The sequence below is a fragment of the Gouania willdenowi genome, chromosome 7, assembly GCF_900634775.1.
Source record: "Gouania willdenowi chromosome 7, fGouWil2.1, whole genome shotgun sequence".
Classification (NCBI taxonomy): domain Eukaryota; kingdom Metazoa; phylum Chordata; class Actinopteri; order Blenniiformes; family Gobiesocidae; genus Gouania; species Gouania willdenowi.
In genome coordinates this window covers 14,844,361-14,967,504 of record NC_041050.1, presented here as the reverse complement: position 1 = coordinate 14,967,504, position 123,144 = coordinate 14,844,361, and the positions used below count along the sequence as shown (strand labels likewise).

At 38.5% G+C, this 123,144-nt stretch overlaps 5 protein-coding genes across 8 annotated transcripts in view; 2 read left to right on the top strand and 3 right to left on the bottom strand.

Moving 5' to 3' along the window:
- Window positions 1–2,699: 2,699 nt before the first annotated feature.
- LOC114466502 (toll-like receptor 7) lies at window positions 2,700–6,353 on the bottom strand. 2 transcript variants are annotated; one of them, XM_028451968.1, is made up of 3 exons: window positions 6,179–6,353; window positions 3,023–5,941; window positions 2,700–2,952 (listed from the first exon to the last, which is right to left on the bottom strand). In XM_028451968.1, the coding sequence occupies exons 1-3, from the start codon at window positions 6,179–6,181 to the stop codon at window positions 2,746–2,748; spliced, it is 3,129 nt and encodes a 1,042-aa protein (XP_028307769.1). In that variant the 5' UTR covers window positions 6,182–6,353; the 3' UTR covers window positions 2,700–2,745. The 2 variants fall into 2 exon arrangements, with proteins under 2 accessions (XP_028307769.1, XP_028307770.1); XM_028451969.1 differs by lacking the exon at window positions 6,179–6,353 and having other exon boundaries at window positions 3,023–5,954.
- A 196-nt stretch (window positions 6,354–6,549) lies between these two features.
- LOC114466503 (acylamino-acid-releasing enzyme) lies at window positions 6,550–32,314 on the bottom strand. The gene is made up of 23 exons (XM_028451970.1): window positions 32,227–32,314; window positions 31,698–31,827; window positions 30,313–30,439; window positions 30,135–30,222; window positions 29,001–29,076; window positions 28,819–28,910; window positions 23,979–24,053; window positions 23,775–23,912; window positions 23,602–23,693; window positions 23,467–23,507; window positions 20,548–20,669; window positions 20,337–20,397; window positions 11,608–11,705; window positions 11,443–11,494; window positions 11,218–11,306; window positions 10,935–11,073; window positions 10,727–10,810; window positions 9,710–9,790; window positions 9,365–9,453; window positions 8,926–9,116; window positions 7,229–7,331; window positions 7,042–7,148; window positions 6,550–6,936 (listed from the first exon to the last, which is right to left on the bottom strand). The coding sequence occupies exons 1-23, from the start codon at window positions 32,236–32,238 to the stop codon at window positions 6,831–6,833; spliced, it is 2,193 nt and encodes a 730-aa protein (XP_028307771.1). The 5' UTR covers window positions 32,239–32,314; the 3' UTR covers window positions 6,550–6,830.
- A 1,366-nt stretch (window positions 32,315–33,680) lies between these two features.
- On the top strand, window positions 33,681–38,626 carry capza1b (capping actin protein of muscle Z-line subunit alpha 1b). The gene is made up of 10 exons (XM_028452919.1): window positions 33,681–33,789; window positions 34,907–34,970; window positions 35,054–35,105; window positions 35,198–35,261; window positions 35,347–35,553; window positions 35,635–35,714; window positions 36,612–36,690; window positions 36,768–36,839; window positions 36,929–36,991; window positions 37,439–38,626. The coding sequence occupies exons 1-10, from the start codon at window positions 33,751–33,753 to the stop codon at window positions 37,577–37,579; spliced, it is 861 nt and encodes a 286-aa protein (XP_028308720.1). The 5' UTR covers window positions 33,681–33,750; the 3' UTR covers window positions 37,580–38,626.
- A 38-nt stretch (window positions 38,627–38,664) lies between these two features.
- cttnbp2nlb (CTTNBP2 N-terminal like b) lies at window positions 38,665–58,837 on the bottom strand. 3 transcript variants are annotated; one of them, XM_028452916.1, is made up of 6 exons: window positions 58,728–58,837; window positions 54,736–54,846; window positions 44,682–44,933; window positions 42,978–43,085; window positions 40,024–41,330; window positions 38,665–39,547 (listed from the first exon to the last, which is right to left on the bottom strand). In XM_028452916.1, exons 2-5 carry the CDS (start codon window positions 54,832–54,834, stop codon window positions 40,056–40,058), a joined length of 1,734 nt encoding a protein of 577 aa, XP_028308717.1. In that variant the 5' UTR covers window positions 54,835–54,846; window positions 58,728–58,837; the 3' UTR covers window positions 38,665–39,547; window positions 40,024–40,055. The 3 variants fall into 3 exon arrangements, with proteins under 3 accessions (XP_028308717.1, XP_028308716.1, XP_028308719.1); XM_028452915.1 differs by having other exon boundaries at window positions 38,665–41,330; XM_028452918.1 differs by having other exon boundaries at window positions 38,665–41,330; window positions 54,736–54,843; window positions 58,728–58,828.
- Window positions 58,838–93,208: 34,371 nt separating this feature from the next.
- LOC114467603 (DNA topoisomerase 1) overlaps window positions 93,209–123,144 on the top strand; it is a 703,770-nt gene continuing 673,834 nt past the window's right edge. The window contains exon 1 of the mRNA XM_028454026.1: window positions 93,209–93,242. The gene's annotated coding sequence lies outside the window, so the exon portion shown is untranslated. The remainder of the gene's footprint in view (window positions 93,243–123,144) is intronic.

Genomic DNA, 123,144 nt, shown 5'->3' with positions numbered 1-123,144 from the left:
GGCCGAAATGAGTTTCCTTCGCAGGGTGGCTGGGCGCACCCTTCGAGATAGGGTGAGAAGCCCAGTCACCCGGGAGAAGCTCGGAGTAGAGTCGCTGCTCCTTCACGTCAAAAGGAGCCAGCTGAGGTGGCTCGGGCATCTGTTTCGGATGCCTCCTGGTCGCCTCCCTCGGGAGGTGTTTCAGGCATGTCCAATTGGGAGAAGAGGCCTTGTGGAAGGTCCAGGACACGCTGGAGGGACTATGTCTCTGAGCTGGCCTCGTGTCGCCTCGGGGTTCCCCCAGAATGGCTGGAGGAGGTGTGAGTGGATCGGGAGGTCTGGGCATCTCTGCTGAGTCTGCTGCCTCCGCGACCCGGCCCCGGATAAAGTGGAAGATAATGGATGATGGATGGAGAAACGTAGATGGTGATATTAATAACATTGCAGTTAAACAATGTGTGAAATATTTGGGAATTTTTATTACAAAGGACATAAAGGCAAAAACTAAATTTCCCCAATAAACTTCAAAAGACTAAAACATTACTAAATATGTGGCTGCAAAGAGACATTTCTGGATGCTTCATTTGACTTCAGTATAGTATTCTAAAATGTGTAGAAAAAATACATACATATATCAATGTATTTCTTATACTATTAGAAATGTTGCACTTTTGAGTAATTTTGGTCTACAATAGGATGATGTGTCTGCTGAGGAGATGGTGGTGCATTGTCCTTGTTGAAAATCTAGAACTAAAAAGGTTACGCTGCGGAGTTTCCTGAAATATTCCATTTTGTTTAATTCCATTCCAATAAATAACCTTTGTAGGGTAACACTTATATTTTCTGGGTCATGAATTGTGATGTATTTTAATTCTAGGTATGGAATTAAGTTTGCCCATTTCACTGCAGAAGCAAATGCAACCCTTCATGACATGGTACCACCGATATTCAGGTTCTCACGCAAAATAAATCGTGTCAGCAGCACCGTGGTTAGTAATGGCCTTACACAGGATCATCCGTCCCTTGTACTGGGTGTGAAAATAGGTCGTGGCTGAAACAGCTAATAAATGAACATTATAGCACATTCATCAATAATTTTTGGATTATACTGTATCATTATACTGTGTGCGTGTGATAACGTTCCACAGTTGATGATAAAAAAATTTAATAAAAACAAAACAAATTGAAGAGTATACAGACACAAAAAAGACACCATACACAAAAAAATATTAAACCTACATTTTCATTGATTAACAAGAATAACTAGCTAAACAATAGGTAGGAAATGAATTAGATGATACATTTATGATATTTGGGGCTCCCAGAAAGTCACCAGATTTAAAAAAAAAACTTAATTGATGCAAACCAAACTTAATGTATATGGAGTAAGCCTCAAAGCTTTCTCAACACAGTCTCCCTATAATTTCTCAAATTTACCATTCCACAGACAAACAAAACTCACGCATGTGAAAACATTTCTTATTTATTTTGGGGGAATAAGATATCCATTTTAATCAGCTCTGCAACAACCAGTTAAAATATCGTCCAAAAGCAAAAAATATGAAACAAAAAAAATTATATGTATCGAAAATGTAATGTTATAAAACAACAAAAAAAAAAAAAAATGAAAAATAGCATTGTTATCAATTCATAAAATTATCATTTATTTGGATCAATAGGAAAGACACATTTTCAAATGCAAAACAAACTTATCACTATACCTGTTTGAGGTAACATCAATAGAAAACTTTCAAAATTCACACGTGAGGTAAATTACTATTCACATTGTTCTTTTCTTTTGTTTTTCTATTTTTTCTAGTATTCTCTAGCTTTCTTTTTTTTTTCATATTAACCCAGAAATTCTCATCCTTTTTTGGGTCGTGCTCCATTTTAATATCACAAATGTCCAGCGACCCTAGAGACATTTTGTTTTTCTACAATTAGTTTTTGATCATGTTTATTAAAGTGTGTTACAAATACAGTTCGTGTAGTTAGTTTTTTACATTTACTAGGCATTATAGGCGACCCCATTTTAATTCGAGGCGACCCCACATGGGATCCTGACCCTAACGTTGAGAAAAAAAAACCAAACTTAATGACTCCATATCCATCGCTTGTATTTTATAAATATTTTCTACAATATTTTTGTTATTTATTGAATATTGTATTTGTGACATATTTTTTGCTACAATTTAGGGGGGACTGGTAATTTTTCATTATTATTATTTTTTTTTAGGAGGGGGGTATAACTAACACACACAAAGACAAATGAAACTCATATAAAAACAGATTTTATTTATTTAGGCTCTACAACAAACAGTTTCAACATTATGAAACCAATGAAGTTGCAGGTTCTTAAAAAAAAAAGAAAGAAAAAAAAAGAAGATGCTAGAATAGCATTGTTATCAATTCATGAAAGTATTATTTAGTTGGATCTATTGGAAAGACATTTTCAAATGAAAAACAAACTTGTCATACCCGTTTTAGGTAATATAAAACCAGAGATTTTAAAAGTCACACGTGAGGTAAAATAGATGTTAATATTCACAGGTAATAAAACATTTTTTAAAGTAAATATTTTCCCTCACATTTTTTTTTTTTTTTGCAAAACATTTCTGCAGGCTAAATTATCTTAACTCTGACATTGTGCTTTACAAAGTGTATATTTAGGTCACCAGCTAGAGTGACAGGAAAAATGAAAACTTAAAAGACCAGATGAATACAATCTTGGAAATATTTTTATTTTTTGCTACCTTTTGTACAAATTTAAATAAAACTTTCACTCATCTTCTTGTCATAAAGATTGAGGTTATTTGATGATAATGCTTCTCTCATGTTGTTCCAGAAGAGAGGTTGGGCTCTTGGGTTTCTTGGCCAGGACAATACTGACTTTCTGCACAGCCGCCTCCTCAGGTTAAGGTACTTCAGTTTAGGAAATGCCTCATCCAACAGAACCAGTACAGCTGTGTCCACCTAAGTACAATAACACATTTACAGATAGATACCCAAAAAACAGGTAGAAATACAGCATTTATCCACCAACCTTTTCATCCAAAAGCCGCTGCTGAACCATGAAGAAGGCCTGGCGAATGACACCATTATCTGTAGCACCCTTGGACAGAACAAACACTGTCTTCCGGCTGTGGTGGACCGCATTGTGTAGATTGTCAATGCATGAAAGCCCAGGAAGCCAGTCTCTTTCTTCCAAGCAGAGACAAAATCTTCTTTGGTTAATGTTCTCCAGATTAACTGTTAACTCACTGTAAACCCAGTCTCTTACAGCCTGGTTTCCTGTGTCAAACACCACAAAAGCGTCATAGTGATACAATGAGTGGCTCCCACCCAGCTTAGAATAGCCTTTGTGTCCAGCCCAGAGCAACTGCAAACTATACCATATATCCCAACTGTACAGGTGGAGCAACAGAGGAATTACAGTAAAAATGGTTGCCAAGAAGCAAGAGATTATAAAAGCAAAACCTCCATAAATGTCCAAGCAGGAGCGTCGGTCCATCAAGAGAATACTCTGACCCTGTACTGGAGTGTCACAGAGTACCCTGGTGTTTAAATGAGGAATTTCAACTGAAGTCGTACGCAAAAATTCTGCTAAGTCGGATGAATCACAGTAACATTCAAAAGGGTTATCGTGTAGAGTGAGTTTCAAAAGGGCACTGCCATTTTTAAAAGGTGCAGGAAGATGTCGATGGTCCATCTGTTTGAGTTTATTGTTATCAAGGTACAGATATTGAAGAGAGTCCGATTCACTGAAGAAAAGTTCAGGTATATAACAAAGGGAATTATGACTAATATCAAGAATGGAAAAATGTGCTCCAAAATGTACAGAAGATTTAGGCAAAACATTGAGACAGTTATGACTGAGGTTGAGTTGGCATAAATGGCTCAGAGCTGAGATGTTTTTCCATGGAAAAGAGTTCAGGGAATTATGATTAATGTTGAGGAATGTGATGCTTCTTGGTAGATTCAATAGTACAACATTGGATAGTGAATTTAGATTATTGTCCGAAATATCCAGGTAAGTGAGGTTTGTTAGATTTTGAAAGAAGCTAATGTATTTGGTGTTCCAGGACTTCCACATTACATTCAGATCATTACCATTAAAGTACAGGTACTTCAAAGAATTACTGATTAATTTGGGATCTATTCGCATCGCAATACCATTTTTTGCAAGACTTAGCACTTCCAGGTGATTTAAATGTTGAAGGAAATTCAATGTTTGTCCCATGCCTCTCATTTGGAAATAAAGATCATTGTAACTCAAATCCAAAACTTTAAGAGAATCTTTAAGATCACTGAAAACCATATCATTATAAAAGTCCAGTCGGTTTCTTGACATGTTTAGATACACCAATTTTTTCATGTTGTCGAACGGACCAGATTCCAGAGCCTGGTCTATATAATTCTTAGAAAGGTCCAAACAAACTGCATTTTCCATGCCTAAAAGGACACTTTTGGTTAAAACCACAATGTTGTTTTGCGACAGGTTAAATGTTACTTTATCTTTACAAAACTTCTTTCGAAATACTGATGGTGTTTGCAGAGTGTATCCATCACATTGTAATGGATTATTCTCAACAATTAATGGCACATTAGATGGGTTGGTTCCTGAAAAAGGACAGGATATGGTGTATTCCCTTTCTCTGACAAAATGTGGGAGCTCAAGATCATTCTTCTTCAGTTGATTTTGGCTTTGACAGCTTCCCAACCTTAGCTTGTTGTCAGAGAGATCAATAAGACTTAGGGACGACAGTTGTTTCAGAAATGTCAAGTTGAAATCATTCATTAAAGTCATCCTTAGTTCCAGGGTTTTTAGCTTTTGAAGAGAAGCTAGAACATCAAGGCCTTGGTTCGACAGAGAGTAGAAGTAATTACCAGCGAGAATGAGTGTTTGCAGCTCAGACATATTGCGAAAATAAGGGGAGAGGTCGAACACTGGAAAAGTTATTAGTGGCTCATAATTATAGTTCAGGCTTATCCAATCTAAACCTGTCAACTCTTCAAAGAAGGTTCCATTTTGTATTGCATTTGCCAAAAAGTTGTCTGAGAGGTCCAGCGTCTTTAATTTATTCAATGGCAGAAAAATCCCCTTGGGAAATGTTCTCAGAGAATTACCTCTTAGGCTTAGATAGTCGATGGAGCTGTTCTGGGAATAAAATGAGTTATTGTGCAAGGCTAAAGAAGCATTTCCTGGGCAAGGATAGCAAGGCCTTGCTGCATGGTCACAACGCTGGCAGTTCCACCCTAAGTTCAATTGCTTAAGGACAGTCAGGTTGGAAAATGCTCCTTCCAAGATCTCTGTGATTGTATTTTCTCTTAAGTCCAGACATTCCAGTGAAGGTGGTAACATTTTAGGGACTGCCGTCAGGTTATTGTACGCTAAATCGAGTCTTTTAAGCTTGGGGAGCTTGCTGAAAAATATTTCACTGATGTGAAGGGACTGATTGCAGGGATTTGCATAGTAACAGTTGTAGTTAAGAAGGAGTACTTCAAGATTTGGAGTTGGTAAAGGGTCGACAATGTTGAAAAGGCAATTACTCTGCAGATCGAGAAAAGTTAGGCTTTCAGGTAACCATGGTATGGTGGTAAGGCTATTTCTTGACAAATACAGATATTGAAGCCTCTTTAGTGTCTTGAAAGCGTTAGTTTCGATTTCCAATCTGCACTGTCTGTCATCGGTGGGTTTCACTGGTTGACAGTTTCCCATTATTTTCAAAGTGAGAAGGTTTCCCACATTAGCAAATGCATCAGACTTCACTTGTTGTATTTTAGTCCAACTCAGATCCAGTAGCTCCACAGATGTTGACTTGATATGAGGAACATAAGTCATTTGTCTGTTAGAGCAGTCGACTTTCGTGATATTCTTATCAGTGTCACAGGGGAAATACTCCATATATATTGCCTCCACCAAGAAAAGGAGCTGACAAAAGATGAGTTTTTTCACCAAATCCTGTAAAGAAGAACCAAATTTAGATCTGCTGCTTTGTAAAAAAAAAAACAGGAAATCCAATTTAACCAAGCTAATGAATTTAGACATTCATTATATCAAAAACTGAACAAAAATGACAAAAGCTGCATAGTCATTCTTGGATAACTTTAAATGGAATCGGTTACCCCTTCAGTCAGAAAGGAACCAGTACAATGTTTTCAAATAAAATTACTACATTACTACTCATGTCTTGCTTACCATTGCAGGCAGATATTGTATCCGTGACGATGAAGACGAGTGAAGGGAAGTCAGCACAATGACATTATATACAACTCACTATGGGAAGTAAAACTTTGTGGTTTTATTAGGGGTTTTTTGTAAAGCATGGGACAGTTATTTATTTTTTTAATCATCAAACACATCTGAAGGAAATCAAGTAATGGTAACTTTAGAGTACGTATATATATATATAAATAAAAACATGTCACACAAAGTTTTTTTTAAGATACATTTATTATGTGATTAAATCTGCATTTGTCCCAAAACAAAAACAAACATTCAGACAATCAGCTAACCAAACAAAATAATTGATTGTTAGTGAAACAAATGTTCTTTGTTAGAATTAATTAAGATGCCAGAATGCCCCCAAATATTAATTTTATAATTTACTGAAACAGTTGTATCAAAAGTATGTGTTTGCCTAAACTTGCTTTAATGTAAAACCAATTAGTGTAAACCAACCAAAGCGATTAGGTTCACAGACAGGTCAAAGGGAGTTTCAGATACAGAAAATGTAATACGCACTTTTGGCTTGTACTTTACATGGTCTGCAGAACAGTCATTTAGATCAGTGCTTCCTTATCTGTTTGACGCATTCAGAGCTCTAACCTTTTACATCTGCAATTTGCTTTTAATCACTGAAGTGCTGAATCATCCATAGAACCATGTTCATAAAGCCGTCTGATTCAGCATCCACTTTGGAGAGGGAGTGGTTGTTCCCTGGGTACCACAGCAATCTACATAATAAACACAAATGTGAGATTTTATGAAAAATAAGTACTGTATTTGCAATAAATCTGTACAGCATCAATAACAAACCATGCTAATCAGAGTTATCTTACCGTACAGGGATCTGTCTTGCTTTTAAAGCTTTGTAATATTCAATCCCTTGCTTGTTGGGGACCCGCTTGTCATCTTCCCCTATGGTAAGCAGTACTGGAGTCTTTACCTACATAATGGGGGATTAAGATAGGTTAGTAAACTGGTTAATAAAGGGGCATGAGCATGCTGCTGTGAATTGATTCATACCTGTGAGACATATTTAATTGGAGATATGTTTAACATCTTTTCCCACTCAGCAGCATCAGGAAGACAGTCGGTGTTGAAGACAAAGCCGGCCTCAACCATGCACCTGCACCAGTACAGTTTCCCATCAATATGACAAAAGAAGACTTTTCTTCTCTTTAAATTAATGACTGGGACCACCCATCTATCTTAACATTTATTGCCAAAAGCATTCTCACCGTTTAAAAACTTGGAGCAATGTATGCATTAATTTCTAAATTTTAGCACATGATGACATTTGCAAATATTCTTCATTCTGCTGGTCATAAATCATTCCAAGCACTGAGCTCCCACCCATAACCACACGAAGCAGAGTAACAAGGACTACTGCTTGGTGTTAGAACAGTATTGCTAATTGTAATTGTCTTTTTATACATGGCTGTAAAATAATGGTACAAAACTGCCCATTGATCTGCCAATAAATATATATATATATTTGAAAAAGTTAATAGAGCCAAACTTGTTAGCATTATCCAAATTTTGAGTCCCGTTTTAATTTTTTTTTAATTTAATACAAAATCTTGAGCGAATAGTGAAATGTCAATAGATATGGTGATTCCTAGGGGAATTACCTTTACAGTTATATCACAGGCTGTGCACTGACTGAATCATTGTATTCTTAACCTCAAAGTTTTTATGTACTTTAGTGCATTGGTCTCTTTTGTTGTTTACAGTCTCATTTCTGCGTGATGCCGTTTCACTGATAAATCTACTCTTTCAGAGTTCAATGTTTTATTCTACATTGCCCCTACTTTAAAGCATTACATGATTTGGCCAACAAGTTGGAGTATGTACATTTTTTTGGCATCATTTGGTCAAAAATCCATAACCGTCTTTCAGCATATTGTAATCTGAAGTGTTCTAGGTGGACAATAAATCTTTGCTCCTTCTCCTGGCCTGGTAAATTAAGTTTAGAAATCTAGGAGCGTGACGCTCATGGAGCCCATGGAGCCCAAAACAGCTCCATGGGCTGTTTTGGGTATTTCCATTGGCTGCACGTTCATGTGCATAAGTGGATCGGCGGACTTTCCAGCAGAAGTCTCCATCGCGGCGTTAGACAACAGTTACATGGCAAATCCAGCAGAAAAAGGCGAGGTGGAGAAGCAACAGTTTAAAGGCAAAAACGTACTCATGAGGATTCAGAACGGACTGCTTTTCATCGTCACGGATCCCTGTGACTGCGCAGGGTCCATCGCACGTACTGGTGTTGTTGGGAGGGTGACAACAAAGGGGATACATTGTGTGTAAACCAAAGAGAAGCTTATTCAAGGTGGATTCATTTTACAGTCTGAATGCAGAGTGATGGTTGTCAGTCCAGCTGAGATCATAGCCACCTGTGTGAGCTTTCTCGCGGGGCCATCTGACAACAGCAGCCACTGCTCGGGACAGTAACTACATTGATACATTCACTCATGTTAGGGTCTCTAAAACATCAGAAAATTCTCCAATAACATAAAATAAAATCCATACATTTGTCACTAGTCTTGATTGACAAAAAAGTCGCTAAGAGCATTCACAAAAGATCGCGGTACGGGAGGCTAAGTTTCGGTTTTGAAACGGAGCGGAGAGAGGATTCTACATACTGCAGCTTTAAATTGAGTCTTGACATCAAGGAAACAAGAACCAGGCTTGAAAATACTTGTTTCTATTCAATTACCTACCAATCTGGAATGTCTGTGCTGCCTATCATTGAGGCCATGTTGATGACAGGGTTGCGAGCCACGCAGGCCTTATAGAATCCCGGGTACTGGCCAATCAGATGGCAGGCCAGAAAACCACCGTGTGAGCCCCCAGAGACTGCTACTTTCTGCTCATCAATGGATCCACTTTTCAAGACACTTTCAACGGCAAACTACCGGAAATAGAGAAAAACACAAAAGCCAGTGTCGATGAGACAAAATAATTCACACAGCCAAGACAACCAAAACTTAAAACAGCCAACGCCTTTTGTATAAAAAAAACATTACTTAATCAGATCCAATATACCTTAATTAGCATGTTTTATTTTTGCTAATCTAAAGAAAGAAAGAAAATACAGCGTTTAATGATAATGACTAAGCTGTATTTTTTAAATGTTTATTTTTAGGAGAATTGTCTTACTTGAACGTCTTTTACATCTTGAGTGCCAACATTGCCCAGTAAGGAGTAGATACTGTCCTCGCCATATCCAATAGAACCCCGGTAGTTTACTGAATACATGAAGAAAACATCAGTAATAGGTAAATAGTGTGAAAAAATGTTCCGTTTCATGGAGTTGCTAGACTGAGAAAATTACTGGAATAACCCTTTCAGAAATCAAATAATTCCATTTAAAAAAATACTGAAATAAGAATCAGACAGCTGTAGCATAAATATATTTGCAGTTAGAACCACAGACTTCCAATACATTATAGTTACTGTTTCCTCAAACGAAAAAAAAAAAGAAAAACTGAAGTTCAAACATACCCAGTAACACGGCAAAGCCCATCCTGCACAGCACAGCAGATGACAAAAGCCACTCGGCTACAATCACAGAGTGAGGACCTCCTAAAAATAGAAAGAGGTGAAATTCAGACAATTAATCATAAAAGTTAATAATGCAAGCCTTTCAAAAAAATACGTACCACAGACTGTGAGCATTACACTGAGGCTTTTATCCACAAGTAGGTTAATAAATCAAGTAAGCACATTATTATAAAACATTAGTGGTTGTACTGATTTAGTACTTTTCTTGTAAATATGCTTATAGCGTCCTATAATTTCACGTACGATGGGTCGAAAGACAAACAACAAAATTCTTTCGGGGTTTTATGCAATAGAAAGCAGATAAGATAATACAAATGTTGTACACCTTACAGAGCTCTATGCTAACTAAAACAAGACAAAAAATAAATAAAATTATTAAATCATAAAATATAATCAAAACAAAATAAGCTAAATAAAAAAAATAACTAAAAAAGCACTCTAAGAGTGCAGACCTCCGACAAGCAGCTAATTTCCACCCATAATGTGAATTCCACCCTATGTTGTAGTCCTACATTGATTTTATATACACTGTTAGATTCATTGATAATCAAAACATACCTTTTAGCATTTGAAATAACTGATATTTATTTGTCAAATAGTTATTAAAATATTGCAACCTTGTTACAAATCATGGTCTGTGAGGTCCAGTTATATTTTTGTTCTTCTTTTTTGAATTATGTATATTTTGGTACATAACCATACCACTCTGTGCTTCGTGCCATTTCTGTGCTTCGCTGTTGGCGGAGGTAATTAAAGAAAAGCTTCAAAACAGGAATGTATGCCGATTGGCTAGAAAGGACTTCCAGGTAAACTACACACATCAGGCTTTGTTTACAAGAGAAGAATTATTACTACTGTCAAATCCAACATAAATAGCAGCACCTGAACTAACATAAGTTGTATGTCTTTGTTTGATGCACAATAGAAGTAATGGGGGAAAAAAACAGCAAAACTAACCATGTGGAGTGACAATTAGAGGCAGTTTCACTTCATCTTTTACTTCCTTTGGTTTGATCAGCAGTGCATCAAATTCGAGGTTCGCTAGAAAACAGACACATCTGTGAGCCTTATTTGAAAATCGAAGGCCACAAAGTTTCATTTCCCCAAAGACAAACAAATCAAAAGAGGGTCATTACTTCCTTTTTTTTTTTTTTCTCTCTCTTACAGTATTGGCTGTTGTCGTCTTCTGAGGGTGGGGTGAAAGTTAGAATCTGCCAATCAACATCTTGCAACTTCTCAGAGTCTTCCAAAGTGACCCAGTCGACGTTTTCCTGCGAATCGATGCCAGGAAGGAATCCCACCCACTGGAAATGAATAGTGACACCACCATATGAAAATAAAATCAAACTCTATTCAAGTTTATACTGCCAAAAACACCAGCATTTGTTGACAACAGTTAACCTATTTCCTTTCCAACAAAATTATGAGAACAAAGACATTGATCGAACCAGACTTGGAGGGCAGTTTGGTGATGAGCAGCTGACGACCATCAGATCTCTCTCTATATTGAGCAGACACCAGCTCCCAATATCCGACTCTGAAATCAAAAACCTTTGTTGGATACACCCTCACATATTGCAAACTCCACATGTACAAAGGTAGTGGGAAAAATAAATGAATCTAAAAAATCTAAAACTTATCAACCCTAAAAAAGCTGTTAGATGATGACTGACTTGCAGTGAGTGAGTTGATGCTGCCAGTGTTGATATCCACCATCAACAGATCCTTTGAAGGCAAAAAACAAGTTTGTCATAGATACAAATGTGAGCTTACAATTCTTGAGGTTTTATTTTACTGCTGTAAAAATGTTCTCATGATTCGTCAGTTGCTGGCTGTACCTTGCGACTCCGCTGAGGACAAGCGAAGATGATCCGCTGACTATCAGCTGACCAGCACTGAGGAGACAACTGAGAACTGTAGATGCCAGTGAAGCCATCTGTGAAATCACAACGGTGAACATGCATAGAACTGGTTATAGTGCTGTGCGATATGGAGAACATTTTATATCACGATATAGTGTAGGTACAATTATGTCCTGACAGGAATACATAGCCCGATATAGTATTTCTTCCTTAAAATTACATGAAATGAATAGAAAATTGCAATTCATTATATATTTTATGATATATAAAAATAAACTAAAAAAAAAAAAAAGTACCTAAAAATAAAAGGTACTTCTCCTTTAGGAATTTTCTCCATATACTGTTGTCACATGTTCCGATTTGTAAATTTGTATGTGGAAAAGCCACCAGGGGGCAAAAAACCAACAATAATGGCGACTACTATCTACAGCAGGGGTGCCCAATCCTGGTCCTCAAGAGCCCCTATCCAGCATGTTTTAGATGTTTCCCTCTTCCACACCTGATTCAAATGATTAACTCACTATCAAGGTCTGCAGAAGCTTGATAACGATCTTGGTCATTTCAATCAGGTGATCAAACTACCTCACAGATAAAACAAACATAGCGAAGGCAGGTGGATATTACAGTTATTATTAAGCATGCACCGATTAATTGGTCGGCCGATCGGTCTGTGCCGATTTCTCTTACTTTGGGGAATCGGCGATCAGCCGATCCTAGCTGTTAGGGTCCAAGCAGTGAGGCAAGGAGACAACAGCGTTACATTTCCAAAAAAGGTGCTTTATTGGCCACAGACTAACACAGGCCAAGAACAGAGGTAGCATGTGCAACAAGAACTCACACAAAACCAACTGCCTCAAATGAGACAGGAGTCAACTTAAATACAGTTTGGACCATACCAAATATAAATAAGGAGAAACACAGGGGATAAACAACCAAAACTAAGGGACAAACACAGCCCCCTTAACCTCAGTCCCCCTCTGCAATGGTCTGGTCCACTTAAGGCCGCCTCCAGCTCTCTCCAGGCCAGCCCCTCACCACCTCTGTTCTTAAAGGGACAGAGAATAATGTCAGTGGCAATCATCAAATGATTTAGGAGCTGTTACCTCTGTGTGGCCCGGCCATCACACACCCCCCCTCTTCAGGACTCTCGCTACCCCAGCGAGAGAGATAATCTGCTGTTACATTATCCTTTCCTGGGATGTGTTGAATGGAGAAACAAAAAGGCTGAAGGGCAAGATACCACCGTGTTATTCTCCCATTAGTATCTTTCATCCTTTTGAGCCATTGTAAGGCTTTGTGGTCCGTCTCCAGGGTAAACTCACGGCCGAGAAGGTAATATCGGAAAGAATCCAGGGCCCACTTGATGGCGAGAGCTTCTTTTTCCACTGTTGAATATCGAACCTCACGGGGGAACAACTTCCTGCTAATGTAGGCCAGTGGGTGGCGATCATGCTGGGGTCCCTGCAAGAGGACAGCTCCGAGTCCTCTTTCCGAAGCATCAGTTTGCACAATAAAGAGATCATTAAAATTTGGAGAATATAAAACTGGATTCTTACTCAGTGACTGACGTATGTCCTGAAAGGCTGCCACTGCTTCCTTTGTCCACTGTATGTGGTTCAGATTCCGAGATCCTGTCAGGTCAGTCAGAGTTGCCGCCCGAGCAGAAAACTGGGGAATGAAGCGATGGTAGAAGCCAGCCATCCCCAGAAAGGAGCGCAGCTGCTTCTTTGACTGGGGCAGGGAACAAGATTCCAAAGCCTTTATTTTGTTTACCTGCGGCCGCAGCACTCCACCCCCAATGACATGTCCGAGGTACTCAGTTTGGGAAGCTGCAAAGACACACTTGGCTGGATTTACAGTAAGGCCAGATGCTTGCAAACACTGCAGAACAGCTTGCAAGTGGTCCATATGCTCCTCCCAATTTGAACTGTAAATGACAATGTCATCCAAATATGCTGCTGCAAAACTTGAAAATTCCCTGAGTACCTGATCCATAAGTCTCTGAAAGGTTGCTGGTGCACCATGTAATCCAAAGGGCATCACCGTGAACTGGAAGAGTCCCCATGGCGTTCGGAAGGCGGTCAATTTCCTGGACCGCTCAGTGAGGGGAACCTGCCAATATCCTTTAGAGAGATCTAGAGTTGTCAGATATTTGGCCTTCCCAAGCCGTTCAAGCAGGTCATCAATCCTCGGTGTAGGATAGGAATCAAAGAGTGATATAGAATTAAGGTACCTAAAGTCTATGCAAAACCTTATGGTTCCGTCCTTCTTTGGAACCAGAACCACAGGGTTACACCACTCGCTTTTCGAAACTTCAATGATCCCCAGGGACAGCATTAGGTCAACCTCCTTCTTTAACGAGATCCGCAGGCGCTCAGGAATCCTGTAACTGAGTCTTTTAACAGTAGCACAATCTTGGAGTACAATATCATGCTCAACAATATCAGTTCTTCCTGGGTTTTGCTGAAAAACATCCATTTTACAAAGTGTGCTCACCTGGCCTCTTTGTTCTTGTGGGAGGTATGTTAAATCAAAGTCCTGACCAGAAGCTGCAGATGGAAGGTATTGCTCTTCAACCTCCTCCTCTTCTTCCACTCCTCTAATTAGCATCACACTCCTTCCAGGCCTCTCCACCCACTTTTTCAGTAAATTTATATGCAGCACTTTATTTGAGTGGCGCTGTCCTGGACCTTCAACCTGATATGTTGTCGGACCGAGCTTCTTGATCACCTTAACTGGCCCCTGCCATTTAGCCAGCAGCTTATCGTTTTCACTCGGCAGAAGCACAAGAACTTGTTGTCCAGGGCTGAACGATCTCTCACGAGCTGACTGGTCATACCCGGACTTCTGCTGCTGCTGGGCCTTCTTCATGTGTGCTTGAGCCAGTTCGCTCATCCTTTCCAGGCGCTCCCTCATCTGCACAACATATGAGACCACATTAACAGGTTCCCCCCTCCCCTCCTGTTCCTCCCAGATCTCTCTGAGCAATGAGAGTGGTCCACGTACCTCATGCCCATACAAAAGTTCAAACGGAGAGAAACCTGTGGAGGCCTGGGGTACTTCCCTGTAGGCAAACAGGAGGTATGGCAGCCATTGGTCCCAGTCTGTGCCCGTGTTGTTGACAAATTTCCGGAGCATCTGCTTTAAGGTCTGATTAAAGCGCTCTGTCAGCCCATCAGTCTGAGGATGATATGGTGTAGTCCTCAGACGTCTGATGCCAAGGAGCTGATACACCTGTCTTAGCAGAGTGGACATAAAGTTAGTGCCTTGATCTGTCAATATTTCTCGAGGAAACCCAACTCGTGAAAAAAACTGTACCAGGCAGAAAGCAACAGTTTTCGCCTTGATATTTTTCAATGGAAAGACCTCTGGGTACTTGGTAGCATAGTCACTTATAACTAGCATGTAGCGATAGCCAGATTTACTCCTTTCAACAGGCCCAACAATGTCCATTCCTATACGTTCAAATGGAGTTCCAATAATTGGCATGTTTTGGAGTGGAGCTCTGGAGGGCATTCTTGGTGATGTAATTTGGCACTGAGGGCAACTGTGGCAGAACTGTGCTACATCCTTGTGGAGTCCAGGCCAATAGAAATAGTGAAGAATGCGTGCTGCTGTTTTGTGCTTACCAAGATGACCAGCCCAGGGCACTGAATGGCCCAATTTGAGTATTGTACTCCTCACCACTTGGGGGACAACCAGTTGCTGTACTGTCCCCTGCTGGCGATACAGTATGTCATTATCCAGTATATACTCGAACATCTCTCCGGCTGCTGCTCCAACTTCTTGGAAAAGAGGCACTAAAGATGGATCAGACTTTTGCATTTCAACAATATCTGTAGGCATTTCAAAATCAATAGACAACTCTGGTTCCGTATTTTTGATAGGCGTCACAATTGTATATTGAAACTTTTCTTGTCTTCTCTTCCTCCGTGATTTCCGTGCCTTTCCAGGTTTTGTCTCAAACTCCTCATTATAAAAGGGCAAAGCACTAAGCAGATCAAAAGTCTCTTCACGTTTTTGAGCTTGAGCACGAGTAAAAGCAGCACAACAAGTTTGGCTTTGATCCTTCTCCAGTAAATCAAATAACACTGGTAAGTCCCGGCCTAAAACTACCGGGTATGGCAAACTGTCCACAATGCCAACCTTCAGCAAGTAAGTTTGGTCGTCTATCTTTAGATACAAATCAGCTGTAGGATAATTTTTCTTATCTCCGTGTATACAACAAATGGGTATAGTATTTGCCACATTTATCTGGTTCAAAGGGACATGTTCTTTATGAATCAAAGTCTGGTCACTCCCGGAATCCAATAGAGCTTTTAGAGCAGTCCCATTCACTTCAATGTTGGCCATTTTCACAGTTTGGAGATTATTTACTGAAAGTTCAGTTTGCGACCAGGGAGCATAACACATTTGGGTCATTTTAGCTGTATTTTTGGGACACATCGGTTTTATATGACCCTCAATCCCACAAAGGAAGCAGATAGGTTTTCTCCCAGAATATTTCTGTGGCCGCCTTGATTGATTTTCAACATTTTGAGGTTTACTCACACCTTCTGCCCCTAGGTGGCGCTGTGGAGCCGAATCATAGTCCCAGGTCATCTTCCTTTCTTCACGGCTCCATGTTTGTCCTTGCTCTCGCGCAGCCACAAAAACAACAGCCAGTTCCGCTGCCTTCAGGGCAGTTTTGGGGTCACGTTCTTTAATCCAGACCTGAAGCTCAGGGGACAACATTCTCAAGTATTGCTCCAAAATAATCACTTCACCAATATCATGGATGGTTTTACTTTTTGGTTCAATCCACTTCACATACAATTCTTTCAGCCGTGCATACAGTTCCTTTGGGCTCTCACCTGCATGAATCTCAAGAGAGCGAAATCTCTGCCTGTAGGTCTCTGAACTAATATTATATTTTGACAAAATTGCAGATTTTACTTGTACATAGTCAAGTGAATTTTCAAAATCCATATGCACATATGCCCCTCTTGCTTTCCCTGTTAATAATGGAATTAGATGGAATACCCAATCAGATTTAGGCCATCGGCATGCAAGGGCGATACGTTCAAATGTGATCAAAAAATGTTCCATATCATCATTATCTGTTAGTTTTTCCATTCTAGGTTCATGACAAGTGTGGGACTGACCAGTCAGAGTTTGTGAGGAAGACATGTGCTCTGCTTTAGCCTGTGCATCAGAAAAGTCAGCTTGACAAGATTCAGATCCTGGCTCTCTACTTGATAGTGGATCGGTGTTTTTACTACTCACTTCTAACTGCAAGAGTTGAAACTTGTGTTCCAGAGCTGCAAATTGTTGCTGTTGTTTGACCTCTCGAACATTCTGCTGCCCCATGTGTGTCTGAAGAATGGCCATTAGGTCTTGAGAGTGTTGGCTCCTCCCCTTCTTCCTCAGTGCCCTTTACCTCTCCAGAATCTCTATTTTCCTCCATTTCTCCTTCAGAGTCTTTTCTTTCTACTACTCCATGTGGTTCTTTCCGGGGTTGTCCTCTTCCTCTCACGGGCATTCCCAAAAAAAAATTGAAGGTATGATCCAAAAAATGATCAATGAAGACAGAAAAAAAACCTTGTCCTTACTGGCTGATTCCACCACTGCCACCAATTGTTAGGGTCCAAGCAGTGAGGCAAGGAGACAACAGCGTTACATTTCCAAAAAAGGTGCTTTATTGGCCACAGACTAACACAGGCCAAGAACAGAGGTAGCATGTGCAACAAGAACTCACACAAAACCAACTGCCTCAAATGAGACAGGAGTCAACTTAAATACAGTTTGGACCATACCAAATATAAATAAGGAGAAACACAGGGGATAAACAACCAAAACTAAGGGACAAACACAGCCCCCTTAACCTCAGTCCCCCTCTGCAATGGTCTGGTCCACTTAAGGCCGCCTCCAGCTCTCTCCAGGCCAGCCCCTCACCACCTCTGTTCTTAAAGGGACAGAGAATAATGTCAGTGGCAATCATCAAATGATTTAGGAGCTGTTACCTCTGTGTGGCCCGGCCATCACACTAGCATATAAAAAACAATCTTTTCCACCTTTCTTTTCTACCTCCGCAAAGGTCTTAAATTCAGTCATAAAGTCAGCCACTGTCCTCTTCTGATGTGAAATGACTGACAGACCCACCCACCAGCTCATGTATGTATGTGCTTGCTGTGCATGCCTCTGTTAAACGGGATGATAACAACACTCGGAGCACGGTTAGCTTAGCATCTCGGCAGTTAAGCAGTATTACACAAAAAAAGACCAAAGGATGGCAATTTATAATTCCTGTAACACGGAAATAAGTCTTGATGCAGCTGTTAAAAAAACGCTACCTCATTCACCTTATAAGAAACCACCACACTACTCAGTATGCAGCATTTGATGCTAGTAATCAAGCGAGTGTTTAAAGCTAAAGCTAGGGGGGCACAGAGCTGGTAGTATGTTGAGAGTGCTTGTCTGTGAAAAGAGCAAAGTTACTACGAGGGAAATGATGGAGTTCAAGGCTTTGGATTTTTTTTTAAAAAACCTTCCACTAATGAACAAGTGACTGAAAAAAAACTAACCTGTGCCATGTTCATTCTGTCATTACCCGTTGACTTATGAAAATATTACATGATACACTTTAATATTTCTGTAGAATGTTTAACTTTTATGAGCTTTTATCCTGTACGCTGTGACAAGTTATTTTTTAGAATAATATTTAAATATCCACAAAGCTGCTGCATTTGGACATTTTTTTAAATTTTTGTTCTACAAGGAAACTTAAAACTCAGGACCCTTTATTGGTCGTTTAAGATGTTTTGTTAAATTGTCCTAAAGATTGTTATTTTATCACCTACCCCAAACCCTGTGATCTTCTTTATTTGTAAAACCAAAATGATGCTGTGCACTTTATATTTGGCAAAGAGCTCCAAACAGGTCTGCAGTGTTGGACACGTTTAGGTTGTTTTTAAAAAGTGAAAAATGAAAGACTAAAGAAAGTGATATAATTTAGTATTTTGGACAGCAATGTTTTAAACTTTTAATTTATATTTGAGATAACTACCTCATGTGCAGTTAAAACAACAAGTTTGTAATGTTTCACAGGTATTGTTTAATGTTTTACAATAAAATAAGATTGGAACATTCAAGGTGCATGTTGTCAGTTATATAAAAAAACGGGATCGGCCAAAATCGGTATCGGCAGGTCAGGCTATTAAAAAAAAAAAAAAAAAAAAATCGGTGAACGGCAAGAAAATTGCAATCGGTGCACCTCTCGTTAATATCTTTACGTTCAGTATATAGATAATCTAGTAAATAGATAAACCGAAGAGCGCTCACAACAGTTTCACTTTTAGTAACCGTTATACCGCCTCGTATTGCCTTAATGCAGTGGTCGCCAACCCGTCAATCACAATCGACTGGTCGATCTTTGAAACATTCCCTGTAGATCGCTTCTCCCGTGTATGAAAGTGTGATTGCTGGGACATCTTATCCACACAGTTGCTCCGGTCAGAGAGCACACAGCCATAGCATAACAACAGTGATGAACTGTTCATTAGTTCACTGATGTAAAGGATAAACGACGTGATGAGATGGTATTTTGAATCAGGCCAACCATGATATCAACGGAAAGGTATGGTCCCCCAAGTCCAAATATGTGCTTGGTTTTCAGGTGGTGTCCAAATTGCGTCCGCTAGAGCCGAAACGCTTAATTTTATTGCTGAAAAAAAAAAGTGTTAATTTTTTCAAAAATGTGGTATCAGCGGACAGGTTTTATTCCCCTAAGTCCAATTATGTGCTCGGTTTTCAGATAGAGTCTGAAATGGGCTCGTTGGAGGTCCGGAAAAGTCGGTGTTTTCCCCCTAGGACACGCAGTATTTTATTTTGAAAACTTTTGCGAGCGCACTTTTTCCCTCTGTTTATGTCGATCCAAAATACAACGGTGTAAAAAACAATAGCTGCCCGTTTAGATGCCTGAACAAAACCACCAGAACATAAATGAAACATAGGACATGACAAAATAAAAAAATAACACATATACATTATGGCTTATTAATGTTTTTGTCGAGTTACAAATAGCATTTTGGGTTCATTATTTTTTAATGTCTTGCCGTCACCAAGGTGGAGGTCAGGGATCTTCGGCTTGAAAAGGTTGGAGACCACTGCCTTAATGGGATGATCTGACATGTTTGTGACCCAATGCGATGCAATGGACTATTTCTGTGACCAGGAAAAATGAAGAGGAGAAGAAAGCAGACTAGCAGCTCATGTGAGTGTTTTGAAACAGCTGACTCAGCTGATAGTTGAGAGTTTACTTCCCTGTGGCGCAGAGCGACCGTTTACAATGAGTTTTATTTTAGTAGCCGTTACACCGCCTCATATTGCCTTTATGGGATGATCTGATGTGTTTATGACCCAATGCGACACAGCAGTCGGACAAAACAATTAACTATTGTGTTAAATGGACTATTCCTGTGGTCAGTAGATGTAGGGAGGAGAAGGAAGCCTGTTAATGATTTACTACTACTGCTGCTGACTTTTGAAAGGGCTAAAACTACAGAAAAGAGGCAAGTTTGGGAAAATAAAACTCAAATACTATGTTGTTGGGGTTCTTAGAATAAATGGAGATGAATGAAAAATAGCATAATACTGGACCTTTAACTGGTTATATAGAATACAAATGAAATGAAAAAAAAAAAAAAAAAAGAGGAAAAACGTTTTACCTTTTCCAGGCCGCTTTATCACATCCACCACAACTGAGGTCTTCTTAGTATACCAGTCATACTAAAAAGAAAGCAAAGAGGAAAACATAGCCAAACTAATAAAAACAACTAAATGTATTAAGTAAAACAGGTCTGCAGCAAACAAAACACAATTTTAAAAGTGTGAGAAAATAAGTTTCACATGTGATCTTTTGTTTTTATTATGACCTACCATGCAGAGCTTGCTGCACTGCATGTGTGGTCCATAGACGGAACATTCAAGGTAGGCAATGCGGCACTGATCCGGGCTCAGTCGTGGGGAGCATACTGAGGTTTTCCCTGATGAGAGCTGCTCTGATTGACACGAGAGAGAAAAAAGAAGTTAATTGTAAATCAGCAATTTCATCTCCACCTTTGTGCAATCTTTTTTTTTCTTATTAAATTTTAATATTTAGGTCAGAGTCTCCTCACACGTTGATGATTCAATAACTCTTGGTTATATAATGTTTCTTAAAAAAAGACCATAAGTGTGAATTAGTATGTGCATTGTAACGTATGAATATGTTAATGTGCTTTGCTGTGCCATAAGTTTAATCAAGGCTTTAAGATTCATAAAGTGAAATCAAATGAAATTTTTTTTTTGTTACTTTTTTTTGTTACCCAGTTTTAACACTATACAGACACTTTGGCCCTCATGAGCATACGACCATATATTCGTGGCCATACCAGCCTGTCATTGCCCGATCTCATTAAATCTCCGAAACTAAGCAGGTCTGGGCCTGGTTAGTAGTTGGATGGGAGACCACTGAGAATTCCAGGTGCCAGTGGGGGACAGTCGCTTCATTGTACCTGTCATTGTGTCCTTGGGCAAGACACTTCACCCACATTGCCTAGTATGAATGTAGTGTGTGAGTAAGTGTTGGTCGGAGGAACCGATGGCACACTATGGCAGCCTCGCTTCCATCAGTCTACCCCAGGGCAGCTACAATAGACTTTTACCACCACTAAGTGTGGAGTAAAAGAATAATGCATTAATTCTGTAAAGCGCTTAGAGTGTCCATGATAAAGCGCTAAATAAAATCCAATGAATTATTATTATTATTATTATTATTATTATATTCACGCAAGCTTCGGTATTTATCAATTCTGACATTAACGTATGCTACAATCAGACCTCGCGTATGTAAATCTGAGTGTGTGGATTTGTGGTACAGAACAGATTAAAACAGATTATTAAAACAAATTAAACAAAATAAAATGAATTTAAAAAATCCCCAAGTTATAACTGATACCACTTTTTTGGTTTTCCTTTCACGGAATATCGTATAACCCTGATAATAAACTCTTGGAGAGGTGCTGTATGGAGGAAATAGGACCTCATTCATGCTTTTAAATGTAAATAGTTCCTTAAACTTTTACAGATGTGCTGCAGTAATCAGTAAAGTGATGAATTATGGGTGAAATTGGCTGAAGGCATAATTAAGAGTAATTTTAAGGCTTTTAAAGCATTTTGATACTTAATTTCTTTTAATGTGATATTTATTGTCTGAAGCGTGAGAATAAGGCTGATATAAATGTTATATGCGTGTGTCTCCAGGATCCCTGTTGTGAAATTGTTCTCAGTGCACACAGGGGGGCAGACGTCATCTGCTCAGTAGCTGATCCTCTTCCACAGTGTGTTTAAATGCGTTTCTTAAATTCCAGTTTTCATGCATTCAAAAAGCACATTTTTGTTTTGCTCCATCCCAAATGTGAGGATGCCGATTTTTATCTTGGAAAAGCTTCTTTTCGTGTTTGATCTCAGTGGGCGGGGCCTCCGAAACATGACGAAGTAACAAATTAATGACGATGGAACTCAGATTAATTTATCAACATCTGATCATTTGTACACTGGGATTGGTCAGATACAAATGTTTCATGAATCACACATTGGTCCCGTCGACAAGCAAATGTGCAATCAAATTTGCACCCGTTTTCACGCAAGGTTGATAAATGAAGGCCTTTAAACCCGCACTTAACTGGATTCTAGAATCAGGAATCATTTTTTTTTTTTTTAAACATACATTATTTTATTTACTAAGGGCTCTATTCTCCCATGTGTGTAAGTTCAAAAAGCCACGCAGCGGCGCTGTTTTTGCCTGCGTGCTAATCTCCCCCTGTACTTAAGTCAGTCACTACTCGCCTTCATCCCAGTTACGCACTGGGTGGAGCAGCCCTGAAATGTGGGTGTTCCCATTCAAATCTGGCTTTAAGGGCATTCTCCGGTGTGCGTAAGTCCTTTTCCTCTTACGCGCTTCTAACCCTGGAATAAGTGCAGCGCTCCGAAAAGGTGAAACATTATATTGCACTAGAAAAATGGACTGTTACATTCGAAGCCACATGGACTCGTGCATCATGCAGCAGCAGCTGTGATCACTCAGCTGTTGCTGCGCAATTAATTAAAACTCTGACAGACGCAGACTTCTGTCCATGTTGGTCACAGTGATTCAACTATTTTCATACTATGTCTAAGTCACAGTTTGTGTCATATGCGATAAGGATGGACCACAAACTGTTCCCACACATATTTGAATGAAGCTCAGCTCAGGTCACTTTAAACTATTAATAATTAAAACTGCGTAAAGCCAATAGTTCTGTTTCACTGCAAACATCCCTCTGTACTAAAGCAGGCCACTCTGCGGCAGGGTTATTTCCTCATATATCCAGCGCATCTAACTTGGTCACGCTTTACAGCGATGATGATGATGATGGTGATGATGATTAAGGAAAGAGATTTTAACTGTGACTCAGTCACACTGCAATAATCTGATCAAATCAACCTGTTACATTGTTTATCAATGAAGTCATTTCAAATTAAAAGTGAACTTTATAATTTTCACGCATTTCAATGACATTTACAAGCGTTGAAAAAACTCCAGGTTCTGTGATTTCTAGACAGCCCAAAAAAATTACATCACTGCCTCCTTTCCCTCAACCCGCCTTCATTCACACATACGCGCTTTTGGTCTACATTAGGCGCTGTGGGCGTGTCAACAGCCTGGACTGGAGAATACGCATAGGAGAGAAGCACGTAACCGCAGACGCACAAAAAAGCGCTTAAGTCCAGACGGGAGAATAGACCCCTAAGAGAAGCAAGCCAGACTTCACTTACCACACTTCCCCCCAGTGAGGTCCATGTAAAATAAAGCTGATCTAAGAGGGAGAAAAGCATGTAAGTCTGTGGCTCATTAAAGTAAAATAAACGTGTGCATTTGACGTGTCTTTATTCAGCATCACGCATACTCACCTCCTGTTGGGGCAGTACTTAAGGCCAAGTCTAAACGGCTCATGCCACCACCCTATAAACACCACCCCGGTGTCACCAGGAGCCCAAAATGCCTTAGGAGTTAAAAACAAAGTCAAACAATACCAACATATCTGTGAAAGGCAGATCATCATTGCATTATTTTTTGCACCAACCTGTCCCGGTGAAATGTCATCAGGCAAGCCATCCAAAACAGAGACAAAATCCCCCTCAATGTCCAAAATACAGAGCACTGGACAGCTCTTATCACCCAAAGCCTCTCCCCAGTCCTCATGGAAGACAAACTGCTCCCCCTGCAGTAAAGAAAAGGGAACATGTTATTTCATAAATCATCAGTACTCCTTAGAAAATGTGATTACCTTTACTGTGTCTTTCTTCCCTGTCCTAATGGTGTCTTCTTCATCTCCAACCCCAGACAGTTCTGGTGACTCAGTCTACAAAAAGAGACAGATGTGGGTCAAACTACTAAAGACTCTCTGACATCTTAAACTCCTGCTCCAGCTGGTCTGTAGATTCTAGATTTCTCTCCATTTCATCCCATTCATTAGTGAGGATGTTATCCATTTTTTATTCCGTCTGCGTTAACTAAAAATTCAGAAAGTTTCCGAGATTTATGCTATCGCTTTTATAATTTGTAACTTTTAAACTTTTTGACTTTGACTTCATTTTTTCTTTCCCATTCATTTCTATTGTAAATTTTAAGCCCTTCATCCCAAGCCATTCTTCAACCGATTTTGACTATTCAACTTTTTCAAAATTTTCAAACCATTTCAATTTTTTTTCAACCTTTTTAACCCATTTACACTTTTTTTTTCAACCTTTCTAACCCATTTACACTTTTTTTCAACCTTTTTAACCCATTTACACTTTTTTTTTCAACCTTTCTAACCCATTTACACTTTTTTTTTCAACCTTTTTAACCCATTTACACTTTTTTCAAACTATTTCAAACTTTTTTAACCTTATTGCTCATTTAGTTAATGCTAGATTATTGCCAATGCTAGGCTAATGCTAATGTCACGCTAATGTCAACGTTAGGCTAATGCTAGGTTAATGCTAACATTAGGCTATGTTAATGCTATGCTAATACCAATGTTAATGCTAGCTGATGCTAATACAAATTTATACTAATGCTAACTAATGCAGTGTGACACGGGCCAGCATCCTCACTTGTATTTTCTTCAGGAAATGCAAATATTCTAGTATTTATTGAGTTTGTCGTCATCCATAACTGCAAGAGGCTTGGTAAACACCACTTATAGTAACTTGGTGTTAATTTAAATTATAAATTAATAAGTAATTTACCTTCGGGACAAAAAGCAGCTTTTTCTTTCAGGCAGGGTTGGGGTAAATCACATTTTTCAATTACAATTACGTCTTCTCTTCAATTATCCATGTTTAATTACAACTCAGTTACGAATATGGTGACCGGCATTTTTTCCAAATTACAACTAAAAATACAATTATTACTTAATTTGATGCAATTACGTTCTCAAATACAATGAATCACAATTGCTTAGCCTGAAATAAATAACTAACAATATCTTTCCTCTTGTGTTAGCATCTCTTATGATAACGCGCCGGTTTGTCTTAAATCAGCTGTAAAATCAATATTTTTGGTGTGGGGGTCTGAACCTTTTGTCAGTTTACTCCTAGATTTCTTTTTTTTTTTTAAATGGTAAAATGATGACAGGTTGTGGGAAAACTTGATCTGAAACATGTTTTTATAATTGTTAACTACGTATGTGTAAACAATAGAACTGTAACATGGTTCCAGAGTTCTGCAATTAATGAAATTGTAGTTGACATTTTTTATATAATTTCCATGCAAATTACAATTACAAAGGCAAATATCTTAACTCAAACACAACTCAAATATGATTACAACAGCAACATATTTTTTCCAATCATAATTTATTTATTTTATACTCTTTATTTATGCAATTTACAAAAAACATCAAAAAAACAGAACAAAACATCAGGGTATTATTATAACTAAGATTCATATTTACACTTGGGTCTTATAGATTGTCCATTTCTGGTCAAAATTAGCAGATTTCAGTCTTATGTAGTGAGTCATTTTTTCCATCACATAGATTTCTTCCATTATGACAAAGTTAAAGTGAGACTTTTCAGCCAGTTTCTTGTTATGTTTTTTTTGCTAGCCATCAACATAACTTTGTAGAGGTACAAATCCTCAGATCGTATAGCTGAGTACGATAGTAGTCCAAAGTACATACAGTAGATTGGGAATCACATAGCCAAGGATTTCATCTATTACTTTTGCAATGTTTACCCAGAAGGATCTGACATTGAGGCAAGTCCAAAACACATGGGAATGGTTGGCATTCATACTGCCACAAAGCCTCCAGCAGTGTTGAGGACTTTTGAGCTGCTTACTTTTGATATGTGGTGTGATAAAGAACCTTATAATGTTCTTCCAGCCAAAATCTCTCCATTGTCTTGAGCTGGTGGAAGTGTGTTATAAAAGAGAGATAGAGTGCCATTCATCCACTGACAATTTGAGTTGTAATTCAGATTCCCACTTTTCTTTGATATACAATGAGTCAGTGCCATTACAGCTTTGTAGACATTTATATAGTATTGATAGAATTTTTGAAGGTAATTTTTGGTATGATCCCGTCATCATTTCCACCAGCTCACAGCCCTCTTGTGAGAGGTGGGTCCTAATCTCCAAATTATAAAAATGCCGTAATTGGAAATACCTAAACAAATCAGAGTTGTCCAAGCCAAATTCCCTCTTTACTTCCACCAAAGTTTTAAACACTGTCCCTTTGATTAGCGTGCACACTGCAGTTATTCCCTTTTCAATCCACTTTTTAAATGTACTGTCCAGTTGACCACTTCCGAAATCAGAACACCTTCAAATTTGAATTTTTTTCGCAGTGTCCCTCCAAAGCTTAATAGCTGTTTCAACAATGGGATTCCCCTCTTTTAGCTGTGTATTAGTTTTGTCAAAAAGCCGTGATTGAGGTTGGGACATAGGGATATAGTTCATTTCAATTTGTTTCCATTTAGAATAATACTTTGGTGAGTACCAATATACAATATACCTCATTTGGGCAGCTAAAAACTATTCTTTGAAATTCGGAAGGGCGAGTCCTCCTTTCATTTTCTCCAGCTGAAGCGTTTTAAACCTAACTCTTGGTTTTGCCCCTTTCGATACAAATCTAGTCACTTGCTAATCCCATTTAGCAAACTGGGGGTCGGGTATTTGAACTGGTAGGGAGATAAATAAATACAACAATCGGGGTAGCAGATTCATCTTTATCACCTCTATCCTCTAACTAAAATCTAAAATTTTTGTCCATTTTGTCAGATCACTCTGTATTACATCATTAATTTTACTGTAGTTAGCTTCATATAATGTATTGAGTTCGCGCATCATATAAATCCCTAAATATTTAATTTGTTCAGAATCCCATTTAAGTTTGTATTTTTCCCTGATTGGTTCAGCTGGGCAATAATTAATACAGAGGACTTAAGTGTTGGTAATATTTAATTTATAGCCTGATTTTTCTCCAAAATATTTTAAGATGTTTAAAAGTTTAATGAGAATGAGAATGTTTAGTTCACCCAAGCCACTCATGTTTAATGAGCATAATGAAAGTAGACCCCGCTAACACACATGAACTAAAAACAAAAACTTCAAAAAGAATACAAACTCAACAATCTCTGTGACTTCCATTGAGTGGGTAAATTGTCCCACCATGACCCCATTGGGAGGTCTAGGGCTAGTTCTCCAGAAAAAGGGGGGCCCTATGAAAGGCTTGAGAGGCGATAGAATCACCTCCATTCTTAATAGCCAATGTTGTATCGCCATCTTGTCAGTGAATAGGGGAGAGCTTCGTTTATACCTCTTTGAAACTTCTTCAGTCTCTCTTTTGCCCTTTGCACTGTTGCTGGTATGTGCTCCCTGGAAGTCTGACCCTCCCGCTGCCATCCATGTAACTTCTGGAGCCAGGTTTCTGTGCCTTCTTCCGTTTCAGCCGGCAACTCCACCTCGAGTCCTCGCTTCCGTAATTCCAGCGCAGCTTCGCGTGCGGTGCTGTATACACGTTTGTGTACAGCGTTTGAAAGCGTATGCCTTTCTCCTTCAACGTCTTTTTAATCTTTCGGTATTCCTTGCGCTTTTGGGCAATTTCTGATGCATAGTTGTGGTCAAAGTAGATGTTCCTGCCGCTTATTTGGATTACTCCCTTTTTCCATGATTCTTTTAATATCATCTCTTTAGTAGTAAATTCCTGGAAATTGACTATGATAGGTCTTGGTGAGGCACCGGGCTGCCTGGTGGGGGCTCTATGGGCTCACTGTATTTTAAGGTCCAAATCTGCTGGTAGATGTAGCTGGCGCTGAAGTAAATCTAGGACAAATTGCGTCATCGATATTGGCTTTCCTCGTTCGTCTACTCCAAAGATCCTGATATTATTTCTGCGAGATCTTGACTCCAGTTCAGTCAATTTGTCTTGAAGGACCTTCTATCACTTTATACTCTCAGTCAGCGCCAGGGCCAAATCCATTGTCAGGTCCTCAACATGCCCCACCCGGGACTCCGTTTCCTCCACTCGGTTTGTCAGGACTCTCATGTATGCCATCGTATCCAGTTTGCCGCTTAGCTCCTGATGTAAAGAGGTGATATCCTGTCTCACTCTGTTGTTGTCTTGTTTCAGCTCAGTTTTGAGAGCTACAATAGCCTGGAGCAAGTCGTCCACTGTTACACCTTCTGTAGCTGGGTTGTTAGGATTAGCTTGCTGCTCTGCATTGCTAGCCTTTGGCGACGAGGCGTTTTTATCGACCACAACCCTGCTTTCAGGCCTTAATATTCCATTAATACTAACAAGGCTGTAGCTAATGAAAAATATAATATTGATTGACAGAAAGACGACACCAAATAAAAGCTTTAAGAAATGTCTCTTTTATAAACTTACGAAGCAATTTGAGTGTACAGCATTGGTAAAATTTAAACTTTATTTAAGTTAAAAATAAATAAAAGAAAAATCTTACACTCTACAAAGATGAGAGCAAAATTATCCCATAGTTCAAAAAAAAAAAAAAAAAAAAAAAAAAAAAAAAAAAAAAAAAAAAAAACTTATCCCATAGTTCAATACCACTACTTAAATATTTTTTCTAAGTTCAATCATTTAAGAACACACTTTCTTTACGCGTTTATTAACAAACCTGAAAGAATGATTCTGCCTTTGGCCTCTTCTTCTCTGCCACATAGAGGAGGTGAGTCTCCGAGTGAGACCAAACCAAGCACCCGAACTGGGCTGAGAACAAACCCCGTTATTTTATTACCAATGTCAAATAGTAACATGAAGCTTAACAAGGATTAATTGTTCAAATAAAAGCCACCTCACCATCATCGTAGACTTTGCCATGCTTCTTTAAGGCACTTAGATTGATGCTCTTCATCTTGATGTTTTTACTCCAGACCTGAAACATTAAGAAATTAGAGTAAGGAGTAGGGATGGGCGATATTGACTGAAAAAGATTATCTCGATCATTTTTAGTATTTATCACAGTAACAATAAATAAAAACAGTAAACAAACTAGGCGAGACCTGTATTCGCAAGGCAAATACGTATTTGGCAATTGAAAATTTTAAAAATTGTCAAAAATGACAACCTGTATTTGGATGTGTTGACAAGTTTGTTCTTTTTACTAATTAAATTGAAACTAATAATGCAGGAAAAACAGAAGACAGACCTTTACCTTAAATATGACCTTGAGTGAAGGTCAAGGTCTCACATTGAAAGGAAATGTTGCTCAATGGTACCAGTCTGAGCACTGTACCTCAATTTGTGACAAGGTATACGGAAAAAAGTATTTTTTGTAACATCATGAACTTTGACCCCTTCCAATCTATTTACTGGTAGGTCGTACAGCTTCGGTCCAATTAAATTAAATGCTCCATTTGAGAAGAGCTTTTCATAAATGTAATTATCAAACTTGTACGATAAATATTCGTAGAAATATGGAAAATTTTGGTTTTTGACACTTGGTGCGACCTTGACCTCAACATTTTGGCTCCAAAAAAAGTAGACTGCAAATCCTTGACATTGCCCCTATGAAAAAACATACTTGTCATTAGTGCTGCATTAATGGCCTAGGGCAAGTTCTAGGACAAAGGAGTTGCTACTCCTACGATAACAATGTACTCGGCAATTTTCAATTAATTTTCAAAACTTGGGGGAAATTTGACTCGTGGAACAAGGTTTTTAGGGACACTCTTGACTAAATTTTGGGACAAATGGCCAGTGGCCCCTGCTAATTTCCAACATGGGAATTTATAGTTTCTATCGTGGGATAACATTCTTTTTGGTGAGAATGTTTTTGATGATATATCGTAAACAATAACATATCACACTTTTTTAGTAAGGAGTATACACAGTATTCAAAGACCCAACAAAGTCTTTATGTCATAAACTAATCAATAAAAGGATATTCTATATTCTATGAAACAATAAACAGAACCACTGACAGCCACACACCTCCAGGAATTGTTTGTCCTCTCCTTTAACAGAACTCTCTCTGACCACTGCCTTCATGTCACCAGACGGAGAGTCTTTACTCAGCACTCTGATTAATCAATAAGACATGAAGCAACTGTTTGATCAATTAGGCTTTGACAATGATTGTGGCCAAAATTTTGAAAATTTATTCACGTACTCTCCCTTGATCTCAGTGCAGTTTCCTGAAGCGCCCGAGTAGACCACAGACTTGTCATCATGGAACACGATGTACTGCCTACAAAACTTTACATTCTCGTTCCTCTCCAAATCACGCTGGCTCCATTCTAGAAAAAAAAAGAGGAAAAGTATGGAATGAATTTAATTCAATAAATCTAAAGCAAATCTTAAGCAAAAAAGCTTTTCTACATCAAAAGACAAAAGTAAGAATCTTGCAGAAAAGAAGGCAAGATGATAAAGCATAATAGCCAAACAAATACTTGTTTTTACACCTTATTACTTAATGACACTTCATCTTTTAATTATAAATACATTAAAACACGGGATATATACGGAAAAATACTAATATGGGACGATGGCGGGAAAGAAGGGTAAAAAAAAAAAAGGAGTTTCCCCAGCCAAAACGGGATACAGCAAAATTATAAAGCATCATAGTAAGGTGAAAACCCAGCATGAAAGCCCTCTAATTAGGCCTAGCCCTAGCTAGCCATAGACATTTCAGTCATGACTGAATAAATTACAATTTCAATGTAGGCTATTCCATAGCCAAACTACAGCATTAAAATACATTTTAATAACTGTGTTGCACTGTTGTGTTGGGAGTGTACTGTGAAGTGCAGCTTGTACACCTGCCATGACCGCGCGCTTGATCTCCGCCGCCGGGAGATTTAATATTTAAATTTAACATTTAGATTTAACATTTCGATATAAGATTAAGCATTTAGATATGGTATAAAACATTTAGATTTAAACATATATTTACATTTAGATTTAGATTTAACATTGAGATATAAGATTTAGCATTTAGATATGATATATAACATTTAGATTAAATATTTAGACTTAGATTTAACATTTCGATATAACATAAAACATTTAAATTTAGATTTATAATTTAGATTTAGTGCTTTTTTTTTTTTTACTTCTATATATGTGGTTAAATGTAGGAAAATATGCTAAATATGAGAAAAGTGAGATAAATAATGAAAATATGTTGGCTACAACTTTTATACTAAATTTTTACACTTGGCACCCCATATCTGCTAGCCTCAAACATGCAGTGTCAACAGCCGCTTACCTCCAGCATGGCCGCGCTTCCGGGTTACTGCCCAGAAAGTGATGTCGGTGAAAACCCTCTATTGTTACATTTTCTTTCCATTAATTTGTACTCGTTTGTTACTGAAATTGGCAGGACTGAAGTGACATTCGAGTGAAGCAGGTTATTTTGAATTAAATGTATCAAGGCTTCAGGAACAGCTTTACAGATTTTATAGTAATCCCTTGGAGTACAGTTCAAATTAAACCGGTCAACAAAGCTTTTATGATCCAACTAAACACCATTACTATAGGCAGGTGGAGTCCTACCTGTGTAGATGTTGCTGTATTTGCCTCCATACTGGGAGGTGATGACTGGTCCCACATCTGCTCTGCTCAGAGAGGGGTACAGGCTGAGCTCCTTGTAGACTCTGGCGATTTCTCCTGGGCTGCTCATCACCTGACACGGTTTAGCAGAACAACACACGCCCCGTTTGAGCCACACCAGCCGTCTGACAGTGACAATGCTCTTCATTTTCTAGCCAGGACAGCTCACTAACTACCGACACAAAGTTGGTCACTGTTACCGCCACCGACAGCAGGAGCTGGTAAACACGACCCATGTGGATTGAGCAGTGACTTTCAAACAAGTTCAACGGAAGTTAGTGGCTTATTTCTTGTTGTTTTAAAGCTCAAACCAGGAACTTCCTACGGCAGCGAACAACAACAGAAGCAGCCAGTTTCTGCTAGCTTGACATGGAAGCTGTTAATTCAACTTTCTTGGTAGATATTGACCGTGTTATTAGGGATTAGACATTGGCAAGTCATTATATATTATCTTTATTACGATTTGAATTACCTTTGAATCCATGGCGAAGACGATGTGTGTCGCCGGTCTGGGACTGTATTACGATGAGTCGTCAATGATGGGGAGTGACTTGTTACGGTTTCCGCATAGGATTACCAAAATAAGAGTAAACATTTTATGCCAGTGCACCGCCTGATTGAGGTGGCAACTTCCTACCTGCTACGAGGGAGGAACGATATACAAAATTTACGCTATGAGACGATATACGATACTGGACTCACGACAACGATACAATGGAATTTTTTATTTTTTTTTTATTTTTTTTATTTAATTATTTTTTTTGAATAAAGAAATGTTGAAAAATAACCATGCTTTTACTTGGCTACCTCTGGGCGTACCTACATGTATTCTGGGTATCTGTTCTGTATTAAATTTTTTGAGTAAAAAATGAATCATAGTTTTTGTCGACTACATTTTTGTATATAGCGAGAACATGAGAAATATATGTGAACAAAAACAATATCAAAATATGTTGACATTTTTGTCAAACGATAAAAAACAAAACTAATATTTGATCGCATGGGACAAAAACACAACTCATGTGCTCATGTGGTTTAACGTGTTCAACTCTGCCTGTGTGTATTTACAAACATTAATACCATCATTAGCAGGTTAATAATGATCATGCTGTATATTTTTATTGACTGTATCTGTAACTGAATTAGCTGACTAAAAGCTTAATGTTTTTTAGTTGCTAAAACACTGTTGTAGAACAATACAATACCGTACAATCCATCCACCCCATGTAATAAATTATTAATACGCCAAATGTAAATAAATTTTACCTTCTTTCACCTCAAATTCAAAACGCAAAATTTCAAGGATGAACTATTAGGGGTGGTTATCAGCGCAATTTCATGATTTGATTGCAATCTGCAAAGTCTCCATTAGATTACAGACTTTTCAAATGTTAATGATTATCAATTAAATGTTTGGTTGTTGCTGGTTATGAATCTTCAATTTAACTTTGGTCGGATGAAGAATTATTGAGTAACACTCACAGCACCTTCAATATTTTATAGGGTAATTCAAATATCTCAAGTCGAAAGGCCTGCCTGCTTTGCATTAAGATTTTAAAGAGGTTAATCGTCAATTTTTGGAAATATAAGAAGAACTGATTAATAATAACAATGATAAAATCGCAACAAAAAAAAAAAACGATTGTTTTTTCAATCGAAGATATTTACATATATACTTTTATTTTGAAGGCAAATTATGTGTCAAAACTCTCAACCGGAAACAGAATGCAGCTAATAAAAAAATATGTCAAGGGTTGCTGAGTAAACTCTGCCTTTTGTTGTCTGCGTTCAAATAATTAATGGATAAATTCGTTTTTGTCATGCAAATGCACACGTGTAGGATAACAAACAAATAAATATATAATAATAATAATAAAAAATCGAAAATAAGCGTGTTTCCTTCCTGTTTGTGTCTTTGTTTCCCCGTCCGTGTGCGTGTGCGCGCGTGTATTTGAGTCAGTCAGCTGGTGTGTAGGTGGGGTTACAAAGAGCCAAGATGGCTGACTTTGAGGAGCCGCTGTCAGAAGAAGAGAAGGTTTGGACTTTTCTTTGTGCGGTGACATAATTGTGTTTTTCAGAAATAAATGGTAAAAATAAATAAATAAAAAGAATAAAAAAATACTGGGACTCGTTTGGACAGCGAGTACCGGTATTAATGTTTATCCACACACTGAAATAGTAAAACTTATGTGTCGGAGCTAAGGTTAGCTCGCTAGCTAATGATAATGCTGGTAGCTGCATTAAATCCCAGTAGAGATGTTTTAGTTTACATCTACAAGTTTCAGCTGTAGTTAAGTTAAACAGACAGGCTTGTGCAGTTGTTGCTTTATTCTTCTAAAAAGAAATTGCACTGCTTAGTTTTAAAGCTAAATCTCTATCCTATGTAATGTCAGGTAACATTAGCTGCTAACGTTGCTCAGCTTTGGATTTCTGGGTCAAACAGATTCAGTTGCAGCTCTTAACACTTATGTCCAGCCTTACATGGCTGCAGATCTGGATATGAGTGGCACCAGTGGCTGTACGGGGTTATATTATTGGTTGTCTTTTTGCTATCAATGCAGACTGTAAATAGTTTTACCATGAAGAAAGTAGATGTGCAATTTTATTGATATTCAAAAGTTGCAAAAATCTAATCATACTTTTAAATTTAAGTAGTGTTACAGTATACAATTTAAGTTTTAACCATTTCTAACAGTGGTCGATTAACTTATTTATTATTTTTTCTATGTGTGAAATTCACCAAAATTTTAAAAAGCAGTGGCTATCCGTATGGTTGCCGTATCAATATACCAACATTCTATTCGTACGTAACGCCCCTATTTGGCCAGTTTAGGTCGCGTGGCAAATACTAAACCTTACCCTAACCTGAAAAATTGTTGCAATATTGTGTTATAACCTAACCCTAAGATGTCACGTACTTGTACTTCGGTAATCGTACCAGTAGCACCGGGGGTTGTCTCTACGGCAGCCGTACAAATAGACACTTTCTTATTTAAAAGCTTTCCATACATACTTGTGCAGTAAATACAATCATTATTCTAAATAGTATTGCTCTCATTGCAGATTATGGCTGCTGAAAATAATCAAACCAATAATATAGCTATATTCTGGTTTATTAAATAAGTTAATGGTGTTCCGCTTTGTTCTCACAGGTCCGTATTGCAGCAAACTTTGTCACTCATGCCCCTCCTGGAGAGTTCAATGAGGTCTTTAATGGTAGGAAACTGATCTGTGAACTGGGATGATTCATTTCATGTTATTGCACACTGAGTACACTGAGCATTTTTCTTTTTCGCTAGATGTGCGGCTCCTTCTCAACAATGATAACCTCCTCAGGGAGGGGGCATCGCAGTAAGTAACAAAGTGTCTGAAATACTTATAAAGTTCATAACATAAAGCTTCACACGTTAGACAAATATTTCTGTGCTGCATTTTCATTCCAGCTCTTTTGCCCAATACAACATGGATCAGTTCACACCTGCCAAACTAGAAGGCTATGAAGAGCCGGTATGTTTCCCAATGGCAAACACTGTATTATGTTCTAAAATGTCTGTCAGACGTGTCAAATGTTACACGCACACCACCTTTACAGGTTCTGATCACAGAGCATGGAGACTTGGGTCAGGGATGCTTCCTGGACCCCCGCAACCATCTATCGTTCCGCTTTGATCATCTAAGGAAAGAAGTTAGCGATATTCAGCCGTATGAAGGAGAGACAGCGTTGAGAAGCTGGAGAGATGCGTGTGATAGTGCCCTCAGTGCCTACGTCAAAGAGCACTATCCTACTGGAGTCTGCACAGTAAGGCTCATCATCAGTATGAAGAACAATATAGCACGTTGTGGGCTGTTTGCCTTTACCTTTGCCACTAATGTATTACAGGTGTATGGGAAAATAGTTGACGGTCAACAAACTATCATAGCCTGCATTGAGGGACATCAATTTCAACCCAAAAACTTCTGGTATGTTCTTTCTGCAAACAGCCAGGGTTGGGGGTCAATTCTATATTTCCATTACAATTATGTCTTTGATTATCCACGCTTAATTATGACTCCATTATGATTACAATGATCAGCCTTTTTTCCAATTACAATAAAAAAATATTATTTTCTGCCTGAAAGCTAATTAAAATTATGTCCTAATTACTTAAGTTCAATTCAATTAATCACAATTACTGAGCCTTTAATAAATAAGTTTATACATTTAATCTTCCTCCTGTGTTAGCTTTCCATTAGCATCTCTTATGATAATGGGTCAGTTGTGACCCATGTCTTAATCAGCTGTAAAATACACTAAAAATATATATTATTTATTTATCTAATTTGTTTTTCATCTCTTGGTTTCTTTTAGTCTTTTTTATCCACAAAAATATTGGTATTAATATATTTGGTGTGGGCGTCAGAGCCTTTTTTCTGTCAGTATACCCCTTGATTTAAATTTTTTATTTATTTTTTTTTAATGGTAAAATGGCCCTCACGAGAACCGACAGGTAGTTGGAGAAGCTTATATGAAACATTTTAATAATTGATAATGACATATTTGTAAGCCATAGAACTGTAACATGGTTCGACAGGTGTGCAATTGATTAGATTATTTGTAATTGACAGTTTTTATCGAATTTGAATGCCAATTACAATTATCTGAACTGTTACAATTCAATTATGATTACAAACAGACATTTTCAATTACAATTATAATTATGTCAGAATTGTCGTTAATTATGCAATTACAATTATAATTGACCTCAACCCTGCAAACAGCTGGTCATTATTAAATCTTAACATTATATAGTAGCATTGTGCACTTTTGTTTCCTAATGCTAATTTTAACAAAAAAATGTATTGGTTCCTTCATCAAAGGAATGGTCGCTGCAGGTCAGAGTGGAAGCTTACCATGGGCCAGTCCACTGCACACGTGGTGGGAGTTTTGAAAATTCAGGTGAGTTTGGCATGAAGCATAAAATAAGAAGTAGATCTAAAAGTCAGCTCATCCATCAAACGTTTGTATTCTCGCAGGTGCACTATTATGAGGATGGAAATGTGCAGCTGGTTAGCCATAAAGAGGTGGAAGAATCAATACCTGTGACTGTAAGTCCAAGTGTTTTCTGACCATTTAAGTATGGTAATGTAGCTCAGTGTGAGATTTTCTTCTGTTGGATTCTTTTGTGTTTTTACAGAATGAAAACCAGATGGCAAAGGAATTTATTGACATTATTGAGAATTCAGAAAACGACTACCAGGTCAGTGTATCAATTTTATTAAAAGAACCATAACTGTGAATGGTGGAGGCAGATATTTTGAAACCTAGGCTGTGTTTGAAATGGCATACTCAGTATTATACACTACAAACTCAATGAGTATATACTGTCTACTAGGAGTGTGACGATATCTCGTGAGGTACCCAGAGGTTCTCAACCCTACTGTCTACTATATACTATAAGTATGGTTAGGTTGGTTTACACTTCTTCAAAAAAAGTTAACAAATGTGTGCCACTTTTGAAAGAATTTCCCTCATACCTTTCTTGGAATATCTAATCTTTTCAACTTTCAGAAAAAAATCTTTGCATATTATCTAATGTGAACCCACTACATACTCATTTTGACGTTAGACTTAGTACAAGTAGTACGTTGGTATGCCATTTCGAAAACAGCCTAAATATGACTTTTGCACCACTATTTTTCCACAGACTGCAATCAGTGAGAACTACCAAACCATGTCCGACACAACTTTCAAAGCCCTGCGTCGCCAGCTGCCCGTTACACGCACCAAGATCGACTGGAACAAGATCCTAAGTTACAAAATCGGGAAGGAGATGCAGAATGCCTAGTGCCCACCGACCACTGATCAGAGAAGTTCACACAACTCGTCTACACACGTGCAAGGACTAACCAAAGCAAAGCTGAAAAAAAAATATGTAAAATCAGTATGGGGTTAAATAATTATTTGCAAACTCTAATTTAAAATGGAATATTTGCTGACTGTTTGACACAATTTTTTTTCCAGCTGTAGAAATGTTGCAAGGAGTAAATGAGCTGCAGGGCTGTGCTTAGGACTGCTGATTAGACAAATATATTTTACTGTCTACAACAGCTCAGTTTCAGGCTGGAGAATTTCTGCTATATTTGTTTTCTAAAACTCTAACAGAAATATCACACCTTATATTTCACTTGACAATGAAGAACTGCTAACAAATGTTGAAGTGAGCAGATGAGAGATTAAGGCAAGAGTTTTAGAGATATATATATGTTCAAAGCGGTTTTACTTCAGTTGCAACGAATAGCAACCAATGGCTTATGAAGGAAATGAAACCTTTCAACGAGAAGAACCATATATAAAATCTTTAAGAATAGTAGCACAGTCTTTAGCATAGCTCTGTTCCAGAACCTGAAGTTATTTGTTTTCAGTATGTTTGAACGAATGTTTACCGGTTTTCTGTTGTACTCCTCTGACTGAAATGGGGCCTCACCCATGCAGCTACAGCTGAAAGAAAAAGAGGAAACTCCACACCACCTCTTCCGTTTTTCAGTCTCCAATGCTTTCCAACATTTCCTTTGTGTAAAGGAAAGCCTTGAAGCTTGATTTATTTGCCAAAATCTCTTTCCTATGGTAAAGACCTCCATCCTCCCACCCATGTATACACATTTCTATTTTAATACTGTGGTGTTCTGTTGGAGTCTTAAATATTGCACTCTGTCTTGACTGTAATAAACTTTGTGTGGTCAATGCCAAGTGAGGCACAGAACTCACAAAGCGAAGCTGTTCTGTATGTGGCACTGTATTCAACCCTCACTAAATATTACAGCTGTGTGCCGATCAGTTTGGAGTTTCAATCTGTATTGCCCCGTTTCTGTTCGAATAAAGGAAGTGTGTGGAGTACTGTTTCTCTCATTACATAAAATGACTAGCAACACCTTTAAATGGTATGAACAGTTTAATCAAGAAGAATCATCTATTCATTTACAGTTTAGCCTCATGTATGTGAAGGGATAAAATGAGCAAATTTTGCCTTTTAAAGCACAACAAAAATAAGCAATTCCACGTGGAGCACAGAAAAATCATAACATGTGTAACTAAACATAATTACAGTAGGTTTTCATTGTGTTCACTGATAGTCTCAGGTTTATACAAAGATCTGAAAAGAAGATCCCAATCTGTAGACAGTGACAGTGCAAAATTGGTCTTCATTGGAAGTGTGACAATCATCTTCACAGCTGTTGGCTGTTTCATTTAAAAATGTTTGGTACATATTTACACTTAACAGTACTTTATGTCAACAGAAACTGCATAAGAACTCATTTGGAAACGTTTTTTTTCTAAGTACTTCCTCTACAGCTTGGCTGTAGCACAGAGGGTTGTTGGGAGAAATGTCACTTTGGATAATTATGATTTAACTTGGGCATGACTGGAAAGTTGTTACTTAAGCACTAGCCTTTGTAGTCGTTGATATTAACTTAAGGCTGCAGTATGTAGAATCCTCTCCACTCAGTTTTGAAACCGAAACTTAACCTCCCTTACCAGTGTCTTTGTGAACGCTCTTAGCGACTTTTTTTCTCAATAGAATTAGAGGCAAATGTAGGGATTTTATCTTGTGTTAGTTAGTTGGTCTGTATTTTTTCACTTGATTTGCCGTGTAACTGTTTCGTTAAATGCCATGATGGGGACTTCTGCTGGGACATCCGTCATTGCACTTTTACTCTCAATGGTACGTGAATGCGCCTGACTTCACCCTGTGGAGCAAGGGCGTTTGTAGAAAGATCTCTGATTGGCTGAAATCCAGCATCACACTCCTGGATTTCTAAATGTAAAAAAGACCAGGAGAAGGAGAATTTCACTGTCCACTCAGAACACTTTGGTTTACAATTTCCTCAAAGATCATTATGGAATTTTGAACAAATGATGCCAAAAAAGCAAAACTTACATATTGCAGCTTTAAGGTAGTTTTTTTTTTTTTTTTACTTCAAAAAGATTGGTAGCTTAATCATTTTGATGGAGAAGAAGTGCTTAAGAAAGACAAACAAACCATCTGATGCTAATATAAGGTTTGGAGAATCACATGAGAAGTGAAAATAACAAGAAAGCTTTTCATAAAGTCAACATGATGAAATCACAGGTAGAAGAAACACAAATTGAAAGAGTTTTCATTTCAAATTATTTTCCAAAAGTTTGTCAGGAGGTCGATTAGAGGTAGGGCTGCATATTTTAAATCAATAACTCAGAAGCATCCACATTTTTCTTCTAAAGGTAAATAAAGATAGTATAGAAACTGCTCACATTGTTTGCAGTTGTTTTGTGTAGTCTACTTGTTAACTAATAGAAGACAAAACCAAGTCTGTTTCTTTAGCTCCCTCTTGGCTGCTGTTGCCATGTCCACAGTTCCCAGTTAGCTCTGGGAAGAGGCTGCTCTGAGCTGAGTGACTGGGTGAGCCTGGTGTTGGACTCATGCCTTGCTTCTTGGGAAATATTGCAGGAGGATGGGTTTTTTCTGAACGAAGAGTAAGTGGGGAGCGGAAGACTGGGGACAGAGGCCCTGAGGAAGGGGACCTCCCGCCTGGGGGAGATGCTGCTAGGCTGCGGTAGTCGGTACCAAATGGGGAGCTGCTAATTGGAGACGGCTTGGCTCCGGCCTGCTGACCTGTGAAGCGGGACAGCACCTGAGTGACAGTATTGCGGGCCAGCTGCTTGGCTGTGTTGTGCTCTGGGGGAAGGGGGATGGAGGAGGTGGTGGGGGAGAGGTCTCTGGGGGAAAGAGGTCCACCTTGCTGCTGCTGCTCCAGCTCGGCCTGGGTCTGGAACTTGTGCCGGGCGGCCTGGAAACGCTGGTTTACTCCAGCCTGGTAGGACTGATGGAACCCTGGACTGCCCAGACGCTTTGCTAGGACAGGAGAGGAAATGGGGGAGGAGGAGAGGGAGGAGGATGCTGTGCTGGAGGGGGAGTGAGGATGAGGATGAAGAGGGGAATGTAAAGTAGCTCCTCCACCGTTTTCCACCATGCCCCCATTCTCAGGTCCTCTCCCATCCTGCATTGCATCAGTCTCTTTATGAGCAGAAAGGCCGTTGACCTTTGGCCTGGGGGCAGCTTTAGCAATAACACTCATCTTTCCATCTGGCTCAGTCTGAACAGAAGCAGATGCAACGTTCATTTTCACCGCCACCTCATGCTCTTTCAACTCTCCTTTACTCCCCTCAAGTTTAGCCAAGCTCTTCTTCAGTTCCTCCACCTGTTTCTCCAGGTCTCTACTTCTCTCCTCTCCTTTGGCCAGCCGCGCTTTCATCTGCTCTCGCTCCGTGTCCATCTCAGCCTGCTGCTTCTCAAACTGAGCCTCCAGCTGAGCCGCCCTGCTTGTCTCCTTTTGAAGAACCACCTGCAGCTTCTCTAGCGCACTGCTCTCCTGTTGCAGCAGCGTGTGAAGCTGGGAGACCTTTTGTGCCTCCTCCTGAGCTTGGCTGGCGGCTCTCTGAAGCTCCAGGGTCAGAGTGGAGGACAGCAGCTGCTGCTTGGATAAAGTCTCCTCCACCTCGCTCACTGCGTGTGCTTGTTCCTTCTCCAACCTTTCCACTGTTGAACGCTCAATTTCCAACTAAGAAATAAAGAGAAAAACCCATCAGGATGGAAGCGTCTCCTTACTTGACCACAAGGTGGCAAAATTGCACTGCAAATCTTGTTTAAATTTTAGGTTGTAAAGACAACTTCCTTACTCTGTACAAGTTTCAGTTGTTAGCAAACATCATTTATTTATATAGTTGAAAATGTAACACTGAACTTGAAGTTCTGTACATAAGGTTGACACTACACTATCATTATTTTGACACAATACCGGTCATTAGCGTGAATAAGGTGTCATGAAGGCTGTCATTACCCTAACCCTAATCTTAACCCTAACCCTATTTTACCGCCACTAGATCCCTCCACCTAACCCCAAAAATGCCAACATAGCTCTCAAGGTGTCATAATTTAGCGAACGACACTTAATGAGAGCCTTCATGACACCTTGTCTATATGTAAAGCAAGGAATCTCTTTCTGTCTGTGTGTTCCTAAAATATCTCTGTGATCAGATCAGATTGACTTAAGACTTTCAACATGGCTGCTGCTTGGTTCAAAGTTGTGCAAGGTCAAATTTGTTTGGACTGCAATAATACCGCCACTAGAGTCACGTGCGTGCCAGAAGACCGCCCTGGGGCGTCCTGGCCAGAAGAGCGCCAACACTCCGCTGTTGCTTCACTTCTTGCTCGCTTTGGGTGAACTTTTATTCTGAATTAAAGAGGAATTAAAGCTCCCATGTAAACATGTCTCAAAGTGTTTCTCTAGACATAACTTAGCAATACATACTTCCTACGGGCACTGCACGAGTTCATGCTAATGATAGTGTAATGTCAGCTTTATGTATAAAACTTTAAGTAAAGTGTTACCAAAAATTTACAAAGCTTCAAACAGTTTCATTTCTTCTCTGTGTTCTGACTGCATTGGCATAAAGTAATACACATTTTTTAATGAGAAATAGAATAAGTCTTTGTGAGTAAAATAAAGTCAGATAAAAAAAAGAAAAGTATGAAAGTCAGAGCAACAAAAAGGCAACGTGTCAAGTATTCTCTCTTATGAGAAATGTATGTAACACATGCTTATGGAAGACTCAGTTTGCAGTGAGGTCAGCAGAGGGTTACTGTCATGTTTAAATGCTTTGATGAATATCTGACGTTAACTAATGGCGTTCGAATGCAAAGGAGTGCATGCGGTTAATGTAAAATGAATGCACACTCCAGGCAAGAAAGCCTGAGGGAGAATAAAACACATTCAGGATCAGGAACTCTTTCTTACATAAGTTTTTAGTCCAAAGATTTGTGTGTAGTGAAATGTCTGACCTTGCTTTCGATGCTGACACCCATTATTTCACATTTCCTGAGGCTGTAAAACCCCATGGCTGCTGGACAAGCAAACAATGGTCTTTTCCTCTTCTGTTTCCCTTGGAACTGCTCTCTCTCTCTGTGTGTGTGTGTGTGTGTGTGTGTGTGTGTACTTTTAAAAGGCCTAGCCCTTTCCACCTGCTGAGTTCCACAGAGCTGAGCTCATGACCCCTCCACAGTCCGTGTTAAATCACAGCAAAATAAAGGACCATGTGCAGACAGGTCGAGAGGAGGAAAAGGAAGCCCATCCCCCAGATGTGCTTAGTGATCACCATTTTTACTCAATACAAATGTACAATCAGAGTTTCTGACATGAACGTCCCACCTGCTGCAAAAGTTTGTCTCTTTCTGCTTGTAGCATCAAGCTGAACTTGATGTTTTGCGCTGATTCCTGAGCCCTGTGATGCTTCTCTGTCTCCATGTCGGAGATCATCTAATAAATAAACACAGAATAAGGAATAGTTAGAGCACATGACGCATGACACGCGTGTATACATTGGCAGTGAATCTTATAATCATGAGCCTACTGCCTGTTCGCTGACTCAGTGGTTCTCAAACTGGGGTCTGAGGATGATTACAAAAGTGTATAACTACATACTGGACATGACGCACTGCTGTATCACTGAAGTGCAATGGTCGTCTTGATGGTTATAAAATCTTGCAAAAGTACAGATTTTTTTCCCAAAATAAATGTGCACATATTTTGGATATTGGTAATGCATGCAAAACTGGTGCAAATTTGAGATTATTATTTACAAAACATTTGTATCTGACCAATCCCAGCGTACAAATGATTGGGTGTTGATAAATCCGGTGGCTGAATTTGACCGACATTAACATGTTACACCCTTAAATTTTCCTGATTTAAAGGCCCTGCCCACTGATGTGAAACAAACAAGAAAAGAGGTGTGACAAAACAAAGATGTGCTTTTTGACAGTGTGAAAACTGCACTTAAAGATACAATCTTGCAGCATTTTGCTGCCCCTGTTGGCCAATATATATAAAGGCACTCATAAAACGCTCTGTATAGGATCAGCTACCAAGCAGGCGATGTCTGCCCCCCTGTGCGCACTGCGAACAAACCTCACAGCAGAGATCCTGGACAGACACACGAAAATATGCCGTTTATATCGACCTGAGTTGTCCGCACGCTTTAGGCAATAAATAACATGTTAAAATAAATTAACAAAACCCTTAAAAAAAGCCTTAAAAATGACTAAATGTTGTCCTTTGACTGTGTTTATTATGCTTTTAGCCAATTTCACTTATGCTTTATCATTACTGATAAATACTGCAGTGCATTTGCAGAAGTTTACGGTGTACTTTACATTTTAAAAGCATGGATGATACACAGCAGCATTCCCCCGTTCCAATATAGAGCAGAAGCAGTGCTGCACTCCGCATATGTGTGTGGGTGTGTGCGCACGCGTGCACTGTCAAACCACACACTCCTGCTCAGACAGTTTACCAGTGGGGTACTACGGTATTCCTTGAAAGAAAGACCCAAAAAGTGGTATCAGTAAAAAAGTGGGCTTTTTGGAAATTCAATTTATTCTGTTTAATTCATTTTAATATTATTTTCCTGTTCTGAATGTGTCTCTGCTTATAATTAAATGACAGCTGAGGTTAGCTTAATAATTATTTTCAGACTCACTCACGTTTTGCTGTGCTAGCCTGCACCGCAAATCCACACACTCAGATTTGCGTACACGAGGTCAGACCTGATGGTGAGACCTGATTGTGGCAAACACTCATGTCAAAATTGATAAATACCGACGCTTGAGTGAATATGGTAGTAGGTTCGTTGTACGCTCAGATCTGAATGTACGAACAGTTGATAAATGAGGGCCATGAAGTCTAGTGTAAATACCACAGGCAGTTGGAATGGTTTCTAATAACTGTACCCATCCATCCATGTATTTATCCATTTTCTGACCCGTTCGCTTGTACCCCTTTTCAGGGTCGTGGAGAATAACTGTACCAAATTAGATAAAAGCATATATTATTACATGAACCAAAGCCTCTTACCCTCCTGTGTCTGTTCTCAGCAGCAGCCAACTGTCCCATCATCCTCTCCTGCATGCTCTTGCAGTGAGCCATTACCAGTTTAAGCACAGCCAGAGGGTTAGGGCCCACAGGACGGCCCTGCAGATGTGAGTGTTGCTGAGAGAGTGTGTTCTGGCGGTCAACAGGTTCGTTGTCCCGCTGCAGGGCCAAGAAGGGATCGCTGAGGTCGTACTGTCCATAGCGCTCCTGGACAAAAGTATCTCTTTGCTGAGCCTGAAAGGTAAAAAACAGACACATTGAACAGACACATACTGCTGGAGGAATCCACAATGGTGTTTCAGACTTTTTGGAAAACAGTGTTTACTAAGGATCCTTGGAAATACCTTATTTTATGTCTACAACAGCTGCCATTACAGTAGAACACCTTGCAAAAGGCTCAGCACCAGTTTATTAGTCTGAAAACATTATAAGTACATTGTGTGTGTGTGTAGGCATGTTTCACACACAGATTCACAAAGGACACACATGACGCAAGCAAAGTACTGCTTGTTCTATATTGATGAGTTTCTGCCCTCTCATTTCAAGATTTTTCTCCTTAATGATGAGGATCCTCCCTGCTCCTCACGGAACAATGCACGCTTGTAAATGTTTGCAGAAAGCAGTGCACTTTGAGGGCTTTTATTTGCACAGTAGGGGTTGTCTGTTGAATGAAATACTGTGCTGACTGTTTGACTGGTGGCAAATCGCAAGCTCAGCAGTTTTCTGTGCTTTAAAGTGTGATTCATTCCTTTTTCTTCCCCAATTAAAAATGTGATTTTGTTTTGCCAGAACTACAGTAGTTTTCTGACTGACAATGAACACATTCAATCACATTCATCAAAGTCAACAATAATCCCTATTTAGCCTGCATGTAGAGCCTGTGATGAAGCACACACTCCTGCACATGTTCAGTCTTGAAGGTGCAGACAGTGCATTCTTCCCACTCAGCATCTCTGCACAAAAATGAACTGAGCAGATAACATAGGGATTCACAGCTTTGGGGCACACAACAAAAGTGTGACAGGAAATGTGTTCTGACTGAGTGATGTTATCATTGGACTGAGCACGAGCAGATGGCCTTTCCCGTCGAAACCAAGCACAAAGAGGTGAGGCACTGCGTTCCAACCCCCACCAGAGGCAGACGTTAACGTCTCCTAAGGGATGCAAGGGTGGAGGGCTGGCCATAAAAAACAGACCCAAACACCAGTTTTTAAACCAATTAAACTGGTAGATTGAACATTAACTAAAATAATAAAATAATAATAAAAAAAAAAACTGTAATAGCATACAGCTTTATAGACCAAAATTACACAATTTACAGAAACTTTTACACAAAAGTTACACAATTTGTTGGAAAATATTTTTTAATGATCCTTACACATTTAGACATTTTAAAATGAGGTGGATAAAGTTTACTTTACATGTCAAAGAGCCTCAGGACAACCACCTCTGTCTCCCCGTGTCTTCCTAATAGGACACCCCCAGAGCACCGTCCTCGCCCTCTCCTGCCTCGCTGCCCTAACACGCATGGCACTGCATTCCTGCACTAGTTCAATATCTTTTCTTAAGGAAAAAAACCCTTTTTCTCTAATTTCATTTACATGCCATCCTATTTGTCACACTGGCTCTAAGACCAGGGCGGAACAATACTGGACACACCTTTGCACAGGTAGGATATACCTGCAGTTAGATGGATGGCTTTGGGTTAGTATGTAGAGTTAATATGCTGCAAACCTGAGACAAGACCCCCAAGCTTCTTAAGTTAAAGAGCCATTAAAACAGATCATTATAGGTAGTGGTGTGTATTGCCTGGCATCTGCCGATACGATTCATATCCCGATACGATACGATATATCCAGATATTAAAGTATAAGGCGATTATTGCGATTTTTTTTTTTTTTAATATACGACTTAAGAAACAACTAATCTGTAAATGTGTACACCTTCATGAGAACATTATGTATGAAATATAGTTTATTGGCATATTTTACACTCAAAACATCAGCTTTAACATGCCATGTGCCAACCACTTAAAATAAAATAATAAAAAAAACATACAATCTGCCTGTGGCTTTTAAACCAACTTTGACTTTAGTGCAACTTAACTGAGGTATATGACCAGAACAACAAATAAATACAGAAAGTTAGTACTTTCTTTTTAGATTTTATTGAAAAAACACAAGCTGGTCAACATGCCCAGTTTTCAGCACACTTCTTTGTGCAGTTACAATGTCTCCTGCAGTGGAAAAGACTTTCCTGGTCAAATAAAGGTTAAAAAAAAATAAATAAATAAAAAATTAAATAAAAAAAAATTAAATAAAAAAAAAAAAATCGATATGGATGCATTTAGAATCGATCCGAGAATCGCACGACGTAATGTCGCGATATATTGCCAAATGGACCCTACAAAACACCCCTAATTACTGTATAGGCATGGTCCGGTCTTTTCCTCACGCTCTCTTTTCTGTCACTCTCTCTCACAGTTTGTGTGAGCCGTGGCTTTGGGTAGGGTCAGTTTGTGGGTTTTTATGTCAGGATCATAATGACAGAGTGGGTTTCTTTTTATCAGAGGTCACACAAAAAAATCTTCATTCAAAACCCTCATTTTTGTGCAATTACTAATGGTTTTAAGAATATTATCTAAGAATACTTGACTTGTCTGTAGACATATTCAGACTTAACCAAACTACAGTTTTGTGCGATACTGTGTCTGAAAACATGTGTCTTTTCCAGCAATACCTGCTCTAGCAGCAACAAAGTAAGAGATACAACTGACAACTGATCCATTCCACCTAAAAAAACTCCTTATACGTATAACCTCAGGGTACAAACGTGACCTGCTGTGAGCTAGAAAGACCCGGCGAGTCCTGTTTCTTCAGTGAGCCTCAGAAACAAAGAGCTTGACAGGATGCATGGCTACGATCACGGCTCTGAATGGTGCTGTGCACACGTCTCCTGTTACAAATGTACAGAGCCTCCTTAATCTAATTTTACAAATAGGCTAGTGAAGGAATCCACTTTACCGCTATCAGTCTATGCTTGCCCAGGGTGATTATATTACTAGTTTTTTTTATCTCCTCTTTAACAATCTCATACACTATTACAGGATGAAATCCCAACACATTAATGCAAAGCAACACGCCCAATACTGGGTCCAATAATTCAACAGCATATTAATTGACAGCAAATCATCTTAATAGGAAGGAAACCATAACTGGCAAGAAATCAATTTAAGCTATTTGTAGTCTTTTGGCACTAACTGTGAAAAAAGTGAGTATTTTATTCTGCTACAAATAAATAAATCACCTTGGTTTTTCTGATTTTTCATCCCTCCCTCCGTTTATGGTTTTTGCATAAAAAAACAAAAAACTGCTTTCTGCATGCTTGAGAACGTGTCCTCCATTTACAATCCCAATCACAAAACATGATTTAAAAAAAAAAAAAAAAAAGGATTAAGACAGTAGTGAGAGTAAATTATTTAACCAATTTTCTCCCTCAGCTATAAAACACAAAACATGTATGTAATGTGTGTATAACTGTAACAGCTCACATTGAGCAAATAATGGTGTTACACATTTGAAATCAAGCAATTGACTGCAAACTTGTGCCTTAACGCTTGTATCGGATTGGAATAAAATTTAATTTAGATGACTTGAAACTAATCTCTATTGTCTGCTGGCACAAGTAAAAACATCTGAGTCTGATCTCTATGGTACATTTCTGTACCATAACTTGATTAAGTGATTTGCGAAATTACAGACATGCTTTATGATAAGTAATAAAAGGTGTGTGATTAAGGCTTGCAACATATTTCTTAACAAGCGACACCCACGCACTAACCACAGATGGCAACGAGATAACTGAACAGGCGGAAAACAAAAGCTTAAAAGTAATGTTTAACTGCATTGAATGTTATCTTGTGTAGTCAGGGAGAGAACATTGAAGTAGTTGGCTGCATGGAACAAGGAACTGCTTCTGTATCTCTTACAATTTCCCAATATTGGACTTTTTTTTCCCACATCTACTTTCAGTTTGTGGTGAGAAATTAGAACATGAAACTATAAATGAGTTAGAAAACTTTATTCGAGACATTACACAGATCATGTTCCTCCAATGGAACATTATTAGTGTGTTTAAAGCACTCTGTAAGTGTGCTCGTTTGTTACGGATAAAAGCATTAATATGCCATTGGTTTGTTTGATGTGATCTCGGCACTTTCTGGTCAGAGATCTACTTCCTTCCAGGCCTCCGGCTGATGACCTAAAACTAGTCCACTGACATTTCAGAATGCCAAGCAAACAAACAACCTTCAGAAGCTGTGTTGCAAATTATTCACATATGAATCTTGACTTATACAAATTTGGCAGCAAGTTTCCCATGAGAGAAAAATATAACAGTATAAGGCCTCCTATCTGAGGCCACGCCCATGCAAGTCCCTATTGTTGATGGAATCAGGAACACACGTCAGCCTGCAAAAATAGAATGGACATTTTTTTAGGATTGCAGGCAATGACCTCATCAGAGACTAACCAAGTCAAGCTCAGAGCGATTACAATGTTTTTAAACACACAAACACAGAGCAAAGGCTATTTCCATGGTCAGATTTATCATCTGCATTAATATCCAATGAGAAAAGTGAAAAACAAAAGAGGGCATTAGTGGTCAAAAGTTTTGATCTTCCTTTGGTTTCTTCTCACACAGCAATATGCAGAATCAATATTGCTTTGTGTTGCAAAGAGCTTGTTAGGTTTTTAATCTGCACCGTCAGGCAGAGAAGGGCAATAAAAATAGCATTGTTTTTTTATTAAATAAAGATAGCTCCAAGTTCAAAGAGATGCCACTCCTCTTGGAATGCAGGACCTGTTTCTGGTGTCATGCTCTATGGAATGTTCACCCTAGTAAAACCAGCACAATTCTATCTCTGTAGAAACAAGTCTGACGGAGGGAGGCTTAAAGAAAGCGTTGGTGCCGCTCCAGATTTTCAATGAATTTGAGAGAAGAAAGGATTAAAAACTTGGAGAGTGCAGTTGAGTTGTCATGAGCAGTTCACAGGCTTCTCAAGTCAACAACTCACTGAGTCAGAGGTGACACTATTTGAAGAAGGTGGAGAAGAGTTCCGATTCCGCTTTCACATGCAGTAAACATTATTGGAACGGATTAGGATTGGTAAACAAGAGTAACCTGACACTGCAAAGAACATTCAGATACAAAAGAAGGCACATATAGAAAATGCATCAGGTGTATCAACGTGTTAGAAAATAATTCAGAGAAAGACGACGTAAAACTCTGAAAATGAGAAATACAGTCAGACACTGAAACCAGACTTCCTGGGTGTTGTATTGATCACAGTGACAGAGCTCGGGGCAAGACAAGGCACTCCCCTCTCCACATACAATCTGCCCTCACATTGACCAGTGAGTAATTCACTGTACAGTGTACAGGGCTCACAGCGGGAACAAGGGAAGTCAGTGATTTGAGCTCACAACTGCATACATCCTCTCCATAATAAACACTGCAGGCTGTGAGCGACCACCAAAATGTGTGAGTGGGCAGTGGGGGCGAGGGTCATAGTTAAAGATCAAAGGCCTGTACAATGAGCTTGTGTTTGAAGACAAGACAAGGAGGAATGGAGATCGAAGAAATAAGGGCTGCCACAGGAAGAGTCATGACTTGTATCAAATACTGGATGAATCAGAAGGGACTTACTGGTGTGGTCAGATGTTTTTTTTCCCTTCAGCACAGAAATGTACTAGTCTGCTTTTGAGATAAAGTTCCCAACAAGTCCATATTCATTCAGATAATGCAGTGGTGGCAGACACTGAGTCCAGCATTCAGCTTCAGCCAAGCATGAAGCAGCTGCTGTAGGAACCCACCAATTAAACTAAATTCAGCAAAGAGATGCTGTGATCTTTGATTTACTTATCAATCAAAGCACAAAAGGCTCCTTCAGTAAATCATGGAGTCCACAGTTTTGTTTTTTTTTTTTAAATCAGAACTTATTTGACAGTCTTTGAACAGGCTTTGGCCTGAGCCAACACTGGACTTTGTTCATCAACAATAACAGCCAAGATCATTGTCAAAGAAAACCCTGCCCATAATCAGATCTCTCTCTTTGTATAAGTCATTCACAATAACTTACACCAAACTCTGTGGGGTAATTGAGGAACCACCTCGACATAACTGAGGCAAAATTCATCAAGATCAAACAATTACGAAAAGAGATATGATTTTTTGAAATTTCACCAATGATGAGAGATAGGCATTCTTCAATTTTTCAAACTGATCCAGAATAACTATATTGATCCAGATCCCCTCCAAAATTGAATGGAATATTGATGGAATCTGTCTTTGTTAAGTACTTATGATGAAACCAGGACAAAACAGTAGTGTTAATTATTGGATTATTATTATTTTCTCTCTCTGAGACAAACTGAGTCTAATGCACGCTTTTATCACCAACAGGCTTGACTACTGTAATGCTCTCCTTTCTGGTCTACCAAAAAATACAATAAATCAACTCCAGCTCATTCAAAATTCTGCAGCAACAGTTCTGACCAAAACCAGAAGAACACACATGCATTACTCCAATTTTTAAATTTTTGCACTGGTTCCCTTTGCATTGATTTTGAAAATATTTTATTAGTCTATAACAGTGTTTCTCAAATGTGGGTATGCAATGGCACTACAGGGGGTAGGGGGTATGTAGAAAGTGGCAAATTAACTCATAAAGTGTCCGTGTTGGGAGATGACCGGAAATGCTCAAAACTATAGAAATTAATCTATTCAGGAGCCACTAAATCAGTGTTTTTCAACCTTGGTGTCGGGAAACCATGTGGGGTCACCTGCAGTTTAAATGGGGTCGCCTGAAATGTTTTTTCTTTTTTTTTTTTTAATGAAACAACACGATCTTAAAAAAACTATTTATACTTTCACTTTGTTAAATATAAATCTAGCTAACCTAAAATGTAGTAAAAAAAAAAAAAAAGCTCAAACATAATCAAAAACAAATTCTAGAAAAAAAAAAGTCTTTGGAGTCACCAAAAAAGGTTGGTAATCACTGCATTAAATACTGTTTCTTTCCAGTTATTTAAAAAAGGAGATTCTTTAAAATGTGTTATTGCTTGTTCGTTCCATCATTATGCTCTAAAGTTGTTTAGTTTTCAAAGCAAAATGTTGTAGTTGGACAAAGGGGGTACTTGGATTCAGAAATAAGAGAAAGGGGGTACTTGAGCCTAAAAAAATGGAGAACCACTGCTCTATAAAGCACTACACGGCCTCGCCCCAGACTGCCTATCAGAGAGGGTTTTAGTTTATGATCCCAGCTGGACCCTCAGATCCTCTTGTACTACTCTTTTAACTGTACCAAAGATCAAAACTCAGAAGTTTGGAGACTCATCTTTCAGTTTTTACAATCCAAGACGGTGAACAGCCTGGCAGGGAATCTAAGAGGAGCAGAGAGCATCACGATTTTTAGACGCAAGTTTAAAAACTATTTATTCAGTCTGGCTTTTATTAGGTGGTTTATGACTTTTATAATTTTTAAGGTTCTTTATTTTTTATATTTTTATGCTATATTTTTTAAATTCTTCCCCTCTCTGACAATGCTGCAATGCAATATGCATACCAAGTAAGTAATGCAGGAGGTGCTTCAGTTCACATGTGTAGCTTATTTTGATAATCCAAGGTATGAGGAGCTCATAAAACATTGAGGTCAAACATACAGTACACTGCCTGGATCACATAAAAACTATAGCGATATAATTGTTTGTATTGCATCTTAAACCTGAGACAAACAGCTTAGCGAGGCATTAGTGGTTCTAAACTGGTCTGGCTTTGAGAAACTACCATTACACCTTTTTATAATACTGTGATCAATACCATGGACTAACTAAAAACTAAACTAAAAAACTAAAACAATGTGCAGAAAATAAAGAAAATATTCTAAGTAATACTAGCATTTAGGACATCACACCTAACACTACAGTGCTGCATTATCAAAGAGTAAAAACAGTTATGTACAAAACTCCATCTCCTGTTAGGTACATAAATAAATCCTTTCAAATCACAAGGAGTGTTTTTTTGCCCTGGAAATGTCCACGACCTCGTGAAATTAGGGGTGTGTGCGACTAGTGGGTCTCAAATCACTGATTGAGAATCACTGTTTTAGTGTAAAAAAAAACCCTATGTATTGTTAGGCATCATTAACATTCGTTTGACAAAAGAAAATGTGCTACAAATGGAGTCTTACAACATGGACTGAGATCTGTTTTAACATGTTTGAGGCTCTGTGAGGTCACATTCAGAGTGTGACTGTAGGTTTGATGGTTGAGAGGTAAGAGCATCAAACCAGTATTTTGTTGCTTATTGTCAGTTTATGCAAATTCCCAAGCTGAGTGCAAAAAATTCGAGACCGTCTTCTTGAAGGAGCTGAGTGGTTTCATGTGGTGTATTTTTAGATGTATATACTATATTTAAAGACATTTGTTGAACACAGATTATGTCACCAAGGTCAATGCGGAGTCTGACTAGTATTTATCCGGCTGCTCTAGTGGAATGAAAGGGCCGGAGTGCCCGGAATGACTCTAGCGCCATTGTCTCTCAGTTTCCTCAGTTTCCTGTTTCCTCATCTCCTCCCTGTGAGCTCGCATTCCTTGAAAAAGTGTAATCATAAAACGGTTTCATTTTAGCCTTAAAGGTCCAGTGTTATGCTATTTTTTCATCCATCTCCATTTGTTCTAAGAAGCCCATTTGAGGTTTATTTTCCCAAACTCACTGGTTTTCTGGAGTTTTAGCCCTCTGAAAAGTCACTTTCATGACGCTTCTAAAAACAGCCTGTTTTTGGGGCCTTCATGCATATGTATGAATGGGCTTGTCTGTAGACATGTGTCATGCCTCGCTGTAGGAGAGGGTGATCACCATAGCGATTTTCTTTTGCTATCCACACACACTTGTTATTGTTGTCAGCCAAATAACTGCACATTACAGTAAAACACTTGGCCATTCAAGAGAGCATTGTGATTGTGAGTCCAACAAACACTGCTTCAGGGTGTGTGTGCGGCAGCAACAGCAGAGTAAACTGTCAGCTGAGTCAGCCATTTCAAACACTCACCGGAGTGTTAAGCTGTTAAGTCACTTTCTTGTCATCCTCACCACAAGAATAGTCCATTTAAGGTGATAATTATTTGTTTTGTCAAACTGCTGCATCACATTTGGTCACAGACACATCAGATCATGTCAAAGGCAATATGAGGCGATATAACAGCTACTAAAAATGAAACCCATTGTGAGCACTCACACTGCACTTAGGATTATCTACATACTGGTTCATCTATAAACTGAACGTAAATATGTTACCTGTAGATAAAAGGACTCGTGATTAAGGGCGTAGGCTTGTAATCGTAGGCTCAATGGTTTGAATCTTCCTGGTCCATCACTGTGGGATGTTGATCAGTCCCTTATATTGACCCTAACTGCACCCTGGGTGCTACACCATGGCTGCCCACTGCTCCTCAGGGAGGGGTTAAATGGAGAGAACAAAAATTGGGTCTGTAGCTTTACATATGACAATAAAGTATTATTCTATATTTAACCACATTGTTTGTTTTACCTTTGAGGTAGTTTGAGAGGGAGGAGCTCACATTCTAATATAGGTTAGGTGGAGCCAGGATTGTCGGGAGGAGGAGTTTCCAAATTTGTGAAGTCATAACGAGAGAAAAATCCAACTCGCCTGTTTGGAGCTGACTTTTTACAAAATGTAGAATAACAAAAGAGGGAGGAAACAGAACTTTTTTAACTTCGTCCCTCTGAATGAGGCTAAAGGAATGTATATCACTGTAGCAAAACCATTATAAAATGTTTTATTTTTTTTTAGTACTGCCCCTTTAAAACACTTTTCTTTTTCGTTTTGGGAAGGCAAATACTGAATGCTTTTCAGTGGAGTAGAAACAAACTATGCAGAAGCACTCCAATGTGAGTTGAGCAGGAACTGCTTCAGTGGTAAAATATGGAGTATGTGTTGCAGGGCAGGCTAACTCACCCTGAGGGCATGTATGACTGCATCCTGGGCTTCAAGCTCTCCTTCTAAGATACTGAGGAGAGTCAGCAGCTCCGCTCTGCTCAGAGCCTCCACATTCATCTTCTCCTCCTGCTGTAGGGAACACAAAGAGACAATCGTCACCATAAACGTGGCCATCATTCACAAAATCCACATTTTGTCAGACCTTGGGGTCCCATGTGTGGCCTTAATGGGGTGTGCACAGGGTTAATAACAGGGATGCATTAGCATATCTTCACATTAAGATGCTGTGAGATGGAGGAGAGTCATCTGGTCTATTCATCCCTAATCACAACTTTTAACACAGCAGGGGCCACATGAATATGATTGTCCAATCCGAGGCCCACATTATCAACATTCATTTCAGCAGTTAGAATAACCAATCTGAACATTAGTACAGGAAAGAATAGGGCTGGGCAAAAAAATTGATTTAATTAATTTATCGAATTTGTAGATAAAAACGATATTTTTTCCCACCACAGCTTTTTCAGAATTTTTCGCGTTACGTCCTTGTGGGTTGCCGTAGCGCGATGTGAGCCAGGATTGTTCTATGCATTTCAACTCTTCAGAACAATAATACAGTTGCACTTTTGACAATATATTTGATGTTTGCAGTCATTTTTAAGGGCATTAAAAAAAAAAAATCAAAAATTAAATCAAAATTCCAATTTTTCTTTAAAAAATCTGAGATTTTTTTTAGGCAAAATCACCCAGCCCTGGGAAAGAATGAAGAGTTTGTGTGTTTCTTTGTTTACTTTTGTTTTTATTCATTGTGTTTTTGGATTGATTTTTGATTTCTGTTGTAATTTTGTTTATTTTCCTCCACTTTTTTGTGTCTTGTTATCCTTTGGTAAATTTTTCTGTCATAGTTGTGTATGTTGTTTTTTATCTTTTTCAGTTACTCTTCTGTAGTCGTCTTGTGCGTTTAGGGAGTAATTTTGTGTAAAATTGTCATCATTTTGTATATATATATATTTTTCCTGTTATTATTGTTGTCCTTTTGTGTATTTTTCTGTAATTTTGCATGACCTTCTTCACATGTATCAGAAAAATGAATGCATCAGCCCTCCAGTGCTAACATCCATGGACCTGCTCCAGTCAAACAGCTCAATAACTAACATCAGGTTTTAAATGAAGGAAAAAAAAAGCTTAAAGCTGCCTTTTTCCATTTGTTGTTGAACTCATTTGTATCAGTTCCTAGAAGGTAACTTATCCTTCCAAGTGATGACACGTGATCTGAAATCTGTGACAGCATAAAACAGAGAGAACTGATAATAATCAGACTGCTACTCATACCTCTAAGAGTTCTACTGGTGTCTTTGTTAAATAAACAAGGCTCATATATCTTGGTGGGATTTAAAGATCATTGCAAAAAAAGTAGTGATCACAAGGCTTTAGTTTTGAAGGTGTTCTGCTAAATCTAGTGAGCAAAACTACAAATAGTCAATTAACCTCTGACCTGCCAACATCTAACATTAAATGTAAAAAAGTCCAACTTTTCTTCCCAGTAAGCAGGAAGTAAAGCTTCATCCCTTTCCATCCATACAAACCGGGTACATTTGGTGGCTTCCCACAAAGCAAAGGAGTGTGTATCGGTTGGTATTTCATTCCATGGCCATTTACTGCAACTGTAATTTAACAGCAATTCATATTTAAGTGTGTGTTTGAGCTGTTGGCAGCAAATATCATGCCAAATTTTCCTACAAGTCATCTGATATCTAGAAATAAGCTTCCATGGAAAATTATCCCAGCATTCCAGGGATACTCACACCATGGGGTTCGCCAGTCAGGAGTAAATCACCAAAACACACTCTGTGGCCTGGAAGGTTTCAAGTGGCAGAGTTGCCTCTTGGTTCTCTTAATAATTGCAAACTATTTACATCTCATGGAAATATCCTCCCAGTTATCCACTGGTTGGTAGATCCATGCAAAAAACCAATGTTCATCTAGATTCAGAGGTGTAAAGAGTACTAATATGTCCTACTCAAGTAGAAGTACTGTTACTTGACTGAAATTGTACTCAACTACAAGTACAAGCAAGTCATGCATAAAATACTCAAGTACAAGTAAAAAAAATAGCTCAATTAAACAGTACTCAAAATAATAGTCACTTTTTATTTTTGGTAGTAAATCTTGCCACGGTTCCCTTGCATCCAGTAAACATCTCATGTATGAACCTAAAAAGGTAGGCAACGTTTACATTGCATTATGATACTGTCACTAGTCCTGTGTTTGAACGTAAATATGTCACAAAGTTGTGGCCAGCGGTTTCTCTGGACTGTCTCCTATTCCGTCCATGGTTCACTTCGGTGCACATAAGCAACAAAAGGCGACTTCTTCTTCTGGTGATGCTCTAAAAAAAATAACCTCCATTCAATGCCGTTTTGGCGCCGTGCATTACGTTTAATCTGATTGGTCGTCTATGATGCAATGTATTTGATTGTTGTCTGGTCATTTCGGTTTTTTGTAGTTTCACAATGTCCGTTGATCATTTTAAAACAAAGATGATAATAATTTACTCAATAACGGTCGGGTGTAGAAATCAGGGTTGGGGTCAATTATAATCTATTACAATTATGGCGTAATTCTAATTGTAATTGTAGTTTTAAAAATGAGTTGATGTCGTAATCAGAATTGACTGTGTACTTACAATTGACAATTCTATAAGAATTGTCAATTGTAATTTAACGCAAAACTTGGGAACCATGTTAGTTCTATGTACAGTTCTATACATATGCATTTAATTATTAAAATATGCTTAGTATCAAGGTTATTATTATAAAAAAATAAAAGCCTAACAAGGTAACCAATATAAACAGCAAAGAAATTAGATGATAGAAATGTGTTTTTAATGTATTTTACAGCTGATTTAGGACCTGTTATCATAAGAGATGCTAACAGAAAGATAACACAAGAAAAAAGTGAACTTTTAGGTTATTGATTTCAAGCTCAGTAATTGTGATTAATTGTTAATGAACTTTAGTAATTGAAAACGTCATTGTAATTGACTTTCTGGGGATAAAAAAAAAACAAATGTAATTCAATTGTAATTGGAAGAAAATGCTAGTTACTGTAATCATAATTCAAGATGGGTAATTGAAGACATAATTGTAATTGACCCCAACCCTGGTAGAAATGTAACATATTACTGATTTAGAAATATACATAAAAAAATAAAAAATAAAAAAAAGTACATGTACCCATAAAAGCAACTCAGTAATAGTAACTCGTACTTGTAATTAGTTACTTTCGCCTCTGTCTATCTATATTGTGTACAAACCAAGCTTGATAAATTAGTACAGATACAGAACAGCTGGTACTGCTTACTTCAAAATGAGAAACGTGCACTCTCAGGAATCCCTATTGGCTTTTTTTCTACAATATTCCAAAAAAAAAAATGTGTCCATACACAACGATAGAGTGGGATGAAGTTTGTTTCCTCTATTTGAGACCTTGGGACTTGGTCCTATGCAGACTGTTGGTTGCTCAAAGGGACAAGCAGAGGATCCACCTGCCATGTTGGGCCTTTGTTTGACTCAAAAAAACACAGTCATTATTTACAATAATGGTTACATTCAGCGTCCATATAAAGTGTCAGAAACCTTACCTCACAAAAAAAATTGACTTGGCAATCGGGTTAATAGATTACCCCCAGGGATGATGGCATAATCAATTAGTATATGTCAGTAGGAATGAGGCACCAACACTCCCTGGACTCAGCAAACAAACATCAATATTCTAATGATTTTATTTGCAGCTTTTTTTTTTTTTTTTTTTTTTTTTTTGCAGCCCATAGCTTCTAACCAGATTTGTAGCAGCAAAGTGGAAAGGACTGGACACAGCCCCGCAGAACGGATAAGTAAGTGTAAGTCAGAGACCTGGCTGTGGACTTTTTTTTTTTAAACATTTTTTATCTATATTTAGTGTCCAAAAGGAGTGTTAAAGCCCTGGAGGTCGGTTAAGGTGAAACGTACCTTCGTGCACTCCGTGGTGGAAGCATTAATTTGTTCTCCACGTCCAAACTCGACACTCCCCGCCAGCGTGAATCAAAGCTCTCCACTGTCACGGACGCTCCTGATCCCAGGCGAGCAGGAACAACAGACCAGGCCCCCAGCCAATCACAAGGGCGTAGTGCCCAGCTCTGACCAATGGGGTGCGAGTCTTTCATTAGGAGGCGGGGACAAAGGCGTTCCCGGGTTTGTGGGATAAACCTCTTTGTTTGGGATTTCCAACGTTAGATTCCCTCTCACGGTTGGTTCTGAATAAATTAGCACATTTGGCTTGAGCTCAACAACACAATACGTGTCTCATATCTTAATGTAGTTTTAAACATTTTGGGAGGTTTAAACCACGCAGGAATTTATTTGTGTGTGCAGGAGCGGCACTGAATAATTTGTACTTACAGCACAAACATAAACAGGAGACACATTTTAATTGAGGAAAACCCAGTGTTTTTGCAATGTCTTACACATTTCCTCATGATGCTTTGCCTCCCCTTGATGGCCAAAGAATAGTATCACAGCCCTGAAGCAGCCGCCATCAAGTCGTGTCAAGGCATGAGCTTGGAAAACACACACCAAACGTGTTTGACAAGTTATTATTCTCACACGGCACAGTTTTGCTGTTCTAACAGCTCTACCCAGCATGTCTTGCAACTGGGTGCTTTCGGCTTTCTCAAACTGTGGTCTGCAGACCACTGGGTGGTCCTCTGTCGCCCCCTGGGGGTAGAAAAGAATAGAATATAACAGAATAGATTAGAATCATTTTATTGTCATTGTACAAGTACAACGAAATTGCACATGACTCTCCCAACAACATTTAAGTACACTTCAAAGACTCAAGCCAAACAGAAACAATCATAAAAAAACAACATTAGTTACAATAAATGTCTGTCAGAATAAAAAAAAGTTATTCAGTATAAAAGTGCATGGTATCAAGTATTAGAAAAAAGACAAATCTAATTATTTCGTTTTCCTTAGCAGTTACAGGTAACTGTTAGTTTTCTTTGCAATTATTTATTTATTATGGACAACCACTAACAATGATGCTGTGATATTAAACCATGCACGGGTCCCAGATGCCATATGCACTAGTGAAATGCAAGTGCATATGGAATCCAAACACAGTAAAAAGGTAAAAAATAAAAGACAAATGAAAATACAAGTAAAGTAATAAAAAAACAACAACCTGAACCTGTACAATGGTTCATTTAGAATTGCAGATATGTCAGTGCTTGTTTTATGTATATGAGAGCAGTATTGTAGCACCTTCACCCTTAGTTAACATCTTAAGTGTCATGTTTTATTTTCAGCTCTGTTTTTTATACCTGCATCAGAAAAGATTGATTGGTTTTGTGCATTGGAATGCAACAGTTACCATTTAAAGAAACCTGTCTGTTGACTCAATTCAAGGCCTGACATCTTGTAACAAGTTCTCCAAACATAGATGCAGCCAGACCATATAAACACTTAAAAATCAGCTTAAGATTGCAACAAAAAAAACAAAAAAAATGTTTTCTTTGCTAAATATTTTGTGCTCCTCCAGAACTAGACAATGATGTATTCTTACAGGTTGTTTGTCTATGACTTTAATCACAAGTGTTATATATTGTATTTTTACAAGTGTTTATCCAAACTGTTGATTTTATGACTGAATTATGTACTTATGTTTTTTTTTTGGAATCAAAGTTTTGCAACACAGAACTGTATATATATGCCACAAATATGTTGATAACTTCAGTTGTGCAATTTGCAACATCTCGTCAGTAATAAACCATAATCATCAAATGCATCATCAAAGAATGCTAATGCACCTAAATACCAGTTTCCCCATTTTGCAGCAACAAGTGTCATTGTTTCCCATATTAAAATGGTAATATTATTTGTTACAATTTTGGATTCTTCTCCATAATAGACGATTTATGATAACTTCAAAAAACTAGTTTGAGATTTTCTTCCAGCTTTTTTTCATGGTGTGTCAAATCATGCTGAAAGTGCTTTTGAAAACAGCTCTGTTTTATCAAGATATTTTAATTAATTGTTTTCACACCAAGAAAATCCAAACTGGGATTGAGAAGTAATGCAACTTGTTGGGGTAAATGGAGGGAGTAGTTCAAATAGGGTCGCAGTAAATCGGTGAATGGATAGTATCATATCAGGTACATTATATTCTAAATACAACTGGAAATATGTAAAATTATAGTAAATGATGCTGAAAAGTGGATTGATAAGTGACAATACACGAACAGTAGTTTTTGTGTTGGTGTATGTAGTGCTTTATAATATGTACACAGTATGTCTTTTTGCAACATAGTGGTAGGTTAATTGTAGTTTGATGCATGTTTAATATTAGAGATTAATACTGTTTTGATATGCATTAATTGGGTTTAGAAACTTCAGATATTGGGGAATCCAGCAGTCGTTCTCTGCTCAAGCATTGAAAGAGAAAAAAAGGTGAAAGAAGCTAGAGATGAGTCATCAACAATGCATTGATTTATATGGTAAGTCCCATCCATCCGTCCATTTTCGGATCTGCTTGCTATAAATTTCAGGGTCACAGGGTTCTGCTGGTGCCTATCTCCAGCTCTCAGTGGGAGTCAAAGGTAACTCCCATTGTTCCATATAAAAGTGAACAGATGCTGCTAGTGTGTATCTTATTCCTAAAAATTGTTTCCTTGTATAAAAATGAAGTTCTGCAGGATTTCCAACCTTGCCAGCTTCATCAAATCCCATGCCGGTACAGTCTTTTGGTCCAGCTCCAAATTGCAAATATGCAAAAGGTTCAAAGATGTCTTTGTTTCTTTTTGATGAACTTGCAAAGGGTTACAAACATCTTTGTTAGGTAAAAGACAAATACTAACAGAACGTCACACGTATGGGGACTTCTCACTCATGAACAAGATCCCCAAATACATGAACTCCCACACTTGGGGCAAGACCTCTCCCTTCACCTAAAAAGATTTTCTATTATGAGAAGTTTCACAAGATAAAAAAAAGCACATGAATGGAGAAATTGAAATTATGAAGTTTTAAAAAGAAACCTAGTAAGGCACAATTATGTCAGACTCCTGGTTAATATAAAACCGCTAAAGATTGGCTCCTGGGTAATCTGCTCTGAAATATTTAATGAATTGTCTTAATGTAGATCAACATACAGTGCAAAGGACATTCGACTGTGGTTACATGGAGTTTGGGGCTATTCTGAGTTGCAGGCAAATTAAAAGGAGTATAATAGCTGCTGGAGGACCATTATGTTGTCCAGATATTATCTGAATAACGGTAATAGACCTGCTAATGAAGTCTGAGCTTCTCCAGTCAGTGCTGAACCAAAGCTACAGTCTGTGACATTGGATGGAACAACTAGCTGCCTCTTTACCAAACGTCAGTAAATCTCACTAACGATGCGACTCTTGACAAACTGAGCAACTCACTCTGTGACTGGAAGCCTGTCAAATAAAACACTGTTCTGTTTGGTGTTGGCAAGCTGAAAATTTGAGATCACAATCAAAGAAAGTTCTGGGTTTTTCTAGTGAATGTGGTAGCGAGCAGTAGAACTTTCTCCCTGTTTCTTTCCTTTCTGGAAAGAAAAACCTTATAGATTCAACCCTTCTACATCAATAAATGACAACCTTTGATGTGAAATAAACCTTTGTACTTAAAGAAACTTATTTTCAGCTGGTTTTCATACTTGACTCTGTCATGTAGATACTTGGAAGTTGTTAACACAATATATTAATGATGTAAGTGCTATCTAAAATGCCATCATGATGATCATTGAGCATCTGTAATAAAACTATAAGTGATTGGATTGTATCTAACCTGTTTGAAGGTACAATTTATGAATATATTAGAATTTAGATTGGGTTGATAACCATTCAGTGACAAACAGTATTCACAAACAGCTCTGGGGATTAAAAAAAGTTTAAAACATTCAATATGCACAACAGTCAATTCATTCTCTATATCAATGGTTATCAAACTTTTCACAATCCCGTATCCCTTCAGACATTTAACCTGAAGCCATGTACCCACTACTTCTGCACTCTTAAAAAAACATAATAATGTAATATGTATTTTGTTTTCATGTTTTTCAAAGCTGAAAATCCACTTCCTCAAAAGTACGTGGTGGCAAAGGGGATCAAAAATGTTTGGCTAGTGCAAAGCAATGTACCTCTTGCTATATTTTTGCTTTTTTGAGATGGTTTTTCTGTCACCACTATTTTTTAGATTATTTGTTTATTTGAGTGGGGCAGTGTAAGACAGTGTGAGTGGACTAGAGGGTAGTCTTACAGAAGCCAATGTGTAATTTGTGGCATTGCATGAGGCTCCTGTCTGGTGTTTTTTACATATACTCTAAAGGACAATTTGCATATCCCTGGAGGTACCCGTACCCACATTTGGGAATCGAGGCTGTGTAGAACAATGACTCATATTTTTATCATAAGCTAGCAGTCATCACCTGCATTTGACTACAGCCCAAAATTTCCCTGGTAGATGCTGTAAGTGCATTTAAGGAAAGTGAAAAATCTGTGCCTTTGTCTGTAGCAACATTTCATATTACCTGTACTGTACAGTTTAAGCTATGAATGCATTTTGTGGCATATACAGTATAAAGAATGGAAGCTCATTAGGTCTGTATTACCATTTGTAAGTGTAAAGCTCCTAAGTCTCCGAGTCCAACGACGCCCCCTTCAGCCATCCCACTTCTGACATCAAATTGTTATGGAAATATTCCGAGTATGCACGATGTCTGATAAAATAAAGTCAAAAATGGACCAAAAGATCTTTTGTGCAGTTTATTCCCTAGCTCTGGCATGAAGATGGTACAGATGCAGTGGTCCCTCAGGAATCAAAAGGAAAATATACTCTTGGGTGTGTATGTGGGGGGCTGTGGCTGCTTCTCGGCTTGGGACCTTGGGTCCGTCTGGGGGGCTGCTCGGTCGTGGGGGGGGGTGGCCTGGGGCTCCCTGGCCCCCGCTTTATCTGCTGGCCTGGCTGCATCTTCAGGCCTGGGGTGGCGCTTGGTTTTGCAGTAGCGGTTTTTGCACATACTTTGGTCTAAGATGCACTGGCAATTGTACGGGGCTTAACCTTAGACACGTTGATTCCAAATACCTGTTTTAGGTATTACCACTCACTCCTTCCCTCTGTCCGCAGCCACCACCATTATATCAAAACTTCACACTTGTCACCTAGACTGGCTTGATTACACAACACAATAAGCACAATATGCACAACTACAACTTCACATTTCACTCTCACTTTAAAATGATCAACTCTTCCTCACCCTTCCCATTTCCTACCTTGAGTTTCTCCTCCCTGTTCCCTTTCCCCTCATCCAGGTGTAACACTGCCCTCTCTTTTTATGTCCTCCCTATAATAAAGTATTTCTTACCCTTCCTTAGGGAGGGCTGGTGATGGTCACAATTATGTTAATTCATTTATTTAATTGCAATAACAAAACATGCATTGCTGTCTTAAAAAGATTGTGCTTCTTGTAGTGTTGACCTTTGACAGCATGTGCAGACAAAGAAAAAAAAGGGAAAGTACACATCTCTTATAGTTGAAACCAAGGCAAGGAATGCTGATCAGGGAGCCTGCTATTGGCTAACTATGAAACAAAGGCAAAGGGATTGTTGTGTGACTGTCTCACACTGCCTGTGAGAACAAAACATGTTTTGTGAACTGGTTTGCAGGAAACACAACAAGGTGAAACACAATAAGGTACTATGTCTGGAATAAAAAAACAGAGAAGCAGGGAGGGAGAAATATGTGGATATAATGTGCACACAATTCTGCTATAACATACATAGTCAGAGGAAATAGTGTGTGTAGGGCAAAGGGACAACATGCATGCTCCACAGAGATCATGGAAACATGTTAATAAAATAAAGTAGATTCTTGCTTTGCCCATGTGCATGCAACTAGTTTTAAAAGTAGAATCCAGCTCTTGCAAACACAAGCACTGATGTGCTGTTGGCTGTGATCACAATGGTTTGCCTTGTGATTGGTTGAACAGCCTAAAAATACCACCTTCTTCAATCACTACATTTATGGGTGATAACGTGTCCCTTTCTCACCTACAGTGCATATATAGGCAGTGAATGATAAATTATGATGTAAAGAGGTGAGAATGTTTAACAATTGAATTTGAACAGAAGGAAGGGTGATAACAGAGGACATAAATGACTGCAATACCTGCTTTAAGGGTAAATGAGATCCCACTTAGGCTGCACAGAATAAGCTGACTGTTTTGCATGTAAATTACGATAAAGCAGAATATTTCTTTTGGATTGCTGAATTAAGTTAATAAAAAGATACTAAACAAAGTTTCTATAGAAGGAGTATTTAGAAAGATTGGACAGCAGAGGGCAGTAGAGACTAACACGTCAGATGATCACTCATAGCCATCCAATTATATTTAGATATTTATTTAGATTTAACTTTAAATCTCAAAAATCATGTTTTTGCCTGATGCAGAAAAATTAAATTGCCAATAAAATATGCAAAATCTACAGCATCAACATGAGCACCACTAACTTCCACTGAGCAGATGTTCAGCAGCTAATATTATAATTCCATAATTGAAAGAGTCGTACAATGGGGCACTCTTTTCATCTCACGCTGACAGGCTGTCCCCCCTATTTTTACAATGAAATGTAATGATCAGTAATGCACAACTCAATTCTCGCTCTTTTCTTTTTTTTTTTTTTTTTGGTCTTTCTGCACCTTAATGTGCTGTTGCAGCTCCTCAGGCTGGTGTGTAGCTTTTGCCAATTTACTGAAGTCCCTTGAGAATCAGTCTGTAAGAACAACCAGTACCAGTGTATCAAAGGAAAACTCAGGCAGCAGTGTCAGAAACATCCAGAAGCCTGTGTGCAGCAGCATCATAGGCTGTGTGTGTACAGGGATCCTAACCCTCAGGAGGAGCTCAGTGACATTGTGAACGTGTCTCTGTTCAGCTGCATTGAAATCAAACTTCTGTGCAGACATGCCTCACAAACCTGTTGGGTTAAATCTCTATATCGCCCCGTTTTGATTTCTTTCTTTGTCAAAAAGTTAATATGGTCATCAAGTATTGATTTCACTCTGCTCAGTTTGTATGTAATATATCAAATAGCATTTTATTGTGTCTTTAATAGACTTCGATTTCTTTTCAAGTGATGATATTTATAAGGAGCTGGAAGAATGTCAAAATATCCCTAAAATGTTCATGGGAAGAACGAAGATTGGAAGAAACTCTCATACACGTAAACAGTGTTTTCTCTTTTAATGCTAACTCTGGTGTCCAATCCATCTCATTAATTTAGACAGCACATCATTTCTCCCATCTGGTGACCACATTCTGCACAGTAATAATACAGTTTTTTTACCCTGTACTTGTCAACCCCTGTGGGGAAACTAATTTTCCACTTTCAATCCACTCTATACACGCACAGTGGGCAACAGCTGTGCAGTACTGTATATTTTTTTCTTTTCTTTGCAAGCTCTGACAGGAGAATTGAGTTTGAATATGCATCTTTTTCTATCAGGAGAAACCAGTGCAAACACTGTAAGCTCCACACAGGAGGACTTCCTGGAAAAATCTATGGCTGGATTATTGTCTAGTGCAGTGGTTCTCAAAAACTTTTTTGGCTCAAGTACCCTCTTTATCTTATTTCTGAATCCAAGTGCGCCCTTTGTCCGACTACAACATTTTGCTCAGGATACCTTGAAAAAACAACTATAGAGCATAATGATGAAATTAATCAGTGATAACACACATTTGAAAGAATCTCATTTTGTAAATGAGTGGAATTAAACACTAGTTAGTGCCTCCTGTATAGATTTATTTCTATAGTTTTTTATCACGCCGCCTTGTGCGGGACTAAGACTGACACTTGTATTTTCAGTTTATGTTCTAATCAAGATCAGTTCATTATCGTTATTATGATTATAACTTTTTACTAAAAAATAAACATGATAAACTCAATCTTTTAATTGCTTTCATTTCTTAATTTACCTCTCTCTCTTTCTCTCTCTCTCTCTCTCTCTCTCTCTCTCTAGTACCCCCTGTAGTGCTATTGCGTTCTGCTAGGGGTACACATACCCCCATTTAAGAAACACAAATAGTGCATCATGTCATGTCGCATTACAGAAGCTGTGCTCATTCTGCACCATGTGTGATCTAAAGGGCCCCCCCCCCCAAAAAAAAAAAAAAAAAAAAAAAACTGCTTTTCTAGTTATTAGTCTACATTTGAGGACAAGTTGACAGAGTCACAACACTCTGGTACTCAGAGCAAGGACAGAGTGCTTTATTGGATTTTAATCATTCCTACATCGCCTTTCATTATTCTTCTCCCAACAACACTTGATTGCAAACACCAGTGTATGCTACATGGAACATCTCGTGCTTTCAGTTGCCGAGAGTAGCTTAGCCCACCATTGTGTTGGGTTCTGTAGTTGGGAAGCACCAAACACATGAAATCAGGAGAATGTACAGTGCCAGCAGAGCGGTCAGAAGAAAGCTTCATAGCTGCATAATGCAATACTTTCAAGATCAAGACTCCTTTAATGCCTTCAGAGGCATGTGCAGAATCACAGCGTGCACGAAATCAACTTGCTTCTCATTCAAGTGCCTCACCAAAGGATTTCTGAGGGATAGAGAAACAGTGATATTCAATTCTATATCCCCATTCTTTGTTGCGCAAAGCAATGTTTGAAACTATATATGTAAAGAGCTTTGGTCATTACTCTTTTTGCACTTTTTCTACTTATAAAATAGGTCTACTGTGACTGGCTGGGTTGGACTTGTAATACGCTGGTTCTGCATATATTTTCTTTACTTTTCTGCTCTCTATCACATCTGCATGCTGCTCAGCTGCTCTTCAAATGTACTGAGATTATTTAGTTCCTTCTGTCCTCCTGTACCCTCATTAGTTACTTTATTTCTGCATTATCTTTAGTAGTTCAGAATGAGTGGTTTCTGCTGTGATATTGTTATTTGTCACCGTGCAGGGATAGATGAAAATATGCTCGTTCCTACAACACCTTAGGTCTCTTTGCTGTTTTGAGTTCAGTTTATTTGTTTAATTATGTATTCTTCGGTATCAGGCCTTTTGACTCACCCTGCTCTAACGGACCACACGTCATTAAAAGGCTGCAGAGAAAAAGATGCACCTCAACCTGCGTGAAGTGAATTATGACAACATGATTTGTGGATAATAATATCTAATAGGATGTTGTATGTTGGTTTTCTTGAATAATCGTGATGCTTAAAACTCTATGAAGTGAATATGATTCATCACTTCAATACTGTATCGAACTTGCTATAAGCAACCACTTTGCAGGAACCCCACATTCCTCAACCTCTGGTGGAAGATCTGAGCTATAAAAAAGGGGATTCATTTAAAAAGAAAAGTGATATTTATAATTAGGGAAACGAAAGCAACAAGAAAGTTAAAGAGAATAAAAAAACAAAAGTTTGAGGTGCTTTTTATGCAGCTCCGAAATCGCCTCTCATTCCTACGAGTAAAGTTTACATACCATAGTCTTTCACTTGAGTTGTATTTATACTTTGGCTTGAGTATCCTTAATAAAGCACTATTAAAAATCATTAAACACAGGACATATTATCACATTATCAGTAGTGTTCCCATGAATCAGGGGGTGTGTTGGCCTTTTTGAAAATAGACACCTCCATCAAAGGTGGCCCGCTACAGGGTGATCAAGCCTGAGCTTGCACCCATAACATAATTTCTTACTCTCCTATCTGCAGCTTTGGGCCACTTCACACTTGGTCTGTAGCCTATGCTCTTTTTCTCCCTAGGAAGTGTCTGACTGTGCTCTCTTCCTTTGACATTCTGCTCTTTGATCTCTTCCTTTAATGTTCTCTGTGGCTGGGTGAAGTCCTTTACTGGCATTTCTGTGGTTGTACCAACCTCTTCAGCGACATGGGTGCTGATGCTCTGTGAAGTGCAAACTGTGGCTTTGTTCCCGTCGCTGTGCTTCAATCGACTGATTTGACTGGTTGCTCTGTAAGAAGTACTGGTCAATACGATTCCATTGCCTCTGCTCTCTCAAACATCCTCTCTTTCCTTGGTGGATTCTCAGTCGCGAAGCCACAGGTGCACACCTGTCCCAATCACAATCATGAGAAGCCTGGTTGTTTCATTGACACAATCCATATACAGTATGAACAACTAACATACTGATCTGTTTTTAAATCCCTACAGTTATTATCAACATGACACTTGTAGTTAATTTCTAACTTCAAAAGCTCCTGACTTTGAAGTTTGTAATTGTGTGCTTTACATTTTCAGCTCAAAACTAAGCACTTATCAAATATGTCTTTTAAAAACAGCATAAGTGTTTTGAATACAGCAGCAGCTGTGATGACTGGGGGCTTTTTTTTAAGATTACGATTGCAGATTGCTCTCTGCAGATATCTCTCGGCGGATATTTTTCTAAATAAGAAAACTGCTTGAAGGGGAACCTAACATGTGACCTTGATTAAAGGGGACATATTATGAACACATATGAGGTAACTTGAGTGTTCACCGGCACACAGAATGTGAAATAAATCCATCCAGTCCTTTGTTTGTGGTTTGTGTACGTCTTACAACACAGAGAAAAGTGCTCCGTTTCAGATTTTCTGAGTTTGTGACGTCATAAGTTGAATCGAGCTTTGCTTCGAACTCCAGCTGCCGAAGACACAAGAAGGAAGTGGCTGCATTTCATTTTTAATGGCAATGTCCCCTCCGTAGTTGGGAAGTACTTCTTAGTGTGTGCCAATCACTTCACCCCGACTGTTTCCATAACCTTATAACTCGTTTCGGGACACTAGGCAGAAGAGAGGGGCGGGGGGAAGGGGAAAACGGAGCGCTCTAAAAGATTGCTTGATTCATGTTATGTTTTGACCAAACCCAGAACAGATATGTCATTTAGACCACAGGGATCTGTTTTAAAAGGTGAAAAATGGGTATTATATGTCCCCTTTAAGTCTATCGGCATCTTTGTTTACTGTATTTAAAAATATTTTACTTATGCATTTACCTCATATAAAGTTTTACGCCATCTTGGCCGTGACATCAGAGAATAGATACTATTTACTACCCAGCAGAATTCCAAACTTTTTTTGACAGTTTGTGCGACTCTGCAGACCAGCTCCATCGCCCATTTTACAGTGAAGACCCCGCTAGCTTAGCCTAGCAGCTGGTTAGCTTGTCTCAAAGATTAAGCCATGGAAGTCTGTCTCAAACTGTGAATGGCTAAATAAATTACTCAATACTAGTTTTTCTTTGCACTTGTTAAAGTGTGCATGTTGATATGTTGTTATGGTCAATACCAGACACGAAACCATGTATGTCTACGCACAGAACAATGTCTGTCTATTCTGTGAAGTTACACACAAAATGTCTGATCGCTGGCTCAAAAAATGTGAATTTGATAACTGTTTTTCAATTACCAAAAAAAACAAAACAAAAAACCTAACAACCAAATAGAATGCTTCATTACCAATCAAGTGTTTTCTTCCCTTTTAACCCGTGTTGACTCTTTTTCAAAGTTTCAGAGTTTTGTTATAATTTAGGACCAATGCTTAATGGATGACCCTGTCTAATAGTACAGATTAGCACCAATACATGCACATGTCACATGATGCAGACACAGATACCTTAAACGAGGCTTTCAAAAACATTCATAAAGTTTGATATAAAGTAAAACAGGCCTCAGGGGTGAAATTCAATTTGTCCATATTTTTTATTCAAACATTTTCTCTAAATGTGATGTTTCTCATGTCTCTCTTCAGACTAAACTGATGCACACACACACAATGTATGATATTGAGCAAGAGGAGGACTTATAAATCAGACAGTTAGAAAAACAACATGCAGTTTGGCTGCAGTTGCAGCTGTATAGACTGGGGGGCTTTTGAGGGTCACATTTGCAGATTGCTTCTTAACACTTGAGGCCAAAGATTTAGGGCTAAAAATAGTTAGATTTATATATATTTAAACAAGGAGGAGATTATGTAATTTGCCTGAAAAGTTATTGAAAAAACTTAGCAACAATTCAGCAATAATCTGCTTCACTCATTTTGTCTGCAATCAATAATCCAATCCAAAATGAAATATATATTGAATTTACATGACAATGCAATTGGTATGTTGGTTATAATTAACAACTGGAAGGTGAATTTATAATTAAAGTAAATGATGCAAAATCTAAAATGTTTAATGGCATATAAAGAAAAAAAGAAAAAGCCCAGCACTGTAATTTTTAATTTCATATTCTTGCACTAAGTATAGCTTTTCAAAGCATCCAATGACTGAAGGACACTTTTCATAAATGTAGTGTTTTCACAGCCAAAGAGCTGAGCATGGTGTGTATGAGATGTGTTTGCAGCCATCAGCACTTTCAGACTAAATACACCTTTGTCTTCAATGAAGGATATTGAATTCTATGAAAGAATATGTGTCTTCGTGTTTCTGTTTCTTATTGCCTTGCATTGCGTCAAGAGTCTATATCACGCCGTTCTTTCTGGAGATTATTGAGAAGTCTGGGACAACGCAGCTGATATCAAGATAAAGCAAAAGCTGAGCTCTGTTTTTATCGGTTTTCCGTATAGAGAAAAATATTTTACCTTCATAGACAATCGTACCCAAACACAACCCAGAGGTCACATGACATGGATGCATTTAATCTGGGATATTAACTCAAATTTAGAGTGTATCAGACATATCACACCGTCCTGGCTTAATTTTGTGTGAAGGCATTTCTGTGAAGAGCTTGAAAGTCCCCCTAGTGCCTTGAATTGACTACTTCTATTTACTCCAACAGGGTTAATTGGAGCTGATAATTTAATCATCAGTGAAAGTGTGTGTCTCTGTGTTTGTGTGATGTCCCCGTGATAGACCGGCAACCTTCCAAATGTGTGTTGTGTTGCTTGGGACAGTATTCAGCCCCTGCAGTGCTAGTTTGATAGATTGGACATAAAAGATAGATGAAAGTAATAGTGCACATATTGTGTAATGTGTATTTATCACAAGATTTTCCTGAAGCCTCAGTGAATGAATGATAGGCAAGAAAAAAAATGCATTCTGTTGTAGCTTAAGGGCCACATTTACATTCACTTGTATTTCTAAATGACAACTATTAGATAAGTGGGATTTATTTCAGAGTGGGACGTTTTGGGCGACTCAGTTTTATAAAAGATCTTTATTGGTAAATTACATTTACACTACCGCTGGAATGACCCGATATTCAGTTATTTCAAGTTTGTTTATTTCTTATTCATGATAAATCCTACAGAACATTTTTTTTAAATCTCAGAATAACTTCCTTCCTTCCCCGGGGTTGTTAACATAATATAATCACAACTTGCCTCAACATCTTTTATCAGTGACTAATGAATCATGTAATAACAAACAGAATTTTGCATAATTTCTGCAGACTATTCTTGGCCTAATTTCCAATTATTAGTGCCTAAACAACTGCATTATGGGAAAACAACATCAACATCAAAGCGACGTGACAAATGTCTGGAGGAAGCTGGAATCAATCATACTGCCTGTCAGTGTAGTGATGGACTCACACTGCTCATGGATCACACAGTCTCCCATGCCGGTCCACCATCCATCACCACCATTGCTACAGCAGCCGCGCTCACACACACACACACACACACGCACACACAGCTACGGGGTTTAAGGGTTGTGAAGATTTATTTTGAAGTGATGATGCTCATTGAAAAACTGAAAGATGTCACTTTTACAGGTTTCATTCTGCAATGAGCCGTCACTAACACGACGAGACGAGTGTTTGTCTCTGTACTGCTGTATTTTCTGTACATAGAGACAGTTTTTATTATTCAAAGCTGTGTGTGCGTGTACATGTTGATGCATACATCTCTAATGTGTATTGGTCTGCTGGGTACAAAGTTGTGTTAATCTTTATTTATGCGTCCCAAACACTGCTCTGCTGTCTGTACAAAAAGCCGGAGGTGTAGAAGAAAACAAAGCAGGCACACAAAAAATGAAGGGTTGCACATATTCACAAACATTAAAAATTCAAACTACAAAACTCACAGTTTCTAGTTTTGATATACACTTTGGAGTGCCTTTGTTAGTTTGGTTTAACAAAGTTCATCAAACCATCAAATATTTTCCTTAAAGGTGCAGTCTGCAAAGTGACTTTTTGTCATATTTGCTAAAGCTTTCACTATGTAAGGACAGCTTTACATGAAACGAACAGTTTGTGTGAAAAAAAAAAACAGACTCATTGAGCCCCCCCGGCTGCTGGTGCAGCCTTTGACAGATTGCCAGAATGCACCGCGACCGAGCAAAATGAACCAATCAGAGCCAGGATTGTTTTTGATGGACTGTCTGACAGCTGTTGCTCACAGGCCCCTGCTGTAGCACCGTCTTTTTTACAGTGTATGGTCTGGAGGAGTAGAAGTTGGAATTAGCGACTTTTCTGTTTGAAAGGTAATTACTGCTGATTGATTTATGTTTGATTTATAATTGTTACACTAGAATTCTGTGGTGCATGTGTTGTTCATGTGTGCACAGCAACCTCTGTGTGAGCTCCTGTAAGTGACACTGTGTTTGTTGCTGCTGCTGCTGAGGTGTGTGCACATTGCAGTAATATGCTTTTAACAGAGCATGTTATATTACTGTGATGTTACTGTCTGGCTAATGTTAGCTTGTTAGCTTCTCTGAGGGATTGACTTCGAAAAGTTTGGAGACAGGGCAAGCGAGCAGCGAGGAGGGAGGGGGAGAGAGGGATCTGAGAGTTGCGGACTGCACCTTTAAACCATGGAAAAAGCATTGTTTTAATATGCCACTGCCAAAAGTTAACATAGTATGTGTGTTAAACGCTGAGAAAATTAAATAGATGCAGGACAGAAGGCTTTTAGGACATAAATTGCCCATCCATCACCCAGAGGTCGAAACACTCATTACTTCTCAGATAATCAGTCTACGACATCTTCTTTACTATAATTCATCCAAGGAAATGCATTTCTATTTTCTTCGTTTGTTGTGATGTGAGAGCAGGAGTTTATTATCCTAATGTGCCTCTTTCTTAAAAAACATCTCCACAGCAGCCCTTTATGCAGTCGCAGCCTCTTTACCTCGATCGTTTCTTGCTGTTCTTATCTATTGCATCACTCTGGAGCTGTCACTGCAGGCACACGACGCCCTGCATGTAACATACGGTTAGATGATTACTAATTACTCTGCCTCCTGCTTAGCAAACCACTCTATTACTCATACACACATGAACACACACACACAGATGTATGTACAGAGCAATTAATCCTGGGTGAGTCAGAGGTCTATTTCCTAGAGGCTGGCCGAGGTTTACAAAGTTTAATGTGAACGTATACCACAGCAGTTGATTGAGTAGTTTCTGATTTGTTCCATCTTCTTGTCAATAAAGAAGATCAAGGGATTTAATGGTGTGCTTCATAAAGACATCAGTCGAATGCAGATGACGGGAAATTGTGGTTCCATGAGTAAAATTAACAGTGTGAGGATAAAATCAATGAAGAACCCAGAGATGTTATCACATCTGTCACTCAAAATGGAGCAATAAGTGTTTGAAATGTTAATAGATACATTAAATATACAAAACTACATTTCCCAAAGACAATGCAAGTGAGCATGCATAAACGAAACCCCTTAGAGTCAGTTTTACCTCTTAAAGTCAGTCTAACTCTCCCTCAGTATGACCCATCACAGTCAAAATTACCCCTCAGAGAAAAAGAGAGAGGAAAAGAATTGCTCCTCAGAATCGGTATACCGCCTTGGAGTCAGAATCATGAATACAATTTGACCGTGGCTCAGGTGGTAGAAGGTCGTCTTCTGATCGAGAGGTTGGGGGTTCGATCCCAGTACCTGACTATGTGTCGAAGTGTCCTTGGGCAAGACACTGAACCCTAAGTTGCTCCCAGTGGTCGACTAGCGCCTTGCATGGCAGCTCTGTCCCACTGGTGTGTGAATGTGAGAGTGATTGGGTGAATGAGCTGATATGTAAAAGCGCTTTGAGACTGCTTCAGTGTGGTGATAAGGCGCTATATAAATCAAGTCCATTTACCATAATGACTAACTGTATGGGGCGCAGTGCTCACTGTCCCAACAGGTTTGAATAGGAAAATTATAATGTAATTTTGCCAATTAATCAATAACTGTTAAACATAAAATAACACCAGAGGAGAGCAAGATTGTCCTCAGTATTCTGTAAACTGGGGTCCCCGATGGGTAAAGTTGGACTAAATTTGTGGGATAAGAGTCATTCCATGTCATTCTCACTAAATTTCAGGACATCCCACGCTTCGGTCTCAAAAAAAATCCTGATTGAAATAATGATGAGGGATATATATTAATGCATTTTGAGGGAATAACACCCCCAAAAAGAGAAAATGTAGAACATGAGAAATGTGTTCATAATAAATATATTTACAATAATAAATGTTTTTTTTTTTTTTATGTAATCAAAAACGAATAAACAACAAATGATATTGAGACACAGACGCAAGCTACAATAGCCTCATGGAAAGGATTTTCAATATTTGCGAGTGGTGAAATAACTCACCTTTATCTCATGAATTAAAACAGAGATCAGATTTTTTTCTTCTCACATGCTGTTATGGGCCACTAAAAACAGTTTTTAAAAAAAAAAGGATTTTTTTTTTTCCAGATTTCAAGAGACCGTCACCCAAGAACCATTGAGTATATCTGACTAATCATTAGTGATTTGAACATTCTATGTGTATAGGGAGCTGAGATATACTGTATGCAACGTTGGTTACTGAAGGCCCAAACAAGATAGAGGCCAAAACCCAGACAAACACTTTTCCAATTTATATATATATATATATATGTGTGTGTATAATTCTAATCCTAATCAGGTTCCTCACTGGGTTTCATAAAAAATGCAGTTACAATACATCTATTGGCCTTGCAGGTGTGCGTCGTTTCAACTTTTGTTGACGACATGAAAGAAATTATGAAAGAGCGAGGAGTTAGGAGAGAGAGTGTGGTTCCGTGGGTATAGATTGCTACTCTGTGTCACTCTCATCTCACCATGACCAAAATCTATTTCCTCAAAGGAGCCTGAAAAAGCTTTTAGCTCCTGCTCGCAAATGTATGGCACAAAAGACACAGTCATGCTGTGATCGAAGGTCATGCTATGAAGAGTCGTGTGGAGAGTGGAACCTTTGTACAGTGCTCTCAACCCACTGTTCCCACCACACAGACCTTTGCACCATCCAGCCCTTTTCCCTTCTCAGCACCATGTTGAAACTGTGTGGCAGCTTCATGGATGCTACCACAGCAGTTACACACACTGTTATTGTACTGCAGCAATCAGCCTCGAGTGGTTTTAGGTGATTAAGAAACAGTGAGTAATGACAGGGAGGATTTAACGTTTGATTATAGCGAGCAGTCATTCATACAAGACGTGACTCAGGACCGTCTTAGAGTTAAAATGAATATAACCCGCAGTAGAAATGTAACTCATGCTATCATAGAGTTTCAGAGACTCAAGTTTAGTCAGTAATTAAGAACTTGTTTAAAAAAACAAAAATCCTGCAGTACTGTCACTGTATTGTGCTGATATGAGTCAATCAAGTAGTTCAAATTTTAATGCATGGCAGTTTTGACTCTTGTTTTTAAAATTGTCTTTAGCTTCTAATCAGAGGATATTTGAAACCTTCTTTGTATTCTATTTTTTATAGTTTATAACAAATATTTTTTTTACATTTATTTAAAATACCTAATAAAATTTTCAATGTTATTTGTTGTTGTGTTTTTTTTTTTTTTTTGCTGCTTTTTTTTGCGTGTTGTAATAGTTACTTTTGAGTCTATAACGCCGCAAGGTGGCACCTCTTTTATTTTGGTATGTTTAATAGGCAGTGACGTGCCGTCAGGGTAGGCAAGGTAGGCAGTGCCTACCCAAGGGTGAATTTATATTTTGATTACTTGTTTTAATTATAATATAATTATAGATTATTTATTTTTCCATTTCCAATAGCCTACAGTACCTATAAGTTTGAAAGTGTCCTCATTTTGTGCGTTTCATAGCCCAAATTACTAAACAGCGCTATTTCCTGGAACAGCTGCACAGTTTTTTGTTTTTTTTTTCACTCCTCTGTAAGGCAGAGGGAGGCCACGCCCCCTTCCAAAGGCACGTTGCTCCTCTGCCTCCGTTCTCCATTGCGTGTGTTCACGTGTTTGCGCATGCGCAGTCAGGTCCCCAAGATGACAACCATTTACGTGCAAAGGCAGCTCTCTATGAGGCCTTTGCATGTAACCGTGCTATGCTAAATGCTATACCTAAGTTCACAGTACAAACGTGAATAGATGCCACGTGACCGCTGCTGCTACATTCTCTAGCTAAGTGGGCGGGATAACACTACAGTCATGATGACAGCGCTAGAGACAATAGAGAAACTTTTTTTGGAGGAAAAACTACAGCTTTTAAAAGATGGGAGACCAACAAAGGTAAGGTCAGAACATTGTTGGTATTTTCTACAGTGAATGGAACAAAAGGAAGGATTGGCTTTGTGGATGCTCCTCACTGAGGCTGTTCTGAGTTGTTTTTGTCATGAGATATATGGAGTAAGGAGGCTATATAAAATAATTGTTTATGTTTCTTTAATGGTGTTTATGATGTTTATTTTGTTAGATGACTAAATACTTGTTCATGTGGATCTTGTTGGGTTTTTTCTTTCTTATTATGAATTTTATATATTGATGAGTGCATTGAAATGACTTTGTTGGAAATTGCTTTATACAAATAAAATTGATTTGAATTGAATTGACACTTGCCAGCAGAAACATATGAAATTGTCATTGGTGGTCTCGATTTGCAACGTGCCTACCCAACCCTAGTGGTCACGGCACGTCACTGTTAATAGGTCACTCTTCTTCGTTTTACTTCCTCTTTTACTTTGACGTGCTATCTATTTGTTACGAGTGTTGAATTTGGCATATTTCTATCACAGAATAAATAAGACTGTGTGGAAATCTTCAAATCTTGCTCATTTTTCTATCCAGTAGCACACGTCCACGGCAAGATACATCACCACCAACACCACCACGCATTACAATGTTGATGCCCAACGTGACGATTGCGTCCAACAAACAGCTCAATTTGGGTAGATTTAGATGACAGTGACAGTGGTGGATAACACACATTGCCACCGTCAATGTCTGAAATGCATCTAAAAAAAACAAACAACTATAAAAGATTAACTAATATGTCTCCCTGAGCACTACCGGCACATAGTGTTTATTTTATTATTTCAATAACTGTCGCCAGTGACTAAAAACTATTGAAAAGTCATTAGCCACCGTAGCTAGGGAGGCAAAAAAGCACCTAATCTGGTTGTATTGTTATATATCTGTGGTAAATCAACAGTCAAAAAAAAGTAGAAATAAATGTATACCATTGTTAGCGTGTTTAAAATGTCACCAATTAGCATTACAAAGGAGTGAGAACAAAAACAAAACATGAGGTCAATTTGTTCCATAACTTCACAAAAATGCAAAATAATATATTTGGAATACACAATCGTTTCAGAATATTCTGATCATGCAATAAGTGATTACACATGAATTAGACTGCATTGTGCTTGGCTGGAGAGAAATGTGTTGACCACAAAACTTTTGACAATTACTGTTGGTCTAACAACATGTAACACTTTGTTTATCGGGTAACAACCCTGGTTTTAAAGGAAAAGAGAAACACATTTGCATTCATATACGCTTCAGCACCCAAAAACAGAACTTTAACAGAATGGTGGAACTCAAGGGAAATCACAGCAGGTGGACAAAAGTGGTAAAAATAATTTAGAAGAAAACAATCTACCAGTTGCATTGACATCTGAACTGATGTGTGTTGCAAACAAACAGCCGGACCAGGCCTTCTCAAGGTCTAATTATGAAAAGGAAAAGGAACGGGAAATCACAGCAGATACAATCTTTATTAATGGTTCTTCTGCTCAAACAGAGGCAGCATTGTTAAAGTAATTTGCCTTAAACTGAATCTGAAAAAAAACTTAAATTACATTGTGAGCAAAGCAAGTTTAATGAATACCTGAACATTTGCATTTCTGTTGATGCCTCTAGAGTAGAGACTGTACCATTTAGAAATATAAACACTCTGCAGATTGTGCAGGTGGGCGTTTGTTAGCATGTCATGCTTTTTGTATATATGGCGATTACAAAGATGTGTTATTCAAGGACTGACACCAGCCTTTAAGAAGTGCAGGCTCATGGCCTTTGTATTTTAAGTCAGTCTCATTCTTTTACCTTCATGAATCACAATAATTGTGTCATGGCGTAGTGCATGTCAAAGCACTGCAGTGTGTGCACACTGACAGCAGGCGAATAGGTGTCGCAACACACAGCGGGCGTACGGTCTAATGGATTGGTGGGAGCTGGACCACACTGACGTCTGAATTGTCTTTATGCTGGTGCCATCAGCCTGGAGGAGAGTGCTGAGGTATACAAAAACAGAAAGATCTAGATTCTCCTCTAGAAAGATGTCTCGTGTTAGGCATTCCACTTTTAGCTTCATGTTTAAACGTCACATTTAATGCTGGCACATCATAAAAATGTTCTGAATGTTGAATAAAATGATGAACTTTTTTCATTTATCAGTGACTATAATGCTCATGCAGAAAAGCATCACAATACCAGTACCAGTGTTGGTAGTAACGTATTACAAAAGTAACGCAAATACAGTAATGTATTACTTTTTGCTGTAACGCAGTAATTTAATGCATTATTAATAAAATTTCAGTAATATTATACCCGTTATAAATTTCAGTGACGTGCGTTACAACGCATGTGAATAACATGAAGAAACACCAGGACCGGTGCCACCACCGGTCCTGGTGATTAACTCATCATCAAGCTCTGCAGAAGCCTGACAACGATCCTGGTCATTTCAATCAGGTGTGTTGGAAGAGGGAAACATCTAAAATATGCTGGATAGAGGCTCTTGAGGACCAGGATTGGCCACCCCTGCGCATACAGTATGGTCACTGGCTCATGTGGCTACAGCAACATAACGCTAATGTATATACCAGTAGGAATAGAATTCTGGTACAGTGCCGTATGGCTGAGACTGAGGCTCATATAGATCAGATTCCAAATGTGCGAGGTAGAAGTTTTTGGTTTAGAAGTTATTTTTGTAGAAACATTTACAGTAGAAATGGAGGTAACGCAGCTAAAATCAATAGCAGAGCTGACCGGAGCCGCCGCGGCCATCATCAGTTTGACTGGTGGCCATGTTATCTCGTGACTGGTTTGTATTGAGCGCTCATATAAAATCGTCTTACAATTTTACTTGTCACCATGTTACAAAAAGTAAAAAACAGCGCACTAAAAAAGACGACAGATATTGTAAATTAACATGCAACATTTAAAAAGTTACCAATCCCAGTGTATGCCAGCTTTGTGCTGTGCTGTGAGCTTCAATTAAAAGAATAGAAACAAAAAGAAAGAGATTGTGCGTCTTGTCGTGTCATATAGGATACATTATAGTGGTTTCTAGCTCTTGTGTTTCATTTGAATAGGCCTAGACTTTAAATATTTACAATATCTTTATCATAACTTACCAGACTTTAAGCTTGTCTGCTTTTGTGATTCTGACAGTCATTGTTACTTATTGTGCCGTGAGCCTTCACTGTGCCTATTATATTAAGTTGTTAGAAGCCTACACAGTCATTATGCTATACCACATCACCCTCCACTGGATATTTAATCAGCTGCAATATACTACATTTTAGCATTTTAGAATGTTAGTTATATTTCTGCGGTTATTTTAGTGAAAGTAATACAAAAGTAGTGTAACGCATTACAGTTTAGAGACAGTAATATTGTAATGCAACTAATTAATTTTAAATGACAGCAACTACTAATATTTTGAAAGTAACTTGCCCAACACTGACCAGTACACACTACTTGTTGTCATTCTGTTAAACCTAAAAACCCTATAACTAGTGATGGGATGAGTTCACGATAAGCTCGCGATACAATATTTTTTTGGGAAGGACAAAAGCAAATATGTCAGTTGGAAAAATATTTGACTTCACCTCTGGGCATACATATTTACTCAGGGTATAATACTCCCACAGGTATTAGGAATATGGAAAATCAAAACAAACCATAACAATTTGGTGTGTAATAGATTGTACCTTTGATGATACATTTGGACGTTTTAATTTTGCCATATCTTGATCTCACCTTTACCAACAACAGTTTACGTAAACCTTGAATATCACATGTATGTATGAATCGAACAATCTCAACATTAGCGCTTTTGCTTTTGCATTTCCATGTATCTATGATATATTAGTATGTAGTATATAAGGCAACGGTAACATCCAAGTGTTAGGTGACAGGTAGTGAATATATTTATTTAATTTGGGGAAATGTTTCCATAATTTGAGGATTTAGCAGGATTTTAGAAAAAACAGGATTTCTTTCAACAATTTTGGAGTAAAAATGACTTCCATTGTGTTGTACAAGTATGGAAAAACTGGCAACCCCTGCAAATATTGTTGAGTTTCATTGAATTTGTGACAATGAATACATTTGTTTAAATGTTGTGTTTTTTTTTCTTATAGTGTATTATATTTGAGTGGATGCCAATATGTATGTTTGGATATGAAACTGTGATTTAAAATTACACCAAATTACTGCCAAATTTCAATAAATAATTTCTATTAAAAGTGTCTTTTTAATATTTTATATTATAAGTGTTTTTTAATATTGCCAAAATTCCTGAGCTTAAGATTTGTCAGATATTTTACACCCCTTTGCAAACCTTCTGAAATATCTACAACTAATTTATTTGGTCATTTACACTGGCTGCTTCTTCTTCTTCTTCTTCTTCTTCTTCTTCTTCTTCTTCTTCTTCTTCTTCTTCTTCTTCTTCTTCTTCTTCTTCTTCTTCTTCTTCTTCTTCTTCTTCTTCTTCTTCTTCTTCTTCTTCTCCTCCTCCTCCTCCTCCTCCTCCTCCTCCTCCTCCTCCTCCTCCTCCTCCTCCTCCTCCTCCTCCTCCTCCTCCTCCTCCTCACAGCATTTTTATACTCTTCGGCTGCGTCCGAATAGTCCCTCCTATCTCCTTTCCTATCCACCTTTCCATAACCCCGTGGATGACGTCATGAGGTTATGGAAAGGTGCTAGGAGACGAGGAAGGAAAAGGCCATCACGTTTGTTTTGACAATCAGATGCACTTCAACTAGGCAAAGGTTAGTGACGTCTGCCAAAATTTTTGACAATGGACTAAAAGCTGTTGTAACACTTTCCGCTGATATAATCTAAAAAATCACACGGTTTGGATTTAAAACCAAAGGAAAAGAGGCTACCAGGCTACGAGGAACAAAAGTGAAACTAAAAGAATGTCACATTGAGAATTTTTGCTCACACTCACCATCAACTCAGAAATATGAATTATGTTGAATAAAACATTATGCGACGAAACATGTCTTTGATACCTTTTTCTTGAACCACAGAGTGTCTGTTTTATGTCAGTTATAATCTGATAATATGTCTTACATATAATAAGATATTATTGCATTGTTACATGCTCTCCGTTGCTCATCGTGAGTTTCCGTAAGCGCTCTGGTGTGCGTTTCCCTTTAAATATTGTTGCCCCAAGGAATTGTGGGTCAGCATCATCTTGTCTCCTTTGGTAAAGGATGCATCAGTGTTTCCTCTTAAACACTTCCGGGGGTGAAGGAACAGTGGATAGTAAAGGAGGTAGGAGGGACTATATTCGGATGTAGCCTTCGTCTTCCTCCTCCCTATCCACCTTGATTTCTGATCTGCATCAGGTGTTTAGCTGAGAGAGGAGGCACTAGCCATAACAATGGTGAACGAGCCATTAAGAAGTAATCTACGTTAGACATTGTGCTCCTGTGAAGGCAGGAGAATGACACTGGTCAATAAATGTAATAGTGCTTCAAGTAAAAATGGATTTCCCTACATTTAGTTGACAAAAATCTTAATGAAATCAGTAGACTCAATGAAAATCATTCTATACACAAATAAATACAAAAAAATTTAAATAACTTTCATCATAAATAACATGAATTGCCACTTTTGGTGTTGGACATAGAACACTGGACATGGCTAAGTCTGGGAACAATGTCTGTACTTTGCCACAATGTGAGCTTCAGTAGCAGCTGTTTGAATCAAATGATACAGGCCATGTTTTGTTCCTTACGTCCATCAGTGAACCTTGATGTACCGTGACTCTGCCGGCGGTTGATCACTTATCCTTCCTTGGATAAACTTCAGCAAATACTGAGCACATCAGACTGGTGAAGCCACACAAGCGCTGCAATTTCTACTTGCTATATGTCTACAGCAGGTCATTCGATGATCTTTATTACCTACGCCAAGGAGGTAATATCTTCACTACCGTTTGTTTGTTCGTCTGTCTGTAAGCATTCAAATTTTGTTGAAAGTACTCACCAGATTTTGACAAAATTTAAATCAAAGCTAGTCATTACGCCATGTACAGCATGAAAGATTCCATTAAGTTATGGAGGGGCTCCGGATCAATTTACTGATTCTGGCTCAGTAAAAAAAATTAAAAAAATCCTTATGTCTCATCATTGGTGAAATAAAAAAAAAATCCCACTCTATATTTGACTCAGTTATGTCAGGAATGTTCCCCAATTACCCCACAGAGTTTCATCCAGATCAGACCCGTATTTGGTAAATCCTCGCAATTATTTTGAAAAGATGGGGATTTCCATATACATTTGAACCTACTGTATTGGTATTAATGGGAAAAGAAATTATTTCCAAGCCTTTAAAGTATGAATGATCATGTACCATGATCAGGATCACTGATCCAGATAACTAAATATCTGGCAATGAGGATATTTGGCGCTTGATAGAGGTTTGCACTTTTTGAGTCCTCTTGTTTCACATTTCACAATGTTTTAAAGTTGGTCGTGTCAGGGAGTATCCCTATCCACCACGGATCAATGTTAATAACAGGGTGACTTGTAAAATACCCTTTTATGAAACTTAAGGATGAGTTCACTCAGAATATAGGCTTATTCAAGAAGTTAACCACTTTAATTTCGCCCCGATCAATTGAGGAAGTGTAGTACAGCCCTCCGCTGCAGCCGTTCGCACTGTAACGGGGGGAGCAGGAAGAGACAGTGAAGAATGGGAGAGTTGTCGCATGAAGTCGCTTAAAAAGTTTACATTTTTCAACTTTGAGTGACGAGGTCGCGCTTGACCTAGTCGCTCAAATCACGCAAGTCACGTCGCTTGAGGAGGAATAACTTGAGGTCGTGTCATTTACATTGATTTGAATGTAATCCAATCGCTTCAGTCACTTCAGTCGCGTTTGGTGTGAACGCACCTTCAGGCATTTTGCACAACCGACAGATTCCTACTTACATAAAACTAACTTAACTTTTCTTTAATAGTGAGTCAATCAAATGACAAGGGAGGATGGCCCGACTGTTTGTTGATTTTTGCGGCAGTGCTGCGGCGCTTGTGGCCACTAGGGGTGCTTGATGTGAAAGTTACAGGTCTTGTGCCCAAAAGTTATACGGTGTTGCTTTAACTTTATCCAACATATGGATACATTAAATAATAATAATGTACAGGCCTATAACTGACAGAGCTGCTGAAAGACAGTCAAATTAAATCTGTTCTCTCATAGAAACTATAGCTAGAAATTATAGCATTCACTTCTGTTTCAACTTTCTTGGTAATAAAGAATTTTCACATTTTCATGAAGTATATAAATATACTACTCTAAACTTAAGTTTTCACACGCAGAATCCCTGCAGTATTTGCACTTTTTTCAAAAGAAATTGGACTATTTTCCTTCGCGCACTATGGTTGTGAAATTCTGTTGACCCAGCATCAGCCATTCAGGGAGCCGGATGCCTTGATAATGACGTCAGTGAGAGCGTATGTAGGTCAGCAAAGATGGCTACGCCCGGTCACAAGAGGCAACGTGTCTCGGAAAATACGTCATGTTTTGTCCTTATTTTGGAGAACTGTAGTGAAAAAACAAGTGCTATTACTAAGGATCAATGGGACACCTTTAGAACAATGGACAAAGAGTGGTTGCCGCTTCAAGGGGAGGCAATAGTACCAGTCGTACACCTCCTCGATGTTCAGTACAGTGAGTTGGATTTGAAAGCACTTCCCCACTACCATCCATCCTGCCACAAACGATTTACTGACAAAAGACAACTGTTTTACGCCAAACAAAGAGCACAGAAATGTGCACAACAGTCAGATGGTGAGCAAATAACAAACAGACCTGCCAGTGTCATTGAATTTCTCTGCTGAGCTAGCTGGGGCTGGTTTAATATGTGTTTAGTGTGAAGTGTTACATTCAAATTCAAGTGTTTTCATCATCATCATCATCATCATCATCATCATCATCATCATCATGTTTCAGACATAAGCTTTATAGCTTTTTATTGTCTGGTCTTCTATGTCGTTAGAAGTAAATGCACTTTAGGCCTATGACACATTTTCAATTATTTAAAAACTTTATTTGAATAAATTACACTTCCAATTAAAAACTTGCACTTACTAATACAGAATGTCAAGTATAATAACTGAATATAAACAATAATAAAAAGAGCAAATTGTTCATCTCTTCTCAGATTCTTCTCCAGAGGAAAGTGAGAAGTCTAAGAAAGTAGCTCCCTCCTCTCTAAATAGGCTGCGTTCAAAGGGTGACATCCATGCTTCATCAGCAATTCTTCCAGAGTTGTGTATAATATGCAGAAAAAAAGGAACAATACATCACTAAAGAAGGGAAAAGAGTACAAGATGAATTGGCAAAAACTGAAACAGAATGGTGGTAAATATAATGTTATTGTTCTAAATGAAGATTTACAGTGTATACACTTATTGAACAATCTTTGCAAAGTAATGAATTGAATGAAGTCTCGTACTAATACAATGTAACCTCACTATAACATCCCTCACTAGGGTGACCTCTGTGTAGGCTCACACACAGGGCTCCCAAACTGTCTTAAGCCTTCTATTTTCATCGTCGGGAACCTCGTTATATGGCTGCCTGACTTAAATTTAAGCCTCCTAGCTCTCATTGCTAATGAGCGTCACAGTGAGGTTCACTGTATCAAACTTTTTACATCTGATGGAAAGGCATAACCAGTTTTTTACCTATTTGATACATTCATTGGTGTCATATCAGCAGTGTTGTGCTAGTTACTGAAAAAAGTAACTAGTTACCATTACTAGTTACTTCATTCACAAAGTAACTTAGTTACTATTTTAATTACTTAACCAAAAAGTATTGCGTTACTGGAAAAAGTAACTTTTGAGTTACTTAGAATTAAAGAATGTATAATTTATTTTGGGTCATTTGTGTCCATACAGCTTCATATTAGTGCTGTAATAATATAATAATCCACTGTTGATCAACTGCTATAAAACAACCATAAATGATGTGCATATAAAGCACAAAACAGCTGCTCCAAAATTAAAAAAAGTATTTTTTCAGCCTTAGCACAGTAATGTAAAGTAAGCTGTGCATATTCCAGGTGTACATTCTGCTGTTGAAAATGCTTATAAAAATAAATGTGGAAAAGCATTTTTCTCAGCTACACTATGCTAAACATATCAGGCTAATGAGCTGCTGTTAGCAGTGACTCAGCAGCAGTGACAGGCTTCTTATTTACAACAACATACTGTGCAATTGTTTGGTTGACCTGTCCCTGGATAACAGTCACAGTCCGTTAAAATCCAGCCGCAGCGTTAGCTTGGCTTCACTGATACGTCTTTTGGAGACAAAAATAATGAGCGTATTTCCACTCTGAGAAGCTCGTCCTGCTCTCGCATTGACTCGCCATGATTGGCGCACGTGATGTAAACAGAGACACGCTGACAATGCTTCTTCTTCTACTGTTTTACCGTGTTTGGCACGGCATCCCGCAAAAATATGTAGCGCCACTGTAAACAGGAAGTAACGAACAAACGCACCATATTGTAACGGTAAAGGCGTTATTTCTTTAAAAAAATATTGCGTTACAGTACTAGTTACTGTCAAAAGTGACGTCATTACCGCCCCAACGTCACTTTTGACAACACTGCATATCAGTTGGCTATAACTTTATGATTTACCAACCCTCCAAGTTGATTTGATAATGCCTATAAACTCAAATATTGAGGAAGTGTTTTACATGAATTTGTGCATGATTTGCTTTGACTTAAATTCTCTAGCTGTGAATCAATTTTTTTCAAAATTATTATTATTATTATTATTATTATTATTATTATTATTATTATTATTATTATATTTCTAAATGGCTTGTGAGATAGAATTTGTAAATACTTTTTGACTCGGTGTAAAAGAAGATATTGTGGCTGTATTCATAAGGCTAAATTTGCTATTTTTGATGAAAATATATCATTAAATATTGTTTAAAATTCATTTCTGTAGTGCTAGTATTTATTGCTGTTATCTACTTTAGGATTGGTGTCTGAATTTTTGATATTGGCTTTGGTAGTCCAAATAAAAAAAGCCATTTTTGTGACTTTTCACTTTTTTCAATTAGTCTTGAAATAGAACCATTGAACCAATATTCCTAATTCTTTTTTTCATTCAATATTTGGGAACATATCTGAAAGTTAGTAAGATTTAGCGGCAATTAAATGTACCATTAGGAATTTATAGACCTTCAAACATGGTACTTGGTCCTAAAATGTCCAATTTCTTTTGAGATATGTACAACTATTGATAATAGCAACACAAAGTATTACCCATGGCACATGGCCTAAAAGTGCGTTAAAGTTCTTACTACAGTGAAATCTGTTCCTAACAGTCTCTCACTGTCAGTGCTCTCAGCACTCAGGTTCTCCACATTCATAGCGCTGCGGCATGTATTATTTCTTGTGCACGCTGCATAATTCCCATATTCAAGTAATGATCTTTATAATGCGGCCACGGTACAGTAACAAAGAAGTGCAGAGGATTTCGGGAAAATTTGTGCTGCGCGAAGCTACGGCTTCGACGTGACACAGAAACATTCATCACATTTGAGAATGTACTTTTCACTGTTTTCACTCCATGATCCGTCTCAACCTCTGTTACAGCCACTCTGCGGACACCTAGGCCTGTATCCAGACAAGCACGCGCTGACAACATCCTGTTTCAGCCAGTTTGTTTTGAGGATAAAAGTTTTTCAGCAGAAGACCGAAAATGCATTTTTGGGCCATTTCTGGCTGAAAGCTTTCGCTGGCTAAATTTTTGGTGAATTACTCGCTTTTTATTAAGGAGTAAAAATGCAGCTTGCTTATGAACATCTTATAGCCCATTTCACATTTCTGCTTGTGATAACATCAGTCTAATTCCATGACAGCTTCATGTTAACCTTCCCTTCTGTCACAAAATCAAACACCACTATTAGTGAACTAATGAAAACATCAGACGTGCCGTTGTAGTCAGGTCCTTCATTTCCTTCTGCAGAGAGCAGCAGATAAAAACCATCACGCTCTTAAGGAGCACAAACAGACCAAGGCTGTTAGCTGCTTCATTGGGGCTGCAGAAAACGATCACACAGCCCTGATTGGGATTCTGATGACCTGTCTCTTCTCGTTTAGCTCCGTTTTATAACCCTTTGCCTATTAGATTGATTTCTAACCGCAGATGCTTTGAATTTTTTTTGGACCAATTCTTTGCCTTATTTGTCAAGTTTAAAAAATGTGGCCTCTATTACTGACAAAAATGTACAGCTGTGTTGATATACCAAATCAGCCGCATTATCATGCAGAATGTGTGGCTCGAGACAATTTTTCTAACATTTATCAAAAGGTCTCCATGTTCAGCTCAATTAAGGATGATGTTGATTGTGCTGTTGAAATCTAATGATGGTGAAATGATGTAATTGCTGTAAGAAGGCTCCAAGAAAAACACTGATTTGTTTATGAATCCCATGAGCATGAGCGGTTTCCAGTTTTAAACTCCAAAGCTTTGATTTAGCAGCATGGAAATGCTTTCCATATTATCATATTGCATAGTAGGGGAATTGCTTTAGGTATGCTTTATAAAAGACCTAATGACACTAACAGCTAGCACTAAAAAAAAATTATGAAACAGTCGTTTATGTTTTTGCAATACATGGCCATTCGAAAACAATGCAAGAGTAAGGTTGCATGCTGAACTGAAAGAATGAAGCTTGGAATAAACTCTGTTTCCAAGTTTAGCAAAAAATCAATAAAATAAAATCATTTCTGATATCCACTGACAGAATATAACAACTAACAAATTCCAGATATATATATTATATTAAAGTGCAGGGTCAACACTTTGACAATAAATATTTCAAGAAAAGAAGTTTTAAACTTGTTACATGAAAAAATGTTCAATAATAATACATAACATAAAATTTCCATTGCTATGTGGATGATACACAGCTCTATTTGTCAATTAAATCAGATGAAATTCATCAGTTATTAAAACTCCAGGCTTGTCTTAAAGGCTTTACATTCGGGATGAGTTGTAACTTTCTCTTTCTTAACCAGGATAAAACAGGAGTGATTTTATTTGGTCCAAAACACCTCAGAGAGAAATTATCAGAGCAAATAGTGTCTCTGGATGGCAGCACCACAGTAAAAAACTTAGGTGTTTTATTTTATACTGACTTATCCATTAACTCTCATATTAGGCAAACCTCAAGGACAGCCTTTTTCCACCTCCGTAATATCTCTAAAATCAGGAATATCTTTGCCCATGTGATGCTGACAAATGAATCCATGCTTTTGTTACATCTAGACTAGATTATTGTAACTCTCTACTGTCAGGATGTCCCAGTAACTCACTAAAAAGTCTCCAGTTAATCCAGAATGCTGCAGCCAGAATACTAACATGTACTAACAGGAGAGAGCATATTTCTCCAGTATTGGCTTCCCTTCATTGGTTTCCTGTAAAATCTAGAATAGAGTTTAAAATCATCCTGTTAGCATACAAAGCTCTACATGATCAAGCTCCTGTATATCTAAAAACCTGTTAGTGTCCTATCGTTCGGGCAGAACACTCCACTCTCAGTTTGCTGGTCTTCTGGAAGTTCCTAACTTGCTTAGAAGTAGAACAGAAGGCAGAGCATTCGGCTACCAGGCTCCTCGCCTTTGAAACCAGCTCCCAGTCTTAGTACGGGAGGCTGCTACTCTCTCCACTTTCAAGGCTAAACTCAAAACCTACTTATTTGCAAGAGCGTATACCGTATAATAGCGTTAATCAAACCACTAGGAACAAAGTCCTAAACCTAAAAGTAGGATCTAAAAACTAAGATTACAGTATATAGTAGAACACCAACATTATATTTAAACACAATCCACCATCTACAGATAGATCTGATGAGCTGCAATGGATGAAGTCCAGTCAGACAAAGTTGTGCTAGATTGTAGCCAACCCCCCACTTCTGAACCTTGTTGTATACCCATCATATTGCTCACCCTGCTTGCACACCATTTATATTGATGTCCCCCCATATTCATTCTCATTCCATTGTATTCCTGTATCATGTTTTTCTGCAGTCTGTGCCTTCTCCTCGCCCTTCTCTCTCTTTTCTGTTTCAGGTGTCTTGAAGCTAGAGCTGGCAGTTCACGGTTGAACTAGTCTGGGACACTGATGCTCTATCTCTCCATCCTGTTCTGTTCCTCTTCTCGTCCACTAACCCCAACCAGTCTAAGCAGATGACTGCCACCTCTGAACCTGGTTCTGCTGGAGATTTCTTCTTGTTAAAAGGGAGTTGTTTCTTCCCACTGTCGCTGATTCTTGCTTTTTTCTTACAAATGTTATATCTTGATAGCGCTTCGAGATTACTTTTGATGTAATTTGTGCTATATAAATAAAGTTGAATTGAATTGAATTGTAATATACTGACACAAATAATCACCAATAAGATATGCTTATATCCATAAGATATAAGCAAATACTAAAACCTGTAAGTCACTTATGGGTTTTAATGTTTCCTCTTGAGTAGTTCACTCCTGTAGTAGTCTCATTGGGGGTTTTGCCCTGAGATGATATGCCACGGAACAAATTACTTCTGTGGTACTGTAGTTCAATTTGACTTTGCAAAATGTGCAAATGACCATTGCTTTCTCCAAAGAAGTTAGCCAACTTTTTAAAGTGAAACTTTCCACCTGATATTCTGTCTCCCATCGTCACGTGGTATTCGGCTGTTCTATGTCTCTGGATTTGGTTGCACACTCAACCAAAGTTTGGGGGTCAGTCAACACCGGAAGTAAAAAAAACCCTTACCAAATTAAACATCAACAAAATCAACGTGTTAAGTTTGACAGCACTAGCCAGAACATAGCATAATTGTTCTTAGTACTGTAATGACATGACTCGAGCCGTTATCCAAGTTTTATAGCCTTTAATGGAAGTCGTTAAAACCCGACTACTGTAGGTCGTAGTCGACGCTAAAATGAAACAATAAGAACACACAAAGAACCGTCTTACTCTGACATACACTCACACTATCCCATGGGAACAAAATGCTCACTCTTTTCCCCCGCTTACGCCCACCCTTTCCCCAGCCTCCCAGCCAATCAACATGCAGAACACATGTAAACAGAGACACACATTGGCAGAGAAAGCTGCACGTAACAATGATGCCTTCAAGGCCATGGGAAATCACAACATCAGGTAACCATGGAATAAACAACAAGTGAAACATAACCAGAACATAGGACCCAGTCTGTTACAGTGTTCTGTACGCTGGGTTCTGGTTGGTACAGTCAGAATTCATGTGGAGCATAGTATTAAGGATGTATATTAGTGCCCTTCAGTGAGCTTTGTGACACAGCTGGTTGAGCGGGTTGCACCCTCCATTTGAAACAATTTACACATTGATGGATGCTGAGAGAACAACAGGGTGAAGGTCAATACAACCAAACAAGATGTAAAAATAACCGCGTTTAAAGAAACAAGTGATAGTGTCTATTCTAACATCACCTTTCACTACACTGAGTCCTCTTAAATACTGATGTGAGTAATCTTCAGCATTTTAAATTCTGCTCAATTTCATCTGCCATTTCATTTGTTGACATCTCCACTTCATTTTCATACCTCAGTGTCTGTGCCTGTATTTACTCTGTTTCTGCCTCTGAGTTAGGAGCGAGTGGGAAGCTTTAACTTGTCACTCTTCACTGTTAGCAAAAGCCTTAAAAGACATTTGGTGAAGAGCTGGGAACCGATGGCGAGATTATGGAAGCTGCTGCTTTGTGTGTTCAGGTTTCCATTTTGTCACTTTGCGAGTGAAATATAAATATCACCAAAAAAAAAAAAAAAATTAAATCTGACAGGGTCTATGATGGAAACTTAAAGGGATATATGATTAATTAAAGGGTCTTTAAACTGAAAGCATCTAATGATATGATTACAGTATTTACACAATTTGTGTTTTATAATTATACATACAATTTTTATGTAAGTAAAGAAAAAAATTGTAAGGATTTGTACAGGCTGATACCTTTTTTTGTTAACCTTTAAACTGATGTTAAAGTATTGCTAACCTGAAGTACTTCATAGCAATGTACAGTATTGTCTACACTTCTCACTCTCTACACTGTGTTTTCTGCCCTTCTTTTTTCCAAATGTCAATCAGCAACAATAATGTGACATTGATTGTAATTCCTCGCGTAAACGAATGTACTGAGGCGGGGTGTTATTGTGTACTTCTTTATGAAAACTGCCTAATTTCATCACAAGGGGGAAAAAAAGCACAGCAGCCTCGGAGTGACAATCAAGCCTGCTGCTGTTGCGCAAAGGCTCCTTCTGTCAATCCAGTGAGGGAGATAAATCAAAGACGTTTCTAAATTTAGCTCTCACATAGAATTAGTGAGACGCTTTGTAGTAGAAAGCAATGGGCTGCTGGTTACTAAGCAACTGGTGCCAGGCAACCTTGTTGGTAAGCATTGATTGGGCTTTAAGGGAAGTTTGGAGCTCACGTAGCAGGATTTATCTTCAATGCTAAATATTACATAGGCTACCAATGTTTTTTTAATTGTTGTCGGTGACATTTTATTACAGAGATTAATGGAGGATGTGAAAAACCTTGATGTGTATATTCAGCTTCTAAATGCTGTTCTTTTAGAAAATCTGACAGATTGCTGTACTTGGCAGAAAAAGGTGTCTATAGACATAAGGCATTATATATGTTTGAACCCTTTTGTGTCGGCAATTGTCATCAAATGCAGTGGTGATAATGTCACTGAGAAAAAGGCCCTGATTACCTAACCCACTTTGAATTCGAGTTGATTTCCTGTGCGTGTTTCAAAACTTATACAATGCACTGTAAGAGTTTATTATAGTGACATAAGTGGTGATTCCCTGGGGTCAGTTTTTTAAAAAGTGGGCCGAGATTAAGCTTCAGAGATTCACCAAATTTTTCTACAGGAAAAAAAAGCCTATATATGGCAGTGGTGGATTGTAGAAAGAAAATAAGAAGAAGATGAAAAATGCAAAGTAGTCCAGTGATGTTATGCAAATTAATACACAAATGAATATAAAGTTAAGCAGTTTTTTTTAAAATACTTTTTTAACTAAATATATTATTCCTATCCTTCTGAATGATGATGATTAAATGCTCTGAAGACTTCCATACTTTTTTGCTGTTGTTGTGTCTGAGTGATTGCAATCACTTGTAATTTGAATTTGAGCTGCAGACCGTTATTTAAGAATACTAAGGCCAAAAAAAAATATATATATATATATGTAAATTATATTAAAAATAACATTCTTATTGAGAGCTGAGGCTACATTTTCAAATACACAAGGTGACAAAAGCATGCATGAGGAAATAGCACACAAAGTAAGGCATGGCTAGAGAACATTATAGCTACATTCATGAATAAAACAGTGCAATAGCAAGCAGACATGACAGGCTAATTTTATTCCTATTAAAAATTATAGTTTCAGTGAGAAGGTCATATGTTATTTGAGACTTAATGCTGTTTGAGACGAACACTGCTGCAAGCTGAAAGCTGTCATAAGGATGGCAGTGTCACTAGAACTCATTTTAGACAGCTGAAATTGTATCACACAGCACACAGTGCCCTATATCACATGCATAAGTGGTTTAACACACTCTATTATTCTTCGCCTAAGGCAGCTTGTAACAAATTATGAGAGTATGTGCCAACAACGCAAACACCCATTTTAGTCTGGTCCAAATAAAAGCAAAACTGAACCAACCCTGCAAGTCGCACCCCCACACGCCCACCCAGAGCAACCGCAAAACAGCTCCATCCCCAAACAATGCGCTGCAGTGCCACGCGCCGCCACCATCAACCTGTGCACACACTTGCAATGCGTCACTTGGCACAAGCCAGCACACCACACAGCACTACCGCAGGGTCCCCCGAGGCACTCAAACAGTCCGCCAAGAGACCCTGGAGGGCCCACCCCACCCACCCCATACCACACCCTACCACCCCAGCAGGACCCCCATCAGGATCAAATCCAGACATAAATAAATAAAAATAAAAAAGAATCAAGCCCAGATGCCAGTCACCGGACTAACCGCGCCAAAGGCCGGCCACCGATGGAGGGTATCCTAGGCAGAGAGCCCCAAGGGGCCAGCAGAGCAGCACACATCAACCACCCCCCCAGGACACAGAGCCTTGCTTGAGCAGCAGTCACCCCGGTGGCCACCTTTGCGCCAAGCAGACGAACCCCTCCAAACCCAAAACCCTGGACCCTCGTCACCTGGTCCTAGGCCACTGGCAATGCCCCATGCCGGCACCACACCAAAGCCAACCCATGGGAAGGAAGCAGGAGCACGAGTGTGAAAGCAAGACGGCGTGGTGGCAGTGGGTGGTAGAGGGGGAGCAAGGGCGACAGAGCAGGCACACAGGACCCCCCTCAGCACGCACACACACACACACACACACACACACACACACACACACACACACCCACAAACCATGCATTTATAAGGTGGTGGCTGTCTGAAGAAAATAATGTTTGTCAAAAGAAATCAACAATAGACCATTCATAGTTGGATGAACAAAAACATATGTGTTAAAAAATGGATATGGTCCAATCTGAAAAGTTGAAAATAGCAACTATAAAGGCATTGCATTTATATGAAATAGTTGTCTTGTGTACGTGTACCTTGCAAAAGAACAGTCGACCACATCAGAGTGTCTGTCTGCAATATGGTGCCAAATAATAGTCATTATAGTAGCATTATCCTCTCATCCCCTTTCAAAAAGCCTATTTCCAGTATCGTGGCTGATGGACAAAATGTTGATTTTGAAGGATAAAGATCGGGCTGCACCGTCCCACAAAAGGTCACAAGAATCATTTTTTTTTATGTGTGAGGATAAAAGTGACAATTGCCCGATAGTGAATGCAAATGCCCTGACCACCTTTCCACATGTGATACTACTCTGTTTTTAATAGTGGTGCCTTATTCTCTGAGTGAGTCAGGTCACAATATATATATATATATATATATATATATATATATATATATATATATATATATATATATATATATATATATACTGTATATATATTGTAGGAGGATGGGAGTGATAAGAATTCTAATATTAATTATTATTAATATTACAGTAATTTGCCAAGAGGTGCCATCTGAAATCGAGTTAAAGTGTTTCAGATCACTTAATTAGTTATTAATACCTTGTCATCCAGGGTTGTGAACGCTTGTCAACACTGTCTACTCTCCATATAACAAACCTTATGATTGTAATATTTTTATAAACCACAGACAACTTCTCAAAGTATAAACATTTATTAATCAAAACAAGTTAAAACCTACTAACACAATAAAGCTAAAAGAGCGCTACACTCACTAAACTAAGGGTAAATGTATATACACTTTAACGGTAAAAGCTTAGTAGAGAAAGAAAGAAGGAAGGAAAGAAAAGTAGCATGATTTCAGTGTGTGCCTGTGTGTGTGTGAGCTATGATAAGATCAGTATAGAATAATGTGGCTGCAATTATTTTAGGCCCGATAAGAATTTGAGATTCAGAGTACCTCGGTTCTGATGGGTCCGTGGTCGGTGGTGCTTCTCTTGTGGCAGAGCAGACTGGCGAGAGGAGTCTGAAGCAGCAAAGCGTGGCTCTGGACCGCTGGAGTGTGTCCGAAAGGGTCTTTTCCTGGACCTGGTTCTGGCCTGTGTTTGGCTGGTCGGTTCTGTTCCTTGTTTAGCGGGTTTCACAGCTCGTTCAGTCAGCAGGTGTCCACTGGTTCTGACCTGTGTTAGGCCTGTCTGGCCTTTGTTCAGCGTGTGCAGGCTTTGTTCTTGTGGTTCAGTGTTCAGCTCCTTCAGGCGTGGTTCTTGGTTCAGTGTTCAGTATCTTCAGTTGGAACAGGAGGTTTTATCTCTGGACGCGCAAGCTTGTTTAAAAGGTCTAATGAAAGAAAACACTTTGTTACAAAGAAAATAAAAGATTAAAGAAGACGTACATAACACTCCACTGGACATCTTAGCGGCCAGCACCAAAATCCAATGATTTGAATTTTGCGCTTCGGTTTTTTCGTGGTCTAAGCGATTCTATTGGTCGACGTGTTTTCGGGAGCCAATTAGATTGCTTTGGATGTTTTGTGGGTTGTGGCTCTCCTGTATGTGTGATGAGATGAATGAATGAGAAACATTTTGGGACAAGAAATATGAATATAACTCAGAAACCAGCTAGATTATAACTTCCAAAACGAGACGAATGCAGAGATCATATTTTCCCGGTTATTCTGGCACCAAACATGAAATACTTTATGCAAAGTTAATGAGAGATTCTTTAGGGATACTTTTACTGTAAAAACAATTATATGATCTTATTATAAGGTTGTCCTTGACTTCCTGTGAATAAAACAGTTTATTGACAGTGTAGAAAAATACATTTCAAACTTGAATTTGTGTCCGCTTTTAGGATGTTTCATTGTTAATACTTGGAGAACAGTAGACAAAAAGGAAAGGATTCTGTCATGTGCTTCAAGGAGGAGTGGGGGAAGAACACACAGTCGTAAATTCCTGTACTCAGCCCTTTGTCTTTGTTTGAAAGGGAAAAAGGAGGAAACTGTTTCTGACCAAAGTGGTCAAGAAGTATGCCGTGGTATCTGTCATAGACATGACCTCCTACGATATACACAGTATATATGGTAATGCGGAAAGAATGCAAAGCACTACACTGTTGTACGTGTGTACAAAAAATGATGTGTCCTTGATAATGACTTTTATTCGCAATCTTCTGTGCCCAACTTGCACAGAAGATTGCTACCTCAAACAAAATGTTGCTCTAAATGTGAAGAATGCCAATGATTAATAGCCTCATTGGTAATTTAAAAAAAAAAAAAAAGAAAAGAAAAAGAAAAATCTTTTTTTGGTGGCTCATTCCCTCATTAATATTCTGTAATTAGTTTTTACTTGCCAGCAATCATCATGTTGTAGACGGTGTCATATTTTTCAAAGGGTAGCTTTCTAATTTTGCAGAAAGGGTCTTTTTATTCCCTTTAGATCAGATTTAATTAACTTTTTATCTTAATCTAGGAAGACATATTGCCCTGACAGTTGTTTGATGCATGTATTCACATTTTAACATCAGTCAAAGAGTTGCATCCAACACTGTACAAGTTCCAAGAATAGCCCACTATAGGTCAGACAGAAACATAGCTCTTATTTTTGCCCTGGAATTAATCGTAGGCGTACATTTTATGGATGGTGTTCTATTCTTTTTGTTTAAACAGAGCTAGAGAGTTGCTACCTCTACCAACCAGGTTGACTGTTTAGCAGCTGCATTTAGTCATCCTCACATCTGTTCCCTGTCTCTGATCCCACTACAACACATTGGAAGGATCAGTCAATCATATTCACTTTCTAAAATATGCTTCGCATCACAATAAAGACACTGACAGCGGATTGATGATGACTGATTTGTTATAGCTTTACATATAGCTGAGAATGACTACATGGAATTCCTGCCTAAATTGATTGTGTTTTAGGCATAAAAGATAAACCGGGGCTTATAGTCAACACTTAGTTAATAGATTCATTAATTTAAATCTTAATCACAGCTTTTTTTCTAATAACTTACAAACAAAGCGGTTGCCCCCAAGTCAAAACAGCCTTAGTCGCAAAGCAGTGGCAGCCTGCCAGTGAAAAACACATTTTGAACCAAACAATGACATTCACTTTGGTCTCATTCTTCATTCATCCATCTGGTTTACAACTCGCTTACTTGATTTTCAGTGTCGCAGAGGTCTGCCAGTGCCTAGGTTCTTGTCTGTCATAACTCTCTATAGCTCTGTAGCTCACGTGGGCCTGACTCAGCATATTATGCATGCAGACGGTGTGTATCCTATGTTAAGAGCTGGAACTCAGATTGTCGCTGCCAGGGGCCTGGTTTTCTGTGCTGGTGGCTGGGGTGGTCCTAGCCGGCCACCAATGGGGGAGGGGGATCTTTATAGGGGCCCAGTTGGTCTGTCCGGGTGGGGTGGCTAGGGGTTCCTCATGCCTTGTTCCTGTGGCTGGTTTGGACGATGTGAAGACACGGATCTGTCTCCTCCCTTCTTCTTGTGTCCTGCAGTGCGGAGTAAATCTCCACAATCTTCGGCCGCTAAATCGTACATTCTGCCAGGCTCCTGTGGAGCAGCACTGTGGCTCCAGCCAGGATAGCGCTGGTAAACGCCAGATCACTGGTGAACAAGACTTTCGTTTTAAAGGATTTTATTTTGTCTCACGGGCTGGATTTCTTCTGCGTAACGGAGATGTGGATTGGTGTTGGTGAGTCGAGAGCCTTCGCTGAACTTTTGCCTGTTGACTTTACCTATCTCTCCACGCCAAGAACAATTGGGCGTGGAGGCAGAGTAGCGACTGTCTATAAGAAATGCTTTAAGTGTACACAGTTCGCTTTAAATATTTCTACGTTAAGCTTTGAGATACGTTGATCTTCCCGTGTTGTGAGCTGTTGTATACAGACCACACAAATACAACAAAGACTACTTAAGTGTCTTTTCTAATTTCTTAGCTGAAATAATGATGAAATTTGACCGCATACTGATTGTCGTTGACTTTAATATTCATGTATGTTGCACTGAGAAACCTATTGTGAAAGACTTTTTGGATCTTTTTGCTGTCTGTTTCTGGACCCACACAGGAGCATGGACATACATTGGACCCTGTTTTAACATACTGTCTTTCAGTGCGTAATTTGGAGGTGTGTGATGTACAGTGTTTTCAGACCATTTGCCGATTCTTTTTGATGTGCCTATTTTTTCGCTGCTGTCGCGTAATTAACTTTTCCACTGCTGCTCAGTTCTCCGCGGCTTTTGACCATTCACTATCGGCAAATGATTGTTCTTGTCTTGATTATGATATCGATGAGTTTTCCATATGTTTTGACTCAACTTGTCGATCAATTTTGGACAATGTGGCTCTGCTAAAAGCGAGGCGTGCCAAACCTAGATCTGAGCCGTGGCTTACTGAGTCCACTCGCGCTGCTCGAAGTGAGTGCAGGAGCGCTGAGTGAAGGTGGAAAAGGGATAAGTTGCAGGTTTCCATTCATATGTTAAAGAACAGTTTGCATAACTATCAGAAAAGTGTGAAATCTGCTAAGGCTATGTATTTTGCTGGTATGGTTACATCCAACAGGAACAACCCTCAAGTTCTTTTTAATGTGGTAAATATTGCTCTTAATGTTACTCAATCCAATAGCCTAGAAGCGACACCTACAGTGTGTGAAAACTTCTTGAACTTTTTTATTAATAAGGTTGTGACCACGAGGGCCCTTATCAGCCCTCCTTCTGTTGGCGAGTCTGACTATGTCACATGCACAGCCTTGTTCTGTCAGTTTGAGCCTGTGTCACACTCTCATTTCGAAAAGGTGGTCATTCAAATGAAGCTAGCTGGTTCACCCTTTGATCTCATTTCCCTGTGCCTGTTCAAAGACATTTTTTCTACAACAGCACCCTGTGTTTTGCATTGTATTAATGGCTGCTTGGAGAATAGGCGGTGCCTGCAAGTTTCAAACATGCTGTTGTTCAACCATTAACTAAAAAGCCAGACTTTGATTCTAACGATCCTTCTAATTTTTGCCCAATTTCCAAGCTCTCAGTTTTGTCCAAAATTTTGGAGAAAATTCTTTTCAATCAGATGAAGACATTTTTGGGTGAGCATGAGATCCCTGAGGTTTTTCAGTCTGGTTTTAAGTACAGTACTGAGTCAGCTTCATTAAGGGTTTTTAATTATACTTTGATGTTTAATGATTATGGCCACACTGTGGCTTTGGTGCCGTTGGACCTGATACAGTGGATCATGAAATCCATGAAATCTTGAAACTGCTCCTACTCCTACTCCCCAGCACATTCACTCAGGTCAGCCGATCAAGTGTTGCTTATGGTCCCTCAGACGCATCACAAACTTAGAGGAGATCGGGCATTTTCTGTAGTTGGTCCCAAACTGTGGAATGAGCTGCCTCTGTACATCCAACAGGCTGACTCCCTTCCTGTTTTTAAATCACACCTTAAGACATGCATGTTCTCTTTGGCATTTAACCAGTGTTAAAGGTACTTTTGTATTTATAATTGTAATTTTTATTTCCCTGTTGTACATCACTTTGGTCAACTGAGTTGTTTTTAATAGTGCTTTATAAATAAATTAGATTGGAATATTGTAAGTGATTTGAAGTAATGTAAAAATTGCAAAGAAAGTGAGACAAGGGAAGAATAAATTGTCTTTCCCCCTTTTCTCTGTTTTCACCCAAGCTAACTGTACTAAGATTTGAGCACTTACTATTGACTGTTCATACCTTGAGGTCAATTCAAGCAGTATACCTCATGTTAATGAAAGGACATGCCTTCCACTTGATCATCTAACCTTTCCTGAAGTTTCAGATGACATGCATTAGGAGGGCCTGTTAGTCATTCTCTTAGTAAATCAGACTCTTGACCCAACCAGTGTCATTTCACTGTAGGGCTATGGTAATAATGTCATTATATTGGATACCTGATAATGCCTGGAGCCAATTTATCCATACACATACACATTTAACAATGGCTTGTTGTGGCAGCAGAAGGTTTGTGCCGGTGCCCTAATTTGACGTCTTCAGAGCATTGCTGCAACAGTTTACTCTGGCAAGCACCATTACAGAAGACTCACTGACATTCACACATGTATGCACCTGGACACAGCCTTAGACGAGACTTTAAAGACAAGACCAGAAGGCCTGACAGAGTCTTAAAAACAGGAGAGAAGCTCCAGACATTACAAATCTACTTTAAAAGCATACATGAATATCTTATATGCCTCAACAGAGCACACTGTGGTTTGTACACATTTTGTAAATGTTGACAGGCAAAGAGATTGTATCCCAGGTTTTCAGCAGTATTTCCTGTGTAACAATGTATATATATATATAAAAAAAGATTTGTAAAGCGATGTTCAGCAGGTCCAGGAGTTGTGAATACCTTCTTGTTAAGGGCTAATCTGCAATCCAAACAGAAAGAGTGGCTTGAAATTGGTACCACAGCTTCAATCAATTAGTCATCCAGTCAGGAAACACTTGCTAACAGCCCCGAGGGCAGATCTAAAATGGTAATGTTGTTTACCTGGCTATCAATCATTTGTGAGTGGAACTATAGCCAATCTGTTAGGGTTGATCATCCCTGCAACCTCTGAGACTCACTCACTAACATCATTCACTGCGGGAGATGAACAGCGTGAGCCAGGCTTTACCAGAAAATTGCATTTCCTCTCTCAAAGCCGCAGCTTTCAACCAGTTCACATGGGATCTTCTCACTATGTGTGTTTGAAACATTTCCACCCGAGACAAAAGGTAAATTACTTTATTTTGTGAGTAATATGAGCAACATCAGCGGTCACAAGGTTAAAAATGGATTGTAATGTAAAATGAGAAGGAGCTACATTTGCACAGTATTGAAGTCTCAACCTATGTAATACCCAGTAATGCATTTGTTCCACTGACAATTTTGTCGGATGCGACATGCAGTCTATTTTTCAAATGAATACCCAAAGTTGATTCTGGTGAAATGTTTTTTTTTTATTATTTTTTTTTTTTTTTTATGCACAATGAATATACAGCCCTAAAAAAGTATTTGTGATTTGCAGCATCAAAATTGTGTAATTAAATAGACGTAAAAAAACATCATCATCAGAAAAAAGCTTTAATCCTCGCTCTTCTGTCTCTTTAAAAAATTCAACCTAGATTGTTATGAACTTTTATGAACTTTTCCCAAATATGATAATCCTGATATTTAAGTCATTTGGTTGACTCAGAAGCTTAGTTGTGCAAAAGTGGCTGTTTAGATAAGAATTACTGTTTACTATCTTAGCTTTTCCACAAAAATTCCAGACAGGGGAAAAGGAGTTTGGTGAGGCCATTGAAAATGACTTTCGGGTGGCTTCAAGAGATTCTGGACTACCATCCGGTGTTTTAGGAGAGGAAAGCAGTTCACTGTTAACATTGTGTACAGTGGGGATAATGCGGTGCTGACCTCGGCCCAGGATGTAATTGATTGGTGGAGGGAATACATTGAAGACTTTCTCAATCCCACTGAGGCACTTTCCGGTGAGGAAGCAGGGCCTGGAGACCCGGGAGTGGGTCCTATCTCTGGGGCTGAGGTTGTCGAGGTGGTTGTAAAGCTCCTCGGTGGATGACTGGATGTTTTGAGGCTTTCATGGTTGACTTGACTGCAACACTGTATGGACTGCATCAGTGCCTTTGGAATGGCAGATGTTTCAACTACAGGGGGGTCACACTCCTGAGCCTCCCTGGTATAGTCTATTCAGGTGTACTAGTGAGATGGGTTCACCGTATAGTTGAACCTCAAATCCAGGAGAAGCAATGCGGTTTTCATCCCCGTCGTAGAGCTATGTACTAACACAACACTCTCACCAGGATGCTTGAGGGTGCATCGGAGTTTGCTCAACCAGTTCACATGTGCTTTATGAACTTGGAGAAAGGATTTGACCATGTCCCTCAGGGGGTCCTCCAACAATATTGTTCCCAGTATGAATGGTGCCAGAGCATTGTCCGCATTGCCGGCAGTAAATCAGACTAATTTCCAGTGAGGGTTGGACTCCGCCAGGGCTGCACTTTGTCACCAATTCCATTCGTAACTGTTATAAAATGAATGTCTAGGCCAGGGCATCGAGGAGTTCTGGTTTCGTAGAGTAGAGGGCCATCTCCAGGTGGGGATCTTGCCCCAAGTGGAAGAGTTCAAGCACTTCAAGGTCTTGTTTTTGAAATGAGTGGACAAGTCTTCTAAATTTCAGTGCTTCTGGAGGAGACTTGGACATCACTTAAATCATGATTAAAGATTATGTAACTTATTGTTGACATTAAGGTTATTGCATGACCTTAAAGACAAGTCGAAGTCTGCTTGTGAGTTGTGGTTGTTGGGGGTTGTATGCTGAAAAACTGCAGCAACCCTGTGGCAATATTAAGATACATCTTCATCTCCAGCATCACAAATCGTGGATTTTATACCAAACATTAATATTTGAAGCGTCCTCTGTCGGTGCTACACATCTGTTCAGCATGCCTCTTTGTCTTTCGCTCTCTCTATGTTGTGTGTTCAGTATCTCCGCATGCATCAATGTCAGGAGTTTTCCCCACTGGCTTCTGATTTATGAGTTCTACCAAAGTCTGTCATTACTGCCTCCAGAAGAGATGCACTGATGGACTAATATGTCACCAGGAGAATCGCCTCATGTCCTGCTGCGTCTCACATTTAGATGATACACTAATATAGTAATTTACAACAAAAGTAGTTTTTTTTGTGAATAAGTCAGTTGTGATTTACAGACTTTCAAATACTGTCTGGGTGCCTGACATGTGTAAGCCCCATTGAGAATTTCTCAAAGAAAAACCCACACACAAGGTAAAAGTAATAGCTTCCTTTTTCACTTTATATTTTCTGTGTACCTGGCATTCATCAAACATTTCCACTGGTAGCCTCTCTAAGCAGCTGCAGATCCCAACCATCATCCCCAGAGATGTAAGCAGGAGGACAAAAAGGCTGCTTGAACTCTAAAAATACAGCAATCTCCATCAGTCTCTAGTGTTTCTATAATAGCATGAACCAAGGGTGTGATACAGTGTAATTATCACAAGCAAAGGCTCTTGGGCACAGCTGGAAACTCACCACTGGTCACGTTTAGATAGGGATCTCTGACATGGCTGTACCAAGATAGCCATTCATCCATCCGTCCATCCATCCATGGTAAAAATGGTAAATGGACTTGATTTATACAGCGCTTTATAACCACACTGAAGCAGTCCCAAAGCGCTTTACATATCAGCTCTTTCACCCAATCACTCTCACATTCACACACCAGTGACTTAGTGTTCAGTGTCTTGCTCAAGGACACTTCGACACATAGTCAGGTACTGGGATCGAACCCCCAACCTCTCGATCAGAAGACGACCCTCTACCACCTGAGCCACGGTCGCCCTATAACACCCCATGCGTTCATTCATCCATGCATCCATTCATGCTTCCATCCGTAAATCCATCCATGCATCCGTCTATTCACCCATCCATCAATTCATCCATCCATGCATCCCATCTATTCATTCATCCATTTATGCATCCATCCGTACATCAACCCCCATCTGTGCATCCTTCCATCCATCCATTCATGCACCCTTATCACTCACCGTTTTTCAGTACCCTAACCTAACTTTATAAAAAGCCTTGTTTGTTTTCGATATGATAGCACAGCTATACCTTGGCAAACAAAAATACTTTTATTAAAATGTATTATATGATTGATTGATTTTATTTAAGTGTCATGCACAAAATGCGGCCAGCCCTCACGGGCTTACAAGATGCTGAACCAAAATAAACAAGCCTGTTTTACAAACAAAAACAGTGACAAAGAGTATCCAACCACAAACAGCCTACACAAAACTTCTCAGACTGGATACAAAACATGTTGTCTTTTTTCCTACACTTTACATATAAAACAGACAAAAGCAAAATTATTATTATTATAATTATGTATTGATGAGCCCATCCATTTCATAGTGTAAAATTACTGGGATATCATGTGCTTCAAGATTCAAGACTTTGACCCAGCCCAACTAGCACACAGGCTTCGACCAATTTTGTGTTTAGATTAATCGGATACCGTGCAATTTGAATTTATTTAGCGTCAGGAATGAAGTGTCCCGAATGAAGTGTCAGGTTGATAAATTCCAATGGAGCTTGAAAAACCCTGTTCTTTCTTACGGCATATTACAGGAAAATAATGGTTATTTTCAAAGGCATTCATCTCAAAAGTTGCTGCCTTAATCTTTCTCTCACAACCAACAGGGGAAGGCTGCTGAAAGTAAGGCTTAAAGCTACACCTGCACAGAAGAACCAGGCACCAGAAGCACTAATGAAATATTCAACAATACACCAAGCCCTGAAAGGGACCAGAACAGAGAGATAGTATTAGTCACGCTTCAGTTAGAAAACTGATGCTGGACTGCTGTTATATCTTTAAATGTATTTCAGCACAGTCTGCTTTCACCATTTCAATGACCTTGTTAGAATGTTTTGACACATTCTGTTGCAGACTGAGATTCTTTGCTCAGAGACAAGGGCTTGGATATTTCCTTAGCACTTTCCAGTTTAAATAGCCTTCAAAGCAGAGTCGGTGAGATACAGAAAGCCATATAATTGACCTAACTCCTTCTCTAAAAGAGTTGATAATGATAAATTCTTTGCTGAGATAAACATCACAGCCATGGTTACATTCTTTTTTCCCTTTCCTTAGTCAATACACCTGATTATTGACATGAAAGATGCAGACAAAAATGTCTGAATGTGCCAAATCTAACATCTGGAGCCATTTTTATTTCATTTTTTTTTTTTATGTTATTGGTGAAAATTAGGTTTTACCTTTCAATCCTGCAGCAGAGAAAGAATATACAAAGAAGTCAGAAGCACTGATATATTTTCCTTAAATAATCAAAACACATACATTTACAATTATTGCACCGTCATATCAAAATTACATATATTTGTCTGATGGTTATACAACATTGTTGTCAAAACGAGCTATGGTTATACGAGAGTATATACTGTAAATTGTCATAAATCAAAGATTTAAGAGAATATATATGTACCCCAACATAAAAATATTATGAAATTAATTATAGCTACTGCACAGCAATAGCTGGGGCCAGGCAATTTTAGGCAAAACAAGAGAGCAGCAGGTAGCATGTAAAGACAAATTTCAAACGGCTGTCAAAAATTCAGGTATTAAGAACAAAATCTGAAAATACACATATTGCAACTATATAGAATAGATGTTGGTAGTTCATTTTTAACAATGATTTATTTGCTCCATAAGTGAAAAACCGATGTTTTAAAATACCATTATTGCATTGACTTAATTGTTCGCCCAAGAGTGAAATTTAAAAGACTCAAAAATTAAGTTTTTGAGTCAGAATTTTTTTCAAACTTCAAAATGTTGTAATTTTTTATGAAAACTCAAAATGTTTGTTACTGCCCAACATTTTGATGCACTGTAGACTCCAATTTTGATAAATTGAAAATATGTGTCAATCGTTTGAGCAGGACAGCCCGAAACAGAGCAAAAATTGTGGGAGGATATACGTTAAATAAGTTTTACAGTGTTTGAAAAAATGAAAATTAGAGTTAGTTAGTTAGACTTCAGATTTTGCAATAGGTTTAAATAAACAAAACAAAACAAAAAATGGTGCTGGGGCTACATTTTGGTGAAAGTTGAAAATCTTTTCCATTATGGAAAAGTGGATAGGAAAGGAGATAGGAGGGACTATTTGGACGCAGCCTGAGTCTGGTGATGCAGCCGTCTCTCCGTTTCTTAGCATTTTTTATTTTTCATCTGATCACATTTACATCTGATTCTCCTTTTCATCTCTTTCTATCCCCACAAATGAGCTGCTTGGCTTATCTGAATCCATTTGAGCTTGAAGCCACTGGTCTTGGATACACAATTCTCTGAATAATAGTTAATATAGAAATAATTTCATTTTCATTTGAGGTTTTTTCAGCATCAAAGAATACCTGGCCTTCCTGTTCAGCTTTTTGAACAGATAATAACCCAGCAAAAATCATGAGGGAATATTTCTAACAAATTTATTTCAGACTTGAGCAGCTAAAAAAAAAAAAATGGCAATGACATGATTGAAGGCTTTCGCGCTATTTCAGCCCTCATCCACTGGTTCCTCTTCCTTTTCTTCTACTACTACTACTTCCTCTTAGTTTCTTTATACGTTGCTGTCATTCAAAATTATATGCAGTGTCAAAAACAAAATGAAATATTTACAAATGTATTTACTATTTGATAAAAAAAAAAAAAAAAAAAAAAAACATGGGGTGAAGTATTTGTCATTCTGAGACAAAGATGGACAACTATGAAATGAAACAAATGAACTCACATTTAGTCACGAAGTAGCTGTTAACTTAGACAGAGTCATTATTCACTAATTATGAGTCCCCTTCAGGCAAATGTAAACTGATACAAAGAAAAACATTCATGAGATGAATGTGTTGAAAGCAAAGGCTTGGAATAAAATGTTAGTTCATTTTCATATCACTTTTGTTGCAACTCTTTTTGTTAAAGTAAGTAATTAAGATTTTTTGGGAACTACATTAATGCTGATATCCGAGTTTCTGAGAAATCTATGTTTATGTATGATTCTTTGGAAATGTGAAAAAAATACCTCACTAGTCTTTTACTGTGGTCTACTGCTGGTGGTCATTCATATACATCTATGTACATGTATATAAGTCCCTCCTTCGTCCTATAGAACCCTGTATAAATGGAAACGATCGCCGACTGCACACAGCCAATAGGCCTCCACTTCCTGCTTCTGAGTCTGTCAATCAAAGTGAATGCGAAACAACAGCAAACAGGTAAATATGATTTTGGCTCTTACCTGACCCATAGACCTAAATCAGTGCAACCCAATGTGACCTTGTTATGATCTGCGATGTGCGCACAGAAAAGTAGAGGCGTGGCTTCTGGTAGATTGGCAGAGGCAGTGGGAGGAAGTGAGGCTGTTTAGGGAGAGACATCGAGACTCCGGATAGCAGCTTTAAAGAATAGTTATAATTATTGTTAAGTATAAGGACTTATTGTATTTAATCGATACAGAGTTATAGCTACCAGATACCATTTGTTAGGTATTTGCAAGTTTCTTTGTGCTTATTATATTATACATTTATATGACATTAAGACATTGTTCTTTTTATTTCTTGATTATAAGGTAGTTTTTGGTGTGATTAAATTACCTCTTCTTTATTTTTATACTGTTTTCCAATTTGCGGATTTTTTGTTTCAGGCGCTTGAAAAGCCTACGGCTCCGCCTATAAATAGGCTGGGCCTGGAGTGCACGCTCTCTCTCTCTCTCTCTCGCTCATTCACCTGTAGACGCGGAGCTGGGCGGAGGTCTGTTCCTGCTCCTCCACCTGCGCTTCTCTTTTTGGGGTTTAGGTATGTTTTGTTTGTTTCTGATGGGACCGGCTGTCCTGTTTTGGTTTTCAGTTGGTTTTCAGGAGTAGATTGGGTTTTCTTTCTTAGTTTGGATGTGGTACTGGCTTCTACGGCCCTGTATAGGGTTGGCCCAGTACCGCATCTTTTTCTTCTTTTTGGCCGGCCCACCAAGTGAACTTTGTTTAAAGTTTATTAGTTTAAGGATATGGGAGGGTTTGGGATTTTTTGTTTTTTTTGTTTAACATTATTCTGTTCTTCAGGTTCCTGAGCTTTCGTCTTTTTTTTTTTTTTTGGAGAAGTAAATATTAGTTAACAATTTTGAATAAAAGTTATAAAATCCTAATTGTTTTCCTAATGTGTTTATTCCCTTTTCGGGGTGTAACATATTATATTGCTAACAGAGAAGATTTTCACTAAATGGCTTTGTGCTGACAACTGGCTCACTACATGCATGAGTGTGTTCAACACAATCTCACAGAAAAACATGACATTCCCCCAAAAATACTCCTCCAGGTGTGTAAAGGAGCTCATCAAAGCTTTACATTTTTACCTCCATCCAGGAGGTCATATTTTCATTATCTACTTTTGATTACGAGAAAAGTACAAAACAGATTTGGACAAAATTTTAACAAATGATAGATCTTACCCCTTGGAAGATTCAGATTAAAATTTAGAAGGGAATCTGGATCAATAAGTTGATTCTGAATCAGTTTCAAAAAAATTAAAAATCCCTATCCCTTATCATTGGCGAAATTTTAAAAAACCATACTTTGGTTTGTAATTGACCAATCTTTATGAAATTTGACTCGATTATGTCAGGTTGGGTTCTCAATTATCCCTATAAGCTGAATTGATCCAAACATTTTTCAAACTTAGCACACATTTTTCATTGGCTTAGTCTTTTTCTACTTATTAAATCTTTTCTGGGACATTATGGGCATAAGTTTCATTTTGGAATCAGGTTTGACAAACATGTAAAACGAACGTTTGATCATTCAAGAATATTTTTCATTTCAACTGCAATTCATGACATAAATACATGATGCTGTCATCTGATCTATTTTCTATTTGAACTTTTTTTCCTATAAAATGAATCATACTGAACTGTAAACCACGCTTGTGTGAAGTGCTTTATGTGATGTGTGTCTGCTGTGCAACAACAGGTCTAAACACCCTTTCCTGTGGTTATACACAGTTGCTAGATCACAAAGGTGATGCTGTTTATTTTTAGCTCACTCACTGGCATCTAAAATAATTAAAGACAGGGCAGGTTTGATGAGCTACTGTATTCCCATCTGCCTCTGAGGAGCTAACAGCATGTCTCACATCGCCTCATCTTGGTATGGCAGATGTACATGGTACCGTACCACCTGTACTGAATTAGAAACTCATGGAGGGGAAATGTAATCTACTTTGACACTGGCATAAATGACACACTGTAAAATCAAATAAAGCTGATTTAATGAAAAAGCATTCTTACGAAACAAATTGCCTCAGAATGTTAAATATTACATGCCTGTTTCAATAAATTGGACGTTTATAAACCGGAAATACATATCACTTTATCAAAGCTGTTATTTTCTGTTCATTTTTAAAGGTTAAGATATATCAGTGTTTCATTTAACTATGTATTTATTAACCAAACAATACAGTGATATAGCTTAACTTTTAAAAAAATGATAGGAAATAATGGCTTTTCAACTGACTTACCGTCATGCTTACTTACGGTTCTGTCAAAATACGGTTCTGAGGCTGTCGAGTCTAATGACTTTTATTTTGACGCCTGAGGCTGTTTCATTTTTGCTGCGACATATACCTCACTCTGAGACCTGAGGATGTCCTAAAATGTACACCGTACTACTTCCTTAATTGTGTTGAATATTTTTTGTGATGAATTACAGTGTAAGATTGATGCTGATTTTGCCATTTTTGCAGTATGATGACAAACTGATGTTTCATGTGCAATGATGTAAAACCAAAAATGCAGAAATGTATAAATCTAACAATTATTCTTTGTTTATCTCTTGAGGTTATCAATGTGTTGGTTTTGATTGTGTATAGCTGACATATGTTACGATTTCATTACCTCATAACCAGTTGGTTACGAAGTAACGCTAAGTAACGCCTTACTGTAAAAGGAATACAGTTTGAGTAACGTAGTGATGTAACAAATTACTATTAATATACTTGTAATTAAATTACAGTTATTAACTAAACACTTAGTTTGTTACTGGCGGCATCGGCTCTGCTTCAGAACGTACACTACCGCTGCATGCATGCCTACGTGCTTATGTCACACTGAGCATGTAAAGCGGGAGGTTGTAAAAAGACAACATGGCAGAGGGAGAGGAGACAAATCCGTTTCACCGGTGGATATATGCACACTATTTGAACTATGTCAGTCAAAAAGATAAAAACGTGGCTGTGGAGTGCAAGCTTTGCGCGGGTAGCAAACAATTGTTAACTGCAGCCAACTCATCCTCCAACCTCTCGAAACACTTAAAGCGTCAGCACTCAACTGTAACGCTTGTCGCTAAAGGTGAACACAGCGAAGCCACCGCCTCCAATAGCAGCAGCTGTACAACACCGACATGATATAAGCAACCTGACGCTGTCAGGTAACCTCAAAGACAGAAATAAATAGATGTAGTGGCGTAAATTGTAGAAGAGATGCTGCCTATTTCTACCATAGACTCACTGTCTTTCCAGAACAATTTACGCAAAATACAGTAGAGTACAATACAAGCGACAGCAAAACATTTCCAAGCTATCTGGAGAAATGCTTAAAGTCTGCTTTTGAGGTCCGGGAGAATGTGTCGACCACTGCGGACATTTGGACTTGCCATAATAAAGGTTTTTTGGGCATGACAGCACTGAGTACAAATATGTATGCAGAAGTGCAACAGCTAAGTGCTCTGCTATCTTAACCAAGTGTAGCTATTCAACTGTAGCCTCAGAGTTTGTTGAAAATATATGCAAAAAGAAGCTCATTGTCCCAGTAACAACCAGATGGAATTCATTCCATGAGGCCTTGACAAGCATCCTCAGTATTCCAGTCCCACAGTTAAACAACTTGTGTGCTCGATATAAGAGTCCTCTCTGAACGTGAAGATAAATTTCTATGAAACCCCTCGCCGTTGCCTTGGATATTTTGCAAGGTGAAGATAACTGCTACTACGGGTGCCTTCTGCCAACACTTGAAGTTTTGATGCCCAAGATGTTGGCACTGCAGCCTAGGCTCTCAAGAATGACTGCAGGTTTGCCAGAAGTCATTGTCAGGTATGTGTACTCTACTTTCATTTAAAAAATAAAATAGAATAAATGTACTATTTTTTATTTCTCTTTTTACATGCAGGCCATCAAGACCAGATTTAGGTCAGTGCTGGAAAACAAGGATGCTCAGCTTTCTGCAGTCACAGTGCCAAAGTTCAAACTGAGGTGACTGAAGGATGAGCAGAGGAAGGACTCTTTAAAGACAGAATACCAAACTCCAATGGATACACAAAAGGTGCTCCCATCCGATTCTGAAACACAAGCCCTCTTGTTCCTCCATCAAAGGTCAAATGGACTTTTTTGCTTTTGAAGATGACCATCCAGCTACTCCTAACTATGAAAGTTAAGTCTTTAGTTATTTCCAGTCAGGTTGCAAAATAGACATTCTCCACCGGTTTCCAAACATTAAGGCCTTATTCCTAAAACTGAACATAGCAACAACTCCAAGAAGGAATTGGTTGTCAGTCAAATGATTTGAGAATCTGTTGCTCCTGAGGTACAACCATTACTTCGATAAACAAACTTAGGTTGTTACAACAGTTATACTGTTACTTATGCACTTTTTGATATGTTCAAAATAAATGCAGGTGTTAATGATTACACAGAGTATTATTTTTTATTATTCATTTTAAAATAATTTTGCACTACCAGCCATTAGTCTTGAAGACTAAACTGCCTTAATTTAATTTAATTTCCTGGCTGATAAAATACTTTACTTTCATGTTAATTTTATGTCATTTGAGCCTGTTTTGAACAACTTGTTTGTAGTTGACCTTTGTTTAAATGAATTTAATAAAATAAATACACATATTTGATTTTATTTAGTTTTTTTGTGACACAAAGTAATCCAAAAGTAATCTAACTTGATTACTTTCTTGATGAAGTAACTAGGTTGTGTATCTAATTACTTAAGTTACTTACCCAACACTGCTCATAACAAAAAAAGGTACTGATTAAATAACAGGCTTGATCATAAAAACAATGACTCCCTTAGCTCTGCCTGGTCATACGGTTGCAGACTGACAGCATGACGTTTGTTCAGACCATCAATTAATGTGTTTAGTCAAGCGGTATCAGCTCCAGAGAGATACAAGCACACAAATTAATTTAAATAAGATGTGCAGGGGAGCATGGGGTGTACAAAGGAGCATCATTAATAACATCAAATATAAAATCCTTTAAAATCCTATTCTGTTTATGTTTATATACCTTTCCATACATGAGTGTGTGGCTAAATGGTGTCGCTTTACTTCAGTGGTAACTCCAGTAATTAATGTAATAGAGAGTTGGATGGAGGGAAAGAGCAGCAATCATAACAACAGCTTCAGGGCTGCATATTGATGCAAATTCATGAGGCTGATAAACTGAACTCAGCTTCTGTAAAGAAATATGCTTGCATGTATTCCATGTCTTCAACACCACTGACATTGGGAATGCCCGCTGAAGGAAAACACATTTAATTAGCCCAGCAGGAAGATTTGTACACACTAAGGTGCAGCGACAGTGCAAAACTTTGACAACAAGGAGTATAAATTGTGTGCTACTCATGTAAATTGCTTGCCACTCGTCTCTCAGTGGGAGCAAACCTATAGAAATATTGTGTCACTTCAGCCTGTAACATGTCAACCAACATCACATCTTACAAAGTCTGCTGGTTAATGAGATCTGTCAACCACTATGCATGACACCTTTCTCTTTTCTTGGTCAATACACACATGACATCTGCTATGTCTCTATTCTTAACAGTGGAGTACTGGTTTTTGTCTCCGGGTTTTAGAAATTATCATTGACTTGTCGATACTTTAACACTCAATATGGTTTGCTTAATAATTCCTTGAATGGCTTGTGGTCATGGTTCCTGTTCTGATACAAAACTAATTTTGTTCTGCTTCCACTCTCAAGCTGTAAATCAAGCCAAGAAGTGTTATTTATTTTCATCGACCCAGAGCAGTTTTCCTCCATTACATTAATTTTAAATGAGACTTTATTCAGTGTATGCCTCGGAAGTTATTTCATATTGTTTGTAAGACTTTCATATTTATACGCATTGGCTTCAGTGTGCATTAGTCACTTTTAGATGTTGGAGACACTGACTGTGCTGCAGTTTTCAAACCACTAAATTGCTGTGGGGCATTTTTTTTTTTTTTTTTTAAAGAATATGTTTTTGAAACAAAGAGAACATTTTAGAAACTTGTAACATCACGAGTGGCCACAATAAAAGGCCACCCTGAAATGTGCAGTTTTGCTTCATTGGCATAGAGTTGATCAGGTTGTTGTTGATTGTGGCCTGTGGAATGTTGGTCCAACTGGCTGTGCCAAGTTGCTGGGTATTGGCAGGAACTGGAACATGCTGTCATAAACGCCAATCCAGAGCTTCCAAAACATGCTCAGTGGGTGACATGTCCGGTGAGTATGCTGACCATTCAAGAACTGGGATGTTTTCAGCTTCCGGGAATTGTGTACAGATCCTTGCAACATGGGGTGGTGCATTATCATGCTTCAACATGAGGTGATGGTTGCAGATGAATGGCACAACAATGGGCCTCAGGATATCGTCACAGTATGTCTGTGCACTCAAAAGGCCATCAATAAAATGCACCTGTGTTTGTTGTCCATAGACCACTCCATCCACAACGTTGACATCAGCAAACCACTCACCCACATGACGCCACACACGCTGTCTGCCACCTGCCCTGAACAGTGAAAACCAGGATTCATCCATGAAGAGAACACCTCTCCAACATGCCAGACGCCATCGAATATGAGCATTTGCCCACTCATGTCGATTACGACGATGAACTGCAGTCAGGTGAAGACCCCGATGAGGACGACGAGCATGCAGATGAGCTTCCATGAAACAGTTTCTGACAGTTTGTTTTAGAAATTTTTTGGTTATGCAAATCGATTGTTGCAGCAGCTGTCAGGGTGGCTGGTCTCAGACGATCATGGAGGTGAACATGCTGGATGTGGAGGTCTTGGACTGGTGTGGTTACACGTGGTTTGCGATTGTGAGGCCGGTTGGATGTACTGTCAAATTCTCTGAAACGCCTTTGGAGACGGCTTATGGTAGAGAAATGAATATTCAATTTACAAGCAACAGCTCTGGTGGACATTCCTCCAGTGAGCATACCAATTGCACACTCCCTCAGAACATCTGTGGCATTGTGCTGTGTGATTAAACTGAACATTTTTAGAGTGGCCTTTTATTGTGGCCAGCCTAAGGCACACCTGTGCAGTAATCATGCTGTTTAATCAGCATCTTGATATGCCACAAATGTGAGGTGGAATGGATTATCTCTGCAAAGGAGAAGTGCTCACTAACAGATTTAGACACATTCGTGAACAATATTTGAGAGAAATAGGTATTTTGTGTACATAGAAAATGTTTTAGATCTTTGAGTTCAGCTCATGAAAAATGGGAGCAAAAACGGAAGTGTTGCGTTTATATTTTTGTTCAGTGTATAATGGCTTTGAACCTCAGGAAAGGGCAGGATTTTTAACACAACTTGTTAATGTCTATTATTTCACGCTGTGATGAACTGCATGTCTGTCAGGAATTGAAAGCAGTTTGTCTTCATTCAAGAGCGCTCAGTCAACAGACGAAAAATTAGCAAGCATACAAACATGTCAACAAGCGAATGTTCAACGAGCTGGTACTGATGATTGCACTGGGCAAAAAATAAATAAATAAAAACATCGCGGATGTTTTGCGCTTGTGTGAAACTTCAGGGAATTTGAGAGCAAACATGACCTTGCATTATAGAATCTGATAGCTTTGCAGTAAATAGATACACACACCCAGCAGGTTTACAGACATCTGTAGATTCACACTATCTAAATAATTCAAACAACCCATCCATCCGTCCGTTTTCTGACCCGCTTGTTCCTTTTTTCAGGGTTGCAGGGGTCTGCTGGTGCCTGTCTTCAGCTCTCATTGAGCTTTAGGCGGGGTGTACACCCTGGACAGAGTGCAAGTCCATTGCAGGGCCACACACAAAGACAACCACTAACACTCCCATTCACTTACACAGACAATTTAGAGACTCTATTCAACCTAACAGTCATGTTTTTGGATTATGGGAGGAAGCCTGACGAGCAGAGAAAATGCATCACAGGTAAAATGCAATGTTTCAGATTAAAATACTATAAAATGTGTTGTTTTTATAATATAATTAATGACAATTCCCTCTTTACAAAATAAGCTGATGCTTATAAGCAGACGAGCACAGCACTGCTGAGCATTTGATTGATGCAAAGCATGGATGTGTATCAAACAGGGTCTAGTATTTAGTAAAAATACTAGTAGAAAACTCAACGTACAGTATATATTTGCTTAGTTGTCGAATTAACACATGTTTGGTTCCTCTTCATTTGTGATTCTCTCTTCATCTCTAAAATATTAGTCTCAAAAGACTGATACACTCAATTAAAACTAATTGAATTGATTTGTTTCTCAGCTACTCCGGTTTCATTTTAAATATTTAGATGTCATAGATTTATTTTCTAACTCTGGTGTTGACTCTTGAATAGAGGCTGCAATGTAAAAAATACAGGGCATCTCCTCCTTATTATTGATTCACATTCATCCATTATTCAACTGCACCTTCCTAATTTGCACTGGGTTAAGGTGCAGTAAAGAGTGGAACAAGCCTTGTGACCTACTCCCGCTTATCCTGGGATCCCCCAAGATATTCCCAGGCCATCAGAAAAAACATGGCATTTCTCCATTTAGCTGCACCTCATATATATCTTTAATGGTGGACAACCTTTGTAACCATACTGACCTTGGTTTCCTTTCTCTTAACTCAGTAATGCAGGGTGAAGAAAATGCATTTTGGCGGTTTGTATAGGCTCTAATAACCCAAAGTTCATGTCTATAAATGACAGTTAGGGTGTTGATTGGCTAATGAATTGAAATCATTGGCTTGTGACTTAGCTTCGCTGCACCAGGGCGATCCACGCTAGCACTGCAATTGTAAAGACGCCATGACCTGCCCTTGACCCTGGTCACAGGGCTCAGAGCCAATCTGAACCAGCTCAGAGTAAGGTAACTCTAATGAAGATGCTTCTATATTTAGACATCACATCATTCCTCAGTTTAAGTGTATTCAAACAATGCAAAAATGTTTGTATGATCAGTTTGTATAATGACACTAAGGTTACCTTTTGTATTTGCAGATTAACACAGGTTTTTCCTTTCTACAAGTGTTTACTGTTTGTTTGCTGCAATTGGTTCACTTTCAGCGGCCAATTCAAGTTAGTTTTAGAAGTAAAACACATCCTCTAGCTGCTCCATGTTTGTTTGCTTCTTTCATAACTGTTGTTGCATGAAATGAATAAGTACTGGGTGCTTAAGAGTGCCTTCTAGGATTAATAGGAACGAATAACAAGGGTTGCAGACATGAGCAATGTTTGTTTTTTTTTTGTGCCAAAATTCCAAATCCAATATCCAAGTCCAAATACCAGCATGAGGTGTGTCTGTCAGTGTGATATAGCTGAGGGATTAATGAGTTGTTGAACATGCAACATTATTCTAAATCAAAGTTCGTTTTTTTTTGCCCCATAATGTAAATCATGATTTTGTGCATTCTAAGTGATGAATCATTGTCTGCCACTGTTAATGTTTCACAGGAAAATATACACAACCTCAGATGTTATGCTTTGAAAAGTAATTTCTCTGCCAGAGCTACAGGTGATGTTCGGGAGATCGCTGAGTAGGTGATGATGCAGCATCGTGGCCAAAACAACTCACTGACAGAGATCTTTGCAGAATTGTTCAAAAAGGACCAGTGCCTACAAACCAAGACAATCTGCAATTTAATAGTAGTCATTACTAATGAATAGTGGGAAGAAGATCAGACGGTCTAGGCTGGTTTTCAGCAGAGCAAATGATTCAGTTGTATGCTTTTGTTGTAGACTTTTTGGGGATGAGAAGGCACTGTTAAAGTCAAGTGGGTTCAACAACTGGAAAAAAATCTACATATTCAATTGGAAGTGTTTAAAAAAAATAGAAAATAAGCAAACTAAATATTGCTTGACCTCTTAAATGCCAAATATTTTCTGATCATACCCAAGTAGGAGGGCCCCTTCAAAAACTTTGCCTTGGGCCCCAAAAATGCTAAGTTCGCCACTGCATCCAATGTCATCATTTTTAAATCCAATTTAAAGGCACTCCTCTCCACTGCCTATGACTGAGAGGGAGATTTTTTTTTATTATTATTGTTGATTTTAAACCTTGTTTAATGTTCAACTTTTTTACTTTTTTATTGGTTTTTGAGCAGTGTAATATTATTTCACTTTTTAATCATGTAAAACACTTTTATTTGCCTTTTGTATGAAATGTACTATACAAATGCATTTGCCTTGCCTTGCCTTAAAGTCAAATGATCGATTACCCATCATGCACTGTGGAACAAAAATCTAAATGAAACTCTAACCCTCAACCAACAGTGAGAAGTCAGTCAATATTTCCCTTTGAAATTCTTTCGACTACTTCTTCATTTCTTTATTTACCTCTGCTCTGTTCCATGGTCCCAATTTCACAGTCATACATGTAATAGTGTGGATTTCCTCCAGGTAATCCAGACCCAGTCTCTACAGGGTAAAGACATGTCATGGTGGGATAAATGGCGGCAGAGGCAGTGACTCAAGCAACATTTGATCTGTAATTTAGTTTTAAAACTCATTCATCTGACAATAAAGCACATTCCCTACATTAGTTAATATTGACAGCCATAATTATTAGTCTTCAGGGTTTATTCTTTTGCCTTGTGTTTATTTTTTGCCTCCAAACACATCTTGTGTAGACCAAAACTGATTTTAGTGTCAAACACAAATACAGTCATCAGCTGTCACGAATACAAAGTAGAACCTATTGAAGTTTGACAGAAACTTTTTTATTACTCATAATCCAAGCAACACTGTTTCAAATACAATCAGAGCTTAATGGAATACTGTATAAGGAATTCTCATGGGGCGTTTATACGTTTGCTCTAATTACTCACTGCTGATTTTGGCTCTCACTGATGTACACAAATGTCTGTCACTCATCTTGGCTAATACTCTAATTTTCTACTCGTATCATCATGGATCTATGTGTTCCTGGAGGCTGTAATTCTCCCACATCCATCAGTCTGCATGCAGTCGGAACCTAAATTATTCAAGTATCAACATGGTTTCATAAAACGCATGCATATCAATAAGGAGTCCCATGCAGTTGATCCTGTGAGGATTATAATTTAATTTCCCCACTGTTTATATTAAAAGTCCCAGGGGACTGCATTGATGGACAAATACTGTGAGTTATTCAGACTCTGATAAAAAGAGATTTAATTTGCCTCTACTTTTCTGCACGCGCATCGCAGAACATAACAAGGTTGCATTAATATAGGTGTATGGGTCAGGTAGGAGCCAAAATAATATTTACCTGTTTGCTGTTGTTTCCGTGCACAGTTCTGCATTCACTTTGATTGACAGTCTCAAAAACAGGAAGTAGAAGCCTATTGGCTGGGCGCACTCGGCGAGCGTTTCCATTTGTATAGGGGTCTATAGGACGAAGGAGGGACTCATATACATTAATGTATATGAATGACCACGACAGTAGACCATAGTAAAAGACTGGTTAGGTATTTTTTTGCATTTCAAAAGAATTATACATAAACATCGACTTCTCAGAAACTTCGGATATCAGCTTTAATGCACAATTGTAAAATTTCACAAGCATGCTACAGCAAATAATGAGGTCAGGTCAGGCCTGTCATGATAAAAATTTAGGCAAAAAACTTTTTTTAGCACTTTACAAGAATGAAAATGGTGCAGCTCATATCTTAATGAATTGCAGAATTGTACCTAAGTAATGGAGAAAATCACATTTTGAATTTTTCACTTTATTTGTGTTTTCATGTGATAGAAAGAAATGTGAAAATATCAGATCACACGTATAGCACAGCTTGTGTGACGCACTGTTTTTGAAGACAGATTCAATAAAGGTTTAAGTGGTTGTGGGTGTGCATTAAAATAAAATCTAGTGGGCTCAGCAAACACAGCCACACAATAGTCATACCCCTAACTGCAGCCACGACACTACAAAAGGCACAGCCGCTTCTTTGTGCAACAGCATGCACTGATGCAGAATTCCACACGGAGACATATTTTCCAATTTACTCGGTTTTACAAACACACATCTGAAATGCATTTCATTTAGTTGTTATTCAGTGTGGGTGTTCTGCACAGGCTTTGGACTAACACAATAAACAGCAGAGCAAAGGGAGCAAATTCAATTTCACCTCTTATACGATACTCTTCCTGTGAAGACAAAAACAACAAAAGAGGACTGATAAAAAAAAAAAAAGTCTATCTTATAACGTTGTCATTTAGACTTGCATATGCATATGTCAGCTGCTATACACGTGACAACATGGTCATGCATTCACCCACAAAAAAAGGCAGAAGTGAATATTTTTTAATGCTTTTTAAATGATGGCAGGATGAGGAAAAAAACAACAATTATATAAATAATTTTATAAATATACCCACTATGACAAAAGCATTTTATGGCATATTTAGAATTAAATTTCATTCATTTTCTATACTTCATTTTTACTTCTACTTAGGATGGAATATTTTCACCAGCATTCATTTGCAAACTGTAGAGGGTGTTAATTTTTTTGGAATGCTAGGAAGGAGTTGCATTTGTTTGTGTTAAATGAGTGGGAGATATCACAGGGTTTGAGGAGTTTGTTGACGGTGGAGAAGAGAACCTTTTGGTTACTGGAGCTGTTGTGGTTAGGGTTGGAGTAGTAGTTGGAGCAGGGGTGGTGTTGAGGGCAGTTTTCTACAGTTGAAGGTGATCGGAGTAGACTAGGAGATGGACTGTTAAACCAGCTAGTTCTTTAGTCATAGGACAAAGCCCCTGAATGTGTCAAGCAGACAGAAATGATTTAAAACCTTGAATACTGAAGGGAATTAATGTCCAGAGACCCAAGGACCTCACTCTCTAATTTATGTGGAGAACATTGAGAATTGACTTGTCTTTAGTTAGGTCTAGACACAGAGTACAATCTTGTTTAGCCAAATACATCACTTCTCCACAGCATCCATGAGATCTGAACATCTTAAAATAGACTGTATGAGTTGTTCTGTGAACGAGCTTGATAAGTAAGACTTCTTAAATAGATTTACTTTAAAATTGACGATTATGGATTAACTGCAATGCTAACATTTTGATATCCTAGACAGAAATAGTGCATCTCCAACATCAAGTGCTGTACTTTTTCCATCTGCTACCACATCTGTCATCGCTAAAACGCCTCTCGACTATGGTAATGTATCTCCATGATGAGGATCAGTTTCACTTTACGATCACATCTGTATTCCTAAATGGTCTTTTCACTTCAATATTCACCAAACATTTTGAATATACCATGAGACTCATGCCGCAGCTCGACTTCTTTAATTGCAAAGACATAATGTTCTTGGTAAGATTTATGAGCTATTAATCTTTTCATACAGAATGATTCATGAGTCTAGAAGTTGGGAGACGTATGATTAGAGTTAATCATTTGTCATGGCTACTGGAGACGTTGGGCTTAAGCTGCAGATACTTTCCCAAACTGCCACTATGGGAGGATCACATCCACAACCTTCTCATTTTACTTCTTAGCAAGTGAAGCCATGAAAAGTGTCAGCGGTAATATAATAAATGAAAAGCTGTTGCACAAGTGTACATGCTATTTGGTCCCTGTTATTTTTTTACTTAGCCATCCCGATTTGTTCAAATGAGTGTGTAAGGCAGTTAAAAGCAGTTCATCCAATGCAACTCTCATATTAGTTGTATTTTTTATTCGTTTCCTTGGGGCGTCAATAACACGCCCTTCATCTCACAATACTATCATTTACATTCTTTAGACAGTATTAAAATGTTTGTCTCTGACGTTACAGCTTTTTACCATTATCTAGGCTGGAATACCAATTACAGTGCAAAATATATAACTATAGGGGTCCTATATATATTTTTAGGGTACAATATGTGGTATAGATTGATGTGGCCATACCAGGTAAATCAGGGGTGCCCACACTTTTTCGGATCACAAGCTACTTCTACCATGGACTCTTTGTGAATACAAGTGTAAACTATAATAATAATAATAATAATAATAATAATAATAATAATAATAATAATAATAATAATAATAATAATAATAATAATAATTGTGAATAATTTGTTTTCAGTATTTACACTATTACACTATTTAAAAAAATTAAATACAATCAAGAAAAACATTTTGAAAAATAAACAGAGTACAAATGTAGCCTTTCCATTTCATCATGGCAGAACCAAAACTCTGTCAAAGTGTGACAGTCAGCAGTTTGTTTACAGCAGCATCTCAGACAATCTTGCCATTCAAATCCACAGAGGCACCAAACACAGCTGCTCACGTTATCAAAGACCCAGATTAAAGAGTTGAATCTTTGAATCAGAACACACAAATGCCTTGTCTGCATCAATCAAAATCTTGTGAGTTCTCTGAGAGGCTGCTGTTCATACAACGGAAAAGTAAAGTCAGGAAAACTCACCAAATGCCAAATTAAACAAAGGAAAACACTTCGGAATCAAACGATCAAGTAAGAAGGAAATGAAGGAATTGACAGGAGGGTCCTCTTCTACTTAATCAGAACAAAGAGGTCAGAGCACATTAGTCCAGTTTTAAAGTCTTCACACTGGCTCCCAGTCAGCCTCAGAATAGACTTTAAAGTTCTGCTGCTGGTGTATAAATCTGTGAATGGGTTTGGTCCAGAATACATCAGTGACATGTTAGTCAGGTATGAACCCAGCAGGTCTCTCAGATCTATGGACACAGGTCAGATAGTGGAGCCCAGAGGTCACAGTGGAACAAACTGTCAGCAGAACTAAAGTCAGCATCCAATGTGAACAAATCACAGTTAAAGGCACTTTTTTCTCTACTGCATATGATTGAGAGAGAGATTTTTGGTCATGTTGTTGATGTCATGTGTTTGTTGATGATTTTACTGATGATCTTAATTGATTTTACTGATGATTTTAAATGTTCTTATTGATTTTAAACAATTGAATGTTTTATCATGTAAAGCACATTGAGTTGCCTTGAGTATGAAATGCGCTATACAAATAAATTTGCCTTGCCTTGCCTTGCCTTATTATTAGAGGTTGTAAATGAACATATTGGTGCACTAGCACCCCCTCAAATTGAGGTCAGAAGCTGAATTGTTCGGTTCCATTTCTGGTATGTGTGACTGTGCCATTGTCATTCATTTATAAAGTCTTGCGTCCCACAAGCGCTATCGATACAAAATGCATCTGCGATCGACCAATGCATTAGGTACCCCTGATATTCAACAATGTTGGAGTTGGTGTGAAGCTGTCCATTGTTCTGAATCTTTTGTACTTATAACCTTTGACCAGAGCTGGTCATTGCCCTGACTTAAAGGGGACATAATATCCTACTCTCACCTAACTCCATTTGTTCTAAGAACTCCAACAACATAGTATTTGAGGTTTATTTTCCCAAACCCGCGTGTTTTAGCCCTTTGAAAAGTCACTTTCTGACCAATTCTAAAACTGGGCTGTTTGAGTGGGCGTGTCTATAGACGCGGACTCC

Excerpts from the sequence above, each read along its gene's own strand:
- LOC114466502 (XM_028451968.1), bottom strand. Across the intron at positions 2,953-3,022 it reads AGCGGCTTTTGGATGAAAAG|GTGGACACAGCTGTACTGGT; the intron begins GTTGGTGGATAA and ends TATTGTACTTAG.
- LOC114466503 (XM_028451970.1), bottom strand. Across the intron at positions 11,074-11,217 it reads CAAACTGCCCTCCAAGTCTG|TGGGTGGGATTCCTTCCTGG; the intron begins GTTCGATCAATG and ends ATTCATTTCCAG. Across the intron at positions 7,149-7,228 it reads CAATTAAATATGTCTCACAG|GTAAAGACTCCAGTACTGCT; the intron begins GTATGAATCAAT and ends CCCATTATGTAG.
- capza1b (XM_028452919.1), top strand. The coding sequence starts at position 33,751 with ATGGCTGACTTTGAGGAGCCGCTGTCAGAAGAAGAGAAG. Across the intron at positions 33,790-34,906 it reads CGCTGTCAGAAGAAGAGAAG|GTCCGTATTGCAGCAAACTT; the intron begins GTTTGGACTTTT and ends TTGTTCTCACAG. Across the intron at positions 35,262-35,346 it reads TAGAAGGCTATGAAGAGCCG|GTTCTGATCACAGAGCATGG; the intron begins GTATGTTTCCCA and ends CCACCTTTACAG.
- cttnbp2nlb (XM_028452915.1), bottom strand. The coding sequence starts at position 54,834 with ATGAATGTGGAGGCTCTGAGCAGAGCGGAGCTGCTGACTCTCCTCAGT. Across the intron at positions 44,934-54,735 it reads CAGTCATACATGCCCTCAGG|GCTCAGCAAAGAGATACTTT; the intron begins GTGAGTTAGCCT and ends TTTACCTTTCAG. Across the intron at positions 43,086-44,681 it reads CTGAGAACAGACACAGGAGG|ATGATCTCCGACATGGAGAC; the intron begins GTAAGAGGCTTT and ends TTTATTTATTAG.